At 44.8% G+C, this 144179-nt stretch overlaps 1 protein-coding gene and 1 non-coding gene across 2 annotated transcripts; one reads left to right on the plus strand and one right to left on the minus strand.

Annotated features, from left to right (window-relative positions):
* The first annotated feature begins 9498 nt into the window (after window positions 1-9498).
* Window positions 9499-61869, plus strand: dnajc12 (DnaJ (Hsp40) homolog, subfamily C, member 12). The gene is made up of 5 exons (XM_068052419.1): window positions 9499-9664; window positions 23508-23586; window positions 46568-46707; window positions 58010-58235; window positions 61705-61869. The coding sequence occupies exons 1-5, from the start codon at window positions 9587-9589 to the stop codon at window positions 61797-61799; spliced, it is 618 nt and encodes a 205-aa protein (XP_067908520.1). The 5' UTR covers window positions 9499-9586; the 3' UTR covers window positions 61800-61869.
* Window positions 61870-103110: 41241 nt separating this feature from the next.
* Window positions 103111-103192, minus strand: trnas-uga (transfer RNA serine (anticodon UGA)). The gene has a single exon. It is a non-coding gene; the product is annotated as a tRNA-Ser (tRNA).
* Window positions 103193-144179: the final 40987 nt, after the last annotated feature.

The following is a 144179-nucleotide window of genomic DNA, read 5'->3' on the forward strand; positions in this document are numbered from 1 at the left end:
CAAACCTCTGACTGTGGGTAGACTGTCCCTCCTTGTCCTTCGTGACCTATCTGTAGCCTTTGACATCATCTTGGCCATGATCATGCCTATCTTGACATTTTGTCTCCCTTTTTCTTCCTGTAGAGAGATTTTTCATGGTTAGGGATTGAGAATAAGAGAGGGCTCGAGGGAATGGTGGAGTAAGACACACTCTCCTTCTCTCACTTCATTCCTGCTGTGGTTTCACACTGAACTCCCACCAACAATTAGCCCTCAAGATTCCTCCCCATTTACACAGCATCATAGAACCATCAGTTGTAACGTTGGACCACAACGTTGTTAATTATGTACCAAAGACATGGCAATTCAGGAACACTTAACATCTGTGCCGTCAATTATTCATTCATACTTCACACAGCTTTAGGATTGTCATTAATGTTCACTTGATTCAATTTTAAATAGAGAATTAAAAAATATTCCAATATGCAGCTCCAGTTAACGATTTTAGTCAAGGCTGTGACAATTGTAGATTCAGTAATCTCTATCATTTCTCCAGGTTTATGGAAACATCATGACCTGTAAGATTCCCTCTCAGTAACACAGCATCCTGATTTAGAATCCTGGAATCTTAGGATGATACAGTACAGAAGACAACCATTCGGCCCATTGTGCCTGTGCCCATCCTTTGAAAGAGTTATCCAATTAGACCCACTCACCTGCTCTTTCCCCACAGCTTTGTAAATTTTTCCTCTTCAAGTACTGTACACAAATAAGGGACTGTTTTAACAACAGACGAGAGAAAGGCAAGGGCTGCCAACCATTCTATTCAGAAAACGTACATCCTTCCTCCCACTAGTTCACTCAAAAAGATTCACAAGGATGATCCCACAAACTGAGAGGTTATAACTATCAAGAAAGCTGGACAGACTTGAGCTCTCTTCTGGTACCAGGGATGAGAAGTGAGAGAGGATGTAGAGGAGATCTATGAGAATGGTACCAAAGATGCAGGACTTTAGTCATGTGGAGAGTTTGGAGAAGCTCAGACTGCTCTCCTTGGAGCGGAGAAGGCAAAGAGGAGATTTAATAGAGGTGTTCAAAATCAGAACTGATTTTGATAGAGTGAATAAGGAGAAACTGTTTCCAATGAAGGAGGGTCGGTAACCTGAGGACACAGATTTAAGGTAAGTGGCAAAGCACTCCCAGTGAAGAAGAATCAGTGAGTTTCCAAATTCTGTGGTGCTTTATAATTCATGTCTGTCAATATTTTAGTGGTGTGGAGCTATTTTTAATTGGACAGCTAACATAATTCTGCAACGCTACAGTGATAGAATTATCCATCTGGATATTCCTGTATTGCAGGGCAGTATACAGGGAGCTGTACTCTGTATCCCACCGTTCACTGTCGGTGGGATAGTGCTGAGGGTAGCACTGCTAGAGGGGCAGTACTGAAGGAGCACCGCTGCACTGTTGGAGATGTAGTGCTAAGGGTTGCGCAGCTGGAGAGCCAGCATGGCATGCCAGGGAGGGTGGAGCAGCAAGGGCAGCAGCAAACCAAACCAGGAAGTGAGGAGAGGGAGGTGTCATCAGGTCAGTGCCACTTGAACCAAAGTCTTTCTGTCTCTTCCCAGTCTCTCTCTCTCTCTTTCCAGTCTCTCTCTTCCCAGTCTCTCTCTCTCTCTCTTCCCAGTCTTGCCCTCTCTTCCCTCTCTCTCCCTCTTCTCAGTCTCTCTCTTCCCTCTCTCTCTATCTTCCCACTCTCTCTTCCCAGTCTCCCTCTCTTCCCTTCTCTCTCCCTTACCTGTCTCTCTCTCTTCCCAGTCTTTCCCTCTCTTCTCAGTCTCTCTCTCTTCCCTCTCTCTGTTCCCACACTCTCTCTCTTCCCTGTCTCTCTTCCCACTCACTCTCTTCCCAGTCTCTCTCTTCCCACTCTCACTCTCTTCTCAGTATCTCTCTCTCTCCCCAGTCTCTCTCTTTCCAGTCTCTCTCACTCTTCCCACACTCACTCTCTTCTCGGTATCTCTCTCTCTTCTCAGTCTCTGTCTCTTTTTTTCTGAAAATACACTTTATTCATAAAATTTTGCAAAAATACATTACAAAAAAGTTCAAAACAGTTCAAATTTCACATTTTGGAACGTACAATAGAGATGAGATTTTTTCGATACAGAAAAACATGAAGTGCTTCTCAATTCTTGCCATTCCATTGGAATTACATAGTAAAAAACATTTTGGTGTATACAGCCGAGGGGTTTTACACCGGTTATAGCCCTTCAGTTCACTTTGGTGGGAGGACCTTACACAGTGGTCTTTCCCCATTGAGCCTTTGCCGCGGCTGCCCCAAGCTTTAGTGTGTCCCTCAGCACGTAGTCCTGGACCTTGGAATGTGCCAGTCTGCAACACTTGGTCGTGGACAACTCTTTGCACTGGAAGACCAGCAAGTTTTGGGCAGTCCAAAGAGCGTCTTTCACTGAGTTGATGGTCCTCCAGCAGCAGTTGATGTTTATCTCGGTGTGCGTCCCCTTGAAAGGTCCGTAGAGCACAGACTCCCGTGTTATGGAGCTGCTCGGGGTGAACCTCAATAAAAACCACTGCATCTCTTTCCAGACCTGCTTTGCAAAGGCACATTCCAGAAGGAGATGGGCAACAGTCTCTTCCCCACCACAGCCACCTCGAGGGCAGCATGCAGAAGCGGTGAGATTCTGGGCATGCAGGAAGGAAGGATCTGACGGGGAGGGCCCTTCTCACCACCAGCCAAGCTACGTCTTGGTGCTTGTTTGAAAGTTCTGGTGATGAGGCATTCTGCTCGGGGAACCATCTGACAGGATCCACCATCTCCTTTTCCCGTAGGGTTTTGAGGACATTCTGTGCAGACCACTGACTGATGGATTGGTGGTCAAAGGTGTTTTTCTGCACAAACTTTTCCACAAAGGATAGGTGGTACGGCACGGTCCAACTGAATGGAGCATTCCGCGGCAATATGATCAGACCCATCCGGGGACAGATATAACCTCAGCACGTAGTGACACTTGGTGTTTGCGTACTGGGGTTCCACACACAGCTTGATGCAGCAGCACACAAAGGTAGCCATCAGGATGAGGGCGATGTTGGATACGTTTTATTCCCCTTTATCTAGAGATTTGAACATTATGTCCTTGCGGACACGGTCCATTTTGGATCTCCAGGTAAAGTGGAAGATGGCTCGGGTGACCGCCACCGTACAGGACTTGGGTATGGGCCAGACCTGTGACATGTATGGCAACAACGTGAACGCCTCGCACCTGATGACCAGGTTCTTACCCACAATGGAGAGAGATTGCTGCTCCCACGTGCTCAGTTTATGTTTTACAATGGCTATAAGCTCCTTCCAGTTTTTGGCGCACACCCTGGCCTCTCTGAACCATATCCCCAGCAGCTTCAGGTCATCTGACCTGACGGTGAAGGGAACAATGGATCGATCAGCCCAGTTTCCAAAGAACATGACCTCATTCTTGCCGCGATTTACTTTGGCTCCCGAGGACAGTTTGAACTGGTCGCAGATGCTCATCAGCCTGCGAACGGACAGCAGATCCGAGCAGAAGACGGCGATGTCGTCCATTGACAGGGAGGCTTTGACCTGAGTGCCTCCGCTGCCTGGGATTGCCACCTCTCTTATGTCCACATCCTTCCGAATGGACTCAGCAAAAGGTTCGATACAGCAAACAAACAAGACGGGGGAGAGAGGACAGCCCTCTCTGTCTCCAGATTTGATCAGTCTCTCTCTGTCCCCTCGCCGCGTGTTAGGCTGGAAAGATGCAGATCATTGGCACCATCTTTGATACTGGCAGCTGCCATGCTGTCACTTGTTAGAATGTCACAAACCCTGCATCTGCACATGTGCGGGCAGTGCTCCCCCTAGAGTTGTCAGTCAATACATGCAGTAGCGATACACAAACATCCCTGCAGCAAAGACAGATGGGAAAAAATATAGACAAATATACACAAATCACCAACAGAGACCCTGAAATTAATAACTATGCAAAAATAGTGTAGACAGGAATTTCAGACAAATTTACTCATTCCTAAAATATAAAAACATTGGGAACACTCTTATTTCTTGTTCCTACATGATTCCCTCATGGTGAGACTCTAAAGTCAGACACATACATCAGTTTTTCATATCCCTCCATGGCCCCAACCTTCCCTATCTCTAACCTCCTTCTGTTGTACAACCTTCTCAGATTCCTTGCACCCCTCTGATTCTTGCCTCTCCCTGATTTTCATCCTTTGTAAGATTCTCCTTAAAACATACCTCTTTGACCAAGCTTTTGGTCCCCTGTCTGAATATCTCCTTGTGTGGCTTAGTATCCAATTTTGTCTGATAACACTCATGTGCAATGCCTTGGGACAAAGAGATGGCAAGACCAGTGGTGCGCTTAAAAGAGCGGCAGCACAGAGAGGGAGTCTAGTAGGGAGCTTAAAAGAGGTTGGTGTGTGGTTTCAGAGCCCGCAGACTGCGTTCAAAAAGCATTTTAGTGTGACGTCAGAGAGAAGCAGGTAATTGATTGGTGAGTATTTTTCTCTTTTTTCTTTACAGTATTCATTCAAATTAGGTGTTTGGAAATTAGAAATATGCAATCAGGGTTAATATATCTGTAAGTGGATTGATAAGTCTATAACAGTAAATGAATTGTTAAGTAATGTTTATTAGTAGTAGTAAGATTTGTTAATAGATGTAAGGTTTGTTATCTAATAGATAGAGTAATAGCAGGGCTGCTCCAACTTCTAGAGTGCACATCCTGTGCCTTGTGGGAACTCCAGGATTCCTCCCATGTCATGGATAATCATATGTGCAATAAGTGTCGTCAGTTGCAGCAGCTTGAGCTCTGAGTTTCAGAGCTTGAGCATCAGCTGGCACCACTGTGCTGTATCCATGAGGTTGAGAGCTTCGTGGATGGCACGCTTATAGATGTGGTCACCCCACAGCTTAAGAGTATGCAGGGAGGTGGGGAGGGAATGGGTGGCCATCAGACAGTCAAAAAGAAACAGGTAGGGAGTGCATCTCACTCTCCAACTGGCATTCAATACTGAGGAAGATGATAGTTCATCTGGGAAGTGCAGCCAAGCCAAAGCCATGGCACTATGGGTGGCTCAGGTGTACAAGGGGGTACAAGGAAGACTGGAAGAGCAATTATGATAGGAGATTCGATAAGGGAATAGACAGACGTTTCTGCGGCTGCAGATGTGAATCCAGGATGGTGTGTTGCCTCCCTAGTGCCAGGGTCAAGCATGTCACTGAATGGCTGCCGAACGCCCTGAGGAGGATGAACAGCTAGCAGTCGTGGTCCACATTGGTACCAATGACATAGGCAGTGTTCCTGCAGTCAGTAGGGAGCTAGGTAAGGAATTTGCAAGCAGGACCTCAAAAGTAGTAATCTCCAGATTACTCCCAGTACCACGCGCCAGTGAGTATGGAAATAGGAGAATAAAGCAGATGAATGCATGGCTGGAAAGCTGGTGCAGGAGGGAGGGATTTAGATTTCTGGGGCATTGGGGCCAGCTCTGGGGAAGATGGGACCTATACAGGCCAAAACGGTTGCACCTAAACAGAGCTGAGACAAGTTTCCTTGCGGGGCGATTTGCTAGCGATTTGGGGAGGGTTTAAATTAACTTGCAAGGGATATGGGAATCAGGAGCTAATATCAGCAAAGAATACCAAGGTGCACAGAATACTGGGAGAGATATTTAGCACTAGAGTAGGAAATAGTAAGTTATTAGGTGTGTTCAGAGTAAGGGAGAAAGTAATAAAGTCTAAATCAGGGTTAATGTGCATGTATGTGAATGCATGGTTTGTTGCTAATAAGACGGGTGAGTTACAGGCGCAGATTGGCATGTGGAAATATGATGTGGTTATAAAAGAGATCTGGTTCAAAGGAGGGCAGGACTGGGTATTAAATATTCCTGCATACAAGGTGTTCAGGAAAGAAAGGGGGAGAGGTTGCAGTATTGATTAAGGAGAACAATGCAGTGCTGAAGAGAGAGGATGTCCCAGAGGGGTTAAGGACAGAATCTATTTGGCTAGAACTAAGGAACAAAAAAAGGTGCAATTACATTGCTTGGTGCCACCAAATAGCAGGAAAGATATAGAGAAATAAATTTGCAAGGAAATTACAGAGAGATGCAAGAGTATTTATAATGGAGGACTTTAATTATTCAGATATAGATTGGGATAATAGTAGTGAGAGGGGCAAGAGAGAGGGGCAAGAGTTCCTAGAGTGTGCTGAGGAGAATTTTCTACAGCAGAATGTTCCTAGTCGAGTGAGAAAGGAGACACTGCTGGATCTGGTTCTTGGGAATGAGGTGGGCCAAGTGGATCAAATGACAGTAGGAGAAAATTTAGGGGACAGTGTATCATAAGGTTTAGGTTGGCTATGGGAAAGGACAAGGAACAATCCAGAATAAGAATAATTAACTGTTGGAAAGCTAACTTCAGTGGGGTAAGAACAGATCTGGGACGAATAAATTGGAGTCAAAGGTTGGCAGGCAAAACAATAACTGAACAATGGTTGCCTTTAAAGAAGAGATAGCTTGGGCACAGTCATGGTATATTCCCATGAAGGGGAAATCCAGAGCTCCCCGGATGACAAAACGATAGAGACTAAGATGAAGCAGAAAAATTGTGCATATGACTGATGTCAGGTGGATAATACAGTGGAGAATCAGACTGATTATAGAAGGTTCAGAAGGGAATTGAAAAAGCAAATAACAGAAGCAGAGAGGGAGAGAGAGAGAGTATGAGAAGAGATTGGCAGCTAACATAAACGGGAATCCAAAAGTCTTCTATAGGCACATAAATAGTAAAAGGATGGGGAAAGGAGGAGCGGGACCGATTAGGGACCAAAAAGGGGATTTACACATGGAGGCAAGCGGCATGGCTGAGGTATTAAATGAATACTTTGCATCTTTCTTTGCCAAGGAAGAAGATGCTGTGCAGGTCACGGTGAAAGAAGGGGTAATTCAGACAAAAAAGGGTGTAAAGAGAAGCCCAGCAACAACAGGCCAGTCAATTTAACCTCGGTGGTGGGGAAGCTTCTAGAAGTGATAATTTGGGACAAAATTAATTGTCACTTGGACTAATTCAGGTTAATTAAGGAAAGCCAGCATAGATTTGCTAAGGACAAATCGTGTTTAACTAGCTGGGTAATGCAGTTGGTGTGGTGCACATGGATTTCCAAAAGGCATTTGATAATGTGCCGCAAAACAGACGTGTGAGCAAAGTTAGAGCTCATGGAATAAAAGGTACAGTCGCAACATGGATACGAAATTGGCTGAGTGAAAGGAAACAGAAAGTAGTGGTTAATGGATATTTTCAGGACTGGAGGAAGATTTATAGTGGAGTTTCCCAGGAGTCAGTGTTAGGACCCTTGCTCTACCTGATACATATTAATTTTTTTTATTCGTTTCATGGGATGTGGGCGTCATTGGCAAGGTGAGCATTTGTTGCCCATCCCTAACTGCCCTTGAGAAGGTGGTGGTGAGCTGCCTTCTTGAACCTCTGCTGTTCATCTGGTGTGGATACACATACCGTGATGTTATAGAGGGAGTTCAAGGACTTTGATCCAGCTACAGTGAAGGAACAGCAATATATTTCCAAGTCAGGGTGGTATGTTGCTTGGAGGGGAACTTGCAGATGGTGGTGTTCCCATGCAACTGCTGCTCTTGTCCTTTTAGGCGGTAGAGATTGTGGGTTTGGAAGGTGCTGTTGAAGGAGCCTTGGTGCATTGCTGCAGTGCATCTTGTAGATGGTACACACTGCTGCCACTGTGCGTCGATGCTGGAAGGAGTGAATGTTTGTGAATGGGGTGCCAGTCAAGTGGGCTGATTTGTCCTGGATGGTGTCGAGCTTCCTGAGTGTTGTTGGAGTTGCATTCATCCAGGCAAGTGGGGAGTATTCCATCACACTCCTGACTTGTGCCTTTAAATGACAGACACGCTTTGGGGAGTCAGGAGGTGAGTTACTCGCCGCAGAATTCCCAGCCTCTAACCTCCTCTTGTAGCCACAGTATTTATGTGGCTGCTCCAGTTCAGTTTCTGGTCAATGGTAAGCCCCAAGATGTTGATAGGGGGTTTCAGTGATGGTAATGCCATTGAATGTCAAGGGGAGATAGTTAGATTCTCTCTCGTTGGAGATCATCATTTCCTGGTACTTGTGCAGCATAAATGTTATTTGCCACTTATCAGCCGAGCTTGAATGTTGTCCAGGTCTTGCTGCATACAGACACGGACTGCTTCAGTATCTGAGGAGCTGTGAACGACCTAGACCTTGGTGTACAGTGCACAATCTCAAAATTTGCGGATGATACAAAATTTGGGAGCATTGTGAACTATGAGGAGGATAGTGTAGAACTTTAATAGGACATTGATATGTTAGTGGCAGATGAAATTTAATGCAGAGAAGTGTGTCGTGATTCATTTTGGTCAGAGGAATTTAGAGAGCCAATATAAAATAAAGGATTCAATTCTAAAGGGTGTGCATAAAACATTCAAGGTTGCAGGGCAAGTTGAGAAAGTGATTCATAAAGCATACAGCATCCGAGGCTTTATTAATAGGGGCATAGAGAACAAAAATAAGGAAGTTATGTTAAACTTGCATTAAACACTAGTTCGGCCTCAACTGGAGTATCGTGTTCAGTTCTGGGTGCCACACTTTAGGAAATATATAAAGGCATTAGAGAAAGTGCAGAAAAGATTAACGCAAATATTTCCAGGGATGAGGAACTTCAGTTATGTAGATTGGAGAAGCTGGGACTGTTTTACTTGAAGAGAAGGCTGAGAGGAGATTTGATAAAGGTATTCAAAATCATGAGGAGTCTTGACAGAGTAGATAGGGAGAAACTATTCCCACTGGTGAAAGGATTGAGAATCAGAGGGCACAGATTTAAGTTAAGTGGCAAAAGAAGCAATGGCGACAAGTGGAAAAACCTTTTCACGCAGCGAGTGGTTAGGATCTGGAATGCACTGCCTGAGAGTGTGGTGGAGGCAGGTTCAGCGGAAGCCTTCAAAAGGGAATTGTTCATCTGTGATGAATGCGCAGGGTTACAGGGAGAAGGCGGGGGCGTAGCACTAGGTACATTACTCATTGGGAGAGCCTGTGCAGACACAATGGGCCGAATGGCCTCCTTTTGTGCTGTAACAATTCTGTGACTTTTACTACATTAAAGGCGCTATGTAAATACAAATTGGTGTCGTTTTAGAATTCAGTTTGTTGCCTTCTCGTCAAAGCCACCACATCTGAAAATTGCTTCAATGTTGAATTAGTCCTGAGCCACACAGGTTAGGCTGCCGGCTGTATAACATTGCTGGTGTGTGTGTGAAAGGCATCTTGTTATTTAGGGAGAACAATAGGTCTGAGGCTGCCCACCTGTCTGCTCAGAACTACAATTCCCAGGAGACTGGCCGTGACTGTGTGTGAGAGGGAGGGAGTGATTGTCAGGGACACAGCGAATGGGCGACACATCCGCTCGGAACCGCCCCGCTCGCTCTTTATAAGGAGCCAGTTCAGCAGCAGAGCGTTGGCTCCGCAGGCACGGAGAGCGAAGCAGCCGGAGGCAGAGCTGGCTCGGTACACATACAAATGGACGAGACACTGAATCGCACAGCCGAGGATCTCGAAGATTATTACCGGCTGCTGGGCTGCGACGAACTGTCCACGGTGAGAAAGATCTGCGCTCACAGCCGCCTTCTCTATTCGGTCACAGTTAACCGGGTCAAAGCTGATCATTGTATCGTCGCGCTGCCCAGCCTGTACCTCTGCGCTGACTAATCTGTACCTTGATGTTAACTGGTCTGTACTAGTCTGTTTGGTGCCTGGGACACACAGAATAATGTTTCCTTTGTGCAAACTGTTCTGATATGTGCACAGGCTTGTAACTTTCAAAGCCACAGAATTGGGCTTGACTGCAGTGCCTCCAGCTGATTTTTTGGCATACCAACAATTGGCCTGGACATGCCCAGACTGCCACATTGGAAACATGTCAGGTGGACCCCTACTGGTTTATCCCCTGGGTTCCTTTTAAAGGTTGGAGGCTGGTTGGGTTTTCCTTCCCTACTCTCCTTTTCTCTCAAGCCTATTTCTGCTTCCTCTGCATCCCTGCTATCTGTCCCTAGCTTGTACAAGTTACTAGACCCAAATCTATTCCAAGTTAGGGATTTATCTATTAATTCATAGTTGCAGCTATTTTTGTGGCTTCCTTTACCCTTGTGACTCTTTGTTCTTTGATGTGCATTCTTATGCTACTTGGGAAGCTATTTTTAAACTCTTCCAGCAACATCCCTTCTCTCAAATTTTCATTCAAGGTTTCTAGCTTGAGAGATCATATCTAGCGATCAAAAGCCATATGTTTGATTCTTTTGAATTCTATGTGGGTCTTTTTCAGCTGTGTCGGAATTTCTGTCTATATGCTTCCGGTACCAGCTCATATGCTGTTTGTTCATAATTGGAGGAACTGTCTTCTGGTAACAGGGAAAAAGCTTTGAGAGCCCTACCCACGAAATTGCTTTGTCAGAGGAGAGTCAGAATTCTTTTGGCCATTTTAGTCTGGTAGCTATTTTCTCAAATAAGATAAAATATAACACAACCTCCTCGTCATTAAATTTTGACACTAGTCTTGAGTGGCTCAGCACATCAAAATTTTGCTCTGCATTGGGGATAAGGTTTGAGTGACTAAGCAGCATTTTCATTTTGGGTTTGCAGTCTCTGTAACTCAAATTTTCTTGCTGCTTCCTCTCTTTGCATCTCTCTTTCCTCTTTTTTACCTTTTGAAACTGAAACTCCCTTTCTTCCTTTTCACAGAATCACAGAATCGTTTCAGTGCAGAAGGAGGCCATTCAGGCCGTCGTATCTGCACCGGCTCTCTGAAAGAGCAATTCCCTCAGTTCCATTCCCCCACCTTATTCCCGTAACCCTGCACATTCTTGCTTTTCATTAAAACTGTCTAATTTCCTTTTGAATGCTTCAACTGAACCTGCCTCCAGGTTTTCAGGCAGGGTATTCCAGACTTTAGCCACTCGCTGTGTGAAAAAGTTTTCCTCATGTCACTTTTGCTTCACTTACCAAATACTTTAAATCTGTACCCTCTCGTTCTCGATCCTCTCACAAGTGGGAACAGTTTCTCTCTATCTACTCTGTCCAGACCCCTCATGATTTTGAATACCTCTATCAAATCACCTCTCAGTCTTCTCTTCTCCAAGGAAAACAGTCCTAATTTCTCCAATCTATCTTCATAACTGAAGTTCTTCATCCCTGGAACCATTCTCATGAATCTTTTCTGTACTCTCTCCAATGCCCTCATGTCTTTCCTTAAATTTGGTGCCCAGAACTGGACGCAATACTCCAGCTGAGGCTGAACTAGTGCCTTGTACAAGTTCAATATGACTTCCTTGCTCTCGTATTCTATGCCTCTATTAATAAAGCCCAAGATATTGTATGCTTTATTAACCGCTCTCTCAACCTGTCCTGCCATCTTCCTTTTTGAAACTCCTCTTTTTCCTTCTGAAGCTGAAACTCTCTTTTTTTTTAAATCTGTAACTGGATTCTAGCTAAAATTATTTTTCAGACTTTAATTCCAGGCTTTCTTCATTTAGTTTGGGGGTAAGTTTAAAATGGTTGGTTATACTTTTCACTAGTTCAGGTTTCCTTTGCTTTTTGTATGGAAGTGATTTCCATCTCTGTAGCTAAGCTTTTTAATTCTTCAATACTTAATTTATTTAACTTATTCAGAGATCTATCTCCTTGCTCTACAAACTCCTTAGCATTAAATACAGCAATCTCTTTTGTTTCTAGTACCATAGAGAAAGAAACAGAAGAATACAAGAAAACTTGTTTGTTTATTTTCCACAATTTTAGAGGGCAATTTTACTCCCATTTTCCAAATCTCTCGTTTGTCTGGCAGTTCAGATCCTGGCTTCGAATCCCTAATTTGTTCTAGTCACGTGGTGTGATGGGGATGGTTCTCACTGTTCAACTCCCCACCTGACCGCAGCAAGTGTATTTGTATTAGAGTTTAGCCCCTTCGTGCTTTATTTCTCAAATAAGCAGACAGCGACATGTTTTCTTGCAGGTTTATAACAGAAAATCAATTGTTTATTGATCAATACACCTTATCCCAAAGTTGTCACGACCACATCCACTCGCGCATTCGCTGACCAGTCTGTGTCTCGGTGTGTCGAAACATAGAAACATGGAAATTAGGAGCAGGAGTAGGCCATTCGGCCCTTCGGGCTTGCTCCACCATTCAAAAAAGATCATGGCTGGTCGTCTAATTCAGTACCCTGTTCCCGCTTTCTCCCCATATCCCTTGATCACTTTTGCATTCAGAAATATATCTATCTCCTTCTTGAATCTATTTAATGACTTGGCCTCCACTGCCTTCTGCGGTTGAGAATTCCCCAGGTTCACCACCCTCTGAGTGAAGAAATTTCTCCTCATCTCAGTTCTAAATGGCATACCCCGTATCCTGAGACTGTGACCCCTGGTTCTGGGCTCCCCAGCCATCGGGAACATCCTCCCTGCATCTAGTCTGTCTAGTCCTGTTGGAATTTTGTCCCTTTTATCCACAGCGCATGTTACTCATTCAAAGAACTCCAATAAATTGGTTAAACATGATTTCCCTTTCACAAAACCATGCTGACTATGCCTGATTACCTTGAGTTTTTCTAAGTGCCTAGCTATAGCCTCCTTAATGATCGATTCTAACACCTTCCGCACAACAGCCTAGACTGCTGGAGGATGAAAAGGTCATGGGGGCTGCCAGGATAGTGAGTGTATACATGGAGGAAGTTCATGATGCTGTCGCAGACCAGCTGAACGTTAAGGGGGTGGAAAGCCCTTCTGTTGTTGAATTTTACTGGCCAAGCACACGATGCCTTGATGGCCACATAGGTGCTATCGATGATGCCATGCACCTGCGGGAATCCAGTGCTGGAGGTGAATCCTACTGCCCTCTGTGCCTGTGAGTCCCCATCTGTATGAAATTGTGTATCTTGCCGAGCTTTCACAAATAGAGTATCAGTGACCTGCGAGATGCAATGGTGTGCTGCTGCTTGTGAGGTGCCACCAAGGTCCACTGCTGATCTTTGGAAGCAGCCAGAAGTTCAAAGCCACTGTGACTTTGATGGCTACTAGCAGGACATGGAAACCAGTTCTGCAAGGCGTGAGCTCTTCTGTGACGAGGGCACAAATCTCAGTGACCATCTGCCTGGTTAGGTGGCAGTCCCCTGCAGCACTGGTTCTCCGACATGTCCAGGTAGCTCCAGCTTTGTCAGTACAGCCTGTGCTGTGAGTATGGCCTACTGTTGCCTTCCTGCCCCTTGCTTTCCCTTCCTCTGCCCTCTTCATGCCAGGAGCTCTGCCTCTGCTGCTGAGGATGTTGATCCTCATCGCCAGTCAACCCAATATCTGAGAACTGTCATCCCATCACAAGCTGTTGCCTTGCTTGCGCTCAGCTGCTCTCTCTCAAAAATCTCTGCAGCCCACCCGCCCTGCCAACCCTTTATGGCTCCATGATGCCAGGAAGGTCATGACCCCCTCCACTGCCCGAGCAGATACAGGTCTCTCTCTCTGCAACCTCTACACACACCAGTGCCATCGGGTGTGTAATCAGTTGTAACGTTCATCCCTGTTACTGATACAAGAACAGACGTGACAAAATATTCAGCTGTGAATCTACTTTATTGAGACAAAGTCAAAACAATTTATTAGGTTTTACCCAAACTAAAGCAATAAATTCGGGCAGCAACTTATGTCTAACGCGGGTCATATACTTCTTCCCGTATTAGTTCTAGACATCCTCTCCTGCAGCTTTCGGCCTTTGAACTTCTCTTTTGTCTTCTTGTTTCTGGTTCTTCTCCTCCATAACGGACTTGATCGCAAGGGTCTTTTTTTATTCTGGCTCTTATCCAACTAAGGTGCTGAAGAATCCAATCATAATAGGACCCGTTCCTATCACCACATAACCATGCCTTTCTTGATCAATCATGGGTGAGTTGACATGGACTGCATGGCCTGAACATAAGTATACATTCATGATTGTCTCAGTATCCCTCGATCTCAGTCTGTTACATTCCTGTAGTCACTTAACTCTAGTAACCCACTGAACATTGTGCTTTCAGCTTAAAGAAGCAATTCAATGTCTCTGCAAGGTCTTTTTCTTTTAACAACAATAACAACTTATATTTATATAGCACCTTTAACATAATAAAACATAATACAATAATATAATAAAGTCCCAAGGCACTTTACAGGAGCATTATAAAACAAAGTATGACACTGAGCCACAAAAGGAGATATTAGATCAGATGACCAAAAGCTTGGTCAAAGAGGTACATTCTAAGGAGTGTTTTAAAGGAGGAAAGTGAGGTGGAGAGGTGTAGGGAGGGTGTTCCAGAGCTTGGGGCCTAGGCAACTGAAGACATGGCCACCAATGGTGGAGTGATTAAAATAAGGGATGCACAAGAGGCCGGAATTAGAGGAGCACGGATATCTCGGAGGGTTGTGGGGCAGGAGGAGATTACAGAGATAGGGAGGGGTGAGGCTACGGAGGGATTTGAAAATAAGGATGAGAATTTTAAAATCAAGGCGTTGCTTGACCGGGAGCCAATGTAGGTCAGCGAACACAGGGGTGATAGTGGAATGGGACTTGGCAGCAGAGTTTTGGATGACCTCAAGATTATGGAGAGCAGAATGTGGGAGACCAGCCAGGAGTGCATTGGAATAGTCAAGTCCAGAGGTAACAAAGGCATGAAAGAAGGTTTCAGCAGTAGATGAGCTGAGGCAGCAGTGAAGTTGGGCGCTTTTACAGAGGTGGAAATAGGCTGAGTGATGGCACAAATATGAGGTTGAAAGCTCATCTCTGGATCAAATGTGACACCAATAACAGACTGGCTTAATCTCAGTCTGTTAGTGGGGACTAAAAACCATGGCTTCAAGTCTTCCCAATATTTAATTGGAATAAATTTCTGCTGATCAAGTAGTGGGTCAGATAAGCGGTCTGATAATTTAGCAATAGTGGAGGAGTTGACAAAAATGGTGGTGAGGTAGAGCTGAGTGTTGTCAGCGTACATGTGAAAACTAATGCCGTGCTTTCGGATGATGTCGCCGAGGGGCAGCATGTAGATGAGAAATAGGATGGGGCCAAGGATAGATCCTTGGGGGACACCAGAGGTATCAGTGTGGGAGCAGGAAGAGAAGCCATTGCCGGTGATTTTCTGGTTACCATTAGATCGACAAGGATGGAACCAGGTGAGAGCAGTCCCATCCAGCTGGATGATAGTGGAGAGGTGTTGGAGGAGGATGGTGTAGTCAACTGTGTCAAAGACTGCAGACAGCTTGAGAAGGCGAGGAGGGAAAGTTTACCTTTATCACAGTCACATAGGATGTCATTTGTGACTTTGATAAGAGCCGTTTTGGTACAGTGGCAGGGGCGGAAACCTCATCGGATTTAACTGACACAAGTGGTTTAAAGCTTGCAATTACTTCCCATAAGCCCTCTACATTGACATTAGCTTATAACATGTCTTAGTTCTACATTTTCTACCCTATTATACTAGAGAAAATGCTTTAATGATCAATGTCAATGATCTTACAAACTCCCCACCTTGAGGAGGAGATATCTTTATCAACCCCTCATTGATTATTCTTTGTAATATTTATGTTCTAGCAGTTTTTACCTGATTAATATGATACCACTTCGTGCATTTAGAGCCTCTTTTCCACAAAAACGGGATCAAAACGCCTGCGGGACTCAGTTGGTCCACTGTTGGATATGGTCTTTTCCATTTAGGCGCAAAGGCTTTATGCCATAATTTAGGACAATAACTGTGTCCTCCACTTGTATTCAAATGGTTTTACCCTTTTGACTTCCCCAGCCTCTGTGCTACAAATTAGCTGACCAGTCATGCCTTGATAGTGATGTTCCTGTTTTGCGTGGTGCAGTACTGAGAATGGGCGACAGTGTAGAAGGTGTTTTCTTTAGGATGAGATGTTAAATTGGTCTTTCCTCTCTGGTCGATGGAAATGATCCCCAGATACGATATTGAAAATGAGCAAGGGAGTTATCCCTGGTGTCCTGTTCAATATTTGTCACACAATCAACATCACAAGAAATAATCTGGGGCAGGATTTTCAGGAATTTTTCAGTCAGCCTGCGGGCACCCCCTGTTGCAGGAGCACGGTGGCTGCCTACTGGCGGCCTCCCAGTAGCAAACCAGGGAGGCCAGCGCTCCAGGAAGACTTTGAGGCACCCCCGCCTACCTATCCACAGCTGCAGCCACAGACAGCCCTGTGGTGGGGCATCCCCTCCACAATGGTGGGCTGGAAGCTGTTTCCTTTTTTTTTGTGGCTGTTTTAAAAGTGCTGAGAGGGCGCCCCAAGATGGAGGCACTCTCTCTCCCTCCCTTATCTGAAACAGCAGGCTGTAGCTCCTTCCGTGCTGGAGGACCTCCCATTGGCCCTCCAGTTTCGGGAGCCCGCTTGCCATCCTTAATTGGACAGCAAACCCACCCTCTGGCCACTAATTGGATACTATGATTCTATGAATCCCACCAGAATTGTTGTCGGGTCACTGCTCCCAACGTGGTGTGGGGTCGAGACCTGCTTTGATGTCAACATTGGAATGCTGACCCAAGACGGAAAATTCACCCCTGTTTATTATCACATTGCTGTTTGCGGGAGCTTGCTGTGCACAAATTGCCTGCCGTGTTTCCTGCACTTTAAAAGTACCTCTGTGTCTGTAAAGTGTTTTGGACTATGCTGAGGTCGTGAAAGGCGCTATAGAAATCCAGGTCTTTCATTTTTGTTTCTTTCGACCAGTTTGTGTCTTCGTGCTGTAACTTTGCATGCTTCTGAGCATATCACACTGTACTGATTAGGAATGCATTTTTTGTGTACAAAGTAAATTCTCACTGTGCATTCACCATAGTAATATGTTACATGTGAGAAACATCCTTTAGAAAAGTTTCTAAACCCACAGTGTAGGTTCTAAATATCCTCCTTGAGTATTGGTTTGCTATATGATCTCAGTAAATTCAGGCTGTGCAGAGGATGTCTGCTTTGTAGGGACCCCATGTAAATGTTGGGTTTGTGGCCCCTACGTTTTATGAGACAATGGGCTGAATTTTCCCAGCCCATTGGAGTTGGGCTGGGAGGTGGGAGGGTGGCCAATGCGGTTGGGGAAGGCACTAGGAGGGGAGCCCACTGTCTTGCCATGCCATATTGCCAGCAGCAGCCACTGGAGCTGGGTGGCCAATTGAGCCACTTATGGGCCCAATTCGGGGCCACTTTCTGCTCTCGCGTGCATTTTGCCTGTTTTGGGAGGGCCTGCCACTGTGTGGGGAGACAGTCAGCAAAACCTTGTTGGCCTCTCAGCAATAGGAGACAATAGGGCAGTTGACCAAATGATTTGTCAAAGAGATAGGTTTTAAGGAACATCTTAAAGGAGGAGAGCACAGTAGAGAGGTGGGGAGGTTTAGGGAGGGAATTCTACAGCTTAGGACCTTGGGCACTGAAGGTACGGTCACCAATGATGGGGAGAAGGAAATGGGTAATGCCCAAAAGGCCAGAATTGGAGATCTCAAAGGGTTCTAGGCTGGAATAAGTTACATAGATAGGGAGGGGTGAGGTTATGGAAGGGTTTAAACACAGGGATAAGAATTTTAAAATGAAGATGTCAGTTCACCAACAAATACAATCGGTCAACAAATACAGGGTTTGTTTTTACTAGTTCATGGCATGTGGGTGTCACTGGCTAGGCCAGCATTTATTCCCCATCACTAATTGCCCTTGAGAAGGTGGTGGTGAACTGCCTTCTTGAACTGCTGCAGTCCATGTGGTGCAGGTATGCTGACAGTGTTGTTAGGCAGGGAGTTCCAGGACTTTGACCCAGCAACAATGAAAGATCAGTGATATATTTCTAAGTCAGGATGGTGTGTGACTTGGAGGAGAACTTGAACAACAACATAAGAAATAGGAGCAGAAGTTGACCATATGGCCCATCGAGCCTGCTCCGCCATTCAGTATGATCATGGCTGATCTTGGGCTTCAATTCCACTTTCCCGCCAGCTCCCCATATCCCTTGATTTCCTGAGACCAAAAATTTGTCTGTCCCAGCCTTAAATGTATTCAACGATGGAGCATCCACAACCCTCTGGGGTAGAGAATTCCAAAGATTCACAACCCTTTGGGTGAAGTAATTTCTCCTCATCTCAGCCCTAAATAATCGGCCCCTTATACTGAGACTGTGCCCCTGTGTTTTAGATTCCTCGACCAGCGGAAACGATCTTTCAGTGTCTACCCTATCCAGCCTCTTCAGAATCTTGTATGTTTTAATGATATTCTCCTCTCATTCTTCTAAACTCCAGAGGATATAGGCCCAATTTACTCAATCACTCATAGAACATTCAACTTCTCCCTGGGTTCAATTTAGTGAAGGTGGTGGTGTTCCCATGTGTCTGCTGCTCTTGTCCTTCTAGGTGTAGAGGTTTCAAGTCTGGAAGGTGCTGTCAAAGGTGAGTTGCTGCATTGCATCTCACAGATGGTACCCACTGCTGCCACTGTGTGCTGGTGGTGGAGGGAGTGGAATGTTGAAGTTGGTGGATGTGGTGCTGATCAAGTGGGCTGCTTTGTCCTGGATGGTGCCGAGCTTCTTGAGTGTTGTTGGAGCTGCACTCATCCAGGCAAGTGGAGAGTATTCCGTCACACTCCTGACTTGTGCCTTGTAGATGGTGGACATGCTTTGAAGAGTCAGGAGGTGGGTTACTCATCAGAGTTCTCTGCTTCTAATCTGCTTTTGTAGCCACAGTATTTATAAGGCTGGTCCAGTTAAGTTTCTGGTCAACGGTAACCCTGCAGGATATTATTGGGACATTCAGTGATGGTAATGCTATTGAATGTCGAGGGGCGATGATCAGATTCTCTCTTGTTGGGGATATTCATTTCCTGGCACTTGTGACGCGAATGTCACTTGTTACTTATCAGCATAAGCCTGAAGCCTGAAATAGTTGTGCTAGGTATGACTCCAACCGATGGAGAGTTTTCCCCCCGATTCCTGTTGAGTTCACTTTTATTAGGGCGCCTTGATGCCACACTTAGTCAAAGCCTGCCTCGATCTCAAGAGCAGTTTCTCTCACATCACCTCTGCCATTTAGCTCCTCTCTGCGGTTGGACCAAGGCTGTAATGAGGTCTGGAGCTGAGTGCCCCTGGCAGAACCCAAACTAAGCATCAGTGAGCATGTTATTGCTGAGTAAGTGCTGTTTGCTAGCACTATCGATGACACATTCCATCACTTTGCTGGTGATTGAGAGTAGACTGATAAGGCGGTAAATAGCCAGATTAGATTTGTCCTGGACAGGACGTACTGGGCAATTTTCCACTTTGTCAGGTAGATGTCAGTGTTGTAGCGGCATTGGAACAGCTTGGCTAGGGGTGCAGCTAAGTCTGGAGCACAAGTCTTCAGCACTACAGCCTGGATGTCAGGGTCCGTAGCCTTTTCTGTATCCAGTGCCTTCAGTCGTTTCTTGGTATCACGTGGAGTGAATAGAATTGGCTGGAGACTGGCTTCTGCGATGCTGGGGACCTCAGGAGGAGGCCGAGATGGATCATCCACTCAGCACTTCTGGCTGAAGATGGTTGCAAACTCTTCAACCTTGTCTTTTGCACTTACATGCTGGGCTCCCCCATCTCTGAGGATGGGCATGTTTGTGGGGCCATCTCCTCTGGTTGGTAGTTTAATTTTGTCCACCACCAATTGTAACTGGATGTGGCAGGGCTGCAGAGCTTTGATCTCATCATTTGGTTGTGGGAGCTTTGAATGATCTCCAGTTTATGGCAGGTGGGAGGAAATTCAGGAGAATATTGGAATAGTCGAATCTGGGGTAACAAATTCACTGACGAGGGTTTACGCAGCAGGGGTAGAGTCGGGTGTTATTATGTAGGTGGAAGTAGGTGCTCTTTATGATGGAAAGGTTATGGGGTTAGAAGCTCAGCTATATCATATAGGATGCTGAGGTTTCGTACAGTCTGATTCATCTGAGACAGTGGCCAGGGAGGGGGATGGAATTGGTGGTTAGGAAACAGAGTTTGTGGCAGGGGCGGAGGGCAATCACTTTGTTTCACTGGCAGAAATGTTGACTCATCAGGACTGGTTGTTGGAAAAGCAATCTGACAATATGGAGGGGGTGAGTGACATGTGAGCGACATAGTAGAACTGGATGTCAGTCAGTGTACATGGAAAAACTGATGTGCTTTCAGATGATGTTGCTGAGCAGCAACATGCAGATGAGAAATAGGAGGGGGCTAAGGATAGATCCCTTGAGGACACCAGAGGTAACAGCGTGGAGGTGGAAAGAGAAGCTATTGTGGATTATTTGGTTGCAACTGGATAGATAGGAACGGAGCCAGGTGTGGGCAGTCCCATTGGAGGAGAAAGGTGTGGTCAACCATGTCAAAGTCTGCAGACAGCTTGAGAAGGATGAGGAGGGATTGTTTGTCATGGTTTCATTCACAAGGAATGCCATTTGTAACTTTGAGAAGGGCTGTTCCAGTCCTGCGGCAGGGGTGGAAACCTGATTGGAGCGGTTCAAAAATGAAATTGCTTGAAAGTTGGACACAGATTTGGGAGGTGACATGTTCAAGGACTTTGGAGACGAAAGGTAGTTTGGAAGGACAGAGGGATTAATGGGAGGGTTTTTTGGGGGGAGGGATGATTATGGCAGAAAAGAAAGGGAGAAGTCAGTACCTGAGGAGAGAGAGCTAGGAAGGGAAGGGGGCCAGGAAGGGAAGGTGGGCAGTCAGCAGTTTAGTGGGAATACGGTCGAGGGAACAGAAAGTGGGTCTCATGGACAAGATGAGCAGGAAGAGAGTGTGAGTGAAGCTCAAAGAAACTAGAGAAATGTAGAAGTTCAGGGCTAGCACAGGGGGAAGCTTGGTGCAGTGGGCTAGAGGAAGAGAGCAATGTGGCAGAGGCAGCTGATTGGATAGATTCAAACATAATGAAAAGTCCATAAACTCCTTGCACTTGTTGTTGAAGGTGAAGGTAGAGAGTACAGGGAAAAGGGGTTTAAGAAGGTTGATACTGGAGGACAGAAGCTGGGGATTATCTTTGCATTACAGAGTGTTCCTGGAGTGGAGAGCAGTTTTGGCAGAGGAGAGCAAGATCTGATAGTGTTTGATGAAGCAAAATGGATACATGCAGCCCAGGCTGTGGTACTCAGCCATATAGACCAAAAGTTCCGAGGTTTGATTACCAGTCTGTGTACGATAATTGACCACAGCACTCTGGGTGGGGGTGGGGTATAGGGGAGTATCCACCAGGGTTCCTGCTCCTGATCCAATCCAGTGATACTTGCTAGAGAGTGTATATATATCTGGTTAAGATAGAAAGGGTTGAGATGCCCACATTCACTGATAAAGCACTCATAGGGAGAATGGCCATTTGGGTGAGGTCCCAGAGGTCTCCCATCATCCATAAGCCCTCAACCCACCAGGTCAGGAGAGGAGGAGAGCAGGGGCTTGGCCAAAAATACCAAGATCCGTGTCAATATCATATTTTAGTGGAAGAGTTGCCATGTACATTCTATTGTATTCCATTGAAATCTACATTGCGTATTGATGATGATATGGTCAAACCAAATGAAATGAAACTTTAATTGCGTACTGAAGTGAATTGATTAGGTTACTTGACTAGTAACTGCATAGAATTAGAGTCTACAACATTGAAACAGACCATTCAGCCCAACTGGTTTATGCTGCACACAAGCTTACCCCTCACCCTCTTCATCTCGCCCATCAATATATTCTATTCCTTTCTTCCACATGTGCGTATCTAGTTCCCCTTCTATACTCGCATCTACACTATTCACCTCAACTACTCCTTGTGTAGTGATTTCCTCATTCTTACCACTCTTTGAGTAAAGAAGTTCATGTGCAAGTTTATTAATGTCTTCCCTGTATTTTGTCGCTGTCCTCCTTTGTATTAATTAAACTCCCTCAATATGGTGTCATCTGCAAATTTTGAAATTGTACTTCCAATTCCGGAGCCCAAATCATTTCTGTAAATTGTAAACAACTGTGGTCCCACCGCTGATTCTTGTGGAACACCACTTCCCAACTTTTTCAGTCTGAAAAGCACACTTTAATCCCCACTCTCTGTTTTCTGTTCTGGAGCCAGCTTCCTATCAATTGCTACCTGTCCCCTGAGTTTACTATAGGGTCCAAAAGCCTGGATGACTGAAGCTCCAACAACACTCAAAGCTTGACACCATCCAAGACAAGGCAGCCCGCTTAATCGGCACCCTATCCATGACCTCAAACATTCACTTCCTCCGCCACTGGCACTCGGTGGCAGCAGTGTGTACCATCTACAAGATGCAATGCAGTGACTTGCCAAGCCTCCTTTGACAGCACCTTCTGAAACTACGACCTCGACCACCTTGTAGGGCACGGGAACACCTTCACCTCCAAGTTCCCCTCCAAATAACACACCATCCTGACTTGGAAATATATGCTGTTCCTTCATCGTTGCTGGATCAAAATCCTGGAATTCCCTTACAGCACTATGGGTGTACCTACACCACACGGATTGCAATTCAAGAAGGTGTCTCACCACCACCTTCTCAAGGGAAATTAGGGACAGGCAATAAATGCTGGCCTTGCCAGCCAAATCCATTTCTGAAAAAAGAATGTTTTTGAAAAATGGATATGTTGCAGCTGAACGTTCCTCATCCACACTAATGGAGAGCCCCATCCTGATAGTGCGAAAATATTGTTAGTATTGGGAAATGTCCCACAGGACAGTGCATTGTCCCAGGCAGTGGATGAGCTTACCACACCCTGGGGCAGATTGATGAGGAAGAGCTGAAGAAGGGGGTTAGCTAAAGGTCCAGTGGGGTGGGGGGGCAGTGTCTGCAGACTGTGGCTGCGTGTCGTACACTCAATGTAGGGGTCCTTTCGCTGGATTGGGGGCCCCTTGCAATTGGAGCGGTTTCAAAGCCCAAACACTAGCCGTATTGTAACCTGAAGTTTACAGGCTGTGTGTGATATGTCACCTTTTTTAAAAAGCACAGATCCCAATGAGCTCGTGCAGCAGAAGACAGTTTACAGGAAGTATACATACTCGAGCTTAAATATTTAAAAGTTATTTCTCCTCTATCATTTTAATGAATCACTCCATTCAGTTCTCAGGTCCGTGCCATTAAATCACAAATTAAAAATCTTGTTCCAAGAACTGATACTGTGTTCAATAAGCAGTTTCCAATAATTACTGCCATACGTGTGGAAAGCCGAAGGCTAGTTGTTAGCATAGTGAATGTATTGCATTAAAACAAACTATTAACTTCCTGAATCCAAAATAAACAAACCAAAAAGAAGCAATAAGTACACAAAAGGAAATGTTGATTCATAGCTGTCAGATAGGATCGCTAATCATTTTTCAGATGACATTGGTAACAAAACATTGTTCTTTATACTTCAGGTTGTGTAATGATTTAACTTTTATTTTGTCAGACAGAACAGATCATTGCAGAGTTCAAAGCCAAGGCCCTAGGCTGCCATCCTGACAAACATCCGCACAATCCGAAAGCAGGTAAGTGTGTATTCAAACTAGAATTTAAGTCCTGTGAAGAACTAATGTCCACTTCTACCCTGGTAGTGCTGCAGCAAAATGGTTCACCTGGCTGCGGGCTACAAAACTTGTAATTATGTTTCAGGTGGCCCAGAACTTGAGTCTCGAAAACATTCATCTAAGAGGTAGCTAGAGTTCCCAAAGCTCCTGGTCTTGGTCTCCCAAAATCCACGATTCCTGGTGTGCCAATCTGTGCATGCATGCCCCTCTGTAGGATAAACTCTGGGATACAGCTCTCCTTCCCCTTCAGCTAACAGTCAGGTGCCAGTTCCACTGGGCTCCACTGTGTAATTTCCCACTCCTGGTCCAGTGACATCACTCCCACTGCCGCAGAGAGTTGGCATTGGCCAATGTCTTGGGAACAATCAAGGGCCAGATGTCGGGGGAGCTCAGGTCTCGGTGGAGTGATGCAGACTGGGGGAATGGGGGCTTGGAGAGAGATGGCGACTGGGGGAATGGGGTCTCGGGGAGAGATGGCGACTGGGGGAATGGGGTCTCGGGGAGAGATGGCGACTGGGGGAATGGGGTCTCGGGGAGAGATGGCGACTGGGGGAATGGGGTCTCGGGGAGAGATGGCGACTGGGGAATGGGGTCTCGGGGAGAGATGGCGACTGGGGAATGGGGGCTCGGGGAGAGATGGCGACTGGGGAATGGGGGCTCGGGGAGAGATGGCGACTGGGGAATGGGGGCTCGGGGAGAGATGGCGACTGGGGAATGGGCAGAGGGGGCACAGGGTGAATGGGGGAGGTAGGGAGAGGGGAATGGGGAGGGGGAAGAAGGTGACTGGGGAATAGGGGTTCAAGGAGCAATGGAGACTGGTGAATGGGGGAAGAGGCAGTTGAAAGTGAGACGGAGGAAAGGGGATTGAGTGTGAAACTGTGGAATGGGGATCGAGGAGCGATATTGTGACTGGAGGAGAGTGTGGGTGAGTGAGATTGGAGAACAGGCCTTTGGACGGAGACTGGGGAATGGGGGCTTGGGGAGAAAGTGAGACTGAGGAATGGGTTAAAGCTGGGGATCAATATTTTCTGCGGGACCAGAAGCAGCAGCAATGTGCTGAGTGGGAGTTCCCCATCTTCTCCACCCGCGGGTTCTACTCCTCCCCCACCCTCTGTTTCTCCTCCTCCCTCGCCCACGGGTTCTACTCCTCCCCCTCCTCTATTTCCCCTCCTCCCCCGCCCTTCGTTTCCCCTCTTCTCCTACTATGTGTGCCCTCCTAGTTCTTGACATGGTGCAAATCCACAAGCAAAAATACTCAACTACTGGGAACCCAACCTTTAGAAGGTAAATGCACTAATAGTTTTAGATGTCATGTAATCAGATATCATGTAATTGGGCATCATGCGATTGGACATCATGTGATCAGAACATCACGTGGTCAAACCTTCAGGAATGCCTCCAACCAGAGTTGGCCACCCGAGTAGGCAGCTCCTGTGTGACCTATTGTTGGCAGCACTGTAAATGTATTTGTGATAACAATGAAAATAACAGTGTTCTCGTTTTTCTTGCGGGTCTGAGTTTACATTTGAAATGCAATGCTGAAAGGTGTTTTTATGAAACTCTTCCTCCTCTCCTTTCCAAACGATTGCTTTTTGCTATCTCCTCTGTCCATGATGTATCTTTCTGTGATTTGGTTTCTCCTATGCAACTTCCCATGAGCATTTCTAATTGATAATTCATGTCCTCATGTTTATGTGTAGGTCAGCAGTGCGGTTACCCACTGGTACAGTGGAACATGGCTGGAGAGTGGAGCAGGTGGTTAAGCAGGGGAGCACTGAGAGGGGAGTGCAATGTGGGGCTAGGAGCAGACTGGATACGTTAAGCGGGACTCAAACTGTGCATGAGGCCCAGGTTGAAGCAGAGTCGGTCCCTTAAATATGGGCAGGTCTTGCGAAGGAGGGTGTACGAACAAGGGTCAAATGCTATGGCAGAGATTTAAAATGCAGAAAAGACTATTGTATGCAAAAGTTTCATTATACTGTTGTTGAATTATGTGATTTCTTTAAAAATGTGTTTATTATATTGGAATTCTTACTCCCAGTACTAAACAAGATTGCAGAGAAAAATACTTTCCTAAACAATATTCTCAACAATCTCACTGCTCCTGTTCTCCTGCTAGCAGTTTGGTTGGTAGCTAAGGTCAATGCAGGATATTGGACTGAGTGTAAAACATGTTGTCAATACACTATTGATCATTTAGCAACACCGCCCAAACCTGAAATCATTTCCCTTTGACTATTAACTGTTGCGAACTGTGCTCACAGATACCACAATGCACATCTTGTTACGACTAGGTGAGAAAGAGGTCTAGGGTTCCCTTTCAGCCTTCACCTGGTCTTACCATAACAAGAGTTTTATTTTTAAACACTGTGTTTTTAGCTCCCCGTTGGTGAATCCTTTTTCACCGCTTTATAATTATAAGGCAAAGAAACGAACACAAACAGGGTTTTTTATGTTTAAAGAAGAAAGGTGAAATTTTATTAAACTTAAATTCTAATTCGGTTGACTCCTACGGATACACAACGTGCCCACATTAGCATGCATATGTGATGCACACATGCAAATAGAGACAGAAAAGAGCAGAAGAAAAATTAAAGTGGAAAGGTTTGAGGCAATATCTGAAGAGTTGTTGTTATGGTTCTTCGCACTCACTGCAGAGTCCTTGATTGCAGGTGGATCTTGGTTTTCATTGGGGCCCAGTATTCTTCTTAAACCTTGTTCACTGTAGGAGACTTTTCTCTCTTGGGGTTCATGTGTTTTCAGTCTGTTTTTGGAGTTCCATGAGAAAGAGATGAGGGCAGACAGGCAGGCTGTGGCAAGCCAGCAAGGAGAGGTCTTTTCAATCTCAGAGCAAAGAGCTTTCTGCAGACTCTCAGTTCAAATTGTACAATTCAGAAAAAACCCAGACTGCCAAGCAGGTTATTCATGTGACTAACTGGTTTGCCCAGGTCTGTTTGTGGATTGTATTGGAGCAGGGGATAACTCCTTTGTTCCAACACTGTCTGTTAATATGCAAAAATATCTTTCAAGCCAGGGCCCGGCAACCCCTTGCAACAGGCCTTCTCTTCTTCCCAGCAACAATTTGAAATTTAATGTCATATGGCGAAATTAATGTGCCTCATTCTTGGCAGGTGGGGGCCTGCATGACAATCTATAGATAGCCATTTGAACAAGGCACATGTGACCAGTTAATATGTAACCCCTGTCCACTGGAGCTCAGGTTCCATCGGCAGGTTCTTTCCAAGAGCATGCTGTGAGCTAGCTATCAATCTGCCAGATTTTATGGCAGAAAAATATAAAATGACAGTGTAAGAAAGAGATAGTGGGGGGGGGGGTGATATTATGCTCTCTCTTGTTGTGTGATTGCCTTTAAGACTGATGTCCCTTTAAGATCTTAATGAGCTATGCACCAGGACACAGTCATGTGACTAAGAGTCTGAGGCACTCTGCTACTGCAACACCTAGAGCAAGTTCTGTAAATAGTTATCTCTGCACTGTATAAACTTGTTAGCTATTAATAAACCTGTTTGAGATCTTCAACATAACTGGACTCCATGCATTTCATTTATGTTGCATCAGACAACATTTAAAAAAAAAAAAACTGATTACATGGTGGCAGCTTCCTTGTTACATGGTGGCAGCTTCCTTGTTACATGGTGGCAGCTGTGGTGAGAAGACTGAATCTAAGATTGAAGACCACAGGAAAAACAGCTTTTAAAACTACTTTCCTATAGCTAAAAGAGAAAGTTAAAACAAAAATACTGGCCCAAACAGGAAAAGAAGAAAACACCTCAAGCTGTAGAAGTCAGAGCTGAATGACAGACTGCAAATGTTTGTAATACCTCAGGTTTATCTGAAGAGGACCAGAAAGATCCCACAAAGATATGGAAAGTGCTAGAATATCAGCTCCGATTACAAGTGAATTTTAGAACATAGGAACATACATAATAGGAGCAGGAGTAGGCCGCTCGAACCTGCTCCGCCATTTAATAAGCTCATGGCTGAACTGATTACTCCATATTCCCCCGCTAACCTCCCACCCTTGCTTATCAAGAACCTATCTACCTCTGCCTTAAAAATATTCAAAGACTCTGCTTCCACTACCTTTTGAGGAAGAGAGTTCCAAAGACTCAGGACCCTCTAAGAGAAAGAAAAATCTCCTCATCTCTGTCTTAAATGGGCGACCCGTTATATTCACTGCCTGGAATTGATGTCCTACAGGCAACAGCCACAGTAATCAATAGACCAGTTCATCAGTAGATGCCGTAGTAATGGCAACAAATGCAGCTTCTCAGAAACTGAGCTGTCAGACCGAATAATGGAGCTGGTGATTGTATCAACACCCATTGAGGCATTTTAGAAAGACCACTTGGGGAATAAAGAATGGTCACAGCATTGATGCACTGCTGGAAGATGGCAGGAAGTATGAAGCCACTGTAGCTGGACAACAGCAGCTGCAAGCACTAGATGCAGCCAATAGTATCGGCATCGTAACCAGGTCAAAAAGAGCAAGCAAGCTGTGTGGTAGGTGCGGTCTGTCCCACCCACCCACCGCAAACTTTTCCTGCATTTTGAGACCTGTACAAGGCATGCGGTACAAAAGGACACTGGGCCCACCTATGCAAGAAATCTGGCTCCAAAGACGCAGCCGGAAGTCACAGTAGAACACAGACAAACAGAAAACAGGGCAACCGCAGCAAGGAAAGCTCCAGAGACCTGCATAAACGCAAGCCGATATGTGAAGTTCACAGCAAAAAAGACCTGAGACAAGACCCAGAGAGAAGTAATTTTCAGCCAGAAGATGAACAGGTGTTTCACATTGTAAAATTTACACATCATGTTGATGAAGTCCGACAACTGGAAGCTTTTGCCACTATTAACATCACGTGCCCAAAGAAAGCTGACGAACATACACTCGGGGTCAAGATTGATACCGGCGCTAGTGCAAATATCCTACCAGTCCGAATACTGAAAAATATGTAACGGAGTTGTTGGAAATCAATGATACAACTGCCAAGTTATCTGCATACAATGGGTCACTCATCCCTTGCAGTGGCACATTAACAATGCAATGCAGATACGGCAAGTCAGCATGAAAACTACAAACATTCTACCCAGTAGACACAAGTGGACTAGCAGTGGTAGGAATACCAGTGTGTAAGGACTTTAACATCATAACCATACACAAGAACATTGCCAAGGAGGAACCCGGTCGCAGACTCTGGCCAGCATCAAACAGTGCAGCCTGGAAACCCAACAACAACACAACTAGGCTGCGCACTCACCACTGCTCTATAGAGAACCGCCAGCACCACAATGAGCCAGAATTGACAGGTATCTCCATGAGACCAAGTACACCTCCCCCAACAAGTCCTCAACCTTGAGCCCCAGGCCTTCAGACTCAGAGGCTGAGGAGAGATGAAGGTCAAGCTATGTCCTGAAGAGGCAGAGGAGGAATGAATTGAAGCATTGTCTGTTGGCTCTTCGAGATGAGGTGCCAGAACTTTCCAACAATGACGAGGCCTTAAAGGTGGTCATCTTGGGAAAAGCAACAGAGTGTATTAGCAGGCTGAAAGCAGAGCAACAGAGACTAAATGTAGAGAGGGAGAAACTTCAGAAAGAACAGCAACAGATGAGACGTAAATTCCTCGAGCAAGAGTTATCAAAACCACCGAGACAATATTATGGACTTTTTGAGCCTTTATATTTGTAAATTTCACTATCTATCCTTGTGTACATAATTTTGATACCTAATGTTATGTGTTTCTACTTATAGCATTTGAGAGTTTTCTTTGGAAAGAAAGGGGATGTTGTATGATTGCCTTTAAGAGTGATGTCCCTTTAAGACCTTAGTATACTAATGAGCTATGTACCAGGATACAGTCATGTGACTCCGAGCCTGAGACACTCTGCTGCTGTAACACCCAGAGGCAAATTCTATAAATAGTTATCTCTGAACTTTATATTAAAGGCCTGCTTAGGTCGGGAAAAAGAACCTGACCCGAACCTGACGGAACCACAGTAGACCCGAGCCCGACCCGGCACGAGTCCTTCCGAGTTTGCCCCGAGCCCGACCCGACCCAAGCCTGACCCGACCATCCCTTTACTTACCTGCGGACTCGGAACCTCCAGGAAGCTGCAGCGCATGCGTGATAATGTCATAGTAACGTCACTCGCTGACTGCGCAGACTCCGCTTCATCCCAGACTCCCAGCTCAGGTATTTTTTTTTTTTCCATTTCAATACTTGCCAGCAGAGCACTTACCGTGTGTGCCCGGCCCGACCCGACCCCGACACATGTTGGGTCCCGTTGGGTTCGGGTCGGGTAGCAGGCCTTTACTTTATATACTTGTTAGCCGTTAATAAACCTGTTTAAAATCTTCAACATAACTGGCCTCCATGCATCTCTTATATTGCATCAGACAACATAAAAAGAACTCATTACATGGTGGAAGCTTCCTGCATCAGGTTTGGAGCAGGGAGAGCATATAATCAGACGGGATGGTCTTGCGATCTTCCTACCTCTACCCAAATTAAGTCCAGGGTGGGAAGACCGGTGAATAGCCTTCCCACCATGCCGCCAATTGTGACCCTTAAGCGGACAATTCATGCCAAATTAAGGGCCTCATCCCACTGTCACCGAGGTTAGCCCAGTGTCAGTGGGCCTGTCGCCACATGGGGAGCACGCCAAGCAAACCTGTGCGGGTTGCTTCCTGGCTCTGGTCTAGGGGTAGCGGTGGGGTACTTCATTAAAAGGCACTTAGTGCCTGAATGAGGGATCTGGCATCGGGAAGGGGGTAGCCCACTGAAAGCCACCCTCCTGCCCCTGCTGCCAGCCCCCTCTCCCCTGCGACCCCCACCTTGCACTGACTTACCTGTGGCCTGGTTCCAGGGCCTCGGATGAGTGCTGTACCAGCAGTATCCACCATCTCCACGGTGGCGCTGCTCAGTTAAAGAGCTGATTGACTGTTAGCGCTCATCAGGCGGGATTTCTGCCGCTGGGGTCCTTGATTCGAGGGAAGGCCTGCCGCTGTCCACTTAAGTGCCTAAATTGGAACTTAATCTGGGGGCCTTCCCCAGTGGAGGTGAGGCAGGGCTCTCTCCAGCGCTTTTGCAGGTGGTCGAGACCCTCGTCACCAAGACAAAATCCCGGCCACTGGTTTATTCTTCTTGTGTCAAAGACACAAGTGCGAAGGAGAAGCTCTTCATAACAAGATATTATAAATAGTCATGCTATACATGCAATAAAACTAATCCACGTCATCGATGCATGAGTCATGGAGTCTAAGTGCTCTGCTTTGTTCTGTGTTACATTATGCTTGGACACAATAGTTCCAATTTTTTATAAATGCATTTATTTGTCTCGCAATGAGCTTAAATAGGACAAAGAAATAGTGCAGTTAAATGTTTTCTCATCAGTGCTAGGCATTCTAGTGGCAGATGACGCAGTGATATGTTTTTTTTTTATTATGCAAATGTCTATCCAGCTCACCAATGGAAATAGTACAGGCTTTCTGTTGCTGTGGGTAACGTGTAACATTTTTACCTGGCTTTGTTGAAACATTGGAAGCTGTGTGGTTTTATTCCTGTCATGGAGATGCTCCTTATTCAGGTTCATCCTTCAAAACAAAACAAACTTGTCTGCATGTATTATAAAATGTTCTTCATTTATGCAAGTAGGACCAGTTAGCCCAGGCATACAGATAATATAAGAACATTCTGAGTGGGAAATATATAAGGAGCTGTCTATTATTTTCCAATTCTGTACAGCCAAATCCATGTGATATTTATGACTGCAGTAGAAATATTCACACTGCACATGGTTTATTAAACAATATCTTCAGCTAGATTCACTGAATCTTCAGTTGAGTAAGCTATGGTAATTTTACTTTTCAATCAACAATTGAATGGCAGGGAAATTCCAAACTGATAGTATGGAGTAGATACTGAAGTGTATTTCGGGAGAGATTCGACAGTCGCCATTCTAACATACCAATGTCAGCTTGCCTCAGTGGCAGCACTCTTGTCTCAGAGTCAAGAGTTTGTGGCTTCAATCCCCAGTCTAGGATTTGAGCACATGATCCAGGCTGGCACTTCATTGCAGTACAGAGAGGGTGCTGCCCTTTAACTGATAAGTTAAACTGAGGCTTTGTCTGCCTGTTCAGGTGACTCTAAAAGGTCTTGTGGCACTATTTTGAAGAAGAGTAGGGGAATTCTCTCCAGAGTCCTTGCCTATATTTACCCTCATCACCCTGAATAGATTGACTGGTCATTTATCTCAGTTGCTGTCTTCTACCTTGCTGTGCACAAATTGGCTGCCGTGTTTTCTTCCATAACAATAATGACTAAACTTCAAAAGTACTTCATTGACTATGAAGCTCTTTGGAATGTCCTGAGGGTGTGGAAGGTACTCTATAAATACATCTTTCTTTTCTTTATGTCAATATAATGTGTGCTAAGCTGCTGTTCCTCACTGTTACTGGGTGAGTAGGGGAGGAAGATGAAGAACAAAAGGAAAATATCAGCCTTGAGCTTCAGTGATGACTGCGCTCTCCCTGCCCCCACTCCTTTATGGCCTCAGGGGTTGGTAGTCAGGAAATATTGCTATTTCAGGTGAAGCCATCTTAGGAACTTTCCAGTTTGAGAGAGATTATTGACTGTGGCATAACCAGAAGCTGAGATCAAACTCATTTCACATGAAACCCTTACAGGTAGCAGAGAGACAGAACTGCTCACTTTTATAAATGTGGGACTAATTCCAGAAATGGCAGAATTGCACCAAATCCACTGAGCCACCCAGTTCTCCAATATATGTTTTAATGCTTTTACTTTTAAAGGTGACTTAGCTGAGGTTTCTTAAACTCCTTTTTTGATGGTTTGCGTGTGTGTGTGAGCGTGCACACGCTAATCAGCTTTGGGTAAAAGCATTAGCGTATTATATCTGTTGAACAGCAATGAATCACATGACCAATTCTTAATACGATTGCCCTCCAACATGGTTAAATATGCTGCAATAAACCATTCCAAGGGATATGGTGGCAGAGTAATTGGACACTGGCCTTTCAATTCCGGGACCTGGGTTCAATCCAGCCCAGATTAATGGGATGCAAGGCTCCTCGCTTTACTGGTTCTTTGGCTGTGGGTGATTCTGGCAAAGCCGCATCTATTTTCCCAAACTCAGTTCCCTGAGAAGATGCTGGGCCTTTTCCATGAGCTCCTATATTTCTTGTCTTGAGGGTGCTGCCAGAATGGTGTTGGATGGGGAATTCCAGGATATTGACCCAGCAGCAATGAAAGAACACGAGTAGACCATTCATCTCCATGAGCCTGTTCCACCATTTAATTACATCATAGCTGATTGTTATCTTAACTCCATTCACCTAACTTGGTTGCATATTTCTTACTACCCTTGCCTAATAAAAAATCTTTTTTAAATATGGAGACCAAAACTGTGCCCAGTACTCCAGGTGTGGTCTCACCAAAGCCCTGTACAATTGTAGCAAGATTTCTTGTATTCCAATCCCCTTGCAATAAAGACCAACATGCCATTTACCTCCCTAATTGCTTGCTGCACCTACATGCTACCTTTCTGTGTTCCTTGTATGAGTACACCCAAGTCCCTCTGTACATCAACATTTATAAGTTTCACACCATTTAAAAATATTCTGCTTTTCTATTCTTGCTACCAAACCGAATAACCTCGCACTTCCCCACATTATATTCCATCTGCCACCTTGTTGTCTACTCACTAAACCTGTCTATATCCCTTTGCAGTCTCATTGTGTCCTCCTCACAGCTTACTTTCTCACTTAGCTTTGTATTGTCAGCAAACCTAGATACAGTCTGTTTGTCTAAGTCACTAATATAGATTGTAAATAGCTGAGGCCCCAGCACCAGTCCTTGTAGCACTTCATGAGTTATAGCCTGCCAACTTGAAAATGCCCCATTTATTTCTACCCTTTGCTTCCTGTCCATTAACCAATCCTCTGTCCATGCTAATATATTACCCCCAACTCCATGAACCTTTATCTTGCGTATTTAGCTTTTGTGTGGCACCTTATCGAATGCCTTTGGGAAATCCAAGTATACTACATCTACTAGTTCCCCTTTATCTACCCTACCAGCTACATCCTCATATAGATTATAGTTACATACAATTCTGCTGCAGTTGATGCTCCACAGCATTTCATGGTTTAGGGCTGCTAGAACTTCCCTGAGTCTGTCTCACTTAGCATGGTTGTAGTGCTGTATTACATGGTGGCTGATGTCCTAACTGTGAAGGCAAGATAAGACTTTGCAAGAACTGGTCATTCCCGAATATTGGTTCCTTCACCTGACACGGGCCCATTCTGGCAGTTATGTTTATTTTTTCCTTCATTCATGGGATGTATTGCCAACAAGGTCAGCATTTATTGCTCCTAACTAATTGCCCTTGAGGAGTTGCTGTTTTGAACCGCTGCAGTCCATGTGGTGTAGGTACACCCACAATACTGTTAAAGAGGGAGTTCCACCGAGGCTCTGCAGCACCATCGCTTTACACCTTGGTGAGCCCAAAATTCACAAGGAAAATATTCTGTCTCTGAACACGATTACCACTGATCATTCTAATTCCTTCGCCAATAAACATACAAACTATTCAAGATTTTTCTGACTACTAAACCACATTGAGGAGATATGATTGGTACCATCCACAACAACAGCAACTTGTATTTTTATAGCACCTACAACACAGTAAAACATCCCAGGGTACTTCACAGAAGCATTACCAAACAAAATTCGACACTGAGCCACATAAGGAGATTGAGGGCAGACGATCAAAAACTTGGTCAAAGAGGTGGGTTTTAGGGAGAGTCTTACATGAGGAGAGAGAGGTAGAGAGGCAAAAAAGGTTTAGGGAGGGCATTCCAGAGCTTAGGGCCTTGGCAGCAAAAGGCACGGCCACCAGCGGTGGAGAGATTAAAATCAGAGATGCTCAAGAGGTCAGAATTGGAGGAAGGCAGATATCTTGGAGGGAATGTTTACTGCAGTCACATTCACATAGGATATCATTTGTGATTTTGAGAAGAGCTGTTTTGGTACTGTGGCAAGTGTGTAAACCTGATTCTAGGGATTCAAGCATGGAGTTCTGGGAAAGATGGGCATGGATTTTGGAGGCAGCCGCATGTTCAAGAACTTTGTAGAGGAAAGAGAGGTTGGAGATGGGGCCATCGTTTGCAAGGATGGAGGAGTTCAGGGTTAGTTTGTGAGGAGAGGGGTGGTGATGGCAGATTTAAAGGAGAGGGAATCAGCACCTGAGGAAAGAGAATTGCTAACAATTTCAGCTAACATGGGGGCCAGGAAGGGAAGTTGGCTGGTCAGCTGTTTAGTGGGAATAGAGTTGAGGGAGCAGGAGGGGGGTCTCATGGATAAAATAAGTTCAGAGAGGGCATGAGGGGAGATAGGAGAGAAACTAGAGAAAGACGTGAGTTGAGGACGATGGCAGGGGGAAGCCTTCGAGGAAACTTGGCCCAGTGGGTTAGTGGAAGGGAGGGAAGCGGCAGAGATGGCTGATCAGATGGTCTCGATTTTAGTGACCACGTCCATGTGCTCCGCGCAGTTATTGTTGGACGCAAGGGGGGAGGAGTCAGGGAAGAGGAATTTAAGAAGACAGTTTGCAGTAGAGAAACAAAGCCAGAGTTTATCTTACTATTCCAGGATCGTTCTCGAATTGTGAGTAGTTTTAGCAGATGAGAAGAGGACCTGATAGTGCTTTATCTGATCCAGCCAGATCTGGTGGTAAATGCCAAAACAAGTGATCTGCCATATCCATTCAGGTCTGCGCCTTGTTCTTAATAGATGAGGCCAGTACTGAGGGAATGGCCATTCAGAAAGTGATGAGATTTGTCTCACCTTGTCAAATCAATCAGTTCAGTTTGTTGGTGGCTGATGGAAGATGTAAAAATATCACAATCTTGCTAATGTAGGAAGAATTAGGAGTTAAACCCATAGAATAGAAACCTGGGATTGCTCTGGTGTTTTTCCTTAACTCATCAAAGGTGAACTGAACTACTGCTGTGAATCTGAACAGTTTATTTATTTAATTTAGAGATACAGCACTGAAACAGGCCCTTCGAGTCTGTGCTGACCATCAACCACCCATTTGTACCAATCCTGCATTAATCCCATATTCCTACCACATCCCCACCTTCCCTCAATTCCCCTACCTATACTAGGGGCAATTTATAATGGCCAATTTACCTATCAACCTGCAAGTCTTTGGCTGTGGGAGGAAACCAGAGCACCCGGCGAAAACCCACGCGGTCACGGAGAACTTGCAAACTCCGCACAGGCAGTACCTGGAATCAAACCCGGGTCACTGGAGCTGTGAGGCTGCGGTGCTAACCACTGCGCCACTGTGCCGCCCTGAATCATTCCTTGATCTCTGGTAAGCCAAGAGTTAAATGGTTTTTCAACCAATATTCAGGCTGTTGGCGAGATCTTATTTTTTTAAATTAACTTTACTCAGATTAGTTTAATGTAGAGCAAGTTGAGTGAGCTAAGTATGGCTCTACATACTAAACACAGATTAATCGCTCCTGTAGCGAATTTGCACTTGTTATTTTTGGCACATGTTTAGCACTCATTATATTACATTGCCATGTTTATTTGACATATACTTTTGAAACTTCTGCTAAAAGATTAATATAAAATTGACCATTAAAAACATACCATGAGCAAGATATCTGGATGTATTTCTATTTTAAAAAACATCCAATTAGTCAGACATAAAAGAAAAACACTGGAAATCTGCAAATAAAATAGAAAATGCTGAAAAATCATTAACAATTGAAGGTGAAAAGCTAAAGTTTCTCATGTCACTCATTACTGAAAAGGATATTATTCCTATTCAGATTGTTGCTTTGATCACTCAAGTTTTTAAGCTGTTGTGTTCGGTCTGACGGGCAATTGCATGAGGTTTCATTCCAGGCTCGATGTAAGCATCGTTGGCCTGATAGTTACAGGGACATCTATGGCTCACACTTGTACCTAGAGAGTCCCTGGACCAATGTCAGTGGCTGGCAAAAAAAACAACCTGTTCGTGCTCTGCCCAGAACAAAAGAAATAAGAAAACAATCTGAGCACCTTATCAGCATTTCCCAATCAATACAAATAGAAAGATGAGACTGTAGGACTCCTATTTACAAACAGGTAAACACTAGCTATTTTATGCTGTTAATTTACTAACTTATGGTGCTGTGATTTTTATTGGCTCTAAAGTAGTGTAAGGCTACTTGCTGGAATTACTTTTTGCTGAACAGTTGTGGTGATTGCTTTAATAGCAGTGTTATCTTTACATGCACAAAGTTGTGGATGCTCCGTCGTTGAATACATTTAAGGCTGGGATAGACAGACTTTTGGTCTCTCAGGGAATCAAGGGATATGCTGAATGGGCAGGAAAGTGGAATTGAATCCTAAGATCAGCCATGATCGTATTGAATGGTGGAGTAGGCTCGATAGGCCAAATAGTCTACTGTTGCTCCTCTTTCTTGTGATACAGTACTGACCCTTGATGGTGGAGTTACATGACACATTTGGCAGTGGCACAGTTTTGCATGGCATTGGCAACAAGTCTCCACAGTAGGCGCTGGGGAGCAGCTTGAGGTCCTGTGCTGAGAGTTCTTTATTTCCCTCGCTTTTATTTTCCTCACTTTTGAGGATTCACTTTAGTCTAACCCTGCTCAGCACTCCTGAGATTAAGAACTTGACGGTGTCAGCGGCTTCCAAGATCACAGTCTGGTAGTAAGTGGCACTGCACACTTTGAAGCTAAAAGAATGTTACCACTGGCTGAAAATGTTGTTGCAGGAAAGTCAGCCAGCAACAGCTGGCAAGTGGACAGCAAAGGGAGGGGTGATGCATGTGATCATCAATGTGCTTCATGCCCTTTTCATTCAGTCACTCAGGCAAACTCAGCTGACTGACTGACTCTCTTTCCCAAGCCACGTGACGCACTTTGAAGCGATAATTTCATGATCCGCGCCCCCTGAAATTTTCTGAGGTACGTTACCTCTGGCATGGATTGTGCAACAACCCCATAACTCCTGCTCAAACCGTACTCTCCCACAAAGCTGTTTACTCCGAGTTTGTTGGTCATTTCTCCTATAGTAAATAAAGACAGAAAACGTTGGAAATACTCAGCAGATCTGGCAGCATCTGTGGAGAGGGAAACAGAGGCCAGAATGTGATGGAGCTGTTTTGAACTGGTTCAGAGGAACGGGGAATATAAAATCAGAACAGGAGACCTCAGACCAGAAGTCCAACATCTTCATGTTGTTTCCGCATTTTACCGACATGAACCGACGTGGAGGCAGACTTTGCACATCAACGTGGGGGGGGAGGCAATTAAAATACTTAACGGGCCAATTGACTGCAATTTTGCGCCGCAATTTGAATTTTACTAATGCCGCATGGGAACCATGGGGCTTCAGAGCCTCCCCTGGTTAAAGGAGGCGGCAAGCAACTGGGAGCTCAGTGTTGGTGCTCTCCAGTAGCCATCGAGTGAGCCAGTCTGCTGTGCCAGGGAGGGTGGAGCAGCGCAGACACCGGAAACCGAAGGGAGGAGGGGGGAAAGGGTGCCTTTGGAGCAGTGGCACTTGCTCAAAAGAAACAACTGAGGGAAAGGGAGGGGGTGAGGCCATCTGGATAGAAGGCCTTGCACAGGAGAGAGGCCACCCGACATGGGCCTCATCCACCCAGGCCTTGGGGCCCCCGTTGAGGAGGAGGAGCAGCTAAGAGGGCGGGAGGTTCACACACCAGCAGCAGGACATCAGCAACCTCGGGGTCAATAAGAGAGCCGGTCTGGAGTTGGCGAACCAGAGAAGGGCACAGAGGGGCATGCCAACTGCCTCCTACATGCAGAAGAGGCTACTGTCATGACAGAATCCACTGTCTGAGGTTCAGCTACCTCCAGGTGTCTGAGCAGCAGTGTCGGAGAAGACTGCGCCTCTTCAGGGAGCCGTCTCCAGGGATTTGTGTGCCAGGCTTCAGGACAAGCTGAGGCCCATGGGGTTTGGTGGATACCCAGTGCCAGTGGCTCTGAACTTCTAAATCTCTGGTTCTTTCCAGGGATCCACTGGAGATGTGTGTGGGATCTCACAGTCTGCAGTGCATTGATACATCAAGGAGGTGACCAATGCCCTGTTCAAGAGGATCAGTGACTATGTGTGCTACTGCGATGATCCAGACAGTCAAGTGGAGAGGTCTATTGGGGTTGGGGCCATTGCTGGATTTCCCCCGGGTGCAGGATGCAATCGACATGTGGCCATCAAGCCTTCCACAGACCAGCCAGGGGTCTTCATCAACAGGAAGTGCTTCCATTCGCTCAATGTGCAACTGATCTGTGACCATTGCAAATGGATCTTTCAGGTTTGTGCACGGTTCCTGGGAAGGAGCCATGACACCTACAGACTTTGGCATTGCCCGGTGCCACAGCCTTTCCCGCCCGCACCCCCCGCCCCACCCCACTGCGCTTTCAGGAATGGATACTCGGAGATAAGGGCTACCCACTGGGAACATGGCTACTGATGCCTGTGAGGAACCCATGCATGGATGCAGAGAAGAGGTACACCTGCCACAGGGCAACCTGAATGGCCATCGAGCTGCCCATAGGTCTCCTCGATGTGATTCAGGTGCCTATATCGATCTGGTCGAGCCTTTCAGTATGCCTCAGTGAGGGTCTCCCATATCGTGGTGTTCTGCTGTGCTGTGCAGTCTGCCACTGCAGAAGGGGGAGGCGTTGAACATTGAGGATCTTGTAGATCGCGATGCCTCCTCCGTCGATGGAGGGAGCCAGGGTAGAAATGAAGTTCCAAAGGGCAGCAAGAATTGGAAGGAGATGTAACAAGGTTACATTAACCCTTTATTACATGGCCTGACAAACACAAGGCTTAACATCTACCTACTGTTTGCACCCATGATCCCCAAGTGCAGCTAGGTACTCTTCTTAAATCTGTTATGCATGCTCTGACACAGTGCTGCCCCTGTGCTTGTAGTTGAGTTGGAGGCAGTCTGCTGACCTTGCTGCCCCTTGGTTTTGGATGACCTTGGCGGTCGTCCTTTGGCTGCCTGAGCTATGGAGGGCCCCAGCATGCTGAGGGGCTCCTGCATGGTGCAGGACCCTCCTCTGTCATCGTGGCGACTCTATGCGCTGGTGTCACTGGTAGAGGGGCTGAGGAGTCGCTGTCAACAGCAGGAGCATCCTGAGAGGAGCTCCCAGATGCAGATGGCAATCGCTGCTCCTCCAGTGCAAGGCACATTTATACCTCTCTGCTGATCTGAGAAGTACAAGGACCTGGTGGAAAATCCTCTTGCCCTGTCACTGCCGTATGGAGCTCATGGACAAGGTGATGGTATGTAGGTCTGCGTGCATCTCCGGCATCCACTGACTGGTCTGCTGGATCAGGCTCACCATGAGGAATGCCAGTCTCTCAATTGAGGAAGCCATGCGTGCATATGCTGGAAACATGACAACACTAATGGCTTGGGATGAACTCCTCCATCGTCTGCACATGAGCGTGTATAGTCTCTGGCAGCTCCGCCAGATATTGCCTTAGCTCACATTGCAGCTGCAGGATTTGCCATGTTGCCGATGACTCCAGGAACACGTGATCAACCTGGAGCTCTGCATCGGCGTGGCCTCCGACAGTTCTCTGACAGTCAGTGGCTTCAGCTATCACAGCCTCCGTCAACTGCTCAGTGCATCCGTGCTGTGCTCACCAGCTTGTGTGCCTGAATCTAAGTGCGAACAAATACCCACTGTTGTGAGAGTATCTGTGTTGGTGGAGGGTGCAGGGGAATGATGTGACAGTTGGCTTCCAGTCTCTCCAGTTGACTGCTCCATGGCTTGACCTGGACCTACATGAGCGAACAGATGCAATGGGAAGCCCTTAACACTTCAATGTATCATCCCAACGATCCCCACTGTAGCGTTCCATGTGTCCAGTGGTGGACACATGAGCACTATTCCTCATATATGCCAGATCCACCATTGTGCCCCTGCACGCAGCCACTCACTCTTGTATGGACACTCCTGCTTCACCATTAGTGGTTGAGTGACTGCCCTGCCTGTTCGAAGGCCTCCTCCTCCTCCATGGGGCTCAGGATGTGTAGATACGACACCCCTCTACAGCTCTTGACCCTTTCCTTGCTGTTGTGTGCTATCTTTTCCTACAAGCACAAAATTGTTAGTTTCCCCACGGCGACAAGCACAATGTCTAAGCTGGTGGCAGGCCAGTGGTCCATGATAGGGACACATGAATGCCTCCTGCATGCAACCACTCTAGAGTAATGACGGACGGATGCCTCTCACCGAGATGCAGCTATGCCTTTGACAGTATATGCTACTGCCTGACTCCATTGCCATTGATTGGGTGGTCACTCCCTCCACACCAAATGTACTCCCTCGCAAGCCCCAAAGGGAAAAGAGGTACGAGTACTCCCCTTGGCAAAATGAATAAGATTATTGATGTGCTTGCTGTGCTTGATGTGGATCCAGATTCTGGGGGTGACCCTATGGCTGCTGACCTCCTCTGTGATCTCAGTCTAGGCTTGCTTGGTCAGGCGGTCTGATCTCCTCCTGTCCCTAGGGACGAGGACCTCCCACCTTGCCCTTATAGCCTGGAGGAGAGCCTGCAGGGAGGCATTGCTGAACAGTGGGGCTACCCGTGGTCTTCCATCTGCCATTCTGCCTGCAGGTTTCTGTTCAGCTCTCTGATCTCCTGGAAGGAAGGCAGACTATAGCTCCTGGAAGGCAATCAACAGTAGATGCAGGCCTGGTAGTCCTTTTAAACATGGCGCCAGCACCTGCCACGGCGTCAGCTGATGCCATCTCTGCCGCCTTGTTTTCCACCTCGCTTCCTGCCTCTCCACTGCACCTCCCCCAGTGTTAATTGGCTGGCTGCCATAAATCACATGTGGCCAGCTGCTCACTGCCCTCAAGGAAGAAGCATCAGCTTCCTGTCTCGACGTCGGAACCTGCAGCCTGGCTGCAAAATTCAGCCTAGAGTTAATGTTTCAGGTCTGTGACCTTTCATCAGGCATTTCTCCTGTTTGTTTTATGATAAGTGGAAATTTCAGTCACTCAATAACCCTTAGTAAAATTAATCCTCATTCTTGTATTTAAAGAAAGCTTCTTTCATTCATGGAACTTAACATTTACAACTAATGATAAAGGACTGTTAAAATGTGCGTGCTTCTGATAAGAGCTGGAATTCTGCGGAGGAGGTTGCTCTGTTTAATTTGGCCTTATCAACATGCTTTAAGTCAAATATTTGTCTGCCTCTTAGGCAGAACAGAACTTTGGAACTGCCAATTTTGAAATTGGATGGAGAGGAAAGGCAGAATATCACATGTAGAGAAGAGTCAGTAGGATGAAACCCAAGAAGTGCTAATTTCTTGAGCTTGCCCAATGATATGGAAACCACCTCATATACCCACTTCCCTAGTCATGCTCCTCTCTCCTGGGTGGAGAAAAAAAGCAGAGGACCTGCCCTTGGGCAGACCACCGCCTTGGCACAACACCCAATGATATATTGGCAATATATTTAAAGTCATACGTCTGTTTGCATTTCCATTAAAAATCCTGTGTCCATATTTATAATGGAACTTGCCTATGTAAACATGCCATGCTGTAATTACACATTCCTACCAGTGAAGGGATGAGTGACCATAATATGATAGAATTTTACATTATGTTTGAAAGTGAGGTAGTTCAATCTGAAGCCAGGGTATTAATTTTGAACAAAGGAAATTATGAAGGTATGAGGGGCAAATTAGCTGAGGTGGATTGGGAAAATTAAAAGGTATGATAGTACATAGGCAATGGATAGTCTTTAAAGAAATATTACATAGATTACAGCAACCATATATTCCTTCAAGGCAGAAAAACCCAAAAAGAAGTCAGTCAACCATGGCTAACAAAGGAAGTTAAGGATTGTATAAGGTTAAAAGAAAAGGCTGATAAAATTGCCAGAAATAGTAGTAAATCTGAGGATTGGGAGGATTTTAGAATACAGCAAAGGATGACCAAGAAAATGGTAAAGAAAAGGAGAATAGTATATGAATGTAAACCAGCAAAAAACATAAAAACAGACTGTAAAAGCCTCTATAGGTATGTAAAAAGGAAATGTTTGGCGAAGACAAATGTGGATCCATGTTATGACCAGGTGAGGAAGGTGTCTAGTGTTCCCTCTCAGCCTTCGCCTGGTCTTACCGTAACAGGGTTTAATTTTAAATACACTGTTTTTAGCTCCCCCTTGGTGAATTCTTGTTTGCTTTCCAGCTATAAGGCAAAGAAACCAGCACAAACAGGTTTCCTTAGGTTTAAAGAAGAAAAGTTTAAATTTATTAAACTTGAACTTAAACTCTAATTCAGTTGACGCCTATGGATACACGACGCGCCCACACTAGCATGCATACACGATATACAGGTGCAAATAGAGACAGAAAAGAGCAGAAGAAAAATAACGTGGAAAAGTTTGAGGCAATATCTGAAGAGTTTTTGTTACAGTTCATGTGTCTCCATTGGATTCAGATTTTCTCTCTTGGGGTTCATGTGTCTCCAGTGGATTCAGAGGCTTGTGAGAAAGAGATGGGAGCAGACAGGAGAGATCTTCTCAGTCCAGGAGCAAACAGTCTTTTCTGAGTTCAAACTCTCTGTGACCAGTTCTAAAGAAAATCCTGGAACAGCCAGTTAGTCATGTGACCAGCTGGTCCAACCAGTCCTGGCCCTTGTGGATTGTATCCTCCTTAGCAGGCCCTGGAATGCGCTTCCTCATCTTAGGAAGGATATTATTGCCATAGAGGGAGTGCAACGAAGGTTCACCATATTTGTTCCTGCGATGGCGGGACTTTCCTATGAAGAGAGATTGGGGAAACTGGGCCTGTATTCACTAGAGTTTCGAAGAAGGAGAGGTGATCTCATTGAAACCTACAAAATACTTAAAGGGATAAACAGGGTAGATGCAGGTAAGATGTTTCCCTTGGTTGGGGAGTCTAGAACCAGGGGGCACAATTTCAAAATAAGGGGGAAGCCACTTAGGACAGAGATGAGGAGAAATTTCTTTACTCAGAAGGTTGTGAATCTTGGGAATTCTCTACCCCAGAGGGCTGTGGAAGCTCAATCATTGAGTATATTTAAAGCAGAGATTGACAGATTTCTAAATAACAATGACATAATGGGATATTGGGATCGTGTGGGAAAAAGGCATTGAAGTGGTTGATCAGCCATATTGTATTGAATGGTGGGAGCAGGCTCGATGGGCTGAATGGCCTACCCCTGCTCCTATGTTCCTAAGGCACTGCAGCACCTCAGTTTTGCATCTCCCATCTCCTCAGCCTTTTCAGTTCTTTGCTAACTGAAATTGCCCTAAGCTTGGCTATTCAACTATAAACAATAACATAAAATCAAAGTAATGTATGAAAATAAGGACAGAATGTACGACATTAAAATAGAGACTGAACTACACTTGCATGTGTTGATCCAATTATCCCCAACTTGCAACCCTACTTTGCCTGAAGACTGCATATGGCCTTCACTCCCTGGACTGGATTTTATTCCCAGCCTGACATCGGGTTCCAGGATTGGGGGGGCTGCTGCTGGACCAGCAGCGGCGCCATGGAACCAAACACTTGGATTTCTGGGCCTGATCTTCCCAGAGGTTGGATAGGCTGACGTTGGCCTTCCTGCCCAGAGGCCAGTTGAGGCCTTGAAGTGGCCTATTGACAGCCAATTAAGGGCCTCATCCCACTGCCGCTGGGATCTTTTGCCTTGGAAAATGGGGCACCTCCCTGTGGTGTTGAGGGGGGGGGGGTGTGGTCCCTGTGAGATTTTGAAGGACCATGCAACTAAGGAGGGGATTGATGACCTTCTGTTAGAGGCAGAATGACTGCCCGCATGGGTGAAGACTTGTAGTGTTTTCGTTAACATGTTAGGACTTGAGAGCACCTTTGAGAGAGGGGCTGTTCTCTTCCCTCAAAAGGTTGTGGACCCTGGGTTCAATTGAAATTTTCAAGACTGAGATTGACAGACTTTTGTTAGATAAGGATATTGCGGGATATTGAGCAAAGGCAGCTAAACGGAGTTGAGATAAAAATCAGTCATGACTTAACTGAACAATGGAACAGGGTCGACAGACTGAAAGGCTTGCTCATGTTCTATGTTCCTCAGCTATCGGGCTAATACTCTACTGTGCCTTGCCGAGACTGCACCTTGAATCTTATGTTTAAGTTTTGATCACAAAGGTGTATTGGAATCATTCAAGCCTGGGAGGCATGAAACTAATCCATGGCATTAAGACAGCAGAAAATTAGGGGCCTGATTTTAACTCACTTGAAACCCAATCTCTTAGACAGAGTTAAAATTGGACCCTCTGAGACTTCTTATCTTTGAAAAGGGATAATGGACAGAGGGTGTTATAAAAGTATGATTGTCAGGCAAGACCCTCACCAGCCAAGACCGAGGCACACATTATTTCACCACATGAACATTAAAACTTAAAATTGCAAGCCCCTGACTGGAAAGCCATTTGCATAGTAACAGACAGTGTTGGAACAAGGGACAAAGGACCATGCCTTGACACATTCAACCAACAATGGACTTTTGATTACCAGACGTTGAAGGTGGGGGAGCTAGCATTCCAGGTTGACTGCTAAGATAGTAGAATTCACAAACACAGACATGGTCAGACCAGTGTTTAATCACGTGGCTGTTGCAGAGTTTTGAACTGAGAGTTTTAAATTGAGAAAACGGTGTTTGAAATCAGAAAGCACTTTTCTCCTGGACTGAGAAGACCTCTCTTCTGTCTGCTGTCATCTCGCTCTCACCAGCTTCAGAAACCAATGAAGACATATGAACCCCAAGAGAGAAAAGTCTCCTACAGTGAACAAGGTTTAAGAAGAATACTGGGCCCCAACGAAAAATAAGAGCTGTCGACAATTAAGGACTCTACGGCGAGCTGGAAGCACAAACAGTAACAAGAAACCCCCTTTAGAGACTGCCTCACCCCTCTCCATTTTATTTTTCTTCTGCTCTCTTCTGTCCCTTTTTTGCATGTGTATATTGCATGTGCATGCTAGCGTGGGCATGTCGTGTATCTATAGGCATTAACTGCATTAGAGTTTAAGTTTAAGGTTTAATACATTTCACTTTCCTTCTTTAAACCTAAGAAGGCCTGTTTGTGCTCATTTCTTTGCCTTATAATTGGAAAGCTGTGAACAAGGATTCACAAAGGGGGAGCTCAAAACACAGTGTGTTTAAAATTAAATCCTGTTACAATAAGACCAGGTGAAGACAGTAAAAGATACCTAAATACCTTTCTCACCTGGTCGTAACAATGATAGATATTAAAAGTATAGATAAATAAAATACTGCTTCTCGGTGTGCCTGGATACTCAGCCCCAGTGCTCGTCAGGATACTAACACAGGGGTCCAAGTGTCAGGAATTGTGAAAGGAAAGTTCAGGACAGATGCAGGAAAGCCTTTCTCTGCAAAAGGGTGATCCACACTTCGAATGGTGTTCTGAACAGGCTAGAGCAGCAGAGACAAAAACCTTAGACTCGTTCAAGTGGTAATGATGTGCTGAATGGATGGGTCATGATGGGCCAAATGGCTTCCCTTCACTGTTTCTCACTTGGGATCTTGTGATGCCTGATGAAGGGTTAAGCTTAGTTGTCCTTAGTAAACCTCACTGATTTTCTAGTTGCCAGAAAAAGTGGAAATTGTGTTTCCATCAACATTCGCCTTTTGACAAGTTACAGTTATAGTTTTCAAAGCGACTTCTGATCAAAGTGTTTCTTTCAATTAACAGTACAAGGAAAATGGCTATTTGTTTCCCCGGTGAGTAAAGAATATGTGTTATATACTCTGTCCGGTGCATTAACTGAGCTTTGTTTCCTCCCTGTAATCTAGTGGAACAGTTTCAGAAGCTGCAGCAAGCTAAGGAAACCTTAACCAATGAAGACCGGCGTTCCCGCTATGACCACTGGTGTCGCAGTAGGATTGCGATTCCATTTCAACAGTGGGAGGCTCTAAGTGACGCTGTCAAAATGGTAAGTAGTTTCTGGGTTAAATACTGATCTTTCATTTGAAATTGTTATGGACAGGTGGAAAGGGGTGTGGGTGGTTCCCATTGTTCACCTCCCAACTGACTGTAATCGTGTTTTATTAAAATGTTGCATAAGCCCCTGAGTATCTTTTGGGTCAAATAAACAGCCAAATGACATGTTTCCTTGTAGGTTGAAAAAACAATTTCTTTAAACAATTCCTGAAATGGTTGCAACCTCAATCACTGACATGTTCACTCACACACACACACATACACAAAAATAGATAGATAGAGAGAAAAGGTAGATCAAAGTCCAAAAGGTTTACAGTAAACCTGTTGCATCTTCTCAGGAGGACAGTCTCTTTTAGTGTTGCAGGCCTGGGTGTTTGTAGTCTTGAACCTGTTGAGCTGTTAGAGTTCAAGTGGTTTCAATTCAGCACAAAGCTGGTGGTGTGGATTCACAGATGGAGAGTCTTAAAGTCACTTTGTGATGTCTCTGCTGTAGTGGTTCAGCAGGGTTCTTCTTGCTTGGCAGGATCTGTTGCACAGCCTCTGACTGGACTGCTTTCTGAAGGTGTTGGCTTGATCTCCCCTCTCTCTCCAGAGGGCTACCTTTTTAAAGTAAAAAATCCATCACATTAGTGTTTCTGTTAGGAGACACATGGCCCTCGCCCCTGGTGTGACCACACAATGGACCAGGATGTGGAGACCATGGCTATCAATTGATGTCAGAATGAGGACCATTCTCGTAACACAGTGCTACTTCACACGCATTCATTTTGGTTTGGGCTGTGAGTCCATCTGTCTCCAGAATCCTTTTGTTAGTTCATTTATGTCAATAAGAGTCATTAATATGCAATAGTGCTCCGTTCAATTTCAAAGACGTTCTCCTCAGAGATATTTCAGTTGAGGTTAACATTGTAGACAGGTTTCTTGATTTCCAGTACAGGAGGGGTCACGTGACTGCTACTCTGTTTTGTCTGTGGTACAAGTGTCCACGTCCTTATGGTTTTGTTTAATGGTTGACTTTTTAATTCATAATTCTTCCATTTCATTGTTTGTTTCATCATGGCTCCTTCCGTGCACGCCAAAATGCGAACGAACATTTTTAAACATGTTGACCTGGAAATTGAATTGTGCAGTGCTCGTTTTAGAGATTTACAATGGACATCTAAGGATCCAATATGCCGTGCGGCCTGTGTTCATTCCACACTGGAAGGGTGCTACCTGTGATATTAGTGAAGGCTGGTCCATATGCGTCCACTATCTAGACTGTTAACTCTTAAGAGTGAATAAATAATCAGAACCTCTCTTGCTTGTCTTAATCTTATGAATAGTATTGCAGCTATTGCCTCTCCACAATTAACACAAAGTTCAATGATGCAAGTGGACAAATGAACTTTTCTTACACAGACCTCTACAAAATGGATCTCATCATACTGGTCACCATTAGAAGGAAAGTAAGACAATTACATCTCCTTTGAAACTACCTGTGCTTTCTGAGGACTCCACCTTCTAGCAACTATGGTGAACTGCTGCCTTGCATTTCAGTAGCAAAACAATGTTTCCTAAGATGGGTCTAGAATAACATTATTATATTTTCTGCAACCAGAACTTACGGCTTCAATACTTCTTTTAAAAAGATCTTCCATTTAAAAACTGAACTGTGTTCACATTGGATGTCTGTTTGGTGCTATCAGTGGTCCAAGCTCTTTATGTGCACCTTCTGTCCTTCTGTTCCTTGTGAGTGGCAGGGGCTTTTAGTCTGCTTGTTAACTGGCTTTTATATTCATTCCTGGCCCAACACATTCAGATCAGTCGCCAAGAGAACACCAAGTTCATTTCTCTGTGATTTCCGTTTCTTTGAAGTGGTTTATCAAATAGCTTCTATCATCTTGCGGAATATGGACTCACATTTTTAAAAGCCATAATACATAGCAGAATGTATGTGTGCACACATGCTTATATCACAGCATATTTAAAAATAATAGGTGCTTAGTACAATGTGAAAGTACATGTCTGAATTTAACATGTACTGTAGACAATGTTACAATAGAACATAGAACATAGAACATAGAAAAATACAGCACAGAACAGGCCCTTCGGCCCACGATGTTGTGCCGATCCTTTGTCCTCAGTCAAGGACAATTTAATCTATACCCCATCATTCTCCTTTATCCATATACCTATCTAAAAGCCGTTTGAAAGTCCCTAAAGTTTCTGACTCAACAACTTCCCCAGGCAAGGCAGTCCATGCCCCGACCACTCTCTGGGTAAAGAACCTTCCCCTGACATCCCCCTTATATCTCCCACCCTTCACCTTAAATTTATGACCCCTTGTAACGCTTTGCTCCACCCGGGGAAAAAGTTTCTGACTGTCTACCCTATCTATTCCCCTGATCATCTTATAAACCTCTATCATGTCACCCCTCATCCTTCTCCGTTCTAATGAGAAGAGGCCTAGAATGTTCAGCCTTTCCTCGTAAGACTTATTCTCCATTCCAGGCAACATCCTGGTAAATCTCCTCTGCACCCTCTCCAAGGCTTCCACATCCTTCCTAAAATGAGGCGACCAGAACTGCACACAGTACTCCAAATGAGGCCTTACCAAGGTCCTGTACAGCTGCATCATCACCTCACGGCTCTTAAATTCAATCCCTCTGCTAATGAACGCTAACACCCCATATGCCTTCTTCACAGCCCTATCCACTTGAGTTGCAACCTTCAACGATCTATGCACATAGACCCCAAGGTCTCTCTGCTCCTCCACATGCCCAAGAACCCTACCGTTAACCCAGTATTTTGCATTCGTGTTTGTCCTTACAAAATGGACGACCTCACACTTTTCAGGGTTAAACTCCATCTGCCACTTTTCAGCCCAGCACTGCAACCTATCCAAGTCCCTTTGCAGACGACAATAGCCCTCCTCGGTATCCACAACTCCACCAACCTTTGTATCATCTGCAAATTTACTGACCCACCCTTCGACTTCCTCATCTAAGTCGTTAATAAAAATCACAAACAGGAGAGGACCCAGAACTGATCCCTGTGGCACGCCACTGGTAACTGGGCTCCAGGCTGAGTATTTACCATCTAAGACCACTCTCTGCCTTCTATCAGTTAGCCAATTCTTAATCCAACTGGCCACATTCCCCACTATCCCATGCCTCCTGACTTTCTCCATAAGTCTACCATGGGGGACCTTATCAAATGCCTTACTAAAATCCATGTACACCACATCCACTGGTTTACCCTCATCCACTTGCTTGGTCACCTGCTCAAAGAATTCAATCAGGCTTGTGAGGCAAGACCTACCCCTCACAAAACCGTGCTGACTGTCCCGAATCAAGCAGTGTCTTTCCAGATGCTCAGAAATCCTATCCCTCAGCACCTTTTCCATCAACTTGCCTACCACCGAAGTAAGACTAACTGGCCTGTAATTCCCAGGGTTGTTCCTATTCCCTTTCTTGAACAGGGGCACAACATTTGCCACCCTCCAATCACCTGGTACCACCCCCGTCAACAGAGAAGATGAAAAGATCATTGCCAGCGGCTCTGCAATTTCATCCCTTGCTTCCCATAACATCCTTGGATATACCCCGTCAGGCCCGGGAGACTTGTCTATCTTCAAGTTATTCAAAAACCCCAACACATCTTCCCTCCTAACGAGCACTTCCTCGAGCTTACCAGTCTGTTTCACACCGTCCTCTTCAGTAATACACCCCTTCTCATTCGTAAATACCGAAGAGAAGTACTCATTCAAAACCTCACTTATCTCTTCCGGCTCAACACATAGTCTCCCGCTATTGTCCTTGACCGGACCTACGGTCCCCCTAGTCATCCTCATATTTCTGACATACGCGTAAAAGGCCTTGGGGTTTTCTTTTATCCTACCCGCCAAGCATTTTTCATGCCCTCTCTTAGCTCTCCTAATCCCTTTCTTCAGATCCTTCCTGGCCATCTTGTATCCCTCCAGAGCTATGCCTGTGCCCTTTTTCCTCAACCTTATATACGCATCCTTCTTCTTCCTAACAAGACTCTCAACCTCTCTTGTCAACCACGGTTCCCTCACATGACCATCCCTTCCCTGTCTGACAGGGACATGCTTATCAATGGCCCCTACTATCTGCTCCTTGAAAATGTTCCACATTTCGACCGTGCCCTTCCCTGCCAGCATATGCTCCCAACTTATGCTCCTCAGTTCCTGCCTGACAGCATCATATCTACCCTTCCCCCAATTGTAAACCTTGCCCTGTTGCACATACCTATCCCTCTCCATTACCACAGTGAATGCTACAGAATTGTGATCACTATCTCCAAAGTGCTCGCCCACCAACAGCTCTATCACTTGCCCTGGTTCATTACCTAGTACCAAATCCAATATTGCCTCCCCTCTGGTCGGGCAGTCTACATACTGAGTCAGAAAAGCTTCCTGGACATACTGCACAAACACTACCCCATCCAAACTATTCGATCTAAAGAGTTGCCAATCAATATTTGGGAAGTTGAAATCCCCCATAATTACTACCCTGTGACTTCTGCTCCTTTCCAAAATCTGTTTCCCAATCTGCTCTTCCACCTCCCTGCTGCTATTGGGGGGCCGATAGAAAACTCCCATCAAGGTGACTGCTCCTTTCCTGTTCCTGACCTCAACCCACAGTGCCTCAGTCGGCAGATCCTCCTCGAAAATTCTTTCAGCAGTTGTTACACTATTTCTAACTAACAATGCCACCCCCCCACCTCTTTTACCACCATTCCTAATCTTATGAAAACATCTATAACCAGGTACCTCCAAGAACCATTCCTCCCCCTCACCTATCCACGTTTCAGTGATGGCCACAACATCGTAGTCCCAAGTGCCCATCCACGCCTTCAATTCACTCACCTTATTCCTGATGCTTCTTGCGTTGAAGTATACGCACTTTAACCCTTCTCCGTGCCCATCTGTCCTCTGCGACAGTGCTACCTTCCCCAATACCTCACTACACTCTTTGTCTTTCTGAGTGGACCCACTGGTCCCTGGACTACAAGTCCGGTTCCCATCCCCCTCCCAAACTAGTTTAAACCCTCCCGAACAGTACTAGCAAACCTCCCTCCCAGGATATTGGTGCCCCTCTGGTTCAGATGCAGCCCGTCCTGTTTGAACAGGTCCCATCTTCCCCAGAATGCAGTCCAATTATCCAAGAACTGGAAGCCCTCTCTTCTACACCATTCCTGCAGCCACGTGTTCAGCTGTGCTCTCTCCCTATTCCTAGCCTCACTATCACGTGGCGCCGGCAACAAACCAGAGATAACAACTCTGTCCGTCCGAGCTTTCAGCTTCCAGCCTAACTCCCTAAACTCACTTCTAACATCTGTGCCACCCTTCCTTCCTACGTCGTTGGTGCCAATGTGCACCACGACCTCTGGCTGCTCCCCCTCCCCTTTAAGGATCCTGAAGACGCGATCACAAACATCACGGACCCTGGCACCAGGTAGGCAACAAACCATCCGTGCGTCTCGCTTGCGCCCACAGAACCGCCTGTCGGTACTCCTCACCATCGAGTCCCCGATGACTAGTGCTCTCCCATTCTCCCTCCTTCCCTTCTGAGCCACAGTGCAGGACCCCGTGCCAGAGGCCCGTTCACTGCAGCCTGCCCCCGATAGGCCGTCCCCCCCAACAGTATCTAAAACTGTATACTTGTTGCTGAGGGGAACGACCACAGGAGATCCCTGCACTGACCTCTTCCCACCTCTAACTGTTACCCAGCTGCCTTTGTTTTGTGGAGTAACGACATCCCTGTAGCTTCTATCTATCACCCCCTCAGCTTCCCGAATGATCCTCAGTTCATCCAGCTCCAGCTCCAGTTCCCTAACACGGTCTGATAGGAGCTGGAGACGGATGCACTTCCAGCAGGTGAAGTCGGCAGGGTCACCGGAGGTTCCCCTCACCTCGAACATACTGCAGGAGGAGCACTGCACTCCCCTGGCTGCCATTTCTTTTACTCAATTACCCCTTAATTAAGTACAAATATAGATATTAACAAAAACAGTGAAATAGCTTACCTGTTCAGTCCTTTTTGGCTAGAGGAGGAGGGTAAAAAGGGTCTTATTAGGTTAGAGGAGGAGGATGGGTGGGAAACACTACATGTGTAGTGTCTCGGGTTAACTCTGCTCCGCACCTTTAAAGAAAATACCTACCCAGGAGTCCTTGCTGCCGTCCAGCTTCCGGTTCCTCCCGCGCCAAAAGTAACTTGAACACAAGGAAAACAGTAAGTACAACTTTTAAAACAACTTTTAAAACACAGCTCCTGTTGCCTTCACTTACCCACCGAAGAGTCGCTACCTTCTCCTGCTTCTCCGCCGGGAAATGATCTGATAAAAATGTCAAATTCTTCTAAGAAAAGTTGGTGGAATTTGAGATTGCTTTCAGCATCTACAACTGCTTTGTAGATGTTGTGTTTGGTACAATGGAACAGTTGAAAAAAAGGACAATAAGTGCTGTAGGTAGTAATGGTGATCTGCCCAAGGGCAGGTTCTCTGCTCATTTCTCCATACCTCACTGCCCTGCGCTTTCTTCTTCAGTTGCTCGTAACGGCCTCCTTTTTTTTTTTAACTTCCATGAGAAATGCGCAATACGACTGGGGAAAAGGTACATGAGATGGTTTGCCATTGCCTTCCTCGTGTGCTTTAAAGGAATCACGTGTCCTCTTTCCAAAGGATCCTCTGCCTTTAAGCAGCCGTTGTCCCTCGAGAGCCATCACCACCGAATATTCGCTGGTCCCACCATTGGTTACGGCTTGTAACCTTGAGCATGGGACCCTTACCTGGGGGAATTCCCAAAAGGGCAGGGACGACCACCCCGAGGTCTCAAATGACCCTGATACCTAGAGTACTGTAGGAGAGAGCTATATTTTTCAACTTGTTTCCTCAAAACCCATATCCCTCTCATCCCAATTTACCATCAGTACGTCAGCACCCATTTTCCTGCAGAATTTAAACTGTAAGTGAAAGGGGCAGAAGAGACATCATGAAAAGAAATGAAAGGGGAAATTAGAAGTCAGTTTTCTGCACAGGGTTATCAGAAGGTGGACTGTTTTACTATAAGTGGCTATTGAGGCAGAGACTGTACCATTGATTAAAAAAGAATTGGATAAGGATTTCAAACCTTGACTTGATGGCACTTGGTGTGATTAGCTTCTTAATCCTTTTTGGGTGTAAGTGATACTATATTCAACGGAGTTTAGTGTGGGTCAGGTCAAATCCAATTTCTCTGATATATGTGAACTATTCAATATGTGTCTCCCAGCAGCTTTTACTTTTTGAATCCATTATTCAGGTTTTTAAAAAAAAATGAACACCAAACTGTTTCATGGTCAGATATACTATTTCTTGGCTGCATTAATGCATATTAGCCTTTCTGTATATTAGCCCACAATACCACCTCTATATATTGGAGCTGGGAACTCCCATTCTCCCACCTTCAGGACATTAACTATTAGAACATCAGTACTGGGAACGCATGAAGAGGAGGAGCAGAACCTGTCCGGTGGGTTAACTCCGAGACTGAGTTGCCGAGCGTGTTTCGGTTGCACTGGTCTTTATGAAACACAGACAGCGTGTATGCGACTGGGCCTTTAACTTGTACCAGACAAAGCCCCAAATATCATCATCTTTATAGAGCAATAATAACTGGTAATATATTCAGAAATAACTTGCATTTATATAGCACCTCTCTCAACTTTTGAAAACCCGAGTCACCAACTGCAGCAGTACCTGCCTTCCAACTCTTGATCCATCTCTTTGTTGGGATGGATTTTCCCAAGGGCATCCCACATATTTCGTTAAAGTGGGTTTTCCACGACTCGTCTGCTACTGTTATGAGGGACAGGCAGAAATTCACCTCCCCTTCCAGCTCTCCACAGAGCTTTGAGTTTTTCCTCTTATATGCCTCCACGGCCTTTGTCAGGAGTGGAAGGAGCCCCCACTCCACCTTCCCCGTCCCAACACAATTCTTTCCCATTGTTACCCACAATAGCCAGTCTTCCCACCCAGGTTAGAGAGTGAAGCAAGGAAGGTGTGATCTCTTTGAGGCAGAGATTGAATTACAGGCACGAGGCCTTTAAGCACATATCTGAGCAAGAAAGTTTAATGTCTCATTACTTTTCCTTTTTCTTTCTGCGAACTCACTTATTCCTCACCATTTAATCTGCTTTTCATCTTTTTCCACATGCATAAACATTCCACTCCATTTGGTTCCAAAAGTAGCGCTGTGAAGTGATCCAATATTGACAGCTTGTTGTTAGCGCACCTGGGATAGTCTTTTATCCCACTAATCTTTCTTTCCCAATTCCCCCAGTGAAAAGTTCTGTTGATTTACAGAAGTAAATGGGATGGGTATAGAAAGCAGAGCTGGTGCAGAGTGGGGGGGAGATGGGAAATGATCACCTCCATCTGCTAATTGGCAATTAGTGGTTCAAGATGGTTTCAAATCACTTTTTTACCTGACTAGAAAAGCAGTGTTTGCACACGGCTGGATAATGGTCAGGGGAGGGTTGACATTTCCCCTTCCCTATAGACCGATAATACAGAGGCCAATTGTCGCGATCATAACCGCCCCCTGTCCAAGCTCAGCTCACAGGTTGATCCTGAAACCCATGGGTCGGAACTACACTGGGTGGTGTGGGACTCACAAGTATAATCCCTGCACAAAAAACCATAGTATCTGATTTTATCAGTGCACATAGACTCCTGTCGCAGTTTCAGGAAGGCAAAAATCTTAGAATTATGATGATGGTGTTCATAGCTCATTTTTATACTGTTTGAAGAATTTGTGCCAACAATTTCTTTTCATTTATTTGTCTGTTGAACCTGTTTTGTGCATGTCTCAAAGGGTAAATTCTGTGAGGTTGATTGTTATCATGGGGTGGCATTCGGAGTGGGCAGGGCTGCGGGACGGGAGGGAAACCCTACATAAAGAGCTCAGCATGCAGCTAGGACCATTTTAATTCCCGGGCCCCATTTAAATAGTGTAGGACAGTCTCGCGCCTGAAACTGTTGGGAGTGACTTCAGGGCCAGCGAACAGGAGCAAAAATCTGGTTGGACGTCCAAGGAGGCTGGGTACCGGGATAGAGTGAGTGCTAGGCTGGGAGGGAGAAACAAGGCTGGGAGGCCCAACAACTCCACTGAAAGGTTATATTTTTAAACTTTTCTGGTCACTCCGTGACTGGGGTTCTGCTGTTGGGGTTGGCCCTGTTTGGTTTCCCCTCAAGTGTGTTTAAAGTGGTGATAACCTGTTAAAATGAATGTCTTGTTGGAGTTAAATTAATAGTGATAGGATAATCACAGCTCAACTCTCTTGCCTTCAGAACGTCCACTGATGGGGCTGATTAAAGAGGACCCGAGTGCTTCCAGCTCTGCAGTGGATCACTATTAAAATTAATCGAAAGGAAAATTGCATGGGTTCTGTATCAGCTGGGTTCTAGAATGACTGGTTATTTATCGGGCAGATTGTAGAAAGGAAAGGTTCTATATTGATCGTATTCTAGAATGGAATAGGTACCAGAACAGAGAAGTTCTAGAGCGGGCGGGTTCTAGAACAGGTGGAGTGTAGAACAGGCAAGTTCTATAATGGATGGATTCCAGAGTGGGCAGGTTCTTTAATGGACAGTCTCGAGCATGGGCACTTTGAGAAACGATGGGTTGTATAACAAGTCGGTTTACTGCCAGGCAATGAAGGTGAAAATGACCGGGGTGAGTTTGTCTGTTTCCTTCAGTCTGCAGATTTACAAACATTAAAATCTTCAGACATCAAATAATCTTCAAATACAATTAACCTCTGTATACGGGCAGCAAACTGAGCTAGATTGTCCCCGTGGAACTGTGACTATCTGGGAGTAATATGAGAAATTTGCACTGATGGAGTTTAGTGTGGAATTTGGGTTGGGTGATCCCTGAGCACTGTAGGATTTTCTGAGACCAACACCCTGAGCTTGCATATAAACACACCTTCTGGCTGTGAGTTTCTGTGTCCAAATCTATCAAGTGGCATTAGTCCTGAAGCTACCCTTCTCAGTCTGGTTACCTATATTGTAAATGATCCCTTGGGGGGAGTAATTGAGTTTGCTCACTGTTGAGAAACTTTCCCTGCTAGTAGTGAGTACTGGAGAATCGAGGATTCAGCTTCAATTTTCCAAAATGCGTTGCTAGTGGGTGAGGGTCACTACTGATGGACAAACTCAACAACAACAATAACTTATATTTATATAGCACCTTTAACGTAATAAAATATCCCATGTCGCTTCACAGGAGCATGGCCACCAATGGTGGAGTGATTAAAACCGGGTGCACAAGAGGCCCAAATTAGATGAGCGCAGATATCTTGGAGGGTTGTGGGGCTGGAGGAGATTACAGAGATAGGGAGGGGCGAGGCCATGGAGGGACTCGAAAACAAGGATGAGAATTTTAAAATCAAGATGTTGCTTAACTGGGAGCTAATGTAGGTCAGCGAGCATAGGGGTGACAGGGGAAAAGGATTTGGTGCGAGTTAAGACACAGGCAGCAGAGCTTTGGATGACCTCAGGTTTACGAAGAGTAGCATTGGGAGACCAGCCAGGAGTGCATTGGAATAGTCAAGTCCAGACGTAAAAAGGCATGAATGAGGGTTTCAGCAGCAGATGAGCTGAGGGAGGGGTGAAGTTGGGCAATGTTTTGGAGATGGAAATAAGCGGTCTTAGTGATGGCGTGAAGCTCATCTCGGGGTCAAATGTGACACTAAGGTTACGAACAATTTGGCTTAATCTTAGAATGGTGCCAGGGAGAGGGATGGAATCGGTAGCTAGGGAATGGAGTTTGGAGTGGGGACCAAAAACAATGGCTGCAGTCGGAACTTGGAACTTTGGGGCTAACAAAGCAAAGATGCAAATGCAGAAAGTTTTATTACTAAAGTGAATCTAACATTTAAACTTAAACAATGCCCCTTAAGATACATTTTGTCATTGTTGTGGAAAGCTGAGGTTGATTAACGAATAGAATATTATGCAGGGCAGGCTGACCTTCACTCCCAAATCTCCTGTTGTGTGAAACTCTGCACCAGGTGTGCCAATTTACAAAGTCTACCCCAGGTCAGTGGAGTGCCACAATTGAAATATTGAGCTGCAGTTTGGACAGACCTGTGCCAATTATCAAAGTTTAGTTCCGCAAATTATAAAAGGGACAAACTCTGTCGAGATGCATGAACCTCATATCAGGAAAAAAATGTAAAAGATGTGAACTGAGCAAAAACTGTTGATGAAATAACAACCCTGTCATATCTTGTGTCTCCTAGACCATGCACTGGGCAGTTAGAAGCAAGAAAGAGCCAATGCTTGAGGCACCTACTGTACAATCAGAAGGCTCTATAAAGACAGGGGAACAAAGACAGCCAGCAGAGGAAGAATGGAGTGCTGGCTCTACTGGTGACATGGAACAGGCTGATCTGGATGGTGCTGGAATCAAAGAGAAAAGAATGGCTAATGATGATCAGAATTCTTCAGAAAGTCCCACCTCTCCCAGTGAGTATAGAAAACTGAATTTTAAAGACTAAACCAGGTGCAAATGCTGTGGAAAAGCAGGAAACGGCAACTAAAAAGTGAGGAGATCAGTTGACGCAGAAATTACAAACATTCAGCAGGCTTCTAATACAAACGGTGGAGATGTGTGACTGCTGCAGTACTGAGACACTCAGCTTCAATATACCAAATGAACCGTTAACAGTATAAGTTGAAAGAAATGTAATTACACTTCAATTTGCCTGAAATCAGCGGAGCTTTTAAAACAGTCAGTAGAATCTTTGATCTCCTTGTCTCGAGAGACAATGGGTAAGCGCCTGGAGGTGGTCAGTGGTTTGTGAAGCAGCACCTGGAGTGGCTATAAAGGCCAATTCTAGAGTGACAGACTCTTCCCAAGGTGCTGCAGATAAAATTGGTTGTCGGGGCTGTTACACAGTTGGCTCTCTCCTTGCGCTTCTGTCTTTTTTCCTGCCAACTGCTAAGTCTCTTCGACTCGCCACTCTTTAGCCCCGCCTTTATGGTTGCCCGCCAGCTCTGGCGATCGCTGGCAACTGACTCCCACGACTTGTGATCAGTGTCACAGGACGTCATGTCGCATTTGCAGACATCTTTAAAGTGGAGACATGGACGGCCGGTGGGTCTGATACCAGTGGCGAGCTCACTGTATAATGTGTCCTTGGGGATCCTGCCATCTTCCACGCGGCTCACATGGCCAAGCCATCTCAGGCGCCGCTGACTCAGTAGTGTGTATATGCTGGAGATGTTGGCCGCCTCGAGGACTTCTGTGTTGGAGATACGGTCCTGCCATCTGATGCCAAGGATTCTCCGGAGGCAGTGAAGATGGAATGAATTGAGATGTCGCTCTTGGCTGACGTACTTTGTCCAGGCCTCGCTGCCGTAGAGCAAGGTACTGAGGACACAGGCTTGATACACTTGGACCTTTGTGTTCTGTGTCAGTGCGCCATTTTCCCACACTCTCTTGGCCAGTCTGGACATAGCAGAGGAAGCCTTTCCCATGCGCTTGTTTAATTCTGCATCGAGAGACAGGTTACTGGTGATATTTGAGCCTAGGTAGGTGAACATTTGAACCACTTCCAGAGTGTGGTCGCCGATTATTGATGGATGGGGCATTTCTGACGTCCTGTCCCATGATGTTCGTTTTCTTGAGGCTGATGGTTAGACCAAATTCATTGCAGGCAGCCGCAAACCTGTCAATGAGTCTCTGCAGACACTCTTCCGTGTGAGATGTTAATGCAGTATCATCAGCAAAGAGGAGTTCCCTGATGAGGACTTTCCGTACTTTGGTCTTCGCTTTTAGACGGGCAAGGTTGAACAACCTGCCACCTGATCTTGTGTGGAGGAAAATTCCTTTTTCTAAGACTTGAACGCATGTGAGAGCAGCAGGGAGAAGAAGATCCCAAACAGTGTAGGTGCGAGAACACAGCCCTGTTTCACCCCACTCAGGATTGGAAAGGGGTCTGATGAGGTGCCGCTATGCTGAATTGTGCCTTTCATATTGTCATGGAATGAGGTGATGATATTTTGGTGAGCATCCAATCTTTTCTAGTAGTCTGAAGAGACCACTTCTGTTGACGAGGTCAAAGGCTTTGGTGAGATCAATGAAAGCAACATAGAGGGGCATCTGTTGTTCGCGGCATTTCTCCTGTAGCTGACGAAGGGAGAACAGCATGTCAATGGTGGATCTCTTTGCTTGAAAGCCACACTGTGCCTCAGGATAGACACGCTCAGCCAGCTTCTGGAGCCTGTTTAAGGCGACACGAGCAAAGACTTTCCCCACTATGCTGAGCAGGGAGATTCCACGGTAGTTGTTGCAGTCACCGCGGTCACCCTTGTTCTTATAGAGGGTGATTGGCATCGCGCATGTTCTGAGGTACTGCTCCCTCGTCCCAGCACAGGCAAAGCAGTTCGTGCAGTGCTGAAAGTATAGCAGGCTTGGCACTCTTGATGATTTCAGGGGTAATGCCGTCCTTCCCAGGGGCTTTTCCGCTGGCTAGAGAATCAATGGCATCACTGAGTTCCGATTTTGTTGGCTGTACGTCCAGCTCATCCATGACTGGCAGAGAGAGGGCTGCATTGAGGGCGGTCTCAGTGACAACATTCTCCCTGGAGTACAGTTCTAGTTAGTGTTCCACCCAGCGGTCCATTTGCTTGCGTTGGTCAGTGATTGTGTCCCCTGATTTAGATTTGAGGGGGGCAATCTTCATGATGGTTGGCCCTAAAGCTCTCTTAATGCTATCATACATTCCTCTGATATTTCCTGTGTCAGAGGCCAGCTGAATATGACTGCATAGGTGTTGCCAGTAGTCATTTGTGCAGCGCCTGGCTGTTCTTTGTGCCACGCTTCTGGCAGCTTTAAGTGCTACGGATGTTAACTCGCTGGGGGCTTTCTTGTAGTTCAGCAGTGCAATGCGCTTAGCGGCTATGACAGGTTCCAGCTCTTCAAAGTGAGATTGAAACCAGTCTGCATTCCGCTTCACACGATTGCCATAGGTGGTCATTGCTGAGTCATAGATGGCGTCTCTGATGTGGGCCCACTTGGTCCCTGCATCCCCTGTGGCAATGGATTAAGTAACTAAGATAATCACACTTTAATGAGGGGTGAAAAGCTTATTGAATTCCCTGAATTAGATGGCCCACTCAGTACATAGTAATTGACTTCTATGGTGATGGAAATAGTGTTAGTTAATTGTCATTGATTAAGTGTGGGTGGTATAAGTGGTGGGGACTGTCCTGTGTGCTGAGTGTGAGCTATATGCTATAATCTGTGTGCAAGGGTTGCCAGTGTCTCTGAGCAAAGTAATTTTGTATTCAATGAGTTTTGAAGGCCCATATTTAATATTTGGTCCTCCCTGTGACCAGCTGTAATGAACCTGGGAAATCTACCATAAGGTGTAAATATCTAGAATATAAGTATTGCCGACAATAGAGAATATAAATTTGTTGACTAATGAATAGAATATTATGCAGGGCAGGCTGAGCTTCACTCCCAAATCTCCTGTTGTGTGAAACTCCACACCAGGTGTGCCAATTCACAAAGTCTACCCGAGGTCAGTTGGGTGCCGCAATTAAAATATTGTGCTGCCATTTGGACACACCTGTGCCATTGACCAAAACTTAGTTCTGCAAATTATAAAATTAAAATTGTAAAAATACATTTGCTTCCCTTACATTGGTATTCTTGTGAATTGTCCTGTTGAGTGCAAGATGAAAGGCTTTGACAAAATGTCTCTAGTTTCAGCAATACTCAAGTTCTGAGTACCAAACAACTATTTATCTAGAACATGTTAAAGTCCTTTCATATGATATGCACAGATACTTCCTGTAACATTTTAGCCCCTCACACTTTGCAGATACCTCAATTATTATGTTCTTATTACATCCCTCCAACTCACCATGAGCAATGCCTCAGGAGAGCCATCTTTTGATTTGTTCAAATTTTGATTTCCTGCAGGAATTTCCAACGTGAACGACTGCCACTACCGTTTCCGCTGGTCGGCAGACTCTCCTTCAGAACTGCTACGGAAATTCAGGAATTATGAAATCTGACACAGGTGCAGACAACAGGGAAATATGTAGTTTCTCAATCTTTCCATTAAAATGTCCTGCACCCGGATAAGTGCTTTCCTTGTTAGTCAATGCTCTGTGGAATCTTCTTGTTGTGATATGTTGTGCATTACCGTACGCTGTCTTGGTGAAAACACCTGCAGTCATTCCTGAGACAGATAGCACCTATGGTTAAATATGACAACAGTGTTACAATTTCCTCTTGTGTATATAATTAAATGTTAATGTTGCTCAGATTGCAGGTGTGTGTGTGTGTGTGTGTGTGTGTGTGTGTGTGTGTGTGTGTGTAATCTGTTGCTGTAGATAAAAATGTTGCATATGATCTTAACTCTTTGAGGTCTTGTATCATTTCTGAATGGCAATTCAAAATATTATGCTACACCTTAATTTATTCAAAGGATGGCAATGTCCTTCAGTGAGGTTATTAACTTGTACTCAGTGTTATAAAACTCCGCTTTCAATATTTATAGGCATCAGTTCGACACAGTCCTTGATAATAGGCAATACATGGTTAATTGATAAAGTGAACATAAAATCATGAAAATTACAGCACTAAAGGAAGCCTTTCAGCCCATCATCACCGTGCACCCTGGCTCTTCATTTGGAGCTGTTTATTCTACTCCCATTTACCCTCCTTTTACCAGTGTCCTTTGGTATTCTTCTTCTCAAAATGCTTAGCCAATTCCTTTTTTAAAGGATGCTACAGTCTCTGCCCCCATGTTCTGTTAACTCTTTATGTCAACTTCTTCCTACATTGTTTTAGTCCAAAGTCTGTGCCCCTTATTACTGATTCAGCAACCAGCGGAAGCAAATTTCCACTTTTTTTAACCCTCTCAAAACTTTTGAGAATTTTGAATTTTGTCCCCCACAACCTTCTCTGCACTCATGTATAAAAGCCTCTTTGACTCTAACAAGGAATGTGCATTTATATTGCACCTTATCGCACCCTCCAGATGTTGCAAAGTGCTTCTAAGCCAATAAACAACTTTCAAATGAAGTCACTGTTTTCATGGAGGCACATGTGACCAACAATTCACACAAAGCAAGGAACCACAAGCAGCAGATTTGATGAATGACCATTTCCCCTGGTTGTGGTTGTCGTCCCAGACAGAAGATCATGAGTTTGAACATTGTAGAACAATTATTCAAACCTGTATTCTTGCTGTGGCTATTGTTAGTTCTGAGCTGAAGAATCACACCAAGGAAGGTACTGTATCTGACAAACCCAAATTAAATTTTGAATATCTTACTTTCTCAGTGAAAGCCAACAGACTGAAGAAATAACTGAAGAGTACATTTTGAAAACTGTTAAAGAACTTAAGAGTTAATTCACAACCCCTCCATCCCAGCGGGAACATTTCCAACTCCCATCTTCCACCCTGCATAATCTTGAGTTCATCCAAAACTCTGCTGCCCATATCCTAACTCACACCAAATTCCATTCTCTCATTACTCGTATGCTCACTCACCTACATTGGGTCCTGATCTACCAACACCTCGATTTTAAATTTCTCGATCTTTGTGCTCAAATCCATCCAAGGCTTCACCTCTCCCTATCTCTGTAATCTCCTTCAGCACCACAACTTTTCCATATCTCAATGTTGCTTTAACTTTGGTCTCTTGTGTATGCTTCGCTTCCTTTGTCCCACCATTGACAGCTGTGCCTTCAGCCATCGAAGCCCTAAAATTCCCTCAAAAACCTCTCCACCTCTCTCTCCTTCTTTGAGGTGCTACTTAAAACCTACCTCTTTGACCAAGCTGTCCTATTGTCTCCTCCTTGCCTCTATCAATTGTCTGTCCTATATCTCCTTGGGCTTGGTGTCAAATTTTGTTTGATAATGCTCCTGTGAAGCACCTTGGGATGATTTACTACATTAAAGGTGCTATATAAATGCAAGTTGTTGTGGGTTGGTAATACAATGATGTAGTCTTGTTTCCATTCAGCCCATAGTCCCCATTGCCCCTCTTCAACATTCAATGGGTTACCAGCAGTTAGTGGCACTGTATCCAGTGTTAATCGAATGTATGATGCAAATCTTTGTCAATTCTTTGATGTATTGTTAAATCTAGTGGAAGACAGAATTCCAAATGAGGCTGTTATTGCCTTGATATTTCTGTTTGATGAACATGCTGAGAACAGTGTTTAATTTCCTGCATTTTATGAATGTACTGATAGAAGCTGCAGCTATTTTTGTCAAAACACAAAACAATGTCCCTAGTATTATTGTGATTAGAAACTGATAACGAAACACCAGAATCTAGTACAGAGTTTTAATTTAAATTTCACATTATGTGTTTGACCTGCACTAACACTGACTACCATCAGTGACAGAGCAATCTGTGCAATTTTTTTGTGGTTCAGTGAATCACAATCTCCTATCAAAGTCTTTTCTGTCAGTCACATGCAAAAGGGCTAATGAAAAAATGTTGCATAATTCTTGAGAGACAGTACCTGCTGTGTTTCCATGCAACTGCTAAAGAGATTCCCATGGGAAGCCTGGCTCCAAGGGAGTGTTTGCCCCCAATCTCCTGCAATGCAGGCTATGAGAATGTGGTTCCCAGCCAGGTGTGTGAGATCACAGAAGCTGTTTTTTAAGCAACTTAGCAACAAAAAAAAAGACAATATAGAATTCATAGATTTAGACAAACTGAAGTTCAGTTGGTAACTTTCTTGCCTCTGAGTCAGGGAACTTGAGCACAAAATCCATGCTGACAATCTAGTGCAGTACTGAGGGAGTACTGCACTGTTGGAGGTGCTGTCTTTCAGATTAAACATTAAACTAAGGTCTCTAAGAGATCCTATGGCACTATTTCGAAGAGCAGGAGAGTTATCCCCGGTGTCCTGACCAATATTTATTCCTCAACATAGATCACGAAAACAGATTATCAGGTCAATATCACATTGCTTTTTGGGAGCTTGCTATGTACAAATTAGCTTCCACGTTCCCTTCATTACAACAGTGCCTGCACTTCAAAAGTATTTCATAGGCTACAATGCACTTTGGGACATCCTGAGGTGGTGAAAGGTGCTATAGAAATACAAATCTTCCTTTTTTACTTTTGTGTGGCAACAATTCATTCTCACCTATAGTTTGCATGGAAGGACATTCCAACATGAAGCAAATACCTGAAAGATTTAAAAAGGATGAGCAGCTGTAAGCAGAGAATAGGGTGGTACTCCATTTAATAACTGGAAAATTGGGAATGTTGCAAAATCAAGCACAGTGACCTCCATCTCCAATGCTTCAATCCATGCTCATGACAAATGCCTCATCTTGCAAAATGTACCCTAATCATCTCTCTTCATTCAAAGGGAATTAGGCTCATTAATTAACAAATTGGGACATTTTCACAACTTGCACAGCACTGCCTCTATTATCACAGAATCATACAGCACAGAAAGATGCCATTCAGCCTATTGTGCTCGTGATGGCTCTTTGAAAGAGAAATCTAGTTGGTCCCATTCCCTGATTCTTCCCCCTTTTTTCAACCATCTATCCAATTTCCTTTTGAAAGTCATATTGAATCTGCTTCCATCACCCTTACTTGCAGTGCATTCCAGATCATAACAACTCTCTTTGCAAAAAAATTCTCATCTCCCCTCTGGTTCTTATGCCAATTGCCTTAAATCTGTGTCCTCTGGTCACTCACCCTCCTGCCAGTGGAAACAGTCTCTCTTTATTTATTCTGTCTAAACCCCTCATAATTTTCAACACCTCTATTAAATCTCTCCTTAACCACCTTCCCTGCCCAAAGGAGAAGAATATTATTGTAGAAACTCCTTTTAATTCAGCAGAATTACAATGTTTTGAAGATGTTAGGGTAAATTGCACAATCCCCCATTGTCAGTGAGGAGGATTGAATCCTGCTGTTTCCGATACCAGAACAGTAATGTGTGCATTTAAATACCCTTCCACCTGCTGTAGTGGTACTGTGGTTTGGTTTGTACTTGTCGCTCATTTCTGCACAGTCTAAGTTAAGAATCTGCTTATGCATTATGCATTTTAAAAATCTCCTCTCATGGAAAGAAAGGTTCCCGAAGTGTGTCTCTCAATAACCTTAGTCCTAAATCTCAACATTACCCTCAGCATCATCCCCAAGGTATCAACATTATCCAGAAACTAGGATGCCCAAAATTGCATGCCGACATTTCCAAATTTTGACCCACTTGGTTACTATACATGGTATGAATGGCTTATTTTTATTTCTAGTTAAATTCATTTGAGATACCTTCCAGTACTTGATTATCATTGTGAGTGACCCCTTCACACTAGCTAGTGACGAGTTGGAAAGTTTTGACTAGTCACGCTCGGATTAGGGAAGTATCTATTGTAAGTGTCTAATGAAGCTAATTGTAAACCCCATGTTATTTGGATTTTGGAAACTTAGAGGGATATTTTCAACTACTGAGCCACACCTGCCTACAGAGACAGACATTATAACTGGCAGAAACAGGGTGAATTACAGAAATCCACAGTTTCTCACATGTCAATATATGTATATTTTTTGCAAAGCTGTTGCTTGTTCAGACCCATTATAGAAATAAATTAAAACAACTGGAGTGATTGTTTGCAAAGCTTCTTAGTACTTCTGCTCATGTGCTCCTGTATGGGGGGAGCCTGAAGACTAATTTGGGACTGCATGTGTTTACTTGATCGGTTGTGCATGTGCCTAGATGTTATAAAGCTAACTGGAGAGGAAACTGGAAATGGGGCCTACTGGAGCACGTTAAGTGACCAAACTGGTTTGGGAAAATGACGCCAACTTCCTGCACTGCTGTCAAAATCTCTTCTCAAAAGAGTTGATTTTCAGTATTTCTCATCCTTTGCATCTTCATTTTAAGCTGCTCTATACCCCAGCTGCCACTGTTTTGAGAATCAGACCAGTGATGATCTTGCTGATAATCTTATTCTTGAAGCTTGGTGTTCCAAATAACAAGTCAATTATTAGTAGGCACTATGGTGGTGTGCATCTTTGAGAAAGCAGCACAACCAAACACATACAGAAAGGATCTCAGACAGAACCTGTGTCATTCTCTTTGACTTTTTCAATGAGAATTGAACACCAGTTTTCATACAATCATAATTCTTCATGGATTTCTTTCTAAAATAAACCATTGAGTTAAATGTTATAGAATATGAAAACAATGCATCAAACTCATTAAGCATATCATCACTTCCATACAGCAGGAAACTACACATGCTAATGTCATGTGGCTCAGTTATTCAAGCCATGACTAGCTGTCCCACCCACTAATCAATTATCTAAATGAGCTGTTTTTCAGAATCAAATACCTCTCTTGACAACATTTGCTTTAAACCACTTTCAAATAAATAAGAAACGCCCGAGTTAGTTTTTATAATGAGGTATATTAAAATAACACTATGTTGATTTGAACATTAAGACTGGTGATAACTGCAATATCCCATTTCAATAGATGACATCTGCTGAAGTTTTAGCTTAATATCTATTATGTAATCAATACACATTGTGTGCATTTCAATGGAAACTCATTACAAATACCTGCTGTACCTATTGTTTCTGCAGCTGATGCTGGAATGGGCATTTTCAGTGTTAACTGTATCACATGGGAGCAGGATTAGACCATTCAGCCCCTTAAGCCTGTTCCGCCATTCTATTAGATCATGGCTGATTTGTACCTCATCTCTATTTGCCTGCCTTTGCTCCAGATCCCTTTATATCCTTATTTAACTAAAATCTATCTATCTCAGTCTTGAAAGCTCCGATTATCCCAGTATCCACAGCCATTTGGGAGAGTGTGTTCTGGATTTCTGCTGCTCTTTGTGAGGAATGTGCTTCTAGATTTCCCTCTTAAATAGTTGAATTCTAATTTTAAGGCTATGTCCCTTTGCTCTGGAATCCCCACCAGAGGAAATAATTCCTCTGTATCTGCTCCATCAAGTCCCCTTATAATTTTAAACATCACAATTAGATCACCCTTCAACCATCTAAACTCAAGGGAATACAAGCCCTGTTTATGCAACTTGTCCTCTTAACTTACCTGCTTGAGTCCTGGTTTAATTCTGGTGAATCTGCACAGCTCCCTTCCAAGGCAATATATCCTTCCTGAGGTATGCGCTCAACATGCCGTACTTCAGCTAAGTTGAATCGAGGCTCTGTACAACTGAAGCATCACTTCATCACCTCTGTATTCCAGTCTCCTTGAGATAAAGGCTAACATTCCATTAGGCTTTTTGATTTTTTTGTACTTGTCCACTGGATTTTATTGATCTGTGTTCATGGACAGCTAAATAGGTTTGTTCCTAGTCCCTCACTGTTAAGAAAATATTCTGATTTGACTTTCTTGAAGCAAAGTGGGTGACCTCACACTTTTCTACATTAAACTCCATCTGTCATAGTTTTGCCCACTTACACAGTATGTCTATATTCCTTTGTAACTTCATGCTCACATCTATGCAACATACTCTGCCTCTTAACTTGGTGTCATCTGCAACCTTGAATATACAACTCTCCTTAGACAGCACCTTCCAAACCTGCGACCTCTACCACCTAGAAGGACAAGGGCAGCAGATGCATGGGAACCTGCAAGTTCCCCTCCAAGCCACACACCATCCTGACTTGGAACTATATCACCGTTCCTTCACTGTCACTGGGTCAAAATCTTGGAATTCCCTGCCTCACAGCACTGAGGATGTACCTGCCTCACATAGACTGCAACGGTTCAATATGGTGGCTCACCACCACATTCTCAAGGACAATTAGGGATGACAATAAATGCTGTCCTAGCCAGTGACGCTCACATCCCATGAACGAATAAGAAAAAAAATGTCTTCATCCAAGTTATTGATATTTATTGGGCAAAATGAGGTCCCAGTACAGATCCCTGGGGAACACCACTTGTCACATTCCACCAATCAGAGATTGTTCCCTTTTCTCTACTCTCTGTGTCCAGCCTCCCAACCAATTACTAACCCATGCCATAAGGTTACCACCAATTCCATGCGTTTTAACGTTTGCTAATAACCTCTTGCACGGAACCTGATCAAAAGCATTCTGGAACCCATATCAGCAATATCAATAGTCATTCCCCTACTCACCATGTTAGTGACTTCCTCAATAAATTCAACTCCATTAGCTAGACAAACCCATTGTTACAGACAGGTGGTAAGGGTGGTTCCCACTGTTTACCTCCCAACTGACCGCAATTGTGTTTTGTTAAAATGATGCTTGCACCCTGGGTGTCTTTAGGTCAAATAAACAGACAAATGACAGGTTTTCTCATAGGTAAAAAACAATAACTATTTTTAAACAAATCCTGAAATGACCGCAACAGACTCATGCACACATTCACACACACATACATGCACAAGAATAGATAGAAAGAAAAGGATAAGAGGTAGTTTAAAGTCCCAAATGAGGTAAGTATTCATGGTTTATAGAAGATTATTGAATCTTCTCCAGAGGAAAAGTCTTTTTTTAAAAGTTGCAGGCCTGATTATTTGCAATCCTGAGCTTGCAGAGGTACTGTACAGTTATAGTGGTTGTAATACAGTCCAAAACTGGTGGTATGTAATTTGTTACCTGCACAGATGATTCGTCTCAAAGTCACTTTGTGATGTCTCTGCTTTGGTGGCTGTTATTGGTCAGCAGGGTTCTTCTCTGGATCCTTTCGCAGACTTTCTGTGATGTTGGCTTGATCGCTCCCTCTCCAGAAAGCTACCTTTTCAGGTAATAATCTCTCACATTAGCTTCTGCTAGGAGACACGTGGCCCTCTCCCCTGTTGTGACCACACAATGGTTCAAGAAATGATGACCATGGCCATCGTTTCATGTTTGAATGGGAATCATTCTGTTATGATGTTGCTGCTTTACAGCTTATTCATCTTGGTTTGGCTATGAGCCAGACTGTCTCCAGCATCCTCTGTTAATCCATTCATGTCGATCAGTGTCATTAAAATGCAATAGCTCCTTTCAATTTCAAAGGGGTTCTTCCCAGAACTATTTCAAACGAGGTTAACGAGCCTCCTCCTTGCAGACAAGTTTGGATTTCCAGTACAGGAGGGGTCACATGGCCGCTACTCCATTTTGACTGTGTATAAGTGTCCATGTTCTTGTGATTTTGTTCAGCAGTTTTAAATTCACAATTCTTCCATTTCATTGTTCATTTCATCACGGCTCCTCCTGTGCATGACATCATGCTGACTCTCTCTGATAAGCTCATCTATGTCCCTGTGCTCAAGTCACTCTTCATCTGATAATAACCACCAGACAATGGACGTTACACGATGGTTCTGTAGCTACCCGTTTTCTCCCTTCTTAAATAATGAAGCGATATTTGCAATTTTCCAACCCCAAAGGCATAATTTCAGAGTCTAGAGAGCTTCAGAAAACTACAATTAATGTATGTTCAATTTCTTCACTTTTTTTCTTACTTTCGGGTGGAAGTCATCATGTCCTGGAGATTTGTTCATCTGAAGTTTCATTATTTTCTCCATTAGCAATGTTTTCCCTCCTCTTGAGTTCCTTTTCACAGTTGGTATTCTCTTCTCTTCCTCCACTTTGAAGGCAGATACAGAATACTGATTTAACAAGTTTGCCATTTCCTTATTGTCTATTATAGTCTCACCTGCATCGGTCTTTAATGGCCTCATTTCCCATTACTACCTTCTGTCCCTTAATATATTTTCAAAAACTCGCACTGTCAGCTCTAATTTCACTTACAAGATATTTTTTGTATTCTTTTTGCAGCTCTTATTATGTTTTTTTTATAGTTTCCCTAGTCTGCTGAATTTCCACTCTTCCTCACGTTTGCGTAAGCTTATTTTATAAGCTTGATATTATCTCCTGGCTCATCTGTTGACCATGGTTGCTTAACTACACGTGCATCTTTTACCTTTTAGGGGCATGCACTGGAATAGTATAGTATCAAATACTTATTTGAATATGTGCCACTAGAATTACTCATTAATAGCTCAGCCCAGCTTACTATGGTCAATTCATGCCCGATCCTGGATGTCCTTTTTTTCCACTGCTGTAATTGTCTTTTATAATTATTGCTACTCCTCCTTTCCCAATTTTCCTGTCCATTATAAAGGTCCTATAGCTTGGAATATTTAGCACCCAACTACAGTCAGTTTATAGCCAGGTCTCTGTCATGGCTACTTCACCATATTTTTAACAAATCATTCCTGGTATATGAGCATTTCTATCAAGGCTGGTATTTGCTGCCATACCCTAGTTGCCATTGAGAAGGTGGTGGTGAGCTGCCTTTTTGAACCACTGCAGTCATGTGGGATAGGTACACCCACAGTGCTGTTAGGAAGGGAGTTCCAGGATTTTGACCCAGTGACAGTGGAGGAACAGCGATATAGTTCCAAGTCAGGATGATGTGTGGCTTGGAGGGGAACTTGCAGGTGGTGGTGTTTCCATATGTCTTTTGCCCTTATTCGTTGAAGTGGCAGAGGTTGTGAGTTTGGTGGATACTGTCAAAGAAGCCTTGGATGGTTGTTGTAGTGCATCTTCTCGATGGTACACACTGCTGCCACTGTGTGCCGGTGGCGGAAGGAATGGATATTTAAGAACATAAAAACTTAAGAAATAGGAGCAGGAGTTGGTCATTCAGCCCCTCGAGCCTGCTCTACCATTCAATAAGATCATGGTTGATGTGATCTTGGCTGTAACTCCACTTTCCTGCCTGTCTCCCCCCTTCCCCCAACCCCAATAATCCTTGACTCACTTATAGATGAAAAGCCTTGAATATATTCAATGACTCAACCTCCACAGCTCTCTGGGGTAGAGAATTCCAAAAATTCACGAACCTCTGAGAGAAGAAATTCCTCCTCATCTCTGTCTTAAATGGGTGACCCCTTATTATGAAACTGTGCCTCCTAGTTCGAGATTCCTCCATGAGGGGAAACATCCTCTCAGCATCTACCCTGTCAAAGTGCCTCAGGATCTTATATGTTTCAATAAGATCACCTCTCATTCTTCTAAACTCCAATGAGTATAGGCGGAACCTACTCAACCTTTCCTTATAAGGCAACCCCTTCCTATCAGGAGTCAGCCTCGTGAATCTTTTCTGAACTGCCTCCAATGTAAGTATATCTCTCCTTAAATAAGGATACCAAAACTGTATGCAGCATTCTCAGTGTGGTCTCACCAACCCGTACAATTGTAACAAGATTTCCCAACTTTTATACCCCATTCCCCTTTCAGTTAAGACCACCATTCCACTTGCCTTCCTAATTACTTGCTGTACTTACAAGCTAACCTTTAGTAACTAACTTCATGTATGAGGGCACCCAGATCCCTCCGTACTGCAGCAGTCTGTAGTCTCTTTCCATTTAACTAACTGGTCTCGTCATCTAATAAGTCATTAATATAGATTGTAAATAGTTGAGGCCCCAGCACTGATCCCTGTGGCACTCCATTAGTTACAATTTGCCAACCTGAAAATGACACATTTATTCTGACTCTCTGTTTTCTGCTATTTAGCCAATCATTTATCCATGCTAATATATTGCCCCTAACTTGGTTAGCTTAGTTGGCTAGGCAGTTAGCGTATAATACAGGAAGATGCTAATAGGATGGGTTCAATCCCTGTATCAGCTGTGGTATTGCATGAAAGCCTGTCTCCTTGCTTTGCCCCACACTTGAAGAGTGGTGCCCCTCAAGCTATACATTAGCAACTGTCTCTCTCTAATGGAGAGAGATTCCTTTCAGACTACAGCTAGAATGTCCCCCCCAAAACCTTGAGCTCTTATCTTGTACAGAAACCTTCTACATGGCACCTTATCAAATGCCTTTTGGAAATCCAAATACACAACATCTACTGGTTCCCCTATATCCACCCTGCTTGTTACATCCTCAAAGAACTCGAAAGAACTGTCTGTGGTATAAATTAATGATTTGGACTGAAATGTGAGAGGCATGTTTGGAAAATTTGCTGATGACACAAAAATTGGCTGTGTAGTTGATAGTGAAGAGGATAGCTGTCGACTCCAGAATGATATCAATGGTTTGGATAAGTGGGCGGAAAAGTGGCAAATGGAATCCAATGCAGAGACGTGTGAGGTAATGCATTTGGGGAGGGCAAACTAAGTAAGGGAATACACAATAAACGGGAGGATATTGAGAGGGGTAGAAGAAGTGAGAGACCTTGGAGTGCATGTCCACAGGTCCCTGAAGGTGGCAGGACAGGTAGATAGAGTGGTGAAGAAGGCGTATAGAATGCTTTCCTTTATTGGCCAAGGTATAGAATACAAAAGTAGAGATGTAATGCTGGAACTGGATAAAATGCTGGTTGGGCCACAGCTGGAGTATTGTGTACAGTTCTGGTCACCACATTACAGAAAAGACATAATTGTCCTGGAGAGAGTACAGAGGAGATTTACAAGAATGTCGGCAGGGCTTGAAAGTTGCAGCTGTGAGGATAGATTGGATAGGCTAGGATTGTTTTCCTTAAAACAGAGGAGGCTGAGGGGTGACTTAATTGAGGTGTACAAAATTATGAGGGGCCTAGATAGAGAGGAAGGACCTGTTTCCCCTAGCGGAGAGGTCAATTACCAGGGGGCACAGATTTAAGGGGATTGGTAGAAGGATTAGAGGGGACATGAGTCATAGAGTTATACAGCACAGAAACAGGCCCTTCGGCCCATTGTGTCTGTGCTGGCCATCAAGCACCTACCTATTCTAATCCCATTTGCCAGCACTAGGCCTGTAGTCTTGTATGCTATGATGTTTCAAGTGCTCATCTAAATACTTCTTAAATGTCATGAGGGTTCCTGCCTCTACCACCTCTTCAGGCAGTGCGTTCCAGATTCCAACTACCCTCTGGGTGAAAATGTTTTTCCTCAAATCCCCTCTAAACTCCTGCACCTTACGTTAAATCTATGCCCCCTGGTTAATGACCCCTCCGCTAAGGGAAAAAGTTTCTTCTTATCCATGCCTCTCATAATTTTGTATACCTCAATCATATCTCCCCTCAGCCTTCTCTGCTCTAAGGAAAACAACCCTAGCCTTTCCAGTCTCTCTTTATAGCTGAAATGCTCCAGCCCAGGCAACATCCTGGTGAATCTCCTCTGCACCCTCTCCAGTGCAATCACATCCTTCCTATCGTGTGCTGCCAGAACTGTACACAGCACTCCAGATGTGGCCTAACTAGCATTTTATACAGCTCCATCATAACCTTCCTACTCTTATATTCTATGCCTCGGCTAATAAAGGCAAGTATCTCATATGCTTTCCTAATTACGTTATCTACCTGTGATGCTGCCTTCAGTGATCTATGGGCTAGAACACCAAGGTCCCTCTGACCTTCTGTACTTCCTAGGGTCCTACCATCCATTGTATATTCCCTTGCCTTGTTAGTCGTTCCAAAATGCATCACCTCACACTTCTCAGGATTAAATTCAATTTGCTACTGCTCTGCCCATCTTACCAGCCCATCTATATCATCCTGTAATCTAAGGCTTTCCCCCTCACTATTTACGACACCACCAATTCTCGTGTCATCTGCGAGCTTACTGATCATACCTCCAATATTCACGTCTAAATCATTAATGTACACTACAAACAGCAGGGGTCCCAGCACCGATCCCTGTGGTACACCACTGGTCACAGGCTTCCACTCGCAAAAACAACCCTCAACCATGACCCACTGCTTCCTGCCACTAAGCCAATTTTGGATCCAATTTGCCAAATTGCCCTGGATCCCATGGCTCTTACCTTCTTAACCAATCTCCCATGCGGGACCTTATCAAAAGCCTTACTGACGTCCATGTAGACTACATCAACTGCTTTACCCTCATCTACACATTTCGTCACCGCCTCAAAGAATTCAATAAAGTTAGTTAGACATGATATCCCCCTGACAAAGCCATGCTGACTATCCTTGATGAATCCCTGCCTCTCCAAGTGGAGAAAAACTTTTTCACCCAGAGGATGGTGGGTGTGTGAAATTTGCTGCCCGGATTGGTGGTGGAGGCAGAAACCCTCAACCCATTAAAAAGGTACCTGGATATGCACCTGAAGTGCTGTAACCTGCAAGGCTATGGAGCAGGTGCTGGAAGGTGGGATTAATTTGGGTGGCTAGTTTTTCAGCCAGCATGGACACAATGGGCTGAATGGCCTCCTTCTGTGCTGTAATTTTTCTATGGTTCTATGGTTCTAAACTTGTCAAACACAATTTTTCTTTCATAAAACCACATTGGCTCTCATTGATTGCATTGTGATTTTCTAAATGTCCTACGACTACTTCCATAATAATGCCACTGACCTTAAAGAAAGCTGTCCAAAGATCTAGTGATGGCCATGGCATGGATTTCCCCTTTCCTGATGTTACTCTGATGCCGGCGCAAATTATCGGGGATCCTCGGCATCTAGCAACAGTGATGTCATCAAGCAGGCTAAGCAGCCAATCACATTTCTCAAAGTCAGCAAACCAGGAAGTAAAGACCACTGGAGATTGGGTTGTGAAGGGGGGCAGCTGAGAGCGGGTGGTGAGGGGGGGAAGTGGAGAGCGGGTGGTGAGGGGGGGATGTGGAGAGCGGGTGGTGAGGGGGGGATGTGGTGAGTGGGCGGTGAGGGGGGGATGGGGAGAGCGGGTGGTGAATGGGGGGATGTGGAGAGCGGGTGGTGAGGGGGCGATGTGGTGAGCGGGTGGTGAGGGGGGAGGAAGTGGAGAGCGGGTGGTGAGGGGGTGGAAGCGGAGAGTGGGCGGTGAGGGGGGGATGGGGAGAGCGGGTGGTGAGGGGGGGATGTGGAGAGCGGGTGGTGAGGGGGGGATGTGGAGAGCGGGTGGTGAGGGGGTGGAAGCGGAGTGGGCGGTGAGGGGGGGGATGGGGAGAGCGGGTGGTGAGGGGGGGATGTGGAGAGCGGGTGGTGAGGGGGGGAAGTGGAGAGCGGGTGGTGAGGGGGGGAAGTGGAGAGCGGGTGGTGAGGGGGTGGAAGCGGAGAGTGGGCGGTGAGGGGGGGATGGGGAGAGCGGGTGGTGAGGGGGGGATGTGGAGAGCGGGTGGTGAGGGGGGGATGTGGTGAGTGGGCGGTGAGGGGGGGATGGGGAGAGCGGGTGGTGAATGGGGGGATGTGGAGAGCGGGTGGTGAGGGGGCGATGTGGTGAGCGGGTGGTGAGGGGGGAGGAAGTGGAGAGCGGGCGGTGAGGGGGGGATGGGGAGAGCGGGCGGTGAGGGGGGGATGTGGAGAGCGGGCGGTGAGGGGGGGATGGGGAGAGCGGGCGGTGAGGGGGGGATGTGGAGAGCGGGCGGTGAGGGGGGGATGGGGAGAGCGGGCGGTGAGGGGGGGATGGGGAGAGCGGGCGGTGAGGGGGGGATGGGGAGAGCGGGTGGTGAGGGGGGGATGGGGAGAGCGGGCGGTGAAGGGGGGATGTGGAGAGCGGGCGGTGAGGGGGGGATGTGGAGAGCGGTTGGTGAGGGGGGGATGGGGAGAGCGGGCGGCGAGGGGGGAGGAAGCGGAGAGCGGGCGGTGGGGGGGAAGCGGCAGTGGGCGGTGGTGGAGGGGAAGTGGAAGGTGAGTGGTAAGGGGGGAAGCAGCGAGGTGGAGACTGAGTGGTGAGCAGTTGGGAGCAGGAGAGAACGGCGGATGGAGCGGCAAGCAGACTGGAGCGGCGCAGAGTAGAGGCAATGGCAGGAGGGAGTGGATTGCTGTCGGGGAGATGGAGGCAGCGATTGCAGTCATTGGGGGGGAAGTTAGTTTTTTTTCTGTTAAAATTGAGCAGCGCCATCTTTATTACTGGCAGCTGCCTGAGATGTCGCAGACAGTGACGTTTCAGTGGATGAGGCTGCATTTGCACATGTGTCAGCATTGCAGTGGTTGCATTGTCAGCAAATGCAGCCCAGTGTAAAAGGGCAAGTCCTTGTCAGTTCAAGTGATTTGTAACAGTGCAGGCTGTGGAGGAGCAGGGAATCACTGACACTAACTTCTGGATTTCTGTGTTTCACTGCACGTGTGCGGACACCAGAAGTTGCTGTCAGTTTCACATTTGTAATGGTGGCAAACGCCGACAGCTTTGCTGTCATTACAACTGCAAAATCCGAGTCAATAGCTGTTGTTTTATAGTTAGAGTATTGTACCCTTCAATTGTGCGACCTGGTTATTAGTCTCCCATAAACTGGAGTTCTACATGCATATTGTGTAGTTAATCTGACAAGATCTGATCAAGAAAACGAACATCATGGGACGTCAGAAATGCCCCATCCATAAATATTGGTGACCACACTCTGGAAGTGGTTCAAGAGTTCACCTACCTAGGCTCAACTATCACCAGTGACCTGTCTCTCGATGCATAAATCAACAAGTGCATGGGAAAGGCTTCCACTGCTATGTCCAGACTGGCCAAGAGAGTGTGGGAAAATGGCGCACTAACACAGAACACAAAAGTCCAAGTGTATCAAGCCTGTGTCCTCAGTACCTTGCCTTACGGCAGCGAGGCCTGGACAACGTACATCAGCCAAGAGCGACGTCTCAATTCATTCCATCTTCGCTGCCTCCAGAGAATCCTTGGCATCAGGTGGCAGGACCGTATCTCCAACACAGAAGTCCTCGAGGCGACCAACATCCCCAGCATATACACCCTACTGAGCCAGTGGCACCTGACATTGTACAGTGAGCTCATCACTGGTATCAGACCCACCGGCCGTCCTTATCTCCACTTTAAAGACGTCTGCAAACGCGACATGAAGTCCTGTGACATTGATCACAAGTCGTGGGAGTCAGTTGCCAGCGATCGCCAGAGCTGGCGGGCAACCATAAAGGTGGGGCTAAAGCGCGGCGAGTCGAAAAGACTTAGTAGTTGGCAGGAAAAAAGACAGAAGTGCAAGGAGAGAGCCAGCTGTGTAACAGCCCCGACAAACAAATTTATCTGCAGCACCTGGGGAAGAGTCTGTCACTCCAGAATTGGCCTTTATAGCCACTCCAGGCGCTGCTTCACAAACCACTGACCACCTCCAGGTGTTTACCCATTGTCTCACGAGACAAGGAGGCCAAAGAGAAGAGAGAAAGAAAATCTGACAAGAGCTCCCAGATAATAGTTTAACACTGATTCTGGTATTTTGTTATTGTCTTGTTCCATTTAAATTTCCATTTTTCTCTTCGTCAAAATCCCAGTAAAATGAGTCGTGAATGTTACAATACTGCCATCATGTGCGTATATGTGAACAATTCATCCCAGATGTCTTGCTGAATGAAAAAGGGACCTACAGTCAGGACTGTGCTTGTGTAATTTTGCCAAGGTTGGACAAAGTTCAATGTTTCCATGGAAATCAACCAGAACCAGGCAACTTAAATTACAATAGTGAACTGCTGTGCATCAAAACAGTCCATATTATAGATGCCCATTCGCTACAGAAAACTGTGAACAAACCTGCAAACACCATATGGCAAAACTCAAGTGCATGTAAACATATACAAACTAAATATCTAAATATAAATAAAATAAATAAAATATAAATCTAAATATCTAAACTTGTACAAGCCAGTCTGGCAGTTATTTCTGGTTGAAGTCATTGAGGTGTTTAACTTCCTTCTTGTATGGATGTTAAATGGTTAATGATTGCTTTAAAATTGTGCAGGTAGGAATTTATTGTAAACATGCTAACCAACAGGTCCTGACTAAAGGGCTAGAAATTCTGCAATCATTTTGGTGCAAAATGGGGGGTGTAATGCTATAGGAGGTTGGAATATGGGGTTAAAGATCTATGCTCCTTTTAAAATTGCACATAATTTCTGGAGGTGGGGGAGGTGGGGAGTTGTTGCATGCTTTCCCCCCACACAAAGGGCTGAATTTTGTTGGCGTGGCAGGGCCCCTGATGACGGGATCGAAAGCCAGGGGCAACCCTGCCTTAGCCGTTTCCAGGACCCCGACCATATTTTGGGCCCATCTGGCAACAGGGCTCCTGTCCCTTTAAGGGATGACAGCCCAGCTCCAAGAGCTGGCAGCTCTTCAGTCTCAGCAGTGCCACCAGGAGCAGTGGCCACTGCTGGGACTGCACCCAGCTGAGAGGACCCAGCAACAAGGTGACTGAGGTCAGGGGTCGCCGGGGCTAGTCAGGCATGCCCCAGCGAGGGGGGGTGCGGGTGGCGTTGGTGAGGGCAGGAGGGGTGTTGCCAAGGGCATGGCCATTGCTGCCGGGGGCCCCCTGCATGAGCCACAGAGTGCAAGAAGAGGAGGGCCTCACCCACCCCCACGCCAGCAGGGAGGCTGCCAGGGTTTACTAGGTGGCCTGCCCATGTGGCAGTGAGCCCACTCGACACTGGCAAAATGTCATCGGTGTCAGGAAGAGGCCCTTAATTGGCCACTGAAGTGGCATGATTGGCTTCTGAGTGGGATGGTCTTTCTCCACCTTCCCGGCTGCTGGTAAGATGCCATGGCGGGTGGTAAGGTGATGGCCACTCCACCCCCTGGCATACCTTGTCCTTTTACGGGCCCCCCCACTGCCTCCCAGCCTGTCCCTAGACGCTGGTAAAATCCAACCCAAAGTGCGCATGTATGCAAATGAAAGTTAAACCTGTAGAAGAGGGGAAGTTACTTGCAGGACTCTTCACTGCAAGTAGTGGTTGTCCCTGTGGCAACACCCTTCCTGCCCTCACCAACCCCACCCCCACCTCCACCTCCCTCGCCGGGGCATGCCTGACTGGCTCCGGCGACCCCCGGCCCCACTCAACTTGTTGCCAGGGCTGCATCCAATGTTGCATCCTCTCAGCTGGGTGCAATCCCAGCAAGGAAACCTCCTGCTGATTACCTACCGCCCCCCCCTCAGTTGATGAATCAGTACTCCTCCATGTTGAACACCACTTGGAGGAAGCACTGAAGATGGCAAGTGTGCAGAATGTACTCTGGGTGGGGGATTTCAACGTCCATCACCAAGAATAGTTCGGTAGCACCACTACTGACTGAGTTGGCGGAGTCCTAAAGGACATAGCTGCTAGACTGGGTCTGCAGCAGGTGTGAGGGAACCAACAAGAGGGAAAAACGTACTTAACCTCGTCCTCACCAATTTGCCTGTCACATCTGTCCATGACAGTATTGGTAGGAGTGCCCACCACACAGTCCTTGAGGAGACAAAGTCCCGCCTTCACATCGAGGATACCGTCCATCGTGTTGTGTGGCACTATCACCGTGCTAAATGGGATAGATTTCGAACAGATCTAGCAATGCAAAACTGGGCATCCATGAGGTACTGTGGGCCATCAGCAGCAGCAGAATTGCACTCAACCACAATCTGTAACCTCCTGCCCCGGCATAACCCCCACTCTACCATTACCATCAAGCTGGGGGATCAACCCTGGTCCAATGAGGAATGCAGGCGGACATGCCAGGAGCAGCATCAGGCATACCTCAAACTGGGGTGTCAAAACCCAGTGAAGCTACAACCCAGGACTACTTGCATGCCAATCAGAGTAAGCAGCATGTGATAGACAGAGCTGTGATCCCACAACCAACGGATCAGAGTGAAGCTCTGCAGTCCTGCCACATCCAGTTGTGAATAGTGGTGGACAATTAAAAAACTAACTGGAGGAGGAGGCTCCATAAATATCCCCATCCTCAATGATGGGGGAGCCCAGCACATCTGTGCGAAAGATAAGGCAGAAGCATTTGCAACAATCTTCAGCCAGAAGTGCTGAGTTGATGATCCATCTCGGCCTCCTCCTGAGGTCCCCAGCATCACAGATGCCAGTCTTCAGCCAATTCGATTCACTCCATGTGATATCACGAAACGACTGAAGGCACTGGATACTGCAAAGGCTATGGGTCCTGACAATATTCCGGCAATAGTACTGAAGACTTGTGCTCCAGAACTTGCCACAGCCCTAGCCAAGCTGTTCCAGTACAGCTACAACACTGGTATCTACCCAGCAGTGTGGAAAATTGCCCAGGTATGTCCTGTACACAAAAAGCAGAACAAATCCAACCTGACCAATTACCACCCCATCAGTCTACTCTCGATCATCAGTAAAGTGATGGAAGGTGTCGTCAACAGTGCTATCAAGTGGCACTTGCTTAACAATAACAATAATTGGGCAACACAGTGGTGCAGTGGTTAGCACTGCAGCCTCATAGTTTGGGTTTGGGTTTGCAGCGTCATAGTTTGGGTTCCGCCAGGGCCACTCAGCTCCTGACCTCATTCCAGCTTTGGTCCAGACATGGACGAAAGAGCTGAACTCCAGAGGTGAGGTGAGAGTGACTGTGCTTGACATCAAGGCAGCATTTGACCAAGTATGGCATCAAGGAGCCCTAGCAAAACTGAAGTGAATGGGAATCGGGGAAAACTCTCCGCTGGTTGGAGTCATACCGAATGCAAAGGAAGATGGTTGTGGTTTTTGGAGGTCAATTATCTCAGCTCCAGGACATCACTGCAGGAGTTCCTCAGGGTAGTGTCCTAGGCCCAACCATCTTCAGCTGCTTCATCAATGACTTTCCTTCAATCATGAGGTCAGAAGTGGGGATGTTCGCTGATGATTGCACAATGTTCAGCACCATTCGCAACCCCTCAGATACTGAAGCAGTCCGTGTAGAAATGCAACAAGACCCGGACAATATCCAGGCTTGGGCTGATAAGTGGCAAGTAATATTTGCGCCACACAAGTGCCAAGCAATGACTATCTCAAACAAGAGAGAATATCTAACCATTTCCCTTTGACATTTAATGGCATTACCATCACTGAATCCCCCACTATCAACATCCTGGAGGTTACCATTGACGAGAAACTGAACTGGAGTAGCCATATAAATACCGTGTCTACAAGAGCCGGTCAGAGGCTAGGAATCCTGTGGTGAATAACTCACCTCCTGACTCCCCAAAGCCTGTCCACCATCTACAAGGCACAAGTCAGGAGTGTGATGGAATACTCTGCACTTGCCTGGATGGGTGCAGCTCCAACAACACTCAAGGAGCTCGACACCATTCAGGACAAAGCAGCCCGCTTGATTGGCACCCTATCCACAAACATTCACTCCCTCCACCACCGACGCACAGTGGCAGCAGTGTGCACCATCTACAAGATGCACTGCAGCAACTTACCAAGGCTCCTTCGACAGCACCTTCCAAACCCGCAACCTCTACAACCTAGAAGGACGAGCAGCAGATGCATGGGAACATCACCACCTGCAAGTTCCCGTCCAAGTCACACACCATCCTGACTTGGAACTATATCGCTGTTCCTTCATTGTCGCTGGGTCAAAATCCTGGATCTCCCTTCCTAACAGCACTGTGGGTGTACCTACCCCACATGGACTGCAGTGGTTCAAGAAGGCAACTCACCACCACCTTCTCAGAGACCCCAGAAGGATATAACTGCAACAGTGGTAGTGCAACTGAGATTCACCAGATTAATCCCTGGGATGTCAGGATTGTTTTAAGAGGAGAGATTGAGGAAACTGGGCCTGTATTCTCTGGATTTTGAAGAATGAGTGGTGATCTCATTGAAACTTACAAAATTATTACAGGGCGTGAGCGGAAGGATGTAGATAGGATGTTTTCCCTGGCTGGTAAGTCTAGAACCAGGGGACATAGTCTCAGAATAAGGGGTAGCCCATTTAAGACTGAGTTGAGGAGCAGACAACCGCAAATCCAGCCCTGTCGAGTCCTCCTTACTAACATCTTGGGTGGCACATTGGCGCAGTGGTTAGCACCGCAGCCTCACAGCTCCAGCGACCCGGGTTCGATTCTGGGTACTGCCTGTGCGGAGTTTGCAAGTTCTCCCTGTGTCTGCGTGGGTTTCCGCCGGGTGCTCCGGTTTCCTCCCACAGCCAAAGACTTGCAGATTGATAGGTAAATTGGCCATTGTAAATTGCCCCTAGTGTAGGTAGGTGGTAGGAGATGTGGTAGAGAATATGGGGTTAGCGTAGGGTTAGTATAAATGGGTGGTTGCTGGTCGGCACAGACTCGGTGGGCCGAAGGGCCTGTTTCAGTGCTGTATTTCTAAATAAAATAAAATAAATTAGGGATGGGCAATAAATGCTGGCCTAGCCAGCGACGCCCACATCCCATGAATGAATAAAAAAAAGTTCACGGCATTTGAATGGGCCTAAACATTGTCAGAAGCATCAGCTTTGACTGTTCTCAGCTGTGTTGCTACCAAATGATGCTGCAATCTGCCTCCCTGCAGTTTCAGACATATAACTAGTCCTTTCTATTTCTGTCTGGAGGCTCTCAGTTGGCTCAGGACAAATGCAGTCATGGAAGGTAATACTCTTCCTCAGAACACCAGTATTTCCAGGCTACACATTCCTGCACTGTTACCTCTAGTGTCACCAAGGATCTATCCTTTGTCCCCTCCTATTTCTTATCTCCATGCTGCCCCTCGGCCACATCATCTGAAAGCACAGCGTTAGTTTTCACTTATGCACTGATGCCTCCAAGCTCTACCTCACCACCATCTCTCTCGACTCTTCCACTGTTGCTAAATTATCATACTGCTTACCAACATCCAGTACTGGATGAACAGAAAATTCCTCCAATTAAATATCGGGAAGACTGAAGCCATTTTGTCGGTCCCCGCTCCAAACTCCATTACCTTTCTACTGACGCTATTCCTCTCCCTAACAACTGTCTGAGACCAGACCAGATTGTTTGTCATCTTAGTGTCACATTTGACACTGAGATGAGCATATTCACGCCATCACTAAGACTGCCTATTTCCACCTCCGTAACATCGCCTGACTCTGCCTCTGTCTCAGCTCATCTGCTGCTGAAACCCTCATTCATGCCTTTGTTACCTCTAGATTTGACTAGTCCAACACACTCCTTGCTGATCTCCCACATTCTACTCTCCGTAAACTTGAGGCCATCCAAAATCTGCTGCCTGTGTCTTAACTCACACCATGTCCCGTTCACTTATCTCCTGTGCTCGCTGACCTACATTGGCTCCCCATCAAGCAAGGCCTTGATATTAAAATTCTCATCCTTGTTTTCAAATCCTTCCATGGCCTCGCCCTTCTCCCTCTGTAATCTCCTGCAGTCCCACAACCCTCCGAGATAAGTGTGTGCTCCTCTAATTCTGACCTCGAGCATGCCTGATTTTAATCACTCCACTATTGGTGGCTGGGCCTTCAGCTGCCTGGGCCCTAAGCTCTGGAAATTCCCTCCCGAAACGTCTCCACCTTTCTTCCTCTCTCTCCTCCTCTAAGATGTTCATTAAAACCTCATTCTCTGACTGAGCTTTTGGTCACCTGTCCTACCATCTCCTTATGTGTCTCAGTGTCAAAGGTGTTTGATAACACTCCAGTGATTATATTAAAAGTGCTATATAAATGCAAGTTGTTGTTGTTACTTCCCACCAAACAACCATGTCTAGCGAAGAACCAGAAGGGAGGTTGGGCCAGACTGCCCGCATCTGCAGAGATTTCATCGTTTGCAGCAGGGCCATTGAGGTCCAGGCTCAAGGACATTAATGGCCACCTTCTATTCTGCACCATACCAGAGACATCTCCCTATGTCCTGTCAGTGGGAGAGGGAGCATTGTGGTAGATAACTGTCCACCGACAACACCACCAGGGAAAAAGTGGGTAAGTGAGAAGCACTGTGGTGATAGAAAATAGACAGTCACTCAAACACCATATATTAAAAATTAGTGTTGAAACTCAACCACATTCTATTTGTGCCTTTTTGATGAAGGAAAATAAGTGTGGGTGGGAACATTGAAGATTCGGGAATTGGAGGAGAATGCAGATTTGACTGGGAGGATCCTCGTTGCATTAATTGTGCACTGCAACTATTGTGTGAGGAAGTGCAAGAAGGACTCCTGTCCCTTGTTGATGAAACAGTTGATGATGAGGACCCAGCCAGTATCTTCAGCAGCCCCTGTCCATGGGTTTGTAATTGATGCTCTCCTTCTGCCTCCAAATATGCCACCTTGCATAAGCAAGGAGCCACTGAACCACAAACATCATCCATCAGTTAGCAAAACAGAACTAGAAGATCCTGCAATCATTGCCATAACTGAAAATCCATTGTTTCATTCAAAAATAAAGACCTTGAAAAGGAAGCAGCAGCTTGTCTCTTTAAAACTGGTAGTACGGCCATTAAACCTGGAGATCAAGGTTTTCTTTAAGGAACAATTTGCTACTGAATTGCCCTTGAGCAGGTATAGGAAATGTAAGTCCATAGGTCAGTGATGGTGGCAGGTACAATGTCCTGAAAAACCTTACAGGAAATTCAGCTCCAGTAACTATTCAGAAGCATACTGTATTTTCTTAAAGTAATATTTGGGTACTAACATGCGAAAAATGGCCCTCATCATCATGGGATGTGGGCATCACTGGCAAGGTCAGCGTTTGTGGCCCATCCCTAATTGCCCTTGACAACTGAATGTCTTGCTAGGCTATTTCAGAGGGCAGTTAAGAGTCAACCACGTTGCTGTGGGTCTGGAGTCACATGTAGGCCATATCAGGTGAGATCAACAGATTTCCTTCTCTAAAGGACATTATAGAGTCATTGAGTCAAACAGCACAGAAACAAGCTATTCGGCCCATCGTATCAGTGCCGGCCATCAAGCACCTACCTATTCTAATTCCATTTTCCAGCACTTGGCCCGTAGCCGTGTATGCTATGGCATTTCAAGTACTCATCTAAATACTTCTTAAATGTCATAAGGGTTCCTGCCTCTACCACCTCTTCAGGCAGTGCGTTCCAGATTCCAGCCACCCTCTGGGTGAAAATATTTTTCCTCATATCTCCTCTAAACCTCCTGCCCCTTACCTTAAATCTATGTCCCCTGGTTATTGACACCTCCGCTAAGGGAAAAAGTTTCTTCCTATCTAACCTATCAATGCCCCTCATAATTTACCTCAATCATGTCCCCCCTCAGCCTTCTCTGCTCTAAGGAAAACAACCCTAGCCTTTTCAGCCTCTCTTCATAGCTGAAATGCTCCAGCCCAGGCAACATCCTGGTGAATCTCTCTGCACCATCTCCAGTGCAATCACATCCTTCCTATAGTGTGGTGCCCAGAACTGTACACAGTATTCCAGCTGTGGCCTAAGTAGCATTTTATACAGCTCCATCATAGCCTCCCTGCTCTTATATTCTATGCCTTGGCTAATAAAGGAAAGTATCCCGTATGCTTTCCTAACCACCTTATCTACCTGTGCTGCTGCCTTCAGTGATCTATGGACTAGTACACCAAGGTCCCTCTGACCTTCGGTACTTCCTAGGGTCCTACCATCCGTTGTATATTCCCTTGCCTTGTTAGTCCTTCCAAAATGCATCACCTCACACTTCTCAGGATTAAATTCCATTTGCCACCGCTCTGCCCAACTTACCAGCCCATCCATATCGTCCTGTAATCTAAGGCTTTCCTCCTCACTATTTACGACACCACCAATTTTCATGTCATCTGCGAACTTACTGATCATACCTCCTATATTAACGTCTAAATCATTAATGTCCACTACAAACAGTAAGGGTCCCAGCACCGATCCCTGCAGTGCACCACTGGTCACAGGCTTTCACTCGCAAAAACAACCCTCGACCATCACCCTCTGCCTCCTGCAACTAAGCCAATTTTGGATCCAATTTACCAAATTGCCCTGGATCCCATGGGCTCTTACCTTCTTAACCAATCTCCCATGCGGGACCTTATCAAAAGCCTTACTGACGTCCATGTAGACTACATCAACTGCTTTACCCTCATCTACACATATAGTCACCTCCTGGAAAAATTCAGTAAAGTTAGTTAGACACGATCTCCCCCTGACAAAGCTGTGCTGACTATCCCTGATTAATCCCTGCCTCTCCAAGTGGAGATTAATCCTGTGCCTCAGCACTTTTTCCAACAGTGTCCCAACCACTGATGTTAGACTCACTGGCCTGTAATTACCTGGTTTATCCTTGCTACCCTTCTTGAATAATGGTACCACATTTGCTGTCCTCCAGTCCTCTGGTACCTCTCCCTGTGGCCAGAGAGGATTTGAAAATTTGTGTCAGAGCCCCTCCTATCTCCTCCCTTGCCTCACATAACAGCCTGGGATACATCTCATCTGGGCCTGGGGATTTATTCACTTTTAAGCCTGCTAAAACCGCTAATACTTCCTCCCTTTCAATATTAATATGTTTAAGTGTATCACAATCCCGCTCCCTGATCTCTACACCTACATTGTCCCTCTCCATAGTGAACACAGATGAAAAGTAATCATTTAAAACCTCATCTATATCCTCCGGCTCCACACACAGATTACCACTTTGGTACCTAATGGGCCCTACTTTTTCCCTGCTTATCCCCTTGCCCTTAATATACTTATAAAATGTCTTAGGATTTTCCTTTATCTTGCCCTCCAATGTTTTTCATGTCCCTTCTTTGCTCTCCTAATTACTTTTTAAGTACCCCCCTACTCTTTCTATACTCCTCTAATGCCTCTGCTGTTTTCAGCGCTCTGAATCTGCCCTAAGCCGCCTTTTTTTTCCTGATCCAATACTCTATATCCCTTGACAGCCAAGGTTCCCTGGACTTGTTCGTCCTACCCTTCACCTTAATGGGTTCTGAACTCTCACTATTTCCTCTTTGAATGACTCCCACTAGTCTGTTGCAGACTTTCTTACAATTAGCTGCTCCCAGTCCACTTTGGCCAGATCCTGTTTCATCATATTGAAATCGGCCTTCCCCCAATTCAGTACCTTTATTTCCAGTCCATCTTTGTCCTTTTCCATAACTACCTTAAATCTTACAGTTATGGTCATTATCCCCGAAATGTTCCCCCACTGACACTTCTACCACTTCTCCGGCTTCATTCCCTAGGATTAGGTCTAGTACTGCCCCTTCTCTTGTAGGACCTTCTACGTACTGGCTCAAAAAGCTCTCCTGTATGCATTTTACGAATTCTGCCCCCTTTAAGCCTTTTGCACTAAGACTATCCCAGTTGATGTTGGGGAAGTTGAAATCCCTTACTATTATTACCCTATTATTTTTACACTTCTCTGAGATTTGCCAACATATCTGCTCCTCTGTCTCTCCCTGACTGCTTGAAGGCGTGTAGTACACTCCCAGCCAAGTGATTGCCCTCTTTTTGTTTTTAAGTTCTACCCATATGGCCTCATTTGAGGAACCTTCTAAGATATCATCCCTCCTTACTGCAGTAATTGATTCCTTGATCAACAGTGCAATACCACCTCCTCTTTTATCCCCTACCCTGTCACACCTGAAGATTCTATACCCTGAAATATTGAGCTGCCAGTCCTGCCCCTCCCTCATCCATGTCTCTGTGATAGCAACAATATCATAATCCTATGTGCTAATCAATGCCCTCAATTCATCTGCCTTACTAGTAAGACTACTTGCATTAAAATAGATGCAATCCAGCCTTGCATTTTTCACTTGTGCCTTAACAGGTCTATGTTTGCTCTGCCCTCCAGACTGACTCAGTTTCTCTTCTATATTTGGTTATGCATCACCCCTTACTGTACCTCCACTCTGTATCCCATCCCCCTGCCAAATTAGTTTAACCACCACCCCCCCCCCCCCCCCCCACACCCCGCAACAGCACTGGAAGACCTCCCAGCAAGGATGTTGGTCCTGTTCCCGGTTCAGGCACAACCCGTCCAACTTGTACAGGTCCCACCTTTGCCAGAAACAGTCCCAGTGATCCAGGAAACTAAAGCCCTCCCTCCTGCACCATCTCCTCAGCCACGTATTCATCTGCTCTATCCTCCTATTCCTATACTCTCTAGCACGTGGCACCGGGAGTAATCCAGAAATTACAAGCCTTTGAAGTCCTGCTTTTTAATCTGCTACCTAGCTCCCTAAATTCTTGTTGCAGGACCTCATCCCTCTTTCTGCCTATGTTTTTGGTACCAATGTGTACCACGACCTCTGATTGTTCACCCTCCCCCTTCAGAATGTCCTGCAGCTGCTTCATGACATCCTTGACCCGAGCACCAGGGAGGCAGCAAACCATCCTGGAGTCATGTTTGTGGCCACAGAAATGCCTAACTGTATCCCTTATGATAGAATCCCCTATCACTATCGCTCTCCCACTCCCTCCTGTGCAGCTGAGCCACCCGTGGTGCCACAAACTTGGCTCTTGCTGCATTCCCCTGAGAAGCTATCTCCCCCAACAGTATCCAAAGTGAAAAATCTGTTAGGAAGGGGGATGGACCCAAGGGACTCCTGCACTACCTGCCTAGTTTTTCTACTCTGCCTGGTGGTCACCCATTCTTTTTCTGTCTGAGCAATCTTTACCTGCGGTGTGACCACCTCCCTGTACGTGCTATCCACGATGATGCCAGCCTTGCCGATGCTCCACAGTGTCTCCAGCCGTCGCTCCAGATCCGAAACGCAGATTTCGAGTAGCTGCAGCTGGAGACACTTGCTGCACACGTGTTCACCCTGGACACTGGAAGTGTCCCTGACTTCCCACATTGCACAGGAGGAGCCCTCCACATTGCCGAGCTGCCCTGCCATGACTTACCCTTAATTTAATTTATCCCCTTAAATTACCCAACAATTAGATTATTTACACTAGGGGCCTTGATTCCCTAAAAAAAAACATTACATACTATAATAAAAAAACTGTAGACCTTTCCCTTTGCTTTATTTACTTACCCAGCTATTTAGAGTTATTCCCTAAAAGCAGTGACCCACCAACCAATCACCTTGCAACTTTCCTGTGATGTCACTGTTGGCTTGTTTTTTCAAAACTCTGGCGTACTTGAAGATGTCCGACTGCTCTCCACTCCTGAAGGTAAGTGAAGGCCCTGAGCCTCGTGCTGAATTTATCCGCTCCCGGTTCTTGGTGTTTCCACACAGGTCCGACTGCTCTCCGCTCCTGAAAGTAAGTGAAGGCCCCAAGCCTCGCACTGGATTTATCTGCTCCCAGTTCTCGGTGTTTCCATACAGGTCTGACTACTCTCCACTCCTGAAGGTAGTGAAACAGATGGCCTTTTACGACAATCTTTCATGGCACCATCACTGAGAATTTTCAATTCCAGATTTGTTTTATTAACTAATTGAATTTAAATTCCACCAGCTGCCATGGTGGAATTTGAACACATGCCCCAGGGCATTAGCCTGGGCTGCTAGATTACTAGTTCAGTGACATTACCACGATGGCACCGTCTCCCTTATTATTAACATTGGGGGGATTTTTATGCTGTCCACCACAATGGATTTGGTGGCATGCAGGGTTTTATAATTAGGCGTGAGGTTTTTTTACGGATTTCCGACAGTGGGATATTTTAGAGGAATTACATTGGCGGTGGGTTTGTGGGACTCCGGGGTTGCCCCAGCGCGGTGGTGGATTGCAGCTTTGCATTTGTTTAATTAACATGAATACTTATTACCATATGCATAATTACAATTTAGTCCTACCTGCTAGATTAACTGAATGGCGAGCGATATTCCCGCGCTACCTGGTTCCCAATTGCTTCAATGTGGCGTGCAACAGTCGGATTTGTGCCGTTGAGTCTCAGGTCTGTGCTCTTCACTCTTTAACTCATCCGCTAAACTACCACCAGCATTAGAATGGATGTTTGGCACCAGCAAGGATGAATCATCTCAGGATAAATTGGCGAAGGCATGGATGGGGGCTACACGAAGGGAAGAAGAGAAAAGAGAGAGACTGAGGAGGGTTCATTTCCCTCAACTCATGGTAACTGAACGCCAGCAACAGACAGACCAGGAAGGTGAGGATGCTCCAAATGATAACATCCAGGAACAGCCTTATCGAAGAAGGGTACTATCGTATCCTCAGGTCAAGGGCAAATTACCTACAAACGTCAGAGAAGCAATGTTAGAGACACCTAAGGATGTCACGTGAAATGGTCACAGAAATTTGTAGGATCCTGCAGCATGACCTGCAGCCACTTGGCATCAGCGGGTATCCCATGCCAGTTGCCCTCAAGGTGACTACTGCACTCAATTTCTTTTCCAGCTGCTCCTTCCAGGGATCCACAGGCAACATATGTGGCATCTCCCAATCTGCAACCCACTGGTGCATCAAAGAGGTGACCAATGCCCTTTTTTGACCTGCCAATAATTTCATCTATTTACCTATAGACAAGGACAGCCTGGCAGCAAGGTCTGCGACCTTCGGTACCATCGCTGGGTTCCCTAGAACGCAAAGGGTGATCGACTGTACTCATGTGGCCAATAGATCTCCCTGGGACCAACCTGCTGTCTTTGTCAATTGCAAAGGCTTCCACTCTTTAAATGTTCAACTGGTTTGTGACGACAGAAGAAGAATCGCGCATGTTTGCTCACGTTTCCCAGGGAGTTGTCATGACTCCTATGTTTTGAGGAACTTTCAGCTGCCAGCAATTTTTGAGGAACCAGCTGAAGTGGACGGATGGATTCTGGGTGACAAGGGTTACCCCCTTTGTACATGGTTGATGACATCAGTACGTCATCCCAAAAGCGCTGCTGAAGACAGATACAATGTTGCACACGCATCCACCAGAGCCATCATTGAACGCACCATTGGCATGATGAAAATGCAATTCCATTGCCTTGACCAGTCCAGAGGGGCGCTTCATTACCTGTCACAGAGGGTGTCATGCATAATTGTTGTTTGCTGTGTCTTGCACAACCTTGCAGTTAAACACGGCAACATTCTGCAGACAAAGTGTTACGAAAGTGTTTCCATTTTTTAATACTTGATTTTTTTGAGGACTTGTGTTAAAACTGAAAAGATTCCATGGATGCATATTTTTAATCAAGTTCACTGAAAGGACATTTGAAATGTTGTTTGAAAAGTGTTGTGCTGGAAATCATGTGCTTTAAGCTCAATAAACAACCTTGGTGACCCGACGAAGATGTTTAGATAGAAGTCACAGGTCAAGATTTATAGAGGTCAGGAGGTTGATTTTCTAGTTGGGATGTGAAATGTTTTGAAGACAGTTGGTGTTTTACCTGCCAAGGAAAAAGAAACCATCCAGCTCATCTCTTTCTCTACTCCTTTGAAGAAACCCTGCAAAGATCCAGTGTGGGAGAGCAAAAATCTCTGGTGCTGCATCTCTCCTGAGGAGCTGGAAAAACCTGCCAGATTAATTCCCAACACTGCCTGGAAAGAGCTACTTTAGAAAAGATCCCAGTGACTTGTCGCCGTATACCCGGACACCAGACCAAAAGGGACAACTGACTTCCTTCCATATCTTATTTTTCTTCAAGATTTAGCAAGTATTTGGCTAAAGTGTTCTTTTTTTTGGTCTTTTTTTGTTGCAGACCTCTGCAGAGAGAATTTATGTATTTTTTTCAGTGTGTGTGAATGTGTATGTCGGGAATTTAAAAAGGGAACTTCCATATTTCAACCTGTGTGTTAATGCTTTGCTTCATTACTGGATAAATCTTGTTTTATAATAAACTGATAATTATGTTGTTTTTTAAAGAGACCTGGTTGGTTTATTTTATTCTGGGATAAAGAGTAGAGTATATGACTGAATCGGTAACCAGGTAAAAAATGTTAAAATATATGTTGTGACCTGCGGAGAAATGGGACTAGAAAAGACAGTGCACTCCTCCTACCTCAGCCGTAACAATAGGTACACCAGTCCTCATAAGATGAGGATGACTATGAAGAGGCTGAAGAGGAGGTCAAAAATGACAACGATGTCCTCATTGATATGAGGCCATGGAGAGACATGCAAGGGACAGCAGGGAGAACTTCATTTATGCACACTTCAGCCAACAATAAGTTGCATCATCAAGGAACGTTGGGAGCAGAAACATAACAATTCTCCACAGAAATTCCCATTTGCATGAGGTCTTATTCATCACTGCAATCTTAACGGAGCATGGCTACACTTTCATGTGATGAGCATTTCAAATTATCCATAGGCTAGGATGAGTGCAACTGTACACCACTGCAAGCAGCATTAAGCTTTGTCAATAGAAAACAAAGTAAGGCATGACAGTATTGGAAAAAGTTATTAATCATCAATAGGAAAACAGCGATCATTGAAGAGTGAAGACTGAAATTCCAATGAGATAAGGGCAATGGACATTTCCTGAGATACTTTACAAACATCATTGTCTTCCTTTCATAGGCCTCCAAAAAACATCTTTGTATTCATCTGTAACCAAACAAAACATTACTGAGAGTGGATCAAATTTTGCACGTAATATAAATGTATTAATAAATCTTCTCAATCACCACAATTTGTACAACATCCGTGCCACCTTCATGCTCAAAACTCTTTTGTCCCACAAATTCTAGGTGTTACCTCGACATTAACAGCTGAGGTGGAGGCAGTCTGTTCAGTGCACTGCCACGTTGCTGTGGATGACTGTGGCGGGCGTCCTCTGGAGGAAAAGGGCCTCGATGGCTCCATCCTATTGGGGGTCTGCAGCCATGGTGCTTGGGTATCCCCTGTGTGCTCGCCTGTGGGGGGTAAGGGGGTCAATGTTGGGGATGGGTAGTGGACAAGATGCCACTTACCTTGGGGGTGTCCTGAGAGGATGGTCCCGGGGCAGCTGGCACGTGTTCCTCCTTCATCTGTATGCACGATGGCACCTGCCTGTCTCCCTGAGGGGAAGGAGCACCTGGAGGGAGGTCCAGGTTCCTCATCCCCCTCTCACATAGACTCTGTTGCATGGAGCCCACAGCAACAGCGATGGAGAGCAGGTCAGATCACATATGGCTCAAGTGCTCACCATGGAGCTCGCCAAACTCTCTACTGGAGAAGCCATACGCTCAAATGCCTGGGCCATGGGGTGTTGGCTTTCATTAACAGGGGGATTGTGTTTACGAGCCGCGAGGTTATGCTGCAGCTCTATAAAGCCCTGGTTAGACCACACTTGGAATATTGTCTTCAGTTCTGGCCGCCTCGTTATAGGAAGGATGTGGAAGCTTTAGAGGTGCAGAGGAGGTTTACCAGGATGCTGCCTGGACTGGAGGGCATGTCTTATGAAGAAAGATTGAGGAAGCTAGGGCTTTTCTCATTGGAGCGAAGAAGGATGAGAGGTGACTTGATAGAGGTGTACAAGATGATGAGAGGCATAGATAGATTGGATAGCCAGAGACTTTTATCCAGGGCGGAAAGGGCTATCGCCAGGGGGCATAATTTTAAGGTGATTGGAGGAAGGTTTAGGGGAGATGTCAGATGTAGGTTCTTTACACAGAGAGTGGTGGGTGCGTGGAATGCACTGCCAGCAGTGGTAGTACAAGCAGATACATTAGGGACATTTAAGCGACTCTTGGATAGGTACATGGATGATAGTAGAATGAAGGGTATGTAGGTAGTTTGATCTTAGAGTAGGTTAAGGGGTCGGCACAACATCGTGGGCCGAAGGGCCTGTACTGTGCTGTTCTATGTTCTATGTTCTAGATTTAGATTTTAGATTTAGAGATACAGCACTGAAACAGGCCCTTCGGCCCACTGAGTCTGTGCCGACCATTAACCACTCATTTATACTAATCCTACACTAATCCCATATTCCTACCACATCCTCACCTGTCCCTATATTCCCCTACCACCTACCTATACTAGGGGCAATTTATAATGGCCAATTTACCTATCAACCTGCAAGTCTTTTGGCTGTGGGAGGAAACCGGAGCACCCGGAGGAAACCCACGCAGACACAGGGAGAACTTGCAAACTCCACACAGGCAGTACCCAGAATTGAACCCGGGTCGCTGGAGCTGTGAGGCTGCAGTGCTAACCACTGCGCCACTGTGCAGTGTGTTCTATGTTCTATGTCATGGCTTGCATGGACTCCTCCATGGAACATGCAAAGCCATGCATGACCTCAGGCATCTCTGACATATTTTCCACATGGTTTTGTAGCACAAACAGAGGATCATCATGAGTGTGGGGCTGAGCAGGAGCCTAGTCCCCAGCAGTCCTCCGATTGTCAGGGGACCTAGCTGGCACATGCTCCCTCAGCTGCCTGGATGTGTCTGTGTCATACACACCAGCTTGTAACCCAGATTCTAATCTTAAACCCGGGTGTTGGTTAGCTCAGTTGCTAGACAGCTAGAGTAATCCAGAGAAACACCATAAAGCGTGAGTTCAATACCCATGCCGGCTGTGCTAGTTCATAGCGATCTGCCTCCTTGGCTTACCCCACACTTGAGGAGTGGTGACCCTCAAGTTATACATTACCAACTGTCTCTCTCTAATTGGGGAGAGATACCTATGGTCCTTTGGGACTATGGCTGGAGCAAAAATTTAAGACCCCACTACGGACCATGTGGATTTATCCGTGTTGGTGGAGGTGGAAGAAGAGGCAGGTGACGGAGGATTCTATCGCCACGTGGCGTCCAGGACTCGAGTGTGGACACTACAGTGGAGACGCAAACCGAGGCACTTTAAACATCTGCTTCACATGAGTTCACACAATTTCCTTCAGTTTCCACATATGGCTGCAAGAGTAGAGATGACACTTCATCCTTACGCCCGGTGGCTCCTACCTCACCATCTCCGCTCACCCTGCCTCCCTCTTCTCTCACGATCTCAGACGCCTCCTCCTCAGCTGTGGTCAGCAGCCTTTTGTCAGGGATCCCTCCTCCCATCCTAGCATGCTCATGCTGGTTGTGGCTTCATTTATCCTGCAGCAGACAGTGCAGATTTAATGACATGGCAAATGATGCATCTCAACTATTGCATACATGCATCAACATCACTCATTCTGCACTGGCTTTCTCATGACACATCCAATCACATAAACAATGCCAATCTTCATCTTGGCGCAATATCATTTAGTGAATGGCACCAAGGCTGCTCACATATTCCACTGCATTCCTTGTGCACCTTCTGCTTTAAAGACACGGTGCTGTGGAAGTAAACAATGGAGCAGCTTCACCAGGACCACTTACCCTTGCCGATCTGAGCAAGTCATTGATTTGCTTACAGCACTGCACCCATGTTCTATGAGTGACCCCAAGGTTTGGGACCTCCTCTGCTACCTCCATCCAGGCCACCTTGGTGAGGCTGGAGGGTCTTCTGACTCCATCTGCAGGGAAGGGGACCTCCTGCCTTTCCCTGACAGCCAGGAGGAGAACCTGCAAGGAGGCATCACTGAACTGTGGGGCAGGACGCTGCCTGCTGGCTGTCATTCGATTCACTTTGGCTGCAGGTAAAAGAAATATGAAGTTGGTGATGACTTCCACAAAATAAGGGAGGCAAAACATTTTGATTTAAGTAAAAGCTTCAATTTAAATTAGTCTGAAGATACTTAGATGAAATTCCTTTCTGCTGTTCCTCGAGGCTGCAAGCACAGAATGTTTTGTATCTGTGGCGATTATGGTGCTTGAGGCAGTGACAGAAGGTTCCACCAATGTAAGGCCACCCACGCCGCATGCCCCACATGCCCCTCATGCATGGCTAATTTACATACAAAATCGCATGGGAAATGGGATTTGCGGCAGAGGTAGAAGTTACGACAACTCCTGGTTCTGTTGTCAGGAACGCTGATTATGTCTTTCATTAAGTAAGTAGCTCATGATGGTTATTTTACAAGTTTGCAAGGAAATCTTATGTGATGCACACTGGGATTCCCATAATTGGAAGAAATAGCAGGGCATCTCGATAGAAATTGTCCCGTTGGGCAGACGCAGCATGGGTTCATGAAGGGCAGGTCATGCTTGACAAATCTTTTGGAATTCTATGATGACATTACGAGCAAGGTGGACAATGGGGACCCAGTGGATGTGGTGTACCTAGATTTCCAAAAGGCCTTCGACAAGGTGCCGCACAAGAGGCTGCTGCATAAGATAAGGATGCATGGCGTTAGGGGTAAAGTATTAGCATGGATAGAGGATTGGTTGACTAACAGGAAGCAGAGAGTGGGGATAAATGAGTGCTATTCTGGTTGGCAATCAGTCACTAGTGGTGTGCCTCAGGGATCGGTGTTGGGACCGCAATTATTTACAATTTATATAGATGATTTGGAGTTGGGGACCACGTGTAGGGTGTCAAAGTTTGCAGATGACACTAAGATGAGTGGCAGAGCAAAGTGTGCAGATGACTGTGAAACTTTGCAGAGGAACATACATACATTGAGTGAGTGGGTAAAGGTCTGGCAGATGGAATACAATGTTAATAAATGTGAAGTCATTCATTTCAGTAGGAGTAACAGTAAAAAGGATTATTACTTGAATGGTAAAAAGTTGCAGCATGCTGCTATGCAGAGGGACCTGGGTGTCCTTGTGCATGAATCGCAGAAGGTTGGTCAGCAGGTACAGCAAGTAATTAGGAAGGCAAATGGAATTTTGTCCTTCATTGCTAAAGGGATTGAGTTTAAAAGTAGAGAGGTTATGTTGCAGCTGTATAAGGTACTGGTGAGGCCGCACCTGGAGTACTGTGTGCAGTTTTGGTCTCCTTACTTGAGAAAGGATATACTGGCACTGGAGAGGGTGCAGAGGAGGTTCACTAGGTTGATTCCGGAGTTGAGAGGGTTGGCTTATGAGGAGAGACTGAGTAGATTGGGATTATATTCATTGGAATTCAGAAGAATGAGGGGGGAATCTTATAGAAACATATAAAATTATGAAGGGAATAGATAAGATACAAGTAGAGAGGATGTTTCCACTGGCAGGTGAAGCTAGGACAAGAGGGCATAGCCTCAAGATTAGAGGGAGCAGATTTAGGACTGAATTAAGAAGGAACTTCTTCACCCAGAGGGTTGTTAATCTATGGAATTCCTTGCCCAGTGAAGTAGTTGACGCTTCTTCGGTAAATGTTTTTAAAGCTAAGGTAGATATCTTTTTGGACAATAAAAGAATTAAGGGATACGGTGGGAGCGCGGGTAAGTGGATCTGAGTCCACGAAAAGATCAGCCATGATCTTATTGAATGGCGGAGCAGGCTCGAGGGGCCAGACGACCTACTCCTGCTCCTAGTTCTTATGATCTTATGATCTTATGGACAAGAATTAAACAGCAGCTATGAGAAAAGATGTGGACATATCAAGTGTCCTACATGCATTGAGGACAACCTCCTGCCTTTCTCTTTCTCTTGTGGCTTCAGAAAGTTTCTAATGATTTTAACTTTGATTAATGAGATAACCTGCTGCTGAAGGAAATAATGAATATGGTTGAGAGATACTTGCAGCTAGATACACAATTTAACTTGCGAGTCGCAAAGATTTTTCATATGTGTAGAAGATGGGAGAAATTAATTCTCAATATGTAACTGAATAAGGAGTCACAGTATTACATTAGAAGGGAAACAGACAAACCTTAATAAAGGGCAGGATCATTTTTGGAATATAAGATAATTTTCTGAATGAAAGGCTGACCCTAATCTACTAATAATATGCAAATGACTGTATATTATGCTAATTATACAATTAACAGGAAATTAATTGTGGCATCAAAATTGACAGCAGCAGTCTAGACATCCTCGCAAGGGCGCCGATTAACCACAGTGCAATTATTGTCTCACAGTAAACCATGATATTATCTAAAGAGCATTTAACTGAGGCTGCAAATTGAAAGATCACATTCGTGATCAATTCAAGTCAGCTACTGAAGTCACACATTATAACAATATATAAAATTATATTCTATGTCTACCACATAAGCCAGCAAGGGCCCCAGGGATTAATCATGTTGAAATATAGCATCGTGGAGAGAAAATAAGCACATAAATCAGAACTGATTGACAAGATGTTTTTATGTTACTGTGTGTGAATTCTTTCCAGTTGGTTTCATAACACCATGTGTCATTAACTCTTCAGTTGCCAATCAGGCCACAAATAGAAAGTTAATACAATATTAAAACTTGAGAGTTTCCTCGGAGTGAATAAACATATTAAAATATTTGTAACTGAGATGTTACGTTGATAAATTGATTTTGTGTTGTAGCTTTCATTCTCATGCATTTCCAATTAGGTATTGGATAATAAATATAGTTCTATCTCTATAATAAGTTTATATCAAGCATGTATCTGCCACTCTTTGAATGTCATGTGTTGTACCATATGCAAACCAATTTAAACATTAAAAAAGTCATTTCATAACGCGTTCTCCTCACAGAGACAGAAATTGACAGCATAAGAACATAAGAACTAGGAGCAGGAGTAGGCAATTCTGCCCCTCGAGCCTGCTCCACCATTCAATACGATCATGGCTGATCTCATCTTGGCCTCAACTCCACTTTCCTGCCCGTTTTCCATAACCCTTCAACCCATTTCTAATTAAAAATCTATCTATCTCCTCCTTAAATTTACTCAATGTCTCGGCATCCACCGCACTCTGGGGTAGTGAATTCCACAGATTCACAACCCTTTGAGAGAAGTAATTTCTCCTCATCTCCATTTTAAATCTGCTACCCCTTATCCTAAAACTAGGATCTCTCGTTCTAGATTGCCACACAAGAGGAGACATCCCCTCTATGTCTACTTTGTCAATCCCCTTAATCATCTTATATACCTCAATTAGATCTCCTCTCATTCTTCTAAACTCCAGAGAGATTAGGCCTAAACTGCTCAATTTCTCTTCATAAGACAAGCTGCTACAATTAATCTCTAAGTGACTTTGGGAGTTTACAAGCAGCTATTATTATCTATTACCTGTTTCAACCATTTCCTCACACAGGACACCTGAGTAATGCCTTTAAAGGAACAGACAGATTAAATATAGTTCCATCTTAGCATCTCAACAGTGCTCCAGATCATAGCAACGCATGAGCGGTGCCACAGTACATCAATTAATGTAACTAAAATGTAGTATCAAACGTGTATATGAAGGTTATCATACTTCAAATCAAGGGGAAAAAGGTCTTATTTACTCAAATAACCCCATTTCATAGAATCCTGGAATCATTCCAGCACAGAGGAGGCCATTAGGCCCATCAAGTCCATACCAACTCTTTCTTGATCAATCCAGTCAGTCCTATTCCTCCGCTCGATCCCCCTAGCCCTGCAAGTTTATTTCCCTCAAGTGCCCATCCAATTTCCTTTTGAAAACATTCATCGTCTCTGCTTCCACCATCCTTGTAGACAGCAAGGTCCAAGTCATTATCACTCACTGAGTAAAAATTGCTTCCGCACATCCCCACTGCAACTCTTGCCCAAAACCTTAAATCTGTGTCCCCTAGTCCTTATACCATCAGCTAATGGGAATGGTTTTTCTTTATCTACCTTATCTAAACCTGTCATAATCTCGTACACCTCTGGTCAAACCCCCCCTCAACTTCCTTTCCTCCAAGGAGAACCACCCCAGCTTCTCCAACCTATCCTTGAAGCTAAGATCCCTCATCTCATGAACCATTCTGGTAAATCTCCTCTGCACCCTCTCAAGGACCCTCACATCCTTCCTAAATTGTGTGGACCAGTACAGCACACAATACTCTGGTTGGAGCCTAACCAGAGCATTATAAAGGTTCAGCATAACTTTGTTGCTTTTGTACTCAATACCTCTATTTATGAAGCCCAAGATCCCATATGCTTTACTAACTACTCTCTTCATGTCAACCAATGTAAATAAGCTTTTTCCATTTAACACTTTGGAAATCTTCGAAAACTTTTGCTAGATTCTCCTCCTTAACCTTTTCTGCTACTGTGAATCTAGCCCTTTTTTTACATCTTTCATCATAATTATATTCCATATTCCAGTAAAAGAAGATTGTATTTATATAGTGCCTTTCACAACTTCAGGATATCCCAAAGCATTTTAGATCCAATGTCATACGTTTTAAAGTATAGTCGCTGTTGTAAAGTAGGGATTGCTGCAGCCAGTTTGCATACAGCAAAGTCCCACAGACAGCACACATTATTTCAGATCTAGATACTGACAGGGTACTTCCCCTGACTGGAGAGTCTGGAACTAGGGAGCATAATCTCAGGATAATAGACCAGCCATTTAGGACTAAGAAGAGGAGAAATTTCTTCACCAGAAGATTGTGCATCTTTGGAATTCTCTACCCTAGAGGGCCGTGGATGCTCGGAGTGTAATCAAGACAGAGACTGATAAATTTTTGGGAACCAAGGAAATCAGGGAATATGATGAGCAGGCTTGAAGAGCCGTATCACCTACTCCTCGTATTTCTTATGTTCTTATCTATGTAGCGTTGCATTTGACATCTTCGCAACGTGTCCATATCGCCAGTATGTGATCCTGGATGGTGAGGCTCCCGCCAGGAGCGCTACACCAGAGGATTATCCCTGATAATATAATTTGAAAGAGGGTGGGATTATTTTTTGAAAGACTAAGATACAGGGAAAGTGTAGGGGAGAAAGGGATTTGTGTAGATATGTCCAGTTTAGGAGTCAGCACTGGCACAGGGATAATAGATAGTTGAGTTACTTCTGGGTTGTAATTTCTATAATTCTGTAACAATTCCCTTATTTCTATATGTTGCTTGGGCTGTCCTTGACTAGGCACTCATGGAAACCATAAAATATCAGGAAACAAGGAAATATTGAACAAATGTCTGTAGGAAAGGTAGCATGTGATTTTGCGATACACCATTTAGCTGGCTTGCAAACTGGAATGAGATATAGTGGGCTACTTACCAACTAGTGGTCCTACTGCACAGATTTGGGTAGTGGGAAATTAATAAACTTCCCAAAGATAGAGGAGACCACAGTTTTTCAAGCTGCTGCTGCTGCTATAGTAGGCCAGGACAAGTATAAAGGACAAAAAAAAACAGCCAAATAACGTGGATGTTTCTGGAAATCTGAAATAAAAGCAGAAAATGTTGGAAACACTCATTAAGTCAGGGTTCATACCACCTGTCACAGACTTGAGCACAATAATCAAAGGTGATACTTCAGTGCAGTACTGGGGGAGTGCTGCACTACTGTAGCTGTCAGCCTTTGGATGAGATGTTGAACCAAGGCTGCATCAGCCCTGTCAGATAGAAAAAATCCCATGATGTTATTTTGAAGTAAAGCAGGGGAGTTATCCCCGGTGTCCTGGCCAGTATTTATCCCTCAATCAATATCATAAAAACAGATTATCTTGTCTTTATCACATTGCTGTTCATGGGAGCTTGCTGTGCATAAATTGGCTGCTGCGTTTCCTACATTACAACAGTGACTACACTTCAAAAGTACTTCATTGGCTGTAAAGTGCTTTGGCACGTGAAAACGTTGTATAAATGCACGCCTTTTTTCTTTCCATAATAGTTTTGACAACCTTCCAGTATTGGCCTGGGGTCCCCAGGAGTTGAAGGTTAGTCACTTTTTGAACAAGCTCTGGAGAGAAATTACAGAGGCTTTAAAAAGATTGTGATTTTGTTCATTTTTGTTGAAGACTTCTGTGTATTTGTCACAAGAATATTGGAGAGGGGAATCATCTAATCAGGTAATGGAGAGACTTTATGTTTTCTGATTGGTGTGGGAAGGCAGTGGTACGATGATGGACATTTCAGACGACCAATAGTGTTTGGGGCGGGGCTGTCAGCGACAGGAAGCCACGTGATGAAACCGTCGGAAACATATGAAACCAGAGTTGGCAGCCTGATCTTATACTGATCTATATTATATATATCCATATTATAGTGCCAATGGGGCTGTTTAGATATATTCAGAGAACATTTATAAGCAGGGAGCAAACACCACTGTGGAGGAAAGAAGCAAAATGCTGTGAGCCTCATTATGGCAACAAGTCGAGAATTGCGAGCAAAATCACAACCCCACACTGTAGACCCGGCGCCCTCTGCAATAATTCATAAAATGCAATGTCCGGAGTTGTATAATATTAATAATAAAAACAAAAAATACTGGAAATATTCAGCAGGTCTGGCAGCATCTGTGGAGAGAGTTAATGTCTGGTCAGTGACCTTTCATCGGAACTGGCAAAAGTTAGAAATGTATTAGGTTTTCAGCAAATAAAACGGGGCTGGGGCAAAAGATAATAAAAGGGAAGGTATTGATAGGACAGAGGGTCACAGAGAATAACTGACCAGAAGGTCATGGAGCAAAGGCAAAGTGTGTGTTAATGGTGTGGTGAAAGACAAAGCGTTAGTGCAGAGAGGGTGTTAAATGACCGAATAACGAACAGCCCTGGCCAAAAGCACAAACATGAAAAAAAAACAGTGGGCAGGCACGTGGTAAAAAAAATGAACGATGAAACAAACAAAAATAAAAAAATAAAACTAAAAAGGGGGTGGGGGGTGGGGGGCAGTCATGCTCATGTGTTATATTACAGTCAGTGCCTCTTTCCATGTCCTGCCCCTTGTGTGTAACTGACTGGGTGAAATTGACAGGGTATTTACCGTGCAGGCTCGCTGAGAACGGGCGCCTGCGGTTTACAGTGTGTGTATTTGGGGGAGGGATCACTTGGGATTGCATTACTGTGAGTTACTGTGAGGATACACAGCATCAACAAGCAGCTTGTGGCAGGAATAACTCAGGGGCAGGGGAGGATTTGAGGCTCGAGTGTGGTACCGGAAAATTTATCTCAGTTCAGAAAAACAGGAACCGCAGCGAGCAGGGTTCGAACCTGCGCGGGGAGACCCCATTGGATTTCAAGTCCAACGCCTTAACCACTCGGCCATCGCTGCTACACTGAATAAACAGCAGAGGCGACATTTCACAACATAGTACAGCACAACTCTGCAAATTGCTTCATCTCCATATCCCAGCTTCAGCTACACACACTCTCTCTGCCCCAGTGCTGGTCCCTGTGATATTAACCTGCAGCCCAGGTGAGAGTGCGGGGTCTGAGCCAACCCATCGATCTGGTTAGACTGACTGCACACTGTCACAGTGAATAAGATGCACCTCAGGGGCTGGTGTGCCGTTGTCGGCCTATTCACGATTGATCTACCGCTGGCACAAGACACGAAACTGGGTTTTTAACGCTGGCTGTGGCGGTGAGAAGTGATGTTGTCAGTCATTCTGTGATTGGTCAGCACTGTTTAGCAATAAGTTGCACTAACATTGCGCCTTTCATGTCGAGAAATGTCCTAAAGGATTTCACAGCGTTGAGAGAGAGAGAGAGAGCAGATGCCCAGCCTTTGTGAGAAGGATTAGAGACAGGACTGAAAGAGCCAAGTGGTGTGTTTTTGAAAGGCTTTTAAAGATGGCTGAGAGACAGATGAATATCGGTAAGGAGTTCTGAAAGTTAGGGCTGGATGGCTGAGAGTTAGGGAACTGGAAGATGTGGAAGAGAACATTTAGAGGTAGGGTGTGGGCACTGAATGATTTGTGAATGAGCACAAGGATTTTAAATTGTGATCTTTAGGGTGGCAGGGAGCTGGTATAGGTTAGCAAGTTTAGGAGTGATGCCTGAGTGAGGTTTTGTGTGGGACAATCCACACTTGCACTGGCAGAGACGCCCATCATCTTAATTTACTTTTTTTCAATTTATTCATGGTACGTGAGTGTCACTGGCAAGGCCAGCATTTATTGCCCATCCTGAATTGCCCTTGAGAAGGACATGGTGAGCTGCACTTCTTGTATTACTACAGTCTGTGTGGTAAAGGTTGTAGTGGTTTTAGTACAACTGAGTGGCTTGCTAGGCCATTTCAGAGGGCAGTTCTGAGTCAACCACATTGCTGTGGGTCTGGAGGCCAGACCACATAACGATGGCAGATTGCTTTCCCTAAAGGGCAAAATGAACCAGATGGGTTTTTGCAACAATCTTGTCGTTACATGTTCAACATTACTGATACTAACTTTTTACTCCAGATTTCATTGATTAAATTCAAAACCTTCAGTTGATGTTGCAGGATTTGAACTCAAATCTCTAGTTCATCCAAGCCTCTGGTTTATAAATCCAGCAATATAATCCCCATGCTACTGTACCCCCCAAAAAATTTCAGGGGCTGTTTTGCTGAAATTGCTTAATATATTATCATTTGAAATTTTTGAGTCAAAATGACTTTGAATTCATGTAGACTGTGTAGTATAGGATATAAAGGGTTAATGCAGAAGGCAGTGAGAGAGACCCCTCCCACTGTAAGAGTGATGATGCAATAGTCCAATGAGAAAGGCTGAAGAAGAAGGAGCAACACAGAGGATGCTAGCTTAGGTGGCTTGAGGAGTGTGTATATAGTATAATGTAAATAATAAACAGTTTGGAGTTAACTCTTATCTGAGCCTGAGACCTTCTCCAAATCGTCCCTGAAACACTACTGAAGACGCTACTAATAACAATGCAACATGTATAAATTAAAGCATGGCAAAATGCAAAGTCTCATTTCATATATGTATAACATATTACATATTTCAATACTACAATATTTGTGTGTTGAATATAATAACTTACTTCCTCTTTCCTGTCTTGAGTTATTTCAGATGAAGATTAAAGGGTTCATTCTTCTTTGCTAACCCATCTGAGCTGCACTGCACCAGTTAGTTAAAGCAGAAGCTTGCAGTTTATCTGTCTTGGCAATTTGCACATTCTCAGCACAAGCCCAACCCCTGACTAGGCCCTGCTACAGAAAACAGCTGAGCTCCGAACTCCCACCATTGGGGACCTCTGGCTGCTGCAGCCCACAGGCCCTGAGACCTTTAGATCATCGTGTAGAGGGCCCACACAAAATGTGCTAAGCTGCCTCCTTCATTTTTGAGCTGCTTTCAGGGTCATTGCAGGCTCTCCAATCTGGGGGAGTCCTGGAGCAGGCCCGTGAATTAGATGTCTTTAGTCGCCCCTCTGCTGGGGCACCTGATGGGCACAGGATGAGGAAACTGAGGCTTGAGGTTGGAGTGTCCCCTCATATCTCCTTTGCGTTGTAATGCTGGGCCTATGTTCGTTACAGGCGTAGGTCCTGTGCCCGTCTGTGGGGGATCCCTACAAACTCCTGGGTGGTAATGTGGGGGCAGAGATATGGCATAAACATTAACTTTATTTCTCTCTCCACAGATGCTGTCTACACTGCAGAGTATTTCTGGCATTTTTTGTTTTTATTTCAGATTTCCAGCATTCGCAGTATTTTGCTTTTGTATTTTTTAAATAGTTAAGTATGGGTGTCGTTTTACATACAGACTGGTTGGAGCTGTGCTGTGTTTTTCTTATCAGTTTGATGTATTATTTCCCTTTCTGTAGCTGTTTACAAAATCTCGCCTATTGAAAAGAGCCAATCATGCATCATTTTGACATCAAAAGGACTATATTGCAATTTACAGAAAAGATATTAGCTCCATTTAAATGTCAAGTGGATATCAGAATTGCAAATAGGTTTGTACGACAAAGCAGACAAGGGTACTACAAAATCTGATTTCTTTCCAGTGTTGTAGAGAGTACGTAAGTCTGGAGAAACCATGAGTAAACAAGATGCACATCACTGAATAGGTAAATTTTTATATAAGAATATCTGCAAATTATAAATGGAGAATATTTTACCCCCAATCCAACTGTAATACAGATTTAATTTGCTTTAAGGAAGAAGTACTTGCATTAATATAGTGACGTTCACAATCTCAGCATGTCCCAAAGCACTTTATAGCCAATTAAGCATTTTTGAAGTGTAGTTGCTGTTGTAATGTAGGAAACGCGCAAGCCAATTTGCACACAGCAAGCTCCCACAAACAGCAATGAGATAATGATCAGATAACCTCTCGTGATGTTGGTTGAGGGATAAATATTGGCCAGGACATCAGGATCACTTCCCTGTTCTTCCACAAAATAGGCCATGGGATCTTTTATATCCACCTGAGAAGGCAGATGGGGCCTCAATTTAATGTTCTAACTCATGGCAAGTTCCATTCACTCATAACCCTTTGCTCGCTAATCTACGTTGTCTCCTGGTAAAGCAACTCCTCAATTTTAATATTCTCATCCTTGTTTTCAAATCCTTCAGTAACCTCACTTCTCCCTATCTTTGTAATTTCCTCCAGCCCCACAATCCTCCACGTTATCTGTGCTCCTCTAATTCCGGCTTCTTGAGCATCCCTGATTTTAATCACTCCAACATTGGTGGCCGTGCCCTCAGCTGCCTAGGCCCTAAGCTCTGGCATTCCCCCCTAAACCTTTTCTCTCTACTCCTCCTTACTCCTTTAAGATGCTCCTTAAAACCTACATCATTGATCTGTCCTAATGTGACTTGGTGTCAAAAGTTTTATAGTGCTCCGATGAAACACCTTGGGACACTTTGCAACATTAAAGGTGCTATATAAATGCAAGTTGTTGTTGCCTCATCTGAAAGACAGCTCCACGACAGTGTAGGACTCCCTCAGCACCACAGTGAAGTATCAGCTTGGATTATGTACTCTTGTCTCTGGAGTGGGTTTTGAACCTAAGTACACTTAATATTGTAGGGTTCCCAGATGCTGAGTGTCACCTGCTGGATGTGTATACTGAGGATGTACAATTGTAGGGTTTGTGCTCAGGCATCCAATGGGTGAGGCTCCATGCCTGAAGCACATGTTCAGGAAATTGTCCTTTAATGTGTGCAATTTCATACCTCAGCAATTTTAAATGCAACTATTTTGTGACATGATTTATTCTGGATAGTTTCATGAAATCACTTTTGATATAATTAAACTGATAACTTATTGAGGTGCGCCTCACATTTATGATTAACTTTCCAGTGGCAAGTAATGTAAGGTTGGTAATTATTTGGATCAACCTATCCGAGGAGGCAGTGGAAGCCAAAGAAGTTAAAAAGTTAGAGAGTGATATAAACATTTTGACCAGCGGGATTACTGAGGGATATCTCAGAAATGTTAGAGCACAGAAGGAGGCCATTCAGTTTATTGTGTCTGCACCGGGTATGCAGCCTCCTCCTGAAGCCCCCAGCATCACAGACGCCAGACTTCAGCCAATTCGATTCACCCTGCGTGACATCAAGAAACGACTGGAGACACTGGATACTGCAAAGGCTATGGGCCCTGACAATATTCTGGCAATAATATTGAAGACCTGTGCTCCAGAACTTGCCGCGCCCCTAGCCAAGCTGTTCCAGTACAGCTACAACACTAGCATCTACCCGGCAATGTGTAAAATTGCCCAGGTATGTCCTGTACACAAAAAGCAGGACAAGTCCAACCCGGCCAATTATCGCCCCATCAGTCGACTCTCGATCACCAGCAAAGTGATGGAAGGTGTCATCAACAGTGCCATCAAGCGGCACTTGCTTAGCAATAACCTGTTCAGAGATGCTAAGTTTGGGTTCTGCCAGGGCCGCTCAGCTCCTGACCTTATCACAGCCTTGGTTCAAACATGGACAAAAGAGCTGAACTCAAGAGGTGAAGTGAGAGTGACTGCCCTTGACATCAAAGCAGCATTTGACCGAATATGGCATCAAGGAGCCCTAGCAAAAGTGAAGTCAATGGGAATCGGGGGAAAACTCTCCACTGGTTGGAGTCATATCTAACGCAAAGGAAGACTGTTGTGGTTGTTGGAGCTGAGCTCCAGGACATCACTGCAGGAGTTCCTCAGGGCAGTGTCCTAGGCCCAACCATCTTCAGCTGCTTCATCACAGAGTTTCCTTCAATCATTAGGTTAGAAGTTGGGATGTTCTCTGATGATTGCACAATGTTCAGCACCATTCGCAACCCCTCAGATACTGAAGCAGTCCGTGTAAAAATGCAGCAAGGCCTGGACAATATCCAGGCTTGGTCTGATAAGTGGCAAGTAACATTCATGCCACACAAATGCCAGGCAATGACCATCTCCAACAAGAGAGAATTTAACCATCTCCCCTTGACATTCAATGGTATTACCATCGCTGAATCCCCCAATATCAACATCCTTGGATCTACCATTGACGAGAAACTGAACTGGAATAGCCATATAAATACCGTGGCTACAAGAGCAGGTCAGAAACTAGGAATCCTGCGACGAGTAACTCACCTCCTGACTCCCCAAAGCCTGTCCACCATCTACAAGGCACAAGTCAGGAGTGTGATGGAATATTCTCCACTTGCCTGGATGGGTGCAGCTCCAACAACACTCAAGAAGCTCGACACCATCCAGGACAAAGCAGCTCGCTTGATTGGCACCCCATCCACAAACATTCACTCCCTCCACCACCGACGCACAGTGGCAGCAGTGTGTACCATCTACACGATGTACTGCAGCAACGCACCAAGGCTCCTTAGACAGCACCTTCCAAACCCTTAACCTCTACCAACTAGAAGGACAAAGGCAGAAAATGCATGGGAACACCACCACCTGCAAGTTCCTCTCCAAGTCACACGCCATCCTGACTTGCAACTATTCCGTCGTTCCTTCACTGTCGCTGGGTCAAAATCCTGGAACTCTCTTCCTAACAGCACTGTGGGTGTACCTACCCTACATGACTGCAGCAGTTCAAGAAGGCAGCTCACCACCACCTTCTCAAGGGCAATTAGGGATGGGCAATAAATGCTGGCCTGGCCAGTGACGCCCACATCCCATGAATGAATTTAAAAAAAATTCACTTAGTGCCATTCCCCCACCTTCTCCCCATAACCCTTCTCAGGTAACTATCTATTTCCCTTTTGAATGCCTCGATTGAACCTACCTCCACCACTCTAAGGCAGTGTATTCCAGAACCTTCATCCTAGGGTCTTAAAAGATGAGATACAGCCTACTAGGCTAGATGGGATTGAGATTCACAAGGAGGAGGTGTTAGCAATTTTGGAAAGAGTGAAAATAGATAAGTCCCCTGGGCCAGATGGGATTTATCCTAGGATTCTCTGGGAAGCCAGGGAGGAGATTGCAGAGCCGTTGTTGTTGATCTTTATGTCGTCATTGTCGACAGGAGTAGTGCCGGAGGACTGGAGGATAGCAAATGTTGTCCCCTTGTTCAAGAAGGGGAGTAGAGACAGCCCTGGTAATTATAGACCTGTGAGCCTTACTTCGGTTGTGGGTAAAATGTTGGAAAGGGTTATAAGAGATAGGATTTATAATCATCTTGAAAAGAATAAGTTCATTTGCGATAGTCAGCACGGTTTTGTGAAAGGTAGGTCGTGCCTCACAAACCTTATTGAGTTTTACGAGAAGGTGACCAAACAGGTGGATGAGGGTAAAGCCGTGGATGTGGTGTATATGGATTTCAGTAAGGCGTTTGATAAGGTTCCCCACGGTAGGCTATTGCAGAAAATACGGAAGTATGGGGTTGAAGGTGATTTAGAGCTTTGGATCAGAAATTGGCTAGCTGAAAGAAGGCAGAGGGTGGTGGTTGATGGCAAATGTTCATCCTGGAGTTTAGTTACTAGTGGTGTACCGCAAGGTTCTGTTTTGGGGCCACTGCTGTTTGTCATTTTTATAAATGACCTGGATGAGGGTGTAGAAGGGTGGGTTAGTAAATTTGCGGATGACACGAAGGTCGGTGGAGTTGTGGATAGTGTCGAAGGGTGTTGTAGGGTACAGAGGGACATAGATAGGCTGCAGAGCTGGGCTGGGAGATGGCAAATGGAGTTTAATGCGGAGAAGTGTGAGGTGATTCACTTTGGAAGGAGTAACAGCAATGCAGAGTACTGGGCTAATGGGAAGATTCTTGGTAGTGTAGATGAGCAGAGAGATCTTGGTGTCCAGGTACATAAATCCCTGAAAGTTGCTACCCAGGTTAATAGGGCTGTTAAGAAGGCATATGGTGTGCTAGCTTTTATTAGTAGGGGGATCGAGTTTCGGAGCCACGAGGTCATGATGCAGCTGTACAAAACTCTGGTGAGGCCGCACCTTGAGTATTGCGTGCAGTTCTGGTCACCGCATTATAGGAAGGATGTGGAAGCTTTGGAAAGGGTGCAGAGGAGATTTACTAGGATGTTGCCTGGTATGGAAGGAAGGTCTTACGAGGAAAGGCTGAGGGACTTGGGGTTGTTTTCGTTAGAGAGAAGGAGGAGGAGAGGTGACTTAATAGAGACATACAAGATAATCAGAGGGTTAGATAGGGTGGATAGTGAGAGTCTTTTTCCTCGGATGATGATGGCAAACACGAGGGGACATAGCTTTAAGTTGAGGGGTGAAAGATATAGGACAGATGTCAGAGGTAGTTTCTTTACGCAGAGAGTAGTAGGGGCGTGGAACGCCCTGCCTGCAACAGTAGTAGACTCGCCAACTTTAAGGGCATTTAAGTGGTCATTGGAAAGACATATGGATGAAAATGGAATAGTGTAGGTCAGATGGTCGGTGCAACATCGAGGGCCGAAGGGCCTGTACTGCGCTGTAATGTTCTAATGTTCTAATGTGGCTAGTGAGATAATTGATGCATTGGATTTCATTTTCCAAAATTCCTTCTATTCTGGGAAGGTTCCATTAGATTGGAAAATAGCCAACGTAACACCTTTATTCAAAAAGGCAGGGAGAGAGAAAGCATCTGCCATAAGGAAAATGTTAGAAGGTATTATTAAAGATGTTATAGCAAGGCACTTCGAAAAATTCAAGATAATCAGGCAGAGTCAACATGATTTTGTGAAAGGGAAATCATGTTTAACCAATTTATTGGAGTTCTTTGAGGAAGTAACATGTGCTGTGGATAAAGGGGAACCAGTGGATGTAATTGTACTTAAATTTTCAGAAGGCATTTGATAAGGTGCCACACCAAAGGTTATTGTGGAAAATAAAAGCTCATGGTGTAGGGGGTAACATATTGGCATAGATAGAAGATTGGCTAGCGAACAGGAAGCAGAGAATAGGCATAAATAGGTTATTTTCTGGTTGGCAAGATGTAACAAGTGGTGTGCCACAGGGATCAGTGCTGGGGCCTCAACATTCTACAATATATATAAATGACTGGGTGAAGGGACTGAAGGTATGGTTGCTAAATTTGCTGATGACACAAAGATAGCTAGGAAAGTAAGTTGTGAAGAGGACATAAGGAGGCTACAAAGGGATATAGATAGGTTAAGAGAGTGGGTTAAGATCTGGCAAATGGCGTATAATGTGGGAAAATGTGAAATTGTCCATTTTGGCAGGAAGAATAAAAAAGAAGCATATTACCTAAATGGTGAGAGATTGCAGAACTCTGAGACGCAGAGTGATCTGGGTGTTCTAATGCATGAATCGCAAAAGGTTAATATGCAGGTGCAGCAAGTAATTAGGAAAGCTAATAGAATGTTATCATTTATTGCGAGGGAAATTGAATACAAAAGTAGGGAGGTTATGCTTCAGTTATACAGGGCATTGGTGAGACCACATCTGGAATATTGTGTGCAGTATTGGTCTCCTTATTTAAGGAAGGATGTAAATGTGTTGGAAGCAGTTCAGAGAAGGTTTACTGGACTAATACCTGGAATCGGCTGGTTGTCTTATGTAGAAAGGTTGGACAAGTTAGGATTGTATCCGTTGGAGTTTCGAAGAGTAAGAGGCAACTTGATTGAAATATATAAGATCCTGAGGGGTCTTGACAGGGTTGATGTGGAAAGGATGTTTCCTCTTGTGGAGAATCTGCAACTAGGGGTCACTGTTTAAAATTAAGGGGTTGCCCATTTAAGACGGAGATGAGGAGAAATTTTCGCTCTAAGGGTCCTGAGTCTTTGGAACTCTCTTCCTCAAAAGGTGGTGGAAGCAGAATCTTTGAATATGTTTAAGGCAGAGGTAGATAGATTCTTGATCAGCAAGGCGGTGAAAGGTTATTGGGGATAGGAAGGAATATGGAATTGAGGTTACAATCAGATCAGCCATGATCTTGTTGAATGGCAGAGTCACTCAATGGGCCTACTCCTGTTCCAAATTTATATGTTCATACGCTGTGTGAAAAAGCTTTGCCTCATGTCGTCATTGCTTCTTTTGCCAATTAGCTTAAATCTGTGCCTTCTTATGCTTGATCCTTTCATCAGTGGGAACTGTTTCTCTCTATCTACTCTGTCCAAACCCATGATTTTGAATACCTGTCAAATCTCCTCTCAGCCTTTTCTTCTTCAAGTAAAATAGTCCCAACTTCTCCAATCTATCTTCGTAAATGTAGTTCCTCATCCCTGGAACCAACCTTGTGAATTTTTTCTGCACTCTCTCCAATGCCTTCACATCTTTCATAAATTTGGTGCCCAGAACTGGATGCAATACTCCAACTGAGGCCGAACTAGTGTTTTATACAAGTTCAACATAACCTCCTTACTCTTGTACTCTATGCCCCTATTAATAAAGCCCAGGGTACTGTATGCTTTATTAACTGCTCTCTCAACCTGTCCTGCCATCTTTAGTGACTTATGCACATATACACCTAGGTTCCTCTGCTCCTGGGGAACTCCACTACAAACCTTCCTCCAGTCTGAAAAACATCCATTAACCACTACTTTCTGTTTCCTGTCACTCAACCAATTTCCTATCCATGTTGCTACTGCCCTGTTTATTACATGAGCTTTAACTTTGCCCACACGTGTATTATGTGGCATTGTATCAAATGCCTTTTGAAAGTCCATGTACACCACATCAACTGTACTGACCTCATCAATCCTCTCTGTTACCTCTTCAAAAAAACTCCAGCAAGTTAGCTAAACACGATTTTCCCTTAACAAATCCATGTTGACTTTCCTTAACCTGCATTTGTCCATATGACTATATAATCTAATACTCTCTCAATGTTACAATCTAGAATATTTTAACAGAATCTCCCCAGAGCTTTCATTTCTCCAGCATAAACAGTCTCAGCTTCTCCAACCAATCCGATAACCCTTTCACTACACATTGGGGTTTCAATCTGGGGTCCCTGGACTTTGAGATCTCAGCTACCTATTTACTTATCCTCTACTGCACTCTCTCCAATGCCTGGACAGCTGTGTTGTTCTACAGTGGCCAGAACTGTACACAGTATTCTAAATGGGGAGAGACCAGCACCCTGTCTAAACTCAATCACTTCCCAAAATTTACACTCCATCTGATTTGCTCTGTTTGTAGCTGCCACACACTATGCTGACAGCATCAGTGATTGACCACTAAATCCCTCTCTGTGTCATGTCCTGTACAATAGCACCATTAACTTTATATTGCCAAGGTTTGGTGTCCTTTTCTAATTTGATGACTTTGGATTTGTCCATATTAAGTGATACCTACCACTCGTTAGTTCAGTTCCTCAATAATTTACCATAGTTTCACTCAGACGCAGAGATTGTCATCAGAAATACAAGGTGACACACGGAATTTCTGTAATTAAAATATAATCTAAGCCCAGCTCGGGTGCGAAGGATTGATAAAACAGTTTTCAGTGAAATAAATTGCAGTGAGCACTGGTGATCTAGGATTGTGTCACCCCCTAGAGGATACTTGATCTCTGCAGGACAAAATAATAATCTTTTAGCATAAATCCAAGGGGATGGATTTATGGGAAGTGTGGTGAGTCTGCTGCATGAGGAAAAGGCTCAACGAAATCATATATTGGTGGAAGCTAGTTGTGAAAGATACCTGTACTGTCCCGCGGTAGGATGCGATGCCAAATCAATCCCCATCTTCCTGTTCAGATAGATGTTAAAAATCCTGCAGCACTATGCAATGATGAGCAGGCAGTTATCCTGGTGTTAAAGCTGACATTCATCCCTCAAACACCAAAAACAGACTAACTGGTACTCATTTTAGTGTTTGGGATCTTACTATGCACAAATTGGCTTCTGCATTCACTTGCTTAACAACAGTGATTGCACTTCCAAAGCATTTCATTGGAGGTGAAACTCTGATACATATTGTCTAATCATATTTCTCAGGATGTAATAGTCAAGTCTCTGTGTGGTTCCTCCTGCTAGTAAAGACATTTGACCTACTAGCCATTGGCTGCTCTGAGAATATATTAAGCTCCCTTTTAGTGAACTTACCATTCTATGATTTTCTGTACAATCTTCTGAACTGATTACTGATAGAGAATCTCTACATACATATTTATTGGGGTCAGAAGTTTAATTTCCAGCTCACTGTAATTAAACTGTGATCACAAGCATTTTTAAACAAATTGATGGCCTAATTTGCAGTGAGAATAAATTTTTGTTGTAGATGATTTGATGGATTTCTACTCAAAGCACCTTCTATCGAAAGAAAGAGCCTGCCTCATTGACAGTTCGTTACAGAGTAAATTTATCTAACAGGTTCTGAGATAAAATGACTTTAAATCATAGGTTTTCTAAATGTTGTTTTCTTTTTGTGCTTCATCTTGTGACCAAATTCAAATTTCCGAATGTTTTTATCACGGACAGTTTGAGAAACACACTAATATTCCTCGTTAACCTAATTTTATCGTAAGCTTTATTTCTACAAGGAATATATCAAAAGATTACCAGCAGGGGGCAGTTTAAGCTAAACAGTTAATGGAGACACAGGAAGGCTACAATGCGACGACTGTGCTGCAAAACTAAACTGCATTGAATTTCAGGATTTATTTAATGTTTTGGGATCACATTTGACGATTCAGTTTGTTTTTCTGTATCAAATGAAACCTGATGCAACGTGAAAAGAAGTAGTTGTAATGGAAGTGCAGTAGGACCTAATTATAGCTGTAGGACAAAAGGTGTAATGTGTTATTCTTTTGTTTGGGAAAAAGCCATTTCAATCTCCATGTGATTTAATTTTATATTTAACTTTGAGCTTTCTGAAAAAAAAAATCTGGCATAAACCTGATTTGTGAAGAAATCATTTATTATACATTAGAAAATTGACATTAGAATTAAACATCTTTGGATCATGAAAGATTTAGAATTGCTTCAACAATAAAAAAAACATTGTCAGTTTTCAAAATACTGACCCTTTTGGAAAATAAAAGTCGATGCTACAACAACTTGTATTTATATAGCACCTTTAATGTAATAAAACGTCCTAAGGCACTTCACAGGTACATTACAGAACAAAATGACACTGAACTACATAACAGGCTGGATTTTAAAAGCCCATCGCCGATTCTGATGGCGAGCTCAAAATTTGGTCGCTCACCCGCGTGGATCGCATGCCAACGAGTCGCCACAATCTCCTGCGCGGCAGCTCATTTAAATAGCCAGGGCAGCCCGCACCCCCAATCTCGTGGAGGAGGTGGGCTGTCCATTCCTGGCAATGGCATTAGCTGCCTATGCACAGGTGCTGGCGCCATTTTTAAAAAGCAGCCATGCCCTGCCAGCACATTAACATTTTTAAAGAGGAACCCTCCCAAATTAAATAAATAAATTCACAATGCTCCTTTCCCACCTCCCCCCATAACAATTACATTATCTATTTGTCCTTTCCCCCAAAAAACACTTCCCTTTCACATCTGACCTTTCCTCCCCAAACTGCACAAAGTTTAATTTTCAACCCTTCCCATCATCCTTTACACCCATTATGTTTATTTGACTCTGTCTCTCCACCACCGTCCCCCCACTCCACCCCCCCCCCCCCCCCCCCCAAAAATATGGCCCCAAAGTTACATTAACCCCTTAAGCAAAGTTCAGATACTCAGACTTGTTGAGGCACTGTAGATATCTCGATGGACATGGGTCGTGGTAGAGCAGGTGGTTTTCTCTTGGCAGCTCAGCTATTCCAGAAGCAATCTGTTTTCTACCTTGATGCAGGCCTATAATTTGTGAGAAAGCAAAATACTGCAGCTATGGGAAACCTGAAATAAAATGCTGGACATTCTCAGGTCAGAGGGGAAAGCCAGAGCAGAGAACCTTTATGGTGGGCGATCACTCTGATCTTCCCTTCTTTGCTTTCCTCTGTTCCGCTCACTCCCAGCGGGAATGTGGAGTTGAGGTTACAATCAGATCAGCCATGATCTTGTTGAATGGCGAAGCAGGCTCGAGTGGCCTACTCCTGCTCCTGACTCCTATGTTCCAATCTCACCTATTGTTTAGTTCTGATGAAATACTATTGAGCTGAAATGCTAACTTTGTTCCTCTCTCTCTCTCCATAGATGCTGCCTGACTTCCTTACACAGTTGAGTTTTCAGTCCTTTTAAATTTTGAACTACACCTCTGGGAAGTCACTTACCAATGTTAGGCTTCATCAGCTACAACGCCAGGACTGATTGGCACAACATTTGTCTTCTTTTTATGTCTAAATGTAGCAAAAATTTTATGCAGATTCTGCAATTTGCTATGGTAATTCACTCTTGTGTCTTTAAGAAGGTGTAACAATTTTTAATTCTTCATTGTCTCAATCTTTCCTTTTTAATGAGTGCAAGGAAAACCAGGAGAACAAAAACAAAACAAACATTCTTCAGCAATGCTTTATTCACTTTGAGTCATTCCTGCTCTTCACTTCTCATTCAAGATAAGCAGCACTGGTGAGCTTTCTGAAGTCTGCAGTAAACTGTTTGGGATAGAAATGCAGTACTGTACCCATGTGCCTCCTGGCTTGCTGTTGTACCCTGCTGGAGGCAACCATTACAGGCAGTTTCAATAAAGACAGTCTACACCAGACTGGTGTCTTGTGAGCTCATAACCTGGTGTCAAAAGTGGAGCTGAGGTGTATGTTAAAGAGCTGTTTAAAAGCACAGCTACAGAACAGAGTCCATGGGAATGGGCAGAGGTGTTAAAAGCCACAGAAAAGGAACAAAGAAATAGCTGAAAGCAGAGTAAGACAATGGCTGCAAATTTCCCTCTGCCTGCACCTGTCCAAATGAAAGGTGATATGAAACAGAACTGCCAGTTTTTCCACTCACAATGGCAAAATTATGAAAATGTGACAGATTTAATTAAACCAGAGCAGCTACACTTATCACTGTTAGGGAGAGACTGTTAAAGTGTATTCACCCTAAATCTGAGCAAAAAAAAAAATAGCTGAAATTTTGAATGCCTTGAAGGCATACTTTGAACCCCAAGCAAACGTGACTTATGAATGGTATTTGTTCATTATTAGGGCCCAAGGTGGGAAAAGAAGTCCATTGATCAATTAACAGCTCACAGAATCCTGTGAATTTGTGCAACTAAAATATAATCTAATTGAAGACAGGATTGTGTTAGGCATAAGATATCCCACAGTTAGCGCACAGCTACTGAGAGAAGACAAACTTACTCTCAGGACTTACACCGAGGAGAGGGACATGACGGATGTTGAGGTTAGGAACAGATGTTTGATTACTCTAGGTCAAGTCGGCATAAGGAGGGAGGAAGTGTTGGGTATTCTAAAGGGCATTAAGGTGGACAAGTCCCCAGGTCCGGATGGGATCTATCCCAGGTTACTGAGGGAAGCGAGAGAGGAAATAGCTGGGGCCTTAACAGATATCTTTGCAGCATCCTTAAACACGGGTGAGGTCCCGGAGGACTGGAGAATTGCTAATGTTGTCCCCTTGTTTAAGAAGGGTAGCAGGGATAATCCAGGTAATTATAGACCGGTGAGCCTGACGTCAGTGGTAGGGAAGCTGCTGGAGAAGATACTGAGGGATAGGATCTATTCCCATTTGGAAGAAAATGGGCTCATCAGTGATAGGCAACATGGTTTTGTGCAGGGAAGGTCATGTCTTACCAACTTAATAGAATTCTTTGAGGAAGTGACAAAGTTGATTGATGAGGGAAGGGCTGTCGATGTCATATACATGGACTTCAGTAAGGCGTTTGATAAGGTTCCCCATGGCAGGCTGATGGAGAAAGTGAAGGCGCTTGGGGTCCAAGGTGTACTAGCTAGATGGATAAAGAACTGGCTGGGCAACAGGAGACAGAGAGTAGCAGTAGAAGGGAGTTTCTCAAAATGGAGACGTGTGACCAGTGGTGTTCCACAGGGATCCGTGCTGGGACCACTGTTGTTTGTGATATACATTAATGATTTGGAGGAAAGTATAGGTGGACTGATTAGCAAATTTGCAGACGACACTAAGATTGGTGGAGTAGCAGATAGTGAAGGGGACTGTCAGAGAATACAGCAGAATATAGATAGATTGGAGAGTTGGGCAGAGAAATGGCAGATGGAGTTCAATCAGGGCAAATGCGAGGTGATGCATTTTGGAAGATCCAATTCAAGAGTGAACTATACAGTAAATGGAAAAGTCCTGGGGAAAATTGATGTCCAGAGAGATTTGGGTGTTCAGGTCCACTGTTCCCTGAAGGTGGCAACGCAGGTAAATAGAGTGGTCAAGAAGGCATACGGCATGCTTTCCTTCATCGGACGGGGCATTGAGTACAAGAGTTGGCAGGTCATGTTACAGTTGTATAGGACTTTGGTTCGGCCACATTTGGAATACTGCGAACAGTTCTGGTCGCCACATTATCAAAAGGATGTGGATGCTTTGGAGAGGGTGCAGAGGAGGTTCACCAGGATGTTGCCTGGTATGGAGGGCGCTAGCTATGAAGAGAGGTTGAGCAGATTAGGATTATTTTCATTAGAAAGACAGAGGTTGAGGGGGGACCTGATTGAGGTGTACAAAATCATGAGAGGTATAGACAGGGTGGATAGCAAGAGGCTTTTTCCCAGAGTGGGGGTTTCAATTACTAGAGGACACGAGTTCAAAGTGAAAGGGGAAAAGTTTAGGGGGGATATGCGTGGAAAGTTCTTTACGCAGAGGGTGGTGGGCACCTGGAACGCATTGCCAGCGGAGGTGGTAGATGCAGGCACGATGGAGTCTTTTAAGATGTATCTAGACAGATACATGAATGGGCAGGAAGAAAAGAGATACAGAACCTTAGAAAATAGGCGACATGTTTAGAGAGAGGATCTGGATCGGCGCAGGCTTGGAGGGCCGAAGGGCCTGTTCCTGTGCTGTAATTATCTTTGTTCTTTATCTTTGTTCTTTTGAAAGCAACTGAGATGTGCAGAAGTGCTGAGGTTGTAAATCAGCAGCTAGACCATATTCATGGCAGAACAGACCAGGCCTTGCATTATGCTGATAAACATTCCAAGCCAAAAGGCCAGAAAGATCTTGGACAAAGGGCAGGATGTAAATACTGCAGAGGATATCATGCACAGGAAAAGAAGGCATGTCCAGCGTGGGGAGAACAGTGTTCTCACTGCAAGAAGTTGAATCATTCTGCATACAAATGCTTGGCAAGGAGGAAGCACAACAAGAAGGTAGATGGCCACTGGTCACTATACTCCTGACAACAGATTAGTTCAGTCAGTTCGATAGGTGATCAATGGTATGTGACTGTTGGAATGATGACTGCAGAAAGAGAATATCAAGGTCAACATAAAGTGCCAGATACACACTGGTGCGTCATGCAACATCATGACCTTCACAGACCTGTGTAAAGTGGCTCAACATGGCAATCCAAAAATGAAGCCCTCGAAAGTAAGGTTGAGACTATATGATGGCATCATACTAGTGCCAAGAGGACAAGTTACTCAGAGCCCAATGCAATGACAAAAACAAAGATCTTGAGTTCCAAATCATAGCAAAAGCCACTCATCTCAGCTGAAGCAGGTCTAAAGTTTGGACTGATAACCCTCAACCTGCAAAAAGAGATTTGCAACGTGTCACAGCACACTAAACCACTGACTGTAGAACAGATCCTAGAGGAGTACAATGATGTATTTACAGGTTTAGGATTCTTCCTGAAGAATATCTAAGTAGATGAGGGAGTCAGACCAATTCAGCATCTGCTGAGGAAAGTAGACTTAATGTCATGCCACACCCAAACTACTCTTCCACTAGCAAAAAAGCTTCTGAAACTAGAAGTAGTAACAGGCTTGAGCGACAACAAAAAAATCAAGAATGAAATGGCAGTTTTGTCAAAGTGTACTTCGACTTTCTGCCAAACCTTTGCCAAAATTGAGCATCGGAGAGCCAGTAAGGGTACAAACCTTCAATGCTCTCAACAAGAGTCAGCACAAGTGGCAACTTGGGACCTGCGTAGAAGAGATATCACCTCAATTGTATGTGGTGGAAGTGAACGACCAGATATATCATCGCATCTGCAAACACATACACACAACTGGAGAAACTGTTCCGTCACTGCAGGTGGTCAATCAGGAAGATAAGAACTCACTAACTGCACAGACTACAGAACAACCATCACCCCCAGAGGACCACAGCATCCCAACAATGGAAATGCAGCAACAAGTGACAAGGGAACTACACTCGGAGAAGGAAAATCAACCAGATGAACAACCAACGACAATGCGCACCACTAAGAGACCGGCACGACTTAATGACTATGCGTGCAATGCATTTGCAGAGACCGTCAAGAATGACAAACTACTAATGCATGAGAACAGTTGTCTGTATAGTGGGTAATTTGGGCACCTCAGTGTCAATGATGCAAGCAATTCATTTTTTAGTATGAACGGGGCTTTTTGGGATAGAAATGCAATACTGTACCAATGCGCCTCCTGGCTTGCTGTAGTCATGTGACCTCTACCATGCATTACTGTGACTGGGGGCAGCCATTATAGTCAGTTTCAATAAAGAGAGTATACACTAGATTGGTGTCCTGTGAGCTTGTAACAAACTCCACGAACAGATCTGCACAGTGCCTGATATAATAGTCTGCCGGAGTCCATTTTTCCATTTATGTTTACCATATGTATTTTTCCAACACAGCAATACCCAATATTCATCAGTGGTATTACAGGGAAAAACTGAAGTCTTGAAACATGTAATTTTTGTAGAGGTAGATTGAGAATTTTTGGAAGAGGGAGTGAACTCTGTTGGTATAATTGTAGCATTCATTCTTAAAGGCCAAGATGCACATAACTTTAAAAGCTTAATTAAGTAGTTTATAACAGTCAAAATTGTGATTCCCATTTAGATGCTCACATTGCAAGCTTTTTGTTGAATGCCAGCTGTGGCTCAGTAGCACTGTTGCCTGAGTCAGAAGGTTGTGGGTTCAAGTCCCACTCCATGAGATTTGCACTGACACTCCAGTGCAGTACTGAAGGTGTGCTGCACTGTCTTTTGGATGGGAGGTTAAAAGGTGGCCCCATCTGTCTTTGGGTGGATATTAAAGATCCCATGGCACTATTTTAAAGAGCAGGGGTGTTTCCCTGGTATCCTGACCAATGGTTATCCTTAACCAACATCACTGTAGGAGCCTGCTGTGCTCAAATTGGCTGCTACATTTCCTATGTGATAATAGTAATTACATCATTGGTGTAAAGCACTTTGGGACATTCTGAAGTGGTGAAAGATGCAAGTCTTTTTCCTTTGACTGGAATGGTTGCTCAGAAACCTTCCTTGATTTCAGCTGTTGGACACTTTTCCACATGAAGTCCCTACTTTAACCTGAGCTCCGAGTCTCCTCATACACACTGGGCTGGATTTTACCAGCCCCTCAATGTTGTGGATTGTAGCGGAGAGGCCCATAAAATGCTTGTGGGAGTAGCCCACCATGACGCCAAAAAGGCTCCACTGCATATTACTGGTGGCAGCATGGCCTTGGTGCAGCCCCCCTTCGCCAGGCAGCAGGGCCATAACACAGGATGAAGCAGCCTGCTTGATTGGCATCTCATCTACAAACATTCACCCCCCCCACCACCGACACACAGTGGCAGCAGTGTGTACCATCTACAAGATGCACTACAGCAACACACCAAGGCTCCTTAGACAGCACCTTCCAAACCCGCGACCACTACCACCTAGAAGGACAAGGGCAGCAGATGCATGGGAACACCACCACCTCCAAGTTCCCGTCCAAGTCTCATCATCCTGACTTGGAACTATATCACTGTTCCTTCACTGTCATTGGGTCAATATTCTGGAACTTCCTTCCAAACAGCACTGTGCGTGTACCTACACTACATGGACTGCAGTGGTGCAAGAAGGCAGCTCACCACAACCTTCTCAAGGACAATTCGGGATGGGCAATAAATGCTGTCCTTGCCAGCGAAACCTGCATCACAGGAACGAAAATAAAAAAATATTGAAATTAAGTAAAATTAATGCAAATTGCCTTACCTCCTCCGGGCAGCCGCCCCACTTCGATTTTATGGCCGCCAGCCACAACCTGCACACCTTTGAAACTCAGTATGGAGTTTGGAGGGGAGACACTGGTGGGGGGGGGGCGGGCAGGAATGAAATTATCAGTGTGGTGCGGGGGTGGGCGGGGAAAGCATGAAAAATAATAATCATTGGGCGTGGGGATGGTGGGAAGGGGTTGAAGGGCAAATGTGGTGAGGTTGGGTGGGGGGCCTGGGGCAGAGGGGGGTGCATTCTGGGACCAAAATACATTTCAATCACATCAGACAATGAAAGCACCATTGTGAGGGTTGGGAAAAGACCTCCATCTTTTAATGTTTTATTTGAATGAAAAGTTTTGTGACAGCACTTTAAACATTTAAATTTACCTGAAGGGCTTGAAGCCCTTTAAAAATGGCGCCAATGCCTGTGCGGTGGTGCCAGACACCGTTGCAGGGGATGCAGCAATGGCCACCCCCTCTACATCACTGGGGGCGTCCGCTCGGTCCCCTCCATTTACGTTTCAGGTTGATGATACTTCAGAACTGATGAATGATTAACCAACAGTAAACAATTACTCACTTATAGTCAATATATAAAACTGGTCGTAATAGGTATAATGCTCCAATATCCTACTTGCAACTGGTAGCAATCCTATAACCCATGATATTCCCTGGAAAAATAGCCAGAATCCCCCTACAAGGCACAAGATGCAGTCAGGCTCCCCAGTGGATGCCACTTTTAACAGAGTCCATTACTCCCTATCTCCTTGGATTCTGGATTAGACTCCAGAGTAAAGGTCAGGGGATTGAGAAGGCAGAACCTCAGTCAGCTGATCTGTACTTGGGCTTTACACATCCAAAACTGCCAGCACAGGCTGACCTGAGCCAAACCAAGAGATACCAGAAAGGACAGCGTGCTCAGTATTTGAACACTTCCCAAAGGCACATTGTTCTAAACTCAATTTCACACCAACATTTCTAAACCACTCAGGAATTGGACTCAATGAAAGAAGGTTTATACAGAATTAGAAAAATGGCAGCACAGAGGAGGCTGTCCAGCCCCCAATGCAGGTTCTTTTCTATAACCCCATTCCTGCCCTGGAACTTTTTATATCCCTCCTTTTCAAATATTTATTCCAATCCCTTTGAAATGAAGTTTTGATCTCAATAGCCACATATGGTGAAGTATCCCATGGTCAGAAGCACTCATTTCAAGAAACTTCATCCTCCCTTCTTCCTTGATTCTGCCATTGAAAATTCTTCATTTGTTTCCTAGTCCCCCATTCACCCACCATTAGAAATATTCTATTTCACTATTTACCAACAGTAAGATCTCAGTTTTACACATCCGTTTACTGTCTGTTTTCTTAGTGCTGCTCACTTGGTGGGCCGAATGACCTCCTCCTGTGCAGTAAATGACTATCTCTCTCATCCAAGAAGTCCCATTTTTGGTTCCCTTACTTTTTGCCCCTGTTGGAATGTTCCTAGCCTGTACCTGAAGCATCTCTTCTTTAAAGATATGCCCACTGTTCCGATACAGCTCTTCCTGTCAGTTTTGGGTTCCATTTAACCCTGGCTAGATTTCTTTTCATCGCATTGAAATTAGCCCTCCTCCAATCTAGATATTCTAGAAGAATACAAGAAAAAAAGGAGCAGAAGTAGACCATATGGCCCATCGAGCTTGCTCTGCCATTCAGACAATTATGGTTGATCTTGGGCTTCAACTCCACTTTCCCACCCACTCACCATATCCCTTGATTCAGACCAAATATCTATCAATCCCAGCCTTAAATGTATTCAATGATGGAGCATCCACAACCCTCTAGTATAGAGAATTACAAAGATTCACAACCCTTTGAGTGTAGTAATTTACCCTCAATTATTATCCCCTTATCCAGAGAATGTTTTAGATTCCTTAACCATCAGAAACAAACAATCTCAGTGTCTATCCTATCCAGCCCCTTCAGAATCTTGTGTGTTTCAATGAGATCATCTCTCATTCTTCTAAACTCCAGAGAAACTCAGTCTCTCATCATAGGATAACTCCCTCATCCCAGGGACCAAGTTAGTGAACCTTCGAACTGTGGAGAAAAAATGGCACATAGTACTCCAGATGTGCAGTAAGACTTTATTCCTGTACTTCAATCCCCTTGCAATAAAGGCCAACATACTATTTGCCTTCCTAATTGCTTGCTGTACCTACATGCTAACTTTCCGCTTTCTTTGTACAAGCGCGCCCAAGTCTCTGAATATCACTTACGAGCTTCACATCTTAAAAAATATTCTGCTTTTCTATTCCAATGATAAAAGTGCATAACTTCACAGTTCCCTACATTATACTCCATCTGCCATCTTGTTGCCCACTCATTGAACCTGTCCATATCTTTGCAGCCTCTCTACATCCTCCCCACAGCTTACCTTTCCACCTACCTTTGTATCATCAGCAAACTTAGATACATTACTCTGTCTCTTCATCCAAGTCATTAATCTAGATTGTAAATAGCGAGGCCCCAGCACTGATCCTTGTGGCACTCTACTATTTACTGCCTGCCAACTTGAAAATGCCCCATTTATACTCACTCTTTGCCTTCTGTCCATTAACCTAGCCTCTATGCCAATATATTACCACCAACTCCATGAGTCCTTATCTTGTTTATTAACCTTTTGTGTGGCACCTTGTCGAATGTCTTTTGGAAATCCAGGTAGACTACACCTACTGGTTCCCCTTTATCTACCCTACTAGTTACATTCTCAAAAAACACCTAAAATTTGCCAAACAGGATTTCCCTTCAATAAAACAATGTTGGCATGTTCTAATCACACTATGCTTTTCCAAGTGCATTGTTAAGACTTCCTTAATAATAGAGTCCAGCATTTTTCCAATGACTGATGTTAGGCTAACTGGCCTGTAGTTCCCAGTTTTCTCTCCCTTCTTCCTTGAAAAGTAGTGTAACATTTGTCAACTTCTAATCTGATGGGACTGTTCCTGAATGCAAGGAATTTTGAAAAATCATTGCTAGCTCATCCACTACGTCTTTTAGAACATTAATGTGTAGGCCATCAGGTCGTGTGGATTTGTCAGATTTTAGTCCCTTAAGTTTCTCCAATACTTTTTCTCTGCTGATATTAAGTTCCTCACATTTTAGCCCCTGGGTTACTGTCTATTTCTGGTATGAAACTTGCAACTTCTACTGTTAAGACAGACAAAATATTTCTTCACTCCATCTGCCATTTCCTAATTCCCCATGATAATTTCTCCTGTCTCTGCTGCTAAGGGAGCAATGTTTACTTTAGCTACTCTTATATACCAAGAAAAGCTCTTACGATCTGTTTTTATATTATTGGCTAGTTTATTCATTCCATTTTCCTTTATTAACCTTTTGGTGGTCCTTTGCTGGTTTCTAAAACATTCCCAATTCTCAGACTTGCTACTCTTTTTTGCAGCATTGTATGCCTCTTCCTTTAATCTAATACTATCCTTAACTTCCTGAGTGAGCCATGGATGGGTCTTTCTTGCTGAGTTTTTGTTTTGCCATGGAATGTATTTTTGTTCAACATTTTGAATTGTTTCTTTAAAGGTTACCCACTGTTCATTTACTGCCATACCGCTCAGTCTACTTACCCAATTTACCTTAGCCAGTTTTCCTCATATCTATGTTATTGTCTTTGTTCATGTTTAAGATTCTGGTTTGTGATTGGAGTATGTCACTTTTAAACTTAACATGGAATTCAATGGTCTTATGATCGATATTTCCCAGTGGATCTTTCACTATGACATTACTAATGAACCCAACTTCATTACTCAATACTAGATCTAAGAGAACTTTATCTCTAGTTGTTTTCACAATGTATTGCTCCAAGGAACAGTCCTGAAAATATTCTACAAACTTATCGTCTAGACCACTCTTGCCAATTTCATTGTCCTGGTCTATATGAAATTTAAATTCCTCCACAATGATTACATTGCCTTTGTTACAAGCACCATTAACTTCTTGTTTAATGCTCTGTCCAACAGTATAACTACTGTTAGGGGGTCATATAGATTACTCAGAGCAGTGTTTTGATTCTTGCTATTCCTAATTTCCACCCATAATGATTCTACTTCATGATGTTCTGAGGCCAGATCCTTTCTCACTAATGTCCTTATATCATCCTTTACCATCAGGGCTACCCCTCCTACTTTGTCATTCTGTCTGTCTTTCCAAAATATAATGCACCTTGGAATATTTATTTCCTAACCTTGATCACCATGTCTCTGTAACGGCGATTAGATCGATTTCATTTACCTCTTTGTGCCACTAGTTCATCCATCTTATTGCAGATAAAGAAGCTTTTATTTCTTTTTTTTTAATACTTCTGCTCCCTGCAATGACCTTATTTGCTGATGTACAATTTTTGTTAAACTCTGTCCCATTCTGTTTGTCTTTACCCACAATACTACACTCTCGATGTCTCGACCTTTCTCTTTGGATTTCTAAATCGCCCTTCACTTGAACCCTACCCACCCACTTTTTAATTCACAACTTCTAACCTTATCCACTGGCACACTCAAGTTGGTGCACTCTGTCCCTTCCTGCCACACTGATCACTTCCTTTTTGCTCTCGCCTTCTCGCTTTAAAAATCACATCTTCCATCATTTGATCCCTCACCCCCACTATTTAGTTTAAATCCCTCTCTACCACCCTAGTTATAGGACTTGCCAGAACAGTGGTCCTAGCATGGCTCAGATGAAGACTGTCCCAACAGTACAGCTCCCACTTTCCCAGTACTGGGGCCAGTGTCCCATGTATCAAAACCCTTTTCTCCCACATCAATCTTTGAGCCACACATTTAAATCTCTAATCTTATTTACCCTACTCCAGTTTGCTCATGGCTTAGGTAATAACCCAAAGATTATTACTTTTGAGGCTCTGCTTTTTAAATTTAGCCCCTAGCTGCTCAGACTCCCTATGTTAAACCTCTTTTCTTGTCCTATCTATATTGTTGGTACCCACAACAACTGGATCCTCCCCCTACTGCAAGCTCCTGTCCAGCCTAGAGCAGATGTCCCAAACCCTGGCAGTAGGCAGGCAACACAGCCTTCTGGAGTCTTGCACTTGGCCACAAAGAACTGTGTCTATCCCCAACTACACAGTCCTCTACTACCACTACGTTCATTTTTACTCACCCCACTTGAATGGCTTTTTGTACCACAGTGCTATGGTCAGTTCACTCCTCCTGCAGCCCTCACTCTCATCCATACGAGTTGAAAGAACCTCAAACCTGTTGGTCAATTGCAAGAGCCAAGGCTCTTCCAATTCTGCCTTCTCAATCCCCTAACCTGTCTCACTTGCAGTCACACCCTCCTGACCCTGAGCAGATCAGAAGGCCTTAGGCTAAGAGGGGAACAAAGTGTCCCCCTCCCTGATGCATCAGTCTCTGTAGCTTGACTTAAAGCTTACTGACTTTGAGCCAAAGCTACTTGAGCCACAGATATTTACTGCAGACATGTTTGTCATGGATCACATTGGTGTTCACCAGCTCCCATATACTGCAACTGTAACATATCACTGGCCCTGCAATCTTTATGTGTTAATTTCTCTTCATTTATAATTAATAAACCCCTCTAATAAGCTTTACTACTGCTGGTAAACCTTACTAATAAATTACTTAAGTCTCAGATTCTTATTATCATTACTTCAATTCATGTTTTACTAATACCAATTAAAATTTTTTAGAATAGATAAGCAAAAAAGAGAAAATGTTCACCAACCAATCGTTTACCTTCTTTGATGAAACATCACATCAATTCCTCTTTCCCCCTCTGCACTGAATTCCCACCTTCCCACTCTGATTACAGCTCACTGCAGTGACATTTGCATTTCTTGAACCCCTCACTCTATTCAATTTGAAAACCTGGCTGCTTTTATCGAGCCTCTGATGAGTCATTAGCTACTTGCTAATTAGTACTTATTGAACCAACTACCTTCAGTTGATTGACAGGTAACTGCCACTGTCAGGCAGCTGTCTGTTTAAAAAGACAATTTAACGAACTTGAAGTTTGAAAGTTTTATGTCAAAGCCTGACTCTTAATCTAAATTGAACTTGAGAAAAACTTATCACGCAAACCAAATTCCCACCTTCACACTCTGATTTCGTCTCACTCTGGCGAAGTCTCCACTCCCTGCCCCCCTCACTACCTTATTTTGTTCCTTACTTTTCTGCATTACTAGTCTAAACCTTAAGATATACTGATCACTCTTAGCCAAGTGCTCCCTGTCAGACATTTGGTCCACTTGGCGCACCTAATTTCCCAGCACCAGATCCAGCAATGCTGAAAATCTGACTGTAGGACTTCAATACCTGCCCTTGCTATGCTGTTGTACCGATGTGTACCACAACTTCTGGCTCACTCCCTTCCCTCTGCAGAATATCCTGCACCTTCTCCGTGATGTCCTTTACCCTAGTACCAAGGAGGCAACTCACCATGCTGGACTCACAATGCCGATTACAGAAATGCTTATTTGACACCCTGACTATGGAATCACATATGACAACTGCATTTCTGTACTTTGCTGTTCCCTTCTGTTCCCTCCTGTACAGTCCCACACCCATTGGTGCCATGGTCTGGGCTGCACTCTCAAGGTATCGTCACTCCCAGCAGTCTCCAAAGCTGGGTACCAGTTTGAGAGCGGCACACACCCTGAAGACTCCTGCACTTCCGACCCTTCTGAATGGCCACCCACCTACTATCCTGAGCTATTACTGCCTGTGGTGATCACCTCCTGGAGCCTATGATCCAGGAAATTCTCCTGCTGCCTGATGTTCCACAGTGACTTCAGTGACTTGGAAATCCTGAGCTCAAGCTGAAGCAGCTGGAGACACTTACTACACATGTGGTTGCCCGGGACACAAGAAGTGTTCTGACCGTTTTTTTATATTCATTCAAGGGATGTGGATGTCGCTGGACAGGCCAGCATTTATTGCCCATCCCTAATTTCCCTTGAGAAGGTAGTGGTGAGCTGCCTTCTAGAACCAGTGCAGTCCATGTAGGGTAGGTACACCCACAGTGCTGTAAGGAAGTGAGTTCTAGGATTTTGACCCTGCGACAGTGAAGGAACGGTGATATAGTTTCAAGTCAGGATGATGTGTGACTTGGAGGGGAACTTGCAGGTGGTGGTGTTCCCATGCATCTGCTGCCCTTGTCCTTCTAGTTGGTAGAGGTCGCAGGTTTGGAAGGTGCTATCTAAGGAGCCTTGGTGCGTTGCTGCAGTACATCTCGTAGATGGTACACACTGCTACTACTGTGCGTCGGTGGTGTAGGGGGTGAATGTTTGTGGATGGGGTGCCAATCAAGCAGGCTGCTTTGTCCTGGATGGTGTCGAGCTTCTTGAGTGTTGTTGGAGCTGCACCCATCTAGGCAAGTGGAGAGTATTCCATCACATTCCTGACTTGTGCCTTGTAGATGGTGGACAGGCTTTGGGGAGTCAGGAGGTGAGTTACTCTTCGCAGGATTCCTAGCCTCTGACCTGCTCTTGTAGCCACAGTATTTATATGGCTACTCCAGTTCAGTCTCTGGTCAATGGTAACCCCCAGGATGTTGATAGTGGGGGATTCAGCGATGGTAATGCTATTGAATGTCAAGGGGAGATGGTTAGATTCTCTCCTGTTGGAGATGGTCATTGCTTGGCATTTGTGAGGCACAAATGCAACTTGACACTTATCAGCCCAAGCCTGGATATTGTCCAGGTCTTTCTGCATTTCTACATGGACTGCTTCAGTATCTGATGAGTCGCGAATGGTGCTGAACATTGTGCAATCATCTGCGAACATCCCCACTTCTGACCTTATGATGGAGGGAAAGTCATTGATGAAGCAGGTGAAGATGGTTAGGTCTAGGACACTACCCTGAGGAACTCCTGAAGTGATGTCATGGAGCTCAGATGATTGACCTCCAACAACCACAACCTAGATATGTCGGTGGTGCAGGGAGAGAATGTTTGTGGACGGGGTGCCAATCATGCGGGCTGCTTTGTCCTGGATGGTGTCGAGCTTAGGTATGACTCCAACCAGCAAAGCGTTTTCCCCCTGATTCCCATTGCCTCCAGCTTTGCTCAGGCTCCTTGATGCCATCTCGGTCAAATGCTGCCTTGATGTCAAGGGCAGTCACTCTCACCTCACCTCTGGAGTTCAGCTCTTTTGTCCATGTTTGAACCAAAGGCCTAATTAGGTTAGGAGCTGAGTGGCCCTGGTGGAACCCAAACTGAGCATCACTGAGCTGGTTATTGCTAAGCAAGTGCTGCTTGATAGCACTGTCGACACCTTCCATCACTTTACTGATGACTGAGAGAAGACTGATGGGGCGGTAATTGGCCGGGTTGGACTTGTCCTGCTTTTTGTGTACAGGACATACCTGGGCAATTTTCCACATTGCCGGGCAGATGCCAGTGTTGTAGCTGTACTGGAACAGCTTGGCTAGGGGTGTGGCAAGTTCTGGAACACAGGGCTTCAGTACAATTGGTGGAATGTTGTCAAGGCCCACAGCCTTTGCAGTATCCAATGCCTTCAGTTGTTCCTTGATATCACGCAGAGTGAATTGAATTGGCTGAAGACTGGCATCTGTGATGCTGGGGACTTCAGAAGGAGGCCGAGATGGATCATCAACTTGCCTCTTCTGGCTGAAGATGGATGCAAATGCTGAAGCCTTATCTTTTGCACTGATATGCTGGGCTCCCCCATTGTTGAGGATGGGGATATTTGTGAAGCCACCTCCTCCAGTTAGTTGTTTAATTGTCCACCTCCATTCACGGCTGGATGTGGCAGGACTGCAGAGTTTAGATCTGATCCGTTGGTTGTGGGATTGCTTAGCTCTGTCTATTGCATGCTGCTTCTGCTGTTTGGGATGCAAGTAGTCCTGGGTTATAGCTTCACCAGGTTGACACCTCATTTTGAGGTATGTCTGGTGCTGCCCCTGGCATGCCCTCCTGCACTCTTCATTGAACCAGATGGAGCAGGAATTGCAAGCAACAGGTTGCAGCTGTCCTTGATCTTAAAAAAACCTCTATTCTCTTTTTAAACTATCTATTTAGTACCCTGTTTAAACCATCAATTTTAATTAATACCTCTAGTCCTGCTCTGTGTTTATACTCTTATTATAATACTTACTGTTTCACTACCTCGATTGAATATTTTTAAATTTCCCACCTTCTAATTTGAACTAATACCCTCTCGCTGGTCCCTCTCTGTCTACCGCCACTATTTAAAACTCCCTGCTGGTCTCTCTCTCTCTCTCTCTATATATAAATATATATATATATATGTGATAAATTATAAAATCTGTCTTAGTTTGTAGATTTTATGTTAATGAATCAATTAAGTCTTATTTTACATTTTGTTAATTTAGATTAAATTTAAAGCTCACTGTCTGGCTTTCTGTTTCCCCGCACTGTCTGTTAATTGTAGTGTCACTCTGATGTCACTTTTTGATTTTTTTCCCCCATGTTTGATTTGGCTCCGAATTTCTGCTCTGCTCCCACTGCTTTGTCTCTGGCCTCAAAGTATTATCAGAGTATTCACAACTGATACACATGCCTGTTTATCATAGTATTCAATAATGGTATACACACCTGCTTACATGGGTTCTGCAATTTTCCCCACTATTTGTGGCTGGGGTGGGGGTGGGGAAATTAGTGAAGTAATAGTTTGCCAGCGAAATTCCTGTGACTAGAAAGTCCAGAAAAAGAAATGAATAGCATATTTGTAAAGGATAACTACTCAAATTACAATCATTTATTGTTTTCATTCAATGTTTACATAATATATCAACTAAACAGTTTATATGTCTTGATATAATATAGTTACATTCCAATTGCTTGTCTTTTCTTCTAAAATGAGATCTGAGGTTATGATAATCTCCAGGTACAGGTGAGATCCAGCAGCTGAAGCAATTTACAGAAAGAATTACTTTTCATTATCCTGACCCCGCAAGGAGACCTGAGAAATCAGGGTCATTGAAACTGAAAGAGAGCTAAGGCTCACTTGAGAGTAAACAGAAATACAAAAGCTGAATTATCTAGGATGGGAAAGGTAGAAATGACCCAGAAATGCAACAGTCCCCTTCTGATAATTATACAATGCTCCCAGTGTAGATTGGTCCAGGAGCTGGGAGCTTGGAAGCCAATTGGCGGGATGTATGGTTTAGCAGCAGAATACAGATGCTACTGTGTTGTTTGGTGCTGTGCAAGTGCTGTGTTTGGTTTCACTAGTGGTTTTACAAGATGCACTGTGGCAACTTGGCAAGGCTTCTTTGACAGCACCTTCCAAATCCGTGACCTCTACCATCTGGAAGAACAAGGGCATTAGGTGCGTCCCCTCCAAATCACACACCATTCCTACTTGGAACTATATCACTGTTTTTTCACTGCCACTGTGTCAAAAACATGGAACTCTCTCTCTAACCGCACTGTGGGTGTACCTACACCACATGGACTTCAGTGGTTCAAGAAGGTGGCTCACCACCATCACCTTCTCAAGGGCAATTAGCAATGGACAATAAGTGCTGACCTTGCCTGTGGTACCCACATTCCATGAACGAATTAATAAAAAATTACGAATGGCTAAAGAGAGTCTAAGGGTCCAGGGTTAAGGGAGATTTCCCCTTTAACAAGCACCAGCCTTGTTGTGAGAGTTGAAACAAAAGACGGTTGCCATGTTTGGTTTGGAGGGGAGTTTCCTCAGGAGGCAGCTCTCTGGACTGTGTTGGAAGAGGTGGTGGAGCAGGTCTGTTCAGTTTCTGCAGTGAGGAGGTCTTCAGCGCAGATGTGGATGAATGTTTAACTCATTGAAGATGTTTGCCACAGTAAGCGTATGCTCAATGTAACTGTTTTCACTGCTGTGAGATGTTATAGCATTAACATACACTTTCACCTTAACCAGCTGTATCCTCACATTGGATGCAAGCTGCTCAGCTGGGAACCCCTTTATAAACTTCATGGCCGGAATTTTAGGTCCCTGTGGGAGCGGGCTGGAAGCAGGTGGGGATGTAAAATTGAGTGGGAGGTGGGGGGGGTGGGGGTGCTGTTCCCGTCACCTTCCCAACCCCACTGCAATTTTATGAGTGACAGTGGCAGCGACAAATGGCCCGCCCACCCCAGGCCAATTAACATCTGGGCCACGTAATATCACTGCGTGGCTTCCAGGCCTGGTGGAGGCGGGGTTGCCCTGACATTTTGGCCGGTGGGCGGAGCCTCTGCTGCCACGTAAAATTCCAGCTAATAATTCACCATTCAAATTTAAAGCAAACCTTTCAATGATAAGTATAGGAAAATGTAGAGCCAAAATTATTTGCATCGGCACCCAATTGTTTACAGCATTTTCCTGCGCTCTTAATTTGGGTGATGGAATGCACATTTGAACAGTGACTACACTTAAAAAAAAAAGCTGTAAAGTGTTTTGGAATTTCCTGAGCATGTGAAAGGTGCGTATAAATGCAAGTCATTCTTTTTAATGACAGGCCTCAGGAATCAGTCAGCTCTTCACCAGTCCCTTTATGATTTTGGGAAAAGGGAGCTCACTATAGTTCGAAAAAACATACGAACATACGAGAGTATGAATTAGGAGCAGAAGTAGGCCATTCGGCCCCTCAAACCTGCTCTGCCATTCAATAAGATCATGGCTGATCTGTTTGTGACTCGAATTCCACACTCCCATCTACCCCCGATAACCTTTGATTCCATTGCCTAACAAGAATCTATCTACCTCCGCCTTAAAAATATTCAATGACCACATCTCCACCACCTTCTGAGGCGGAGAGTTCTAAAGTCGCAGAACCATCTGAGAGAAAAAAATTCTCCTCATCTCTGTCCTAAAAGGGAGATTCCTAATTTTAAAACAGTGCCCCCTTGTTCTGGACTCACCCACAAGAGGAAACATCCTTTCCACATCCAGCTTGTCAAGGCTGTTGAGGATCTTATATACTTCAATCAAGTCTCCCCTCACTCTTCTAAACTCCAGTGAAAACAAGCCCAGTCTGTCCAACCTTTCCTCATAAGACAACCCTCTCATTCTCGGTATGAATCTAGCAAATCTCCTCTGAACCACCTCCAATGCATTTACATCCTTCCTTAAATAAGGAGACCAAAACTGCACACAGTATTCGAGATGTGGTCTCACCAATACCCTGTATAACTGAAGCATAACATCCTTACTTTTATTTTCAATTCCTCTCGTAATAAAGGATAGTAATCCATTAGCCTTCTTTATTACTTGCTGTACCTGCATACTAACTCTGTTTTCTGCCAGCCATCTTCTATCCATGCTAACATGTTATACCCGAAACCATGAGCTTCCAATTTGCGCAATAACCTTTGATGTGGCACCTTGTCAAATGCCTTCTGGAAATCCAAGTACAGTATGTCAATGGGCTCCCCTTTATCCACAGTGCATGTTACTCCTTCAAAGAACTCCAATAAACTGGTTGAACATGATTTCCCTTTCGCAAAACCATACTGACTATTTCCGATTACCTTGAGTTTTTCTAAGTGCCCAGCTATAGCTTCCTTAATGATCGATTCTAACACCTAAACACACATGCACTAGAACACCTATATCCCTCTGCACCCTGGAATTCTGCAGTCATTCTCTGTTTAAGTAATACTCTGCTTTTTTATTCTTCCTGCCAGAGTGAACATTCCCACATTATACTCCATCTGCCAGATTTTTGCCCACTCACTCAAACTATCAATATCAGTCTGCAACCTCCTTATGTCCTCTTCACAACAAACTTTCCTATCTATCTTTATGTCATCTGCAAATTTAGCTGCCATGCCATTGCTCCCATCATCTAAGTTATTGATATAAACTGTAAAACCTTGAGGCCCCAGCACGGACTCCTGCGGGACTCCACTCGTCACTTCCTGCCACTCAGAAAAAGACCCATTTATGCATATGCTCTGTTTTCTGCCAGCTGGCCACTATTCTATCCATGCTAATAAGTTACCCCTGAAACCATGAGCTCATAATTTGTGCAATAACCTTTGATACGGCACCTTGTCAAATGCCTTCTGGAAATCCAAGTACAGTACCTCATCGGGCTCCCCTTTATCCACAGCGCATGTTACTCCTTCAGAGAACTCCAATAAATTGGTTAAACATGATTTCCCTTTCAAAAAACCATACTATTTCTGATTACCTTGAGTTTTACTAAATGCCCAACTATAACCTCCTTAATGATTGATTCGAACACCTTCCCCATGACAGACGTCAAGCTAACTGGCCTATAGTTACCTGTTTTCTGCCTCCTCTGCCCCCCTACCCCACCCCCCCATCTTCTTGAATAGAGGGGTTATAGTTACTACTTTCTAGTCTGATGGAATCTTTCCAGAATCTAGCAAATTTTGAAAAATTAACACCAACGCGTTTAATACCTCATTAGCTACCTCTTTTAAGACCCTAGGATGAAGTCCATCAGGACCCGGGGACTTGTCAGCCCGCAGCTCCATCAGTTTGCTCAATACTGCTTCCCTGGTGATTGTAATTTCATCAAGTTTCTCTCTTCCTTCCACCTCCTGATTTACAGCTATTACTGGAATGTTTTGTATCCTCTATAGTGAAGACAGAAGCAAAATATTGAGCCACCATTTCCTTATTATCTACTATTAACTCCTCATTCTTACACTCTAGAGGACCAGCACTCACTTTACTTACTCTTTTACTTTTTAAATAACTGTAGAAACTTTTGCTATCTGTTTTTACATTTCTAGTTAGCTTCCTCTCACAATCTAATTTCTTTATCCTGATTAACCTTTTAGTCATTCTCTGCTGTTCTTTAACCTCTGACCAATCATCTGACCTGCCACTCAACTTTACGCAATTATATGCTTTTTCCTTAAGTTTGATACTTTCCTTAACTTCTTTAGTTAACCACGGATGGTGGGTCCTCCCCTTAGAATTTTTCTTTATAGTAGGAATATACTTATTTTGAGTGTTCTGAAATATCCCCTTAAATGTCTGCCAATGCTTCTCTATTGATGTATCTCCTAGCCTAGTAACCCAGTTCACTTAAGCTAGCTCAGCTTTCATGCCCACATAGTTGCCCTTATTTAAGTTTAAAATACTAGCCTTAGACCCACTCTTCTCTCTTTCAAACTGGATGTAAAATTAAATCATATTGTGGTTGATGTAGACCACTCCCACTAGTGACTTGCCCCTACTATTCCTCATCTCCATCCAAACTGATTCTATACCCTGATCTCCTGAACCAAGGTCATCTCTAACTATTGTACCAATGCCATCCTTGATTAACAGTGTTAAAGGTAAGGAGCTGATGATGTCTGCTCCACCCCAGCCCCCTGCAATATAAAGCTCTTAACCTGCTTGAAACATAGAAAATAGGAACAGGAGTAGGCCATTCGGCCCTTCGGGCCTGCTCCACCATTCAAAAAAGATCATGGCTGATCGTCTAATTCAGTACCCTGTTCCCGCTTTCACCCCATATCCCTTGATCCCTTTGGCATTAAGAAATATATCTATCTCCTTCTTGAATATATTTAATGACTTGGCTTCCACTGCCTTCTACGGTAGAAAATTTCACAGGTTCAACACCCTCTGAGTGAAGAAATTTCTCCTCATCTTGGTTCTAAATGGCATACCCCATATCCTGAGACTGTGACCTCTGGTTCTGGACTCCCCAGCCATCGGGAACATCCTCCCTGCATCTAGTCTGTCCAATCCTGTTATAATTTTATAGGTTTCTATGAGATCCTCTCTCATTCTTCTAAACTCTAGTGAATATAGGCCTAGTCGACCCAATCTCTCCTCATATGTCAATCCTGCCATCCCAGGAATCAGCCTAGTAAATCTTGTTTGCACTCCCTCCATGGCAAGAACATCCTTCCTCAGATAAGGCTGCACACAAAACTCGAGATGTGGTCTCACCAAGGCCCTGTAATAAGACATCCCTGCTCCTGTACTCAAATCCTCTTGCAATGAGGCCAGCATACCATTCACCTTCCTAACTGCTTGCTGCACCTGAATGCTTGCTTTCAGCGAGTGGTGTTCAAGGACACCCAGGTCTCGTTGCACCTCCCCCTTTCCCAATCTATCACTATTCAGATAATAATATGTCTTTCTGTTTTTACAACCAAAGTGGATAATCTCACATTTATCCATGGTAAACTGCATCTGCCATGCATTTGCCCACTCACCCAACTTGTCCAAATCACATTGGAGGCTCTTTGCATTCTCCTCACACCTCACATTCCCCCCCAGCTTTGTGTCATCTGCCAACTTGGAAATGTTACATTTCGTTCCCTCGCCCAAGTCATTAATATACAATGTGAATAGCTGGGCCCCAAGCACTGATCCCTGCGGTATCGCACTAGTCACTGCCTGCCAGTCGGAAAAAGGCCCGTTTATTCCTACTCTCTGTTTCCTGTCAACCAATTCTCAATCCATGTCAGTATATTACCCCCAATCCCATGTGCTTTAATTCTGCTTTCCAGGTGTTCTGCTATCACATCCTTTATGATAGACTCTAGCATTTTCCCCACTACTGATGTAAGGCTAACTGGTCTGTAATTCCCTGTTTTTTCTCTCTCTCCTTTTTTAAATAGTGGGGTTACATTTGCCACCCTCAAATCTGTAGGAACTGCTCCAGAGTCTATAGAATTTTGGAAGATGACCACCAATGCATCCACTATTTCCAGGGCCACTTCCTTTAGTACTCTTGGATGTAGATTATCATTAATTTCCATAGCACTATTTTTTTTACTAATACTGATTTCCTTCAGTTCCTCCCTCTCATTAGACCCTTGGTTTCCTAACATTTCTGGGAGGTTATTTGAGTCCTCCTTTGTGAAAATAGAACCAAAGTATGTGTGTAATTGTTCTGCCATTTCTTAGTTTCCCATTATAATTTCCCCCGTTTCTGACTGTAAGAGACTTACATTTGTCTTCAATAATCTTTCTCTCTTCACATATTTATAGAAGCTTTTACAGTCAGTTTTTATGTTCTCCGCAAGTTTACTCTCATACTCTATTTTCCACTGCTTAATCAACCTCTTTGTCCTCCTTTGCTGAATTCTAAACTACTCCCAATCCTCAGACTTGCTGCTTTTTCTGGCAATTTTAAATGCCTTCTCATGCCTCATACCTTCGTAGTTTCCTTTACTTAAATTCAGGACCCTAGTTTCGGATTCAACTACTTCACTCTCCATCTTAATGAAGAATTCTGTCATGTTATGATTGTTCCTCCCCAAGGGACCCCGAACAACAAGATTATTAATTAAACCTTTCTCATTGCACAATACCCAGTCTAGGATAGCCTGTTCTCTAGTTGGTTCCTCAACGTATTGGTCTAAAAAACCATTACATACACACTCCATGAAATCCTCCTCCAAAGTATTATTGCTAATTTAGCTTGACCAATCTATATGTAGATTAAAGTCACCCATGATTACAGTTGTACCTTTATTGCATGCGTCTCTAATTTTCTGTTTAATGCCATCCCTTACATCTCCACTACTCTTTGGGGGTCTATAGACAACCCCCACCAATGTTTTCTGACCCTTGGTGTTTCTTAGCTCCACCCATACAGATTCCACATCATGATTTTCTGAGCCAATATCCTTCCTCACTATTGCATTGATTTCCTCCTTGACTAACAACGCTATCCCACCTCCTTTCCATTATTGCTTGTCCTTCCTAAATATTGAATACCCTTGGATGTTCAGTTCCCATCCTTGGTCACCCTGCAGCCATGTTTCCGTAATCGCAACTATATCATAACCGTTTATATCTATTTGCGCTGTTAATTCATCTATCTTATTGCGAATGCTCCATGCATTAAGACACAATGCCTTTGGACTGTCTTTTTAACGTTGTTAGTCATCTTAGCTTTATTTTGCACTACGGCCCCATTTGTTTCTTGCTCTTGTTTCCACTTTTGCTTTTTACCTTTCTGTCTTTCATTTCTATTCTTGTTTCCCCCTCCTCTGTCTCCCTGCTCAGATTCCCATCCCCCGGCCATGCAGGTTTAAACCCTCCCCGACAGCACTAGCAAACACCACCGCAACCCCCCCCCCTGAGGAAATTGGTCCCGGTCCTGCCCAGATGTCATCTGTCCAGCTTGTACTGGTCCCACCTTCCCCAGAACCGGTCCCAATGTCCCAGGAATCTGAATCCCTCCCCCTACACCATTTCTCCAGTCACGTTTTCATCTGTTATATCCTGCTACTTCTGCTCTTGCTAGCACGTGGCACTAGTAGTAATCCTGAGATTACTACCTTTGAGGTCCTACTTTTTAATTTATGTCCTAACTCCATATATTCAGCTTGAGGACCTCATCCCTTTTTTTTAACCTATGTTGTTGGTGCCGATATGTACCACGAAACTGGCTGCTCCCCCTCCCCCCTCAGAATGCCTTGCAGCCGCTCAGAGACATTCTTGACCCTAGCACCAGGGAGGCAACATACCATCCTGGAATCTCTTCTGCGGCCGCAGAAATGCCTGCCTGTTCCCCTTACGATTGAATCCTCTATCACTATAGCTCTGCCACTCTTCTTCCTCTCCTCCTGTGCAGCCGAGCCACCCATGCTGCCACCCATGAACTTGGCTCTTGCTGCTTTCCCCTGAGCCATCTTCTCCAACAGTATCCAAAGTGGTATATCTATTAGAGAGGGGAATGGCCATGGGGGATTCCTGCACTACCTGCCTTCCTCCACTCTGCCTGGTGGTCACCCATTCCTTTTCTGCCTTTGCAGCATTTGCCTGTGGTGTGACCACATCACTAAATGTGCTATCCACGATGATCTTAGCATCGCAGATGCTCCACAGTGAATCCACCCGCAGCTCCAGCTCCATAATGTGTGTAGTCAGTAGCTGCAGATGGATACACTTCCTGCACACATGGTCGTCAGGGACACTGGAAGCGTCCCTGATTTCCCACATAGCGCAGGAGGAGCATATCACGGGTGCGAGCTCTCCTGCCATGACTTACCTTTAGATTATTTAGTTACTACCTTTAATTAAAAAAATACTAATTACGCTAGGGGCTTTGTTCTACTCCAAACATTACCCACTACAATCTAAAGTTCTTACCTTTACTTTTGAAGCTAATGGACTGCAGTGGTATAAATAGTAGCAAAAGTAGAAAAACTCACCTGAACCTACTTACCAATCAGCTGCTTCCCTGCGCCCACGTCACTTTTTGAATCCTGACATCACTTGGAATTCCGCTGCCTGAAGGTCCCGACGGATATCCCTGCCGAGAGCCCATTTCTTAAGTGCGATAAGTAGTATGTAGTAAACTGCAAACAACATCTGACATGTTGCTATACAAAATACTTTGCTTAGTACCTACTGAATTTATTCCCAGCAGTTTAATCATACTGACTTATGTAGCTTTCATATCAAAGGCTTGATGCTGGAAATGTATTAAATGTAAACGTCATTAGTTTAATCTGTCTTGTCTTTTTTAATAGAGCTACTGGCACACATGTTCTGAACAGGATCATCAATTAGTAACAAGTCATCTTTTCCCAGAAATCCTTTACATTCCATGGGAAACTAATTAAGAAGATTATTTGTTTCTGCGCATCATGGGCTGGATTTTATGGGCCCCCCTGAGGTGGGGTTGGAGGCGGGAGCCCCAGAGAATCGCAACGGGAGGTGGGTGGGAGTGCGAGGGCGGGGGGTGGGGGTTGAGATAGTCCGACAACGGCCTTCCCTCCCAGAAGCCAATTAAGGCTCTTAAGTGGCCTATTAACGACCACTTAAGGGCCTCTTCCCCGCTGGTGAGATTTAACCAGTGGTGGGGGGTGAGGGGAGGGGGCCTTGTAAAATGAAGCGCCCTCCATGCAGATGTGGGGTTGGGGGGTTGTTGTCCCTCCTCCGTGGACAATCTGTTGCCCAAAGAGGGCCCTGGCCGGGTAACAATGCACCTCTCAGAACCCCCCCTCCCTGTGTACTTTACAACCACATCCCCACACCCCCCTTGCAGGGGCCTTCTGGCCTGGCCCTAGCGTCTGTACCTCACCTACCTGTGTTCTAGGGTTCCATTGCTGGGCCTGGGTTGGGAGGGAGGGCATGAAAAGGTGCTCCCCCCGCCTTTTCGGCCCACTGCTGGCAGCCCTGCCTCCTCCACAAAATCCAGCCCTAAAAATACACTGAATAACAATGCTCATCTGAAAAATAAAAGCTTTATGTGCGTTTTAAAAACCCTTTCATGTCAGACTACAACCCAGAGCTGTCAGCCGTGAATCATGTGTACAGCACTCTCATTCTGAATGAATAGGTTGTGGGTTCAATTCCCACTCCAGAGAGTTGAGCACGAGATCTAGGCTGACATTCCCGTGCAGTACTGAGAAAGTGCTTCACTGTTGGAGGTGCTGTCTTTTGGATGAAATGTTAAAACGAGGGCCAATCTGGCCTATCAGGTGGATGTGAAAGAACCCACGGTCACTATGTGAAGAGCAGCAGGGGAGTTCTCCCCAATATCCTGGCGAATAATTTTCTTTCAATCAACATCAGCAAAACAGGTTATCTGGTCATCAACACATTGCTGTTTGTGGGAGCTTGCTGTGCTCAGGTTGGCTGCCATGATGCCGACACTTCAAAAATACTTCATTGGACGTCCTGAGATTGTGAAAGAAGCTGCATATATAGGGAGTCCTTCCTTTTTACAGGTAAAAGCTCTTAGTTTCTAACATGTAGGCTATCTGGGTAAGCGACTTGCTTATAAAAGGCTGTTGAATAAAGGCAATACTAGTATGATAAAAACAGAAAATGCTGGAAATACTCAGCAGGTCTGGCAGTATCAGTGGAGAGAGAAACAGAGATAATAGCTGGGATTTTCAATTGCCGGAGAGGTCGGGAAGGAGTGCGGGGGTGATTTGAAAATCAAATTCCCAGTGGGTGGCAATGGATCCTGCCACTTCCAGAGCGCGACACAATTTTCAAGAGGAGGATGCGGATGGTGGTGATGCTGATGGGGGGCTGTTGCCGTCTGTCTTTGACACTCGTGCTCTGAAGGTAGCGCCCACCTCCTGGAGATGCTCCGCGCCATTAATTCAGCACCAAGCTGGCCCAATTTGGGCATTTACACTTCAATTGTCATGGGGGCGGGACCCGGAAATTATCCAGGTGTCGTGTTTCCAATCCCGATTTGAAAATCAAGTCCAACCTTTCAGGTTGATGATCTTCTATCAGAACTGAAAATGTTAACTCAGTTTCTCTCTACACAGATGCTGCCAGACCCTGTTGAGCATTTCCAGCATTTTCTGTTTTTATTTCAGGTTTCCAGCATCCGCAGTATTTTGCTTTTGTAGTAGAATGATAACAATAGTGGTTATCAACACTTAACACTTACCAGTCAGGTACATGTGAATTGGTAAATTCTTATCCCAAAAAATAGAGAGCCCTGATGAAAGATCACACTTAAAGCCTTAAATAAAAACAGAAAATGCTGAAAATATTCAGCAGGTCTGGCAGCGTCTGTGGAAAGAGAATCGGAGTTAACAGTTCAGGTCGATGGCCTTTCATTAGAACTCAAAAATGTTAGAGATTAACAGTTTTTAAACAAGCATAGAACCAGAACAGGGGACAAGGAAGGAACAAAGGAAGAGGTCTGTGATAGGGTGGGGATAGGAGGGATTAAGTGAAAAAAGGGATGATGACAGAAGGAGAAAGGAGGCAATAATGTGGCAAACATGGAAATAAAAGATGGTCCAGAGGAAGTGAAAATGTCCAAGAAAAAAATGGGAGCAGACGATAAGATCTAAGGGAGTTAAAAATAATGTTAAGTCTGGAAGGCTGTAAAGTGCTTAATAGAAAGAAAGGCCTGGACTTTGCATTCGGGGTGAGGGAATGGCTTTCATCACTCATTCAGCGGCTCACTGACCTTTCGCGGGCTTTTGAGCCGTCATTGGGTGCCTGATGCAGTGCAGCGCCCTCTACAGGGGATCTTAGTTCAGTGTGAACAGGACAAGCATAGCGTGTCTCTTCAACCAATCAGCTTGAGGAATCCTCATTGAGATGTGCAGGGTGAAATCTGATGATAGCGTATGTTCAGGAGTCGGGACCATTTCCAGGACCTGATCCCGCATGGGGCAGTAGTGCACACTCCAGGGCGATTTTCTGGGAGGTGGCCTCCTAATTGGCTGCCATTGCATCCACCATCCAATAAAGGATGGCGAGCGGGTTCCTAAGACTGTAGATCCAATCAGAGGGCACACAACTTTGAAGGGCTGGCTGCCCGACCGGGAGAGGTGGATGCTGCTTAGGCAGAAAGGAGAGTGCAAGGGTGCCTCAACATGGAGGCATACTCGGAAGTATGCATAAAATTTCAAAACTAACAGGGCTGAAGCTGAGAGCCACCTCTTTCCTACCCACAGCCCTGTCATTGGGACAGGGAGCCTCCAGCTCCAATGGCTACATGGCCTGCCACTGGGAGACTGCCTCCATAGAGCAGCCAGGCTCTGCATTCAGCTGGAATCTGCCTGATGCCAGGAAGATCCCGCTGGAGTCCTCCCTATCCCCCTCATTATCCCCCTTAATTGCACGTTATTGGTTACTCACTGCCAGACAGGCAGCCACTGCCGCTGTTCACCTACCTCCGATAAGGTTGGTGGGAAGCGGGAATGCATTGGGGTGCCGACCCGACACCCTTATCTCCAATCTTGCTCCCAGTCCTACCTTCAAACCCACCTCTATGGCATTGGCAAGATTCTACCTGCAGAAACTAAACGAGTAGGTATAAATTAAAATGTTTGATCAATGTAAGATCATGTATAAAAAGCAAAATAAAATTATGGAAAGAAAGATGGGATTGAGAGAGGGATAAAAGAGACAAAGGAAAAGGAAAAAAAGCTCCAACAATAATTGAAATCTGAAAGAATGAGATTCCACACTTGTAAAATGAAACTTT

Source organism: Heterodontus francisci, chromosome 20 (genome assembly GCF_036365525.1).
Source record: "Heterodontus francisci isolate sHetFra1 chromosome 20, sHetFra1.hap1, whole genome shotgun sequence".
NCBI lineage: Eukaryota > Metazoa > Chordata > Chondrichthyes > Heterodontiformes > Heterodontidae > Heterodontus > Heterodontus francisci.

Bases quoted from the DNA above. Each gene is read 5' to 3' on its own strand.
- dnajc12 (XM_068052419.1), top strand. From the start codon at position 9,587: ATGGACGAGACACTGAATCGCACAGCCGAGGATCTCGAAGATTATTAC. The intron at 9,665-23,507 runs GTGAGAAAGATC...TTATTTTGTCAG, and splicing joins GCTGCGACGAACTGTCCACG to ACAGAACAGATCATTGCAGA. The intron at 58,236-61,704 runs GTGAGTATAGAA...GATTTCCTGCAG, and splicing joins AGAAAGTCCCACCTCTCCCA to GAATTTCCAACGTGAACGAC.